The following is a 124882-nucleotide window of genomic DNA, read 5'->3' as shown; positions in this document are numbered from 1 at the left end:
TGGGCACATCACACTTTTTTTTGTCAAACTAGTTTGATAGTGTAGACAGAGCTTGAAAATATATAATGATTATATTTGATCCAGATACTGTTTCCATCGATATCTTAATGCATCAAGTTTAGTCTTTACCGGAAATATTAATTATCTTTATTATACTACGCGTAACGATTGAGATTATTTTTAGAATTCGCAAAGCCAGCAGCTTTAAGTTAGTTAATAAATGCACGTTGAATAATAATAGTAATCTACAAAACGGCAATTTATATTTATAGTCCTATTATTATATTCAATATTTATTTTTCTAAATTAAAGGGGATGGAGAAGGGATGGATGCTTACAGTGCAATATTTTGTTGCCTGGCTCATGATATGGATAGTATGCAAAAGTGTAGGCCTACGTTATGATATACCATTGACATTTTGAAATATAAATGTTCATACAAGCATGAATGGCTTCATGGCCGAAATTAAATTTTCCACAATAATATTAATAATCATGTCAAACGGTTTCCTTGCTTGCACTGGCAGAGCAAGGGTGGGTGACGTCTTTTCAAATTCAGTAATTCGGACACGGTATGTAAATTTTGATCTAAAATGGCACGACACATCAACACATACGTTACAATACAAGACAAGTTATCATTAGCCTACTTTGATATTTGTTTACGGTAGTACAGCTGAGGTATTTATTGAATGTTTAGGTAATTATGATGTGATAATTACACGTAAAAGTAATCAATACTTAATTAAGAAGGCGAATGTAAATATTAGTCGAGACGACAAGACTAATTATTATAATGTTAGATTTTATTAGGACACTTCGCGTTGTCATTAGTCAAACAAAGTGCAGATGAATGTATATAAAGCGTTATAAAACATATCAGCTGCCTCGGAAGTAGCACAGAACAGTAGGAATTACAGGTGTTTTTATCAAAATACATTGTCTTAGAAATGTGAATATAAACATTTAAGTCAGCTAAATGGAAAAATTGACATGATAAAATGGCGTTTAATAAACATATCGTTATTAAGATCTCGAATAAAACAGAATGTGACGTCGTATTCCAATCAGCATTTCAATCTTTAACGTATATCTAGCATTCACGTTACATGCTTATAAACATGCGTATCCTAATAATATTTCCATTGAAATATACGATTAAAGTCTCAATAATTGGAAATTAAATGATGAATGACCTTGAGATTCTATTGATTGAAATACGATATGAAATTATATTTCTTGTCTCTTAAATACAAATAAAAAAATAGGAGGATTGAACAAACACACAAATGAAACTAGATTCACCTTTTAGTCGCCATTTTAGATTTGAATTTTAATTTAATTGGATTATTGAGGTTTCTTATAATACAATATACGTATACACATGACACAAAAAACGGAAATAAAATAAACATAATGCATAATAGCACCACATAGGCCTCAGTATGCTACTGTACGAGCAAACTACATCATTCAGAAGTGGTCATATTATTTTTAAGCATAAGTGCAAAGTACAAAAGAAAAACAAATTAAACGCCATACTTGGTTTATACTCAACTCATAATTAATGTGAAATATGAAATAGGTAAAGCACTAAATAAACAGCCTTGATGAAACTCTTATGTGTAGTACTGGCCTAATGTAGTGGTAATTCCACAGTGAATGGAAATACTATTAAATAAAAGATATATTATCGATAGTAGATTGTAAATCACCGTTAAGGTTCAGTCTTTTCAGTCTCATTCAAAAGGTCCATTAAAAAATCGTTATTATACTTTTCCCAATTAAAAACAGGAGAAATGTGACTATCGCTAATGTATATTATATTACCTGTTATTCTTTGTTATTATGCACCATTATAAACTACATTTTCAGTAATTAAACTTAATTTTTGTATCAATTATATATCTTGTTTCCCATAGACGTAACATAGAACGTAAAGTAATTTGACAAATCAAAAATGAAATTCGAATGATTGTGATTGGGCAAATTGGACAAACAAACAAACTTGTGTTGCGCGTGCATTCAATGACGACGACGATTGGTGGTCAAATTATTGCGTTGAACTTACGTCCTTGGCGCGTTCTAATGGGAACCAAGCTAGCTTGTAAATGCACAATTTAGTAATTTCATTAATGAACAACTATAGAATCGGAATAAACTATAAGATTGAGACATGATTGAACAACTGAATGCATGCAGACGATGGACTACTATACACTATTTAAAGGATTGTAGTACCAGTATTGATTAACCCTGTCCATGTAGGCCTATACAAGTTTAAATTATCATAAATAAGTCTTCGAATTTTTTTCTACATTTTTTTAATTTCTATATAGCTCATCTGGATTTCATTTTGATTAATACAATATTGATTGAATTTCGTTTCTAATTTAGGAGAAATGCAACCTCAATTAGAGGAAACCAAAGGCCTACTTTCTCCTTTAAATAACATGGCATTATCCAGAAACTATATCGATCGTCGAAATAAATAAGCTACTGTATTGCTCGCCAATGAGGCGTAAAATAATTTTCAATATCTCATATCAACACAATCTATTAAGACGTTTTAATAGCAAAAACACATACAACTGTATTGTCGTTTACGACAGCTGGATAAATAGATACAGTGTATACAAGCGTATTGTGGTCATCGTACGGGTAGTACTGTGGATGATTAGAAATACAATGGAAGTTGAGTAATACAATTCGAATTAAATGGAAAACCAATTTATCATACAGTTGAAAAAATCTCTCCAATTTACTATTGGCAATAGCTCCTATACAACTATTCAATAGGTCGCAAGTAGCAGACCAAGTAGCGCAACAAAGTAGATCACACAAGTATGGCGCGCAAAGTAATGTAGCAAATAAGAACACAATACCGCACTGTAAGTATCACACAAGTAGTACAGCACAGTGTAGCGAGTTATTATAGTATTCAATCAAACATAAAATATTTCTCAAAATAAAAAATAGCAATAGCAATTCTTCAATAATAACAATAACTAAAATCAATGTACCAACCAAGAAGTTGAAGTTTGGGTGAAAAGAGGGCGCACTTCACAAAACAAACAAACTCAATGAATTCTAATTATAATGATAGAAATAATCGGGCCTTATAAATTACTATATAGTTTGATTAATATATGTCTACTTCTACGTAAAACTTTTAACAAGAAGTCAACATACAATGTAACCTTTAACTATTAAAGTAAATATTATCTTAATTTAATTACACTAAATCAGCACGATTCTAGTTATATAAAGATGTTGTAGATTACATTACTGTGGACCATGAAGATTGGCTTACTAATCAAGACATGAGACGAGATGGAAACGTGACCAGACCTTCATTTGACCTCGCCTATGAAGAATGTGAAAAAGTATGAATTCAATTAATTTAGCTCTTGTTATATGGAAATGAGTCGAGGGAGTGAAGACGACAATGACTAAGATTACTTATTAAACATCACGTGTTGAAAAGAAGAAACACCGATTGGTTGTCTTGTAGTAGTACTGGTACTGGTATTTCACGCTATAGGGCCTACAATGCGACCCTTTACTAATACTAGGCCTAATATTGTGGGATATTTTCACTTTTCAATTCATTACTTTGTAGCCCACATGCGTTCACAACATTTGTGAACTGGGGCTTTTTAAAATATATTCTTAAGTGTCTGAATGTAAGCATGGTGTAAACAAATCAGTTACAGAAAACAAGTTCTTTAAAAATTCAAAATGTTAAACAAAGTAATGTGTTCAAATTGGTGTCAAGATTGTAAAAGAATGTAAAATACAAAGACCTAGTATAATTTTTTATAAACAATGTCGGTTGACAGTACCTGTAGTTGTAACGGGCGGATGTTTTGGTTTTTCGTTTATTGAAATAAAAGTGGGACGGGCTCATAAAAGACAAACACAGGTTAAATGTTACATAAACGTTTAATAATTTAAGAACAATCATATCAAGAATAAAAACAATTCGTTAGAATATATAGGCCTAATACTATACAAAATTTGGTTGAAAAAAAAAACCGTAGTAGGGCCCACACGTACTGCAATAATGCAAGTGTAATGGTACTGGTAAAATATGAGGGCGCTCAGTGTACGCCTTTTAAATAGATTTAAGATAATTTAATGTAGTGTTGAGGGCGATATGTTAAAAAAAAACATTATAAATTACCAATAAGGGTATATTTCCTAGTAAAAAACCTGAATTGGTTACAGAAATTAAAACAGAAACAGAAACAGAAAGCTTCTTCTATTCCCCATCATTCATCTGCATTTTTCATTCACAAAAAGAACCATAAATATATGCAGAATACGCAATCGTGCATTGCATAATGATCATTGATTTGAGGCTTGGCTGTGTGCATCTGCCTGTGTAACTCATCTCAGTATTATTCATTATTCATCTTAGATCTTTTCGGATCTCTATTTTGGATGCTGCTACGCTATGGGTACCAATACTTTGAGGCACTCCGTGGAAGCCAAGTTATTGATTGATGTGGAAGTATGTTTTTGATATTTGGTTTACTTATTTTTCTAACAATTTTACATGTTTACAATTCAAAATATTTTATCGATTTTTTCACTGTGTTGTAGGCTATATTTTATGTCCATTTTAGTTTTGTTTAGTGAAGAAATAATTTCCTTATTTTGATAGCGCTGTCGCGTCATTAGCCCATTTTTCATCAAAAGGTGACCAACGGTGACCCAATGGGGCTGGTTCATATAAATCATATGTACATTTAAAAATTTAATCTCGATAAAAAACAAGTTATTAATTATGCTGTTATTAACAATTAATGGAAAGATGTATTGTCCCCCTGAAAAAATAATTCTTAACAAAATTTTGGAATCCCATTATCTCGTATGGGAGAAACAATATCAGGTGAGTACAGACATTTCTATCTTGATTATATATCTCATCCCTTTTATAGTATAAATATTGTTCTGCACTTAATGTAACATAATAGTTATCCAGACCAAAAATTGGATTGAAAAAAAATGTATTTACCTGAAAAAACTGTAATTTAAAGCAAAAAAATGGTCAAATTGGGTGCCAGCCAATGGGTTTTTGGTTGAATTTAACCATTAATTTTGTCATTTTATAAGTGAAAACATATTTTTTTGCTACTGAAGTGATAACATTATTAAAACTACAAAATAACATATTCAAGGTCTGATTTAATTAATCTTCATTTTTCATGTTTTTGGAGAACAATATATTTTTAATAATGTATTTGGTAATGATTAAGATTTAACATTACGGTGTGTATGACTCATACTGTAATTGTGTATCGGACACCTTGGTTTTCATATCATATCCGCAGTGGTTGACATATGTGCTACCAGTATATTAATTTATAATCTCTCTTTATCAATCTTGGTTGATATCTCGATTTCGACATCACAAAATAGTGTATCTATAAAGCAGACGGTATTGTTTGAATAATGATAACCTATAGACCCACTATTGATACACCTGTATAAACGAGAGTAGTAGGCCTACCTAGTTATGGTGAGACATCCGGGCCCACATTTGTTCAGAATTGAAGTTCAAGATTGAAGAGGTATTATTAACAATACAATTTTTTACTCGTCCTGATAGATACGATGATACTGTGACCGAGAACACCATATCGATTTAGTTTTGACATTCCAAAGTCTACACGTCACTGTTCCTAGCTATGTTACTCAATATAGGTAAGCTTTCATATTATTTTTATACTTAGGCCTCCAGTTTAATGATAGATAATTTTCATACAAGTAGCCCTACATTTATACCCTGATGAAACCGGAAATTAAATGGTTCAAATAGTAATATTTGTCACAATATAATATTATACGGCTACTATAGAATCATCACAGAATTCTGAAAGGTTCGATGCTGTAGGCCTAATGGTCTCAAAATGGAAACATGCAAACAAAGTGGAAACACGCACATATGCTGCTCCTCTTTGGAATTCTCTCCCTCGTCATTTTACTCATTCAAATTCTTTTGCTATTTTTAAAAAAGAATTTAAAACGCATCTTTTTAACATCCAATATAAGCGCCTTTGATTTTTACCTGGCGCACATACCTAAATTATATACGAGCGTATGAGTGGTGGAGGAACTTCTCAAATAATCACATTAGAAATTACTTCTGCTCTTGATTTGATTTTATTTTACAGAAATAGATTACATGAGTTATAGATATGCAACAACGACACAAGATATGGATATTCACAATTGTTATATTTTCAATTTTCAACATGTTTATTATATACCGGTATATAAAATCAGATGATGCATTGCGCCCTCAAAGTTCGTTTGACTTCAACCAACTTATTAGTCTTCGATCGGCGGCAGAAAAGAATGACATCCAGACGTTACGTACTCCACAAGAAAATAAAAACTTTTTACCGCCGAAGTTCTCACCTAACTTATCTCAGAAAAACCTATTGGTTACGCAGCTAATAATGAATCTTGCCGAAATGTATACACATTTATATAAAAAACAGGTAAGAACTTGTGGAGTTTATTTTCGTGAGGAAGGGAAGCCCATTTTATTTAATTTCAACTTTCAGTATATAGGCTAATTACAGATAAAATAAATAACATGTCTATAAATAATATAAAGCTTATAAAACGAAATTTGAATTTTATGTATAATTCAGTTCTTCAACAATAGCCCATTTCTGTTGAGCCTTATTTATATTACACGCTTATTGATTTGAACAAATTTCAAACCACCTTTGATTAAAATCTTGTAGATTAAATCAAATTTGATGTATATATCAAAAAATGGAACTGTGATTGTTTGTTATAGCCTAAATCAGAAATTAAACAGGTTTTTGAATTTTTTACAATTTTTTTACAATCAAGGAGACCACCTAGCCTAGAGAGGTTTGTTAAAACAAAATTGGTCCACCAAACGTTTAAGATTGGAGACACACTTGGAAGCAAAACTGTTTTGGAAGTCATTTTAAATACCGTATCTTGTTTGTTGATTTTAATTCTTAAAAAAATTCGTAACCGTTTTTTAAAGTGCTAATATTTATTCACTTGATTTCGAGACTTTAGATCGCAAATGTTCCACATGCGCAGTTGTCATGAGTTCGGGCAGACTTGTAAATCAAAGTGCCGGGATGAAAATTGACGAATCAGACTGTGTTATTCGAATGAACAACGCACCGGTGACTGGATACGAAAAAGATGTCGGAAGACGAACAGACATTCGAGTAGTCGGAAACGCGAATGCTAAATTCTTGCAAAACAAATCAAAATTACTCTTTCCAAATCCACGGGGGGAAATTAGCAAAAACAAAACGAACCATACACTTATTATAATGCCTTGGCTGTATAATGATACAGTTAACATGACTGGGCCTGAAATAATGATCGCAAAGAAGTTATCGAAACAGTTTTCTAATCTGGAATTTTACATTCCCTTAAAACGTGCTTTAATGGTTGTCGAGGATATATTTCTGATCGAGACTGGCTTTCAAAGGTAAAAATAATGTCACTTAAATTTTAAAAAAAAATATTGATAAAATCGAAACATTATACACTGTTCTTATCTCACTTGAAAATATGGCGGATCTGAGGGTGATTAAATGTATGTTAAATGTATCGTATAATTTCCTGTCAGGTCAAAGTTGAAAACATGGTTTACAACTGGATGGCAGACGATGCTTCTCTCTTTAAGTATCTGTAGTGAGATTCACGTATACGGTATGACGCAGTACGAGTTGTGCAGGTAGGCCTTTCATTTATTTTGGTCAAAATCAATTTCAGATTCAAGAACGTAATATTTAATTGCGTTTACTAGAAACAATGTATACTTAATGCCTAACATTTAACAAAACAAGTTACACTGGCTTGGTTTAAAAAAAACATAAACCCACGCCCTCTATTTTTGTAGTTCGTTAATCGAATGAATTCCGTTTGTATTTTACACACGTTAAGCCTACTTAACAAGCAAAACTCAATCTAGAATAAAATGTTTGAAATAATTGACTAAACATAATTAATATCAAAAACTATATTCTGTTCAAACCTAAAAGTAAGTCCTAATGCAATTTGCAGTTTCTAACAAAAAGAGGAGAACAAAAACAACACATCAGTTAACATTACATGAGTTAGGGGAAAGGAAATCTTCTTCATAGCCTATTGTTCCTTTTATGGGTAAGAAAATGACCACACTTTTAACTAAGTTACTACAATACCTACTACTACTAGGCTCATACTATTCAACCGGTATTTTACTAAATGCTACTAGTTTGATTCTGATCCCGGCATCCTAATCCATATGATACTATTATATCTTTGTTACAAACCAATACAAAACAAGGTAAACAAATCTTTAGGCTTAATGTCTCATACAGAATAAACAAGTGTTCATTGTTCCTTTTCAGAAAATCAGACCCAACCTTATACCACTACTATGAGAAAAATGGGCACAAAGAGTGTGCTTACTATAAGAAAAGTGAGATCAACTTGGACACGGGTCATTTATTTATCACAGAAAAAGCAGTGTTTGCACGTTGGGCAAAGCGATATAATAACATTAGATTTCACTATCCTTTATGGAATTTATCTTCAGTTAACGACGACAAAAAGTTAAATTCGCCGTTTATTCATGAGCTTGATTTAGCAAATTTACGAGAAGTGAAACGTTTAAAAAGGCAGGGTATAAAAACGCAATACAAAGTTCCAAAATCACCAATATACCTAATGCTGTTTACTTTGTCTTGTCTATTTATCTTAATTCAAATGTTTCGAGTTGCTAAATCATTATCGCAAATGTTTGATTTTACAAGTACTACCTGGTGAGATTTTAAATTAGATTCCATTTTTAATTTTCATTTTTTTTTTTAATGTCGGACAAAAAATGTTCCAATTAGGGCTTGATTGATACTCTTCAAAGAAAGCCAGATAAAAAGAAATAACAAAGTAAAGCCCTAAATTATTAACTTACCATTGTAGCATTAATTAAAAAAGGTAAATAAGAATTAGAAAACAGAAATGTTAACAATAACAAAATTATGACAACAAAAATAATAAGACAATTTAAATGGCTTTAGTAAATATGTTTTTTTTTGTATAAGCAACAAACATACATAATGTAATATCTTTTTTTTAAAATCGATTCGTCTTACTCTTCTGAATATGTCTATATTGTAATTGTTTTTTTTTCTTAATATAATATTAATTGAAAGTTCAACGACTCACATGCTATGCAATAAATCATTAAACTTATTTAGTGGTTGTTATTCTGTACCTACTAGCCTATTATAATCTTATCCTTATGTTATGTGAAGATCGTGTGCCACTTACTGGTATATTATATAGTACCGGATACAATTATTACAAGATTCATGTGATGATTCTGGGAAGACGATTAGGAAGGAAATAAAATAAAAAATCTGCCATCATTACGTTCACTGAACCTGAAAAAAACTTCCTTTCATGCGGAAACATGTTGCTTTATTATTAAAAATTCGTCAATAGCAATGAATGATGATGATAATGAAATAACATCTCAGCTGAATTATTTTATTATTATTATTTATTATATAATTATAAAATACAAAATCACCCATTGTACAGGCGCCAACCGCGTACACGAAGCATACAATACATACAATACAAGGATCAGACAATGGTTCAGACTGAAGTACTTGTTGACAACGGTTTTTATTGTAAAATCATGATGGATTTCGAACTCGTTTACGAACTTCCGTGATAAGTTGTAAATTGGTCAATTGCGATGTATCCTCATAAATCTGGACCAATTATGGTTAAAACACTAGAAAAAATAACGTGTATTGATTTTTTTTTTCAAATGAGATTTATAAAAATTTTGCAATAAAAAAAAAAATCTAAATTCTTAATTGTTTCTGTGAGTTCCTAGTTATTTTAAGTAAACATAAACACACAATAAAATACAAGGATAGAGGTTACTGTAGTTTGTTTTTTATTAAGATATAGTTACAAGTTTCAAAATTATCATGCCAAAATACAGTTATTGATTCCGAGGCCAAGTATATTATTATTATTTAATAATATATAATAATAATAATAATAATAATAATAAATAATAATAATAATAATAATAATATATAATATATTTTTATTTTATATACATTAAATTAATGCTCTATAATAGTGGCCAGCCACTCGTAAATAAAGTATAACACATAAAATATATATTTACATTTTTAAAGTATGACATTCCACCTGATCGACAGGAATAGACAATCATGTTTATTATTTAGAAACACGTTTACAAATGATGTTCTGTCGCTAGCTGCAACCGCGCTAAAAGTACCACTAAATATATTTTAACACACGTAGTGTTTTTCATAGCGATTGTTTGATACAATATTTTGCAATTACAGTACTAAAAAAGATAATTATGAAAAACAACTTGGTTCACATTTGGAATACAATACAAGGAGAACATCAATGTCGTATTCTGGTAGACTAAATAAAACAATTAAAAAAGACGTGGATCGATTAAACAATGAAATCAAAACCTTAGAAGAGCAATATTGCGTAAACAGTAATGAAAAAATAACCGAAATGATCCAAATTAAAAGAAACGAACTAGAATCAATCTATGACATTAGAACACGTGGCTCACTGATTCGATCCAAAGCCCGTTGGATAGAAGAAGGAGAAAAAAGCACGAAATATTTCCTTAATTTAGAGAGGAGGAATTATAATAAAAAGCATATAACTAAACTTACAACAGATAAATGAAGAAAAACGATTCTATGAATCATTATATAGTTTTGAAGGCAAAAATAACAATGTCAACCCTGCTGATATTTTTGACAAGATACACATAGATAAAATCAATAAAGATGATGAATCTATATGTGACCAGCCCCTTAGAGATACAGAATGTTTAGAAGCATTAAAAACGATGGATAACAATAAAACCCCTGGGACAAATGCTTTTCCTGCCGAGTTTTATAAACTATTTTTGGAATGATATAAAAGATACGCTAATTAACGCTTACCATTATTCTTTCCAATCCGGGTTTTTAAGTATCTCCCAGAAACTAGGGTGATATCACTTATACCGAAAAAAGATAAATCTCCGCTATTACTGAAAAACTGGCGTCCCATCTCGCTTTTAAATGTGGATTATAAAATTGTAGCAAAAGCCATTGCGACTCGTTTAAAATGTGTGCTGCCATCAGTAATTAATCCTGATCAAACGGGCTTTCTTAAAGGCAGATAGGGGCCTATATTGGAGAAAACATAAGATTGGTCTATGATGTAATAGAATATGCAGAAATGCACAACAAGCCAAACTTACTATTTTTTGTAGATTTCGAAAAGGCTTTCGATAAGGTAAAATGGGACTTCCTTGATATGTCTCTTAAGAGATTTGGCTTTGGTAAAAATATGATAAATTGGATAAAAGACATTGTTAGTTGCGTTATAAATAACGGGGTAACCTCAAAATTCTTCAATTTAAAACGAGGCCTGCGTCAAGGATGTCCCTTATCCCCATATCTTTTTATAATTTGTGCAGAAACACTAGGTAACATGGTACGTCAATCAGACACATTTAAAGGTATAGAGTACAATAATGTAGACATAAGAATTAGCCAATTTGCAGATGACACTGTGTTTTTTCTCAAAGACCAAAACTCAATTAAACAGATTCTAGATATACTGGATGAATTTTCTATATATTCTGCACATTATGAGAATAGGATCGTTAAGAAACTGCGACTATAAAACGCCATCTGAGAAAAGTATTTCTTGGACCAAAGGCCCAGTAAAATACTTGGGTGTTAATATTTCTTGTAATTTTAATGATATTTTCAGACTCAATTTTCCAGATAAAGCTAAGAATGCTGAACAAGTATTAAATATGTGGAAACAACGCTCACTTACTTTGTTTGGAAAAGCAACTATTATTAAGTCACTGTTTCTCCCGATATTCACGTATGTTTTCTCGAATTTACCAGATCCACCCGATTGTTTCCTTCAAGATATTCAAAGTAAAATATTTAAATTTATATGGAACGGAAAACCCGATAAAGTCAAAAGAAAAGTCATGCTTAACAATTTTGACGAAGGAGGGTTAAAAATTCCCCATATTAAGAGTTACTGTACATCTCTCAAATCATGTTGGGTGAAAAGATATCTTGATGGAAATCAATCCAAGTGGAAAGTGTTTTTAAAAAGTAAGATTAAAGAGGTTGGAGGAAATATTGTTTTCGAAACCAACTTTTCTAAATCTTCAAAAATATTAAAACAATTTGAAAGGTTCCATAAAGATATACTCTCTGCGTGGAGTGAATACAATTTTGTAGAACCGTATACGATAGAGGACATCTTAAATCAATCTTTATGGAACAACTCATGTTTTGATAAAAGAGAATTTAAAGTTGAAAAAAATTGGTTGGATAAAAATGTAAACTATGCAAAAGATATCGTGAACAAAGAAGAGAAAATATTAGAACTACGAATTTAACCAAAAATATAATTTTAAACCAGACTTCTTATTATATCACCAGATTGTAAATTCAATTCCAAAGCTCTGGAAACATAAATTAATTGAACAAAGTGTAAACACAACTAATGAAGTTGAATCTAAATTACAGACATTCATTTCTGTGAACACGAGAAATTGTCATTATATCTATAAACACATTATATTAAACAAGAAATATTTCTTACAAAAAACGCCGCTATATACGTCCTTTAGTTGAATATGCATGCCCTGTGTGGCACAGTTCAATTACGAAAGACCAAACTAAGTCAATAGAAAGAGTTCAAAAAAGAGCTCTACGAATCATTTATGGTATGAACTATGTATCCTACGAGTCTGCTCTTAAATTGTCAGACCTTCCACCGCTAGTCCAGTCAATCTAGTGATATTTAGAGGTAAACCCACCACAAATTGCAATAGTAACGAAACATTAATTTTTTCATTCCAAATGTAGTTTAGAATGACATATTAAAAGTCACCGAAAATTGAAGCATTGGAACACATTATTTTTTACGTAATCTCAACAACTATATAGTGATTTTATTCCGTCAATATTTTTGGGGTAGGGGTAACATTTATGCCCATAACTTGTGGGTTTATAATCCAATCTCAATAATCTTGATATCAATGTGTAGAATATATATTTCTTTCTAAAATGCAATTTAAAAAAACAAAATACAACACTTATTTATATAACTAGAGGTCAAAGGGTTATTGACCTTTTACAAAAAATCATTTTTTCCTTAAAAAAATGATTAACTGCAATATCGTATGCCATAATTGTGGATGCATTTTAATCAAAATTGTGTTTTTTCTGTACCTATCGATATATAAAATAGGAAACATGATGTTAACTAGAAGAATTTTAAGTAATGATGTACTATTATTATTGAAATTGATTCTTGATCAAATGTAATGTAAACAATTTTGGGGTAGGGGGTAGCGTTTATGCCTATAATCTATTATTTTATAATCATATCTAAATAGATTTAGTACCAATGTGTAGAGTATATATATCCTACTAATATACATTAAAAAAACAATTAATACAACAGTTATACGTAACTAGAGGTCAAAAGGTTATTGACCTTTTACAAAAACTCAAATTTTTCCTAACAAAATTATTAACATGCAATGTCTTATTCCATAATTGTCGATGCATTTGATGTAACTTGTGTTTTTTCTGTACCTATCGTCATATGAATTAGGAAAAATGATGTTAAGTATTTTGAATTAATTATGCACTTATAATAAATAAATAAATAATAATAACAATAATAAAAATAATCCTATAATAATGATAAATTGTTATCAACAACAGGTAGTGTAGTAGTAGGTAACATTATTTTATGCCTGCCAATAACATCTAAATAACTACAAATGTGTATAATATGTATTGCTTACTCTAAAAACTAATTGATACAACAGTTTTTATGTAACTATAGAGGTCATTGACCTTTTACGTAAAACTAAATCATGGTTATATATATTTTATTTATATTTTGGTAGTATTTGGTGCAAATAATGTTTTTCCTGTACCTATAATTGTATCATCATGAAATAGGAAAAATAATGCTAGCTAGAAGAATGATGACTGTCGCAGAGAACAGGACAATAGTCATCTTGTCAAATTTGCTGACGACACTGTCTTGCTGTCTCTCCTTCAAAATTCACAGGACGGTCATGGTTCCGCATTAGATTGTTTTATCCAATTTTGTGGAAACTTCTACTTGGAACCCAATGTGACCAAAACCAAGGACATGATTGTAGATTTTAGGAAGGAGAAAGGACGCAGCCCTCTGGTATCCATCATAAATGACGAACCAGCGATATTGTCCATTCCTTTAAATACCTAGGTACTATATTTGAGGAAAATCTCAGCTGGGAATTAAATACAGAGGCATGAATAGTAAAGAAAGGACACCAGAGACTTTATCTGTTAAGGAAGCTGAACCATTTTAATGTCGATAGATAAAGTAATTCTCAGGCTTTTTTTATAATTCCTTTATTAAGAACGTTTTAACTTTTTTCCTTTATATGCTGGTTTTTTAGTCTTAGGGTCAAAGAGAGAAACTCACTACAAAGAATTGTTAACTTAAGTTCTAAATTAATAGGTTGTCAACTTTGTAGCTTATCTTCCTTCTGTGACATGCAAACTCTAGAAAAAAGTAGAGCTATTCTAAAAAATGTTAACCATGCCCAGTCAAGACATGATATAAACCACATATCACTATGATATCAGAAACATCTCACACGACTGATATCGTACATGTGATACAATTAAGATATCAGTCTGATATCAAAAACTTTTCACACTAATGATATCATACACATGATACAACTCAGATATCAGTCTGATATCAAAAAATTTTCACACTAATGATATCAAACAATATGATATAATTGAGATATCATTCTGATATCACAAACTTATCACACTTTGATGTCATACAATATGGTAAAACTCAGATATCAGTCTGATATAAGAAACTTATCACACTTTGATATCATACAATATGATATAACTTAGATATCAGTCCGATATCGGCAACTTCTCACACAATGATATCATACAATATGATGTAACTAAGATATCAGTCTGATATCGGCAACTTCTCACACAATGATATCATACAATATGATATAACTAAGATATCAGTCTGATATCGGCAACTTCTTACACAAATCCAATGATATCATACAATATGATATAACTAAGATATCAGTCTGATATCGGCAACCTCTCACACAATGATATCATACAATATGATATAACTAAGATATCAGTCTGATATCGGCAACTTCTTACACAATGATATCATACAATATGATATAACTAAGATATCAGTCTGATACCGGCAACTTCTCACACAAATGATATCATACATTATGATATAACTCAGATATCAGTCTGATATCGGCAACTTCTCACACAATTATATCATACAATATGATATAACTAAGATATCAGTCTGATATCGGCAACTTCTTACACAAATGATATCATACTTATGATATAACTTAGATATCAGTCTGATATCGGCAACTTCTTATACAAATGATATCATACTTATGATATAACTAAGATATCAGTCTGATATCGGCAACTTCTTGCACAATGATATCATACAATATGATATAACTAAAATATCAGTCCGATATCGGCAACTTCTCACACTAATGATATCATACAATATGATATAACTTAGATATCAGTCTGATATCGGCAACCTCTCACACAATGATATCATACAATATGATATAACTAAGATATCAGTCTGATATCGGCAACTTCTTACACAATGATATCATAAAATATGATACAACTAAGATATCAGTCTGATATCGGCAACTTCTTACACAAATGATATCATACAAAATGATATAACTCAGACATCAGTCTGATATCGGCAACTTCTTACACAATGATATCATACAATATGATATAACTAAGATATCAGTCTGATATCGGCAAATTCTTACACAAATGATATCATACAATATGATATAACTCAGATATCAGTTTGATATCGGCAACCTCTCACACAATGATATCATATACATAATATAATTTAGATATCAGTCTATCAGAAACTTCTCATACTAATTATATAATACAATGATCAATTCTGATATGAAACTTTTAATTTTATGATATCATCCGATAATCTCAGACTTACATCAGTCTCATACCTTGGGATAACATTTTATTTCATACCTCGCCATGCTCATTAAACTCTAACAAAATATATTCCAGTGGGCACAGAACATAATTCCAACGTTTGAATCAACGTTAAAATTTCGTTGATGTGTTGAAATGATGTTAACAGCGTATTCTAAACGTTGATTCAACGTTGAAATAACATTGTCTTTCTAACTAACCTTTTACGTTTATTTATCAATGTTAATTTAACGTTGAAATAATGTTCAAATTTAGTTGACATTTTTGTCAAAAAAGGTTGAAGTTATGTAGTGTTTTTAACCAACTATTAAGTTTGTTTGTTTATCAGTGTTATTTTAACGTTAATTTAACGTTGAAATTCATTTGACAATTTTGGTTAAAATGACAACATGGTTTTATATATTATACAGTATTTGTTTTAATACAAATGTTCTACATATAGTAATGTATAGCCTATACCAGTTGTATTGAATCAAAATGACCTTTCACGCAAGATCAAATTTCATAAGATACAAGCTTGTCATTGGTTCGTTTCATTTTGATACACTTTTTAAACTGTTGTCAGTTGCTTGGTGTTGATGGTGGTGGTGTTGAGACAAAGACTCATCTTTTTGATAATTGTAAATACAGGTAAGAAAACAGTCTTGTTTTTATTTAGTAATCTACTAATTTATAAGCGTAGTCCTTACAGTTTAACTAGTTTACAATAATAACTATAGCCTTAGTCCACTTGGCTTGTGTTGTGATAATAAGAAACTAACTAGAGCCTGGCAGGGTGCTGAACTCAACTGTATTATAATTACTGGATACTATGCCAAGGATAACTCCAGTACTTTTTATGAAGGTTATAAAATGGTATGTTGTAGGCCTGGCTAGGCTGTCTGCAGCTCCTATAAACACATGCTAGGTATCACAGCTATACAATACACTCACTCACTTTCTTTTTTTCAGATGTAGGCCTATAGCCTAGTAAGTAGCTAAGTAGGCCATAACAAGCCATTAGCTAGAAAAGACAGCAATGGAATAATAACTGTTTTAATACAGTAAACTGTAATATCTTCTGATATACGTTGACGGTTGTTTTACATTAAAAGAAGTAATAATACTGTTGAATGTATATGAGCTTTATTGAATTGAACTAATTTTGCTTGTCCGAAGACTGGAGAGAATAATGATAATCTATTAACTTTTCACTGAGTTGGTATATTGTGGAATTTATAATTGTTCTAATGGGATTTCTAACGGGAGTTACTACAGTATAAACAAGTGTTGCTGTCCAGTGGTCCGATTTGCCCTAGCTTTCACTGAGGTGAAGGTGATGTGACATGATGTGCATCTAAATACAGTATACAGATGACCATTGAGATAATATCTAATATGGGATGATCAATGATTTCAGAAATAAAAGGTTGGTATTTAGTGCTTTACTCATTGACTTGATAATAATTATGTTGTGCAATAATTATTACACTGTTACAGTAATATTATTTATATCCATTTATAATTTGAGACTTTATATAGTGATTGTGTATGCATTATTTATCTAAGTACAGTACTACATATTGAACTATTTATAGGCCATACATAACCTTTAAAAAAAAAGTACTGTAGCACAATGCGTATTATAAATACGAGATTAAATTATCTATTTTCAACGTATAATGTTGTTGGAATCTATAACTATTAACTTTAAATCCGTTAAAAAATGTTTAAATTTTAAACATATTACTGACCAAACTCTGTAGTTTTTCATAAAATAATTTTAAAATAGTTTTAAATCCTTTTACTAGGTACTACATATTGAACTATGTATAGGCCTATGCAGATGTTGAGTAAAATCTGTAGCCCAATTCTTATGATGCTGTGCTGCACCCAGATCTCACTCAAGATATAAGTGTACAGTACTGTACACAATTAAAGCTAGAAATGCTTTAGTCCTGTGAGTGGCCCGGATCTCGGCGAATTAGATTTGCTTTTGAAAGGGGGTGGCACATATTTCTCAAATTGGGTAGTGCAATAACTGATTTTTTAATAAAATGAAATAGGCCTATAATATATTATTTATTTTGCTGTTGCAGCTACAGTGAAACACTTCCACAAGGATGACAACATAAAAGTGAAGAGGGGAAAGTAGTACATCAATACAACAGTAAAAATGGAAGCCGGAAAACAGATGGAGGTTTTTCTTTCAAATGCTGCGAGCAGAATTAAAAGAAAAGCAGCCCCACCAACTCCAAGACACACATGGAACTACTATTTTTTTTACTAACATCATTATAACTCCGCTTTAACCACGTGCCGTAGATCCGATAAAATATACCAACAAACCAACATAGAATAACAACTTTTTTTCAGCTTCCTTTTTAATTTTAATAGACACTTTGCTTACTATTTTTTGTTTAATCAAGATTTTAAAATAGCTTGTAATAATAAAATGTTACTTGCCTATTATTACATTACTTGTATTTGGTTTATTTATGACTCTCGCGGTAGGGGAGGATCATGTTATTGAGAGTGTAACATCTAGTCCGCAAGAATAGGCACTAAATCAAAGATATTTCTATGGTATATTTATTATTGTTAGGCTCAAAGTGATCTCACCATTATTTCCTATGATTATTTATTATAATTATCTCATGGCGACCTCATCAGGATCTCATTGTGATCTTACCATGATCTCATTAGTATATCATGGCGATCTCACTATGATCTCATTATTATCTCATGGCGATCTCACCATGATCTCCTTATTATCTTCATGGCAATCTCACCATGATCTCATTTTATGATATCAATTGCTGATATCACTTTGGTATCTATTTGTGATTTCAATATGATATCATAATTGATCTCTTGAATATCTCAGAGGCCGACATCAATGTTGAGATCGCCATGAGATCATTCTATGATATCAATTGCTGATATCACTCTGGTATCTATTTGTGATTTCAATATGATATCATAAGTGATCTCTCAAATATCTCAGAGGCTGACATCAATGTTGAGATCAACATGAGATCATTATATGATATCAATTGCTGATATCACTCTGGTATCTATTTGTGACTTCAATATGATATCATAAGTGATCTCTCAAATATCTCAGAGGCTGACATCAATGTTGAGATCACCATGAGATCATTCTATGATATCAATTGCTGATATCACTCTGGTATCTATTTGTGATTTCAATATGATATCATAAGTGATCTCTAAAATATCTCAGAGGCTGACATCAATGTTGAGATCAACATGAGATCACTATGAGATCAAATTCTTACCTGGGTGCCTTGTTCAGTGATTTCGAGCTTATGCCTCATGGGTGTCGCTTTCGATGCATGTAGAACAAACCGGAAAAGAAATTCGTTTTTGCCAGTTGCCATCCGACTCTTCTTGAACTTTGACTCTTGTTATATTGTACTGTGTATTGTGATATTTTTGTATATTTTGTTTGGATCATTTTAATCCAGACCTTTTTATTTGAATTGCTCCGTGTGGGATGATATTGTTAAACCCTTCAAATAGAAAAGGACTCACAACTTATATGTCATCAGTATCACTTTCTTGTTCGGGTATTAGTACAGTGAAATGCCATTGCATTCACCACATGTAGTTCTAGTTACCCCTGAATGCTTCAAGGAGATACTCAGGTGCTGGCTTTAAGTCTGTGCGTAGAGGAACCATGTTTCCATCATCTGATCTTCCATCCCCAATCCTCGGTACACATATCAACCCCACTCCATTGCTAAAAGATAACTTGAACTTGAAATGATGTTAAGTACCTTGGTTGTGGTACGATTATGAAGTTGGCGATATGCGAGGTTGTACTTGTAGATGGGATGGATTCAAAGGCATTCCACGTTTTCCAGGTCGTCCATTGTACAGACACACTAAATCATTTTCTCTAGCAATCACAATGTCATCCTTTGTAGCTTGTTTGCATCTGAAGACTACAGCATAATGTAAGAAATAAGTGCAATGACAAGCTTTTTTTAGAGGCAATTCTGAAAACTCTGGATGTTGTGTCACCAGTATCGCATGAGCAAACAGAAGGTTATCACAGATGTCTCTCAAAAGTACTGTTTGAACCAGTTTGATAGTCCAGCATCTCAGTTCCAGTCTAAAGAATATCACAATATGTTTTAAATGCTTGACTGCAGAGGAGCACTAGTAGATCCGTGTCATCGGATAATGACAGATGTTTTCCTGTTTGCTGATTCAATGGTTTTTTGTACTATCCGAAAGAACATCTGCATCAGCAGTTGCATTCACTCATTGCCATGTTGTTCAAATACTAGTTACGAAGATTTATAAATTGTTGTTTGTTACAGAAAGTGATCTAATTTTGTGGAACATGTCACTGGTAAAATGTACAGGGACACTACCACCTGACACGCCTTACCATGTGCGCCGTCTTTGGTGTATGAACCGCTTTCATAATCATCAAAGACTATGATGGCAGAGCAATATTTTTTACAGATCTCTACACTATTCCATGGAATGCTGTGCAGTAGAGCACTACCATCTAGAATGTAGGCCTACTGGACATCATTCAGTGATTTGGATGTGTTAGACTATTCAGAAGAAGTTGTTTCCACATAGCATCATGTTGGTTTATTAGCTGAAAGTATTGTAAGTTGGTAGTTTCAAAAAGTGCTGGTGGATAACAAAGTTCATGTTCATGTGTTGTCACCTCGAGTCTCCTCTGGAACTGTAGGATCAATGCACACATATTTGCCTGTATGTACATATGACTTGATTGCCAGGATCTTGAATACATTGCAAGGCCAAAATATTCAATGCTTAATACCACATTGCTTATATTCCGAATCACCTGCAGTAACTCCCGTATCAATGGTATGAAGTCTCTGAGTCGTAACCAAATGTATTTTTCAATTGCCATTGTGTCCCTGACGTGTGGCCATAAGGTCTTATGTTGGCCGCTGCTGGAGTAACGCCCTGATACTATTGCATTATTTTTCATTACATACATTTCAGCGCAGATTTGGTCTGGATGTACTCATTCCTATATCTCTTGCCAAACCTCTGGTTTTCTTTGAGGCTTCTCATAGAAACCCTTTCAATCCAGTCCAGATGGTGCGAACGTCATACAACATGGAGGTCATTGTCAAACTGCTGTTGAACATCTTTGTATTTCTACTGGTTAAAAAATCGTTAAAATACTTATACATCCCAATATAAATACTGTAACTATGGCAACACAAATGCCATCTGGAAAAAATGGAATGTAGATCATCCAGAAGCAACAGGAACGGAGATGTCACTCATCTGCATCTTGAGCTGGTCATTAGTGTATCGCTTTGGACTGAAATGTTCACCCCAGGGTATCCCTGTGTGTATACCATTGTTGATTACAGCTAAAACAACATTTTTGCCAAAATTGACACATTATGTTGTGTTTTTCCGCAAAAATGACATTCTAAATAACATGTTATGACTATAAGTTTGATATCACTGAATAGGAAATTTAATAAGCTTTCGGATGACATAAATCACACTTGTATATAATGTATTTCAAATGGTTAAATATATGTAATTAATGGGGCATATTAATTTTGACTTAAAATGACCTTTATTGACCTCTGACCCCTTGACCCAATGCTTGGATTTTCGGTGACTTTTAGTATGTTGCTCTACACTTTATATGGAATTCAAAAATACTTGCTTTGTTACTATTGCAATTTGTGGTGGGTATATCATTAGATTGACTGGACTATTAACAGAAGAGTCCAACTCTTACTGAAATTTGGTAAAGGAATAATAAAGTCTGATACATTTAGAAGCATTCTTCCCCCTGTTCGTGACATTAGCAGAACCCTGAGGTCTGCAAGTAAGCCTCTACTCGAAATCCCGTTTGGTCGTACAGAAAGATTTAGATCTTCACCAGTCCCTTTTTTAGTCCGACTCATTAATGATGAATATTGAATAGGCTGGCACTATTTTAACTTACAGGTGGACCAATTTTAATGTGTTAATTTTTTTAAACTAGTTTTACCTTTTATACATACTGTATTTATATATTTTTATCAAATTTTGTAAAATACTACTTTTCAGCCTTTTGGCTGCCGTTGTATTTTGATGTCTTTTTATGAATAAATATACCTAAGAAAAAAAGAAAAAAAAAAAAAATAGGTCGGCCAATCAAAACGCAAGTGAACAATTGGGACTTTACTTGTGATTTATGTCATTGGCCTGTCAGCACAGTCGTTTCTTTCTAGAATTAAACGCACAAACTTGTATTGGGAATAATGTATGTTTATGTGGTTATTACTATCGCATTTAGGTATTGATAATAATAATAAGGCTTTTGAATATATAATTACTGTCTGTAGAATAACATTTATACATTTTCGGTTCGCGATGAAAAGTTATATGAATGGATTTGTAATATAGGTATTTATAATAATAGTATATGGGTTGTATTATTGCTAAGCTATCACCAAATCGCGTTATAACATTATTTCTCAGGGTTTTTTGCACCATTGATCAATACCAAACGCGTATCGGTATTATAGTTTTTAATGAATCATTACATTAATAAAAACACCCAATTAAATCAATCGCGTCAGTCCAATTCCGACTTATGTTTCGATCACATAGTTCTGTGTCTACACTGTCTCAACTAGTTTAACAAAAAAAGTGTGATGTGCCCAAATATGGTAGTGATATGCCCGAATATCGTAGTGATATGACATCGTCATGTCTATATAATATGGGCACATCATATTTAGTTTGATAGTATAGACATAGCTTAAGAAATATATTTAAAAAATGTTTTCTTACATTTTGAAAAAAAGTATTTATTTGTTTATAAGCCCAATTTTCCAGTCTTAATTTTACATTTTGAAAAAAAAAAGTATTTTATTTGTTGATAAGCCCAATTGTGCAGTCTTATTTTACATTTTGAACGAAAGTATTTATTTGTTGATAAGCCCAATTTTGCAGTCTTATTTTACATTTTAAACGAAAGTATTTATTTGTTGATAAGCCAAATTTTCCAGTTTAATAATAATGACCCCTTCCACAGTGCTTATACCATATACATTTTACATGATATTGACCGTGGGTTCTTTACGCCTCTGATGCATTTGTTTTTATTGTACCTTTTTAATAAATTATTATATGTTTAGGCCTAATCACACCCAATTTAATGAAACGGTCAGATTCTGATTTCAATTGAACGAAAGTAGTACTGTATTTATTATTCATTGATAAGCCAAGGGTCCCATGGCGTTAGCCGATATCTTGAGCATTTGACTCATGTGTCAACCTGTAACACAAATCATTCTTCAAAATCTAAAGAAAGAACCTCACACGTCTTTTTTGTGAGTGATACACTATGGATATGCCCACGGAAATAATATGTGGACATTGCAAACAATCATAGGCCTACAGTAACAAACATAACATCTATATTATAAGTGAGAGAGTTTGTCTGTCTGTCTGTTTGTTTGTTTGTTCGTTATACAAAATTTTGTTACTGCACATAATCTTACATATGGGGTATCAAAATGACCGCAATTGTACCGGGAATGTTCTAAGCTATATTTCAACATCATCCGCCACCTAGGATCCAAGTTAGGGACCAAAATGTGGTAAAAACCCCCACTTTCGATGTTTGTTCGTTATAAAAAATTTCTGTTTCTGCACGTAACCATACGTATGGGGTAACAAAATGATAGCAATTGTACCCGGAAGGTTTTAAACTACATTTAAAAAAATTTCCCCGACTCCTGGGGTTTTTGTGGGAGGGGTGGGGGCGGGGGGGGGGTGGTGTGGTGGTTTGTGATGTCATTTTTTGCTAGGGCTCGGGGTTGTAGGCTATCGAATTGTAAAATTATACTACAAAAGTTTTACAGTATTTTAATTATCCTCAGCAAGGCGTTTGGGGAAATATAGATATAGATATAGATATTTTATTCATTAACCAATATGACACCTATTCAATTACACATTTAGCAAAGTACTTTTACCATTATCCAGCTATGTATCGGTCTCTTGGATTGTCTCATTACAGACCCAGTGGGGTTGGGAGATAGGGTTTGGGAGTTTGGGTTCAGGTGATAGTGGGGATTTTGATTGCTTACACCAGAATTGTGGTTGGAAAATGTTAAAGTATTTAATCATCCCTGGGAAGCGGATGGGAGTTTGGGGTGGGGATGTAGGCCTATCACAATGACCGAAACTGTATTTGGATGTTTTAAACTACATTTGAAAACTGCCACTGAGGGATTATGGGTTGGGAGTGATAATAACATAATTTGTTCTGGAACCGGCTTCAACACATCACCCAGTGTATCTGGGGTGTGTTTGTAGGGGGAGGAGGAGCGAAAATACTAGCGTAATGAAGTAGCCTATATGATTGGATTGTACTAGGAAAAGTTACTAAATTTGAACTGTCCAGGGGAGGAGTTAAGGTTTGTTGATGGTGGCTGCTGAGGTGCTGAAAGGAGAAAGAAGGCTGGGGGACCGCAGTATCTAAATTACATATTTTAATTATCTGCCAATATGACATCTATTTATTTACACAATTTACAACGTACTTCAACCATTATTAGACCCATCGTAGCTATGCATACTCCTCTCAATTCGAAGCTTAGGTTGAATTGAATTTGTCCATCACTGGGAAGAATTTGTTTTTAAGAAAGAGTATGGGGTGTTATTGAAGAGGGGTGGAGGTTGGTGAGTATAGACAGATACTGCCGTCGGTTGTTATGTACTGAGAAGGCTGTAAACTAATTTTGAAACCCGCCCTGGGGCGGGTAGTATAATTGCTAGTGGCTAATAAGCATAACATTCAGACTGGTTTGTTTTATAGTGGATTTTTATTTACTTTAGCATGTAGAATAAAACTAATAACAGTGGCTATATTAATAATTATACTGATTATCCTTGATGTTATCGCGTCTAATAATAAAATATTTTGTTGTTGATAAGCCCAATTTTTCAGCCTTGATTTTACATTTTCAACGAAAGTATTTATTTGTTGATAAGCCCAATTTTGCAGTCTTAATAATGACCCTTCCACAGTGCATTTTACATGATATTGATCGAGGGTTTTTACGCCTCTATAGCCACTGATCAATACCATAATTAATGTACTTTTTTAAATGAATATTGAAATGTTTCAACATACCCAATTAAAAAAACGGTCCGTTTTCGAGTTCAATCTTTTGATTAGAGAGGTTGGAGTTTCATTTTGAACGAAAGTATTTATTTGATTGATAAGCCAAATTTCTAGTCCTAATGATTTGAGATTCAACGGGTTTTGCTTTCAATAATATAATTATATATATATATATATATATATATAAATATAATATTAAGTATAATTATGAATTCACCAACACTTTCAGGCCCAATAACAATGATCCCGGGCCCGAGTTTTTGTAGACCGGACTTCCATGCACAGCCACATGTTAAGGAATATGAATCTCTTTATGATTTTAATATGGTTCTAAATGATATTACACTACAACGATTAGACAGCAACTGTGCAAGACAACTAATAAAATCGGAATGATCAATTAATTGAACATTTACAGCATAAGGCCCATACACTAGGACGATAACGATCGACGATAAATAGACAAATGTGCATTTTTAATACATAAACCAAAAGAAATATAAACAATTCCTTTGATGAAAATTATATTTTCACACGTCCAATAAAATGACGCCATGATTAGTAAGACCAATAATATCGTGACAATACAGCGATTTTATTGTTTTTATTTATCATGAAGTCATTTGATTGGAATTTGAAAAACATTATTTTTATCAAAGACAGCATAAATGATTATCCTATAGGTCTAGAACGAAAACCTTTCTAATTTCTTTTGGTTTATGTAAAAAAAATGCATGCTATATATTTATCGTCCGTCGTTATCGTCATAGTGTAATTGGGCCTTTATACAAAAAAAATAAATTGATTACGAAGTTACATGTCATTTTCACCTATCACCAAAAAACTAACCTTTTCAACACTAATTAATTGTTACGAAGCCAATTTATATTATATATTTCATTAAAACTGAACTTTACGGTAAATGAAGAGTAAGTATCAGTTAATATGAATAATATAACTAGCAGGTCTATGAACTTGCGTCCAGACACAGAACTGTGACATTACTATCATAAATGTTGAAACCACTTATAAAACCTTTTTTTAAAGAAAATATAATTGTGTTAGGAGAAGGCTAATAAACAAATAGATAATGTACAAACCTTTTTCTGGATTAATTAATGGAGCAGGCGTTAATAATAATCTGCTGCTGCTACCTAGACTGATTGTTCACCTTCTGACGATAATTGATTGGACCCCCCCCCCCCCCCCCACGGCATCTGATAACCAAAAAAAAAATTACCAGGACTGTTTCAATGATTTAATATCTGACGGCGTATTATTATAACATTGGCCTAGATTGACAGTCAAAAGAAAGTCATTGTAAATACCTCCCTTTATGTTGACAGAGCCAAAATAAAGTTTTGACCATTATCGAATGATTATTTGACAGTGACTTATTATAATACCGGCCTGGTTGACAGCAAAAACGAAGTTATTATTTATTGAACAAGATTTTACAGATTTCCGTCTACATCTCAATAATACTGTATTATCAGCAAAGGCTTTCATATAGACTCTCTTCTCCCAGACGTTGTTTGGGTCCAGCAGCTACCTATAAATTATAGTCGAGTTTCCAAATTCACAAAACTGTCAGCCTTAGATACTAAAGCTACCGCTATGAAACAGCTTATTAATGAATGTGTCCTCCTGGGACATAGCTGGCTAGAGCCGCGGCGCGAAAATGTTGAAGAGCCAATTGGAATTGAATCAAAATGGGTAAAGGAATTTGACAACGAACTTAATTGGAAAAACCTTTTCTCAAATTTACACGCCTGTACAAATGACACTAGGCTAAAAAATATTCAATTTAAATTTATTCATCGTATAATTTAGACAAATACAATGCTCTTTAAGATGTCAAAGGTCTATTCACCAATGTGTAGTTTTTGCAAGGAAAAGCAGGAAACACTGCTTCATATGTTCTTTGAATGTGATCTAGTAAAGAAAATATGGGAACATGTAAAACAATATATGTATCGAAATATCAACAATAACTTAATTATTACCAAAGAAAGTATATGTTTTGGTTTTGGAAAAACACACAGTGATGCAAAAATTTAATTTAATTACAAAGTGGTACATTTTTAGTTGCAAAATCAAAAAACAATTACTTAATTATAATCACTTATTTCACATTTACAAAAAATACAAGGCAACCATATTATTTACAAAATGACTATTATAAAGTGTATTTTTGCGATACATTATTTTTTTTCTTTAATTTCATTACTCTCTTATTTTTGAGAGAGTATTTTATCGTGTTTCTTTTATTCGTTTTAATAGTTACGTTATGTATGTGTTGAAATGAAAAAAAAAAAAAAAGTACCATACTTCTGCGTTCCATAATATAACAATACTGTATAAAAAAATATTTAGAATTGGACTTCAGTTCTATTTGTTTTTTAAACCTTAGCCCATAAAGGGAAAGAAACAGATACATTAATTTATTTAAAAAAACGTTAAGTCATCAATTCACCATAAGTCTTTATAGTATTTCTAATATTTCCAATTATTGATTGATCCACTAACACAGCTTATATTTTACTATTAACTTGCTGATGACATTGACATACCTATAACCAATGACCTTTAATTAGTATCCGTATTTCAAGACAGTTTTACAAAACCAATCCAAAAAGAAAAACAGTACGAGGACAACTCTATTTCCTTTCATTGTGTTAAAATGTAAAATCATACCTTTAAAGGGTGGCTCCGGGTTTAAACTTTTGATCTAGTGTTAAAAGATAGGAATATCACTGAAATTGACTCTCGCCTACATTTTAGGCATCTTAAGTGGAAACATAATTAAACGGACGAATAGTCAGTTTTTATATAGCAAAATACTATTTTTATTACGAATAGTTGTCGGTTAAAGATATATTGTCTCCCTAAAAAACTACTTTTTTTTTCAAATTTGTTGTTGAATAGGCTATTTTAATGTCACGTAATAAGAGAACAAATTTACCTGAAAAATTTAATTCAAAGTAAAAAATACTTAAAATGTCTGTCAGACAATGGTTTTTGGTTCTTTTTATAAGTGAAATAATTATTTTTTGGTGTTTTTTTACAGAAGTGAATAACTTGATTAAAATTGCAAAATTAATCTTCATTTTTCATGTTTTGGATGACAATACATTAACGATTGTAAGTTAAAATATATATAATGGGAAATAAGTGGGATAATATCAATGTTGTTTCAAAGGTTTATATGTTATAACGGAATGTTAAGGGAAGAGTTAAATTACTATTATTGTTATTTAACTCTTCCCTTGTTAAACTAATGAACGAATTCGATTTAATTTTAAAGTAATACATAAGACTACTAAGTTTACGTTCCTTGTACGTTTAATTAATAGCTTACGGCACGGCAATCCACTAGCCCTATCATTTACGAATGCAAATTGAATCTTCAATTAATTTAATATTTTAAAATTATTAAAAAAACACAAAGGAATCGCAATCTAAAATTAGACCATTAATAGATGTCAAGGTTCATTCACCAATGACTTCCTTTTCGCGTTAATTACCATGTGTCATTAATTAACAGCTTGGAATAAAATGATTGATAACTAGGTCTATATGATGGTCCAACTTATACATTATTGCATGTAACAGATTATGTTTAGGCCTATAGACGCCTTTTCAACAGAGGCCTGTCATAGGTCAAACAACGTCTAGCGCAGGCGGACTTAATAACGAAGATGGTCTCATTTTAAGTAAAATCAGAACCAACAAAGGTAAAAAATTAAATACGTACAGTGTAATGATATATTAGAATGTTTAAATAATCTATAATGTTTTAAGTGTAAGTATGTAATACCTTTACAACAGTCCACATGTCATATATAGGCCTAACAAAATATGTTTGGACAACGTGACGGGTTAAATAACCAGATAGGTCTATAACATGATTTATCTGTCATTATTCCACAAGATTTATTATTTCATTCCTAACGCAAAAACAAGTCGAAGATCAAGTTCGAAAAATACATTTCATGTCGTGAAAATATGTCTGAGACCACATCGTGGATGTGGATAAATAAAGCTATCATCCAGAGGTATATTCCATTCCCAAAAAACAAACAAATGGAAGGATCTCACTCTGTAAATATTGTTGATATAAAAAATGAATAAATAAAACATAACATTGATACCGTAATGGACTAAATTGAGCACTTTTCGTTACCACCACCTATTTTACACTGTTCTAATTGATTGATACGTAAACGATAAATCGTGTCAGACGGTCTCCGCGTATAGCTGTGTGCCGCTTCACCTTTGCGGCACAACGCCTTCAATGATCCCAACGCCGCGCGTCTTAACTCGGCGTTCAGAAGTCCGTATACTATTGTATTTATGACAACGTTAAATATAGCTAGAAAATAGCCAATAGCAAGCATTGGTGAGTTAATTGCATCAAAGTCCTTAGTAAAATAGGCAATGTTTGAACAAATAACATATGGCGTTACGCAGACTACAAATCCAGAAAGAATAATGGCTGTAGTTCTGGCAGCCTTAATATCACTTCCACTAAGTCGGCTCAACGACCTATTCCGATTGAGAGTTTTTCTGTTTATGCTCCCCACAATACGACTTGTAGAGTTTGTAGCAGTTCTGTAAATTATTATGTGAAACGTAACTGCAATAACGATAGTCAATGCTACAATACCGTTGTTGAGATACACTGTACCGTAATGACAGTCTGCGTAGCCGAAATGCCCAGAAACATACAGACATGCATTAATTCCAATCGATGCAATCCAAAGCATTATGATAACGTAGATAAATTGCTTTTTCTGTAATTGACGATGCTTAAACGGATATTTCACAGCAACGCAACGTTCACACGCTAGTAGAATAACGTGTAGTAACGACGTGACTTCGAAGTACGAAGCGATGACCCATCGAGCGTCGGGTAAATAGTCTAAATATATAAAACTACGATTATTCTTCAAACATTCAACTGCTACAAATATGCACGCTATCATTAAAAATGAATCAGTCATTGACAGGCTCGCAATAATGTGGTAATACTTTTTTCGTGACTTCATCCTCACGATTGTTTGGAAAATCCAGGCGTTACCGAGTAAGACAATAACGCTTATAGGAAACATTATGATCGATAAGTATCTTTCAGTATCAGTAAGCTTGAAAGGTGGGTAACTCGCATTAAAGTTACACATGTTTCTCATGACGGTAGTCCTAAGTAACTCCGAGGTAGGAGTGTTAGTCGTCGTTTCTTGTTCATCAATTATCATTTCGTGAATCCTTTAAAAAATAAAATTAGATTGTGTTAGCAAAAAACGTGTAAAAGAACATTGTAAACGATATATTTATTTGACAACATACCTTCTAGTATCAAAAATGGTCTTCGTCGTGTCTTTTATTCTTACAACGGACGGTTAAAACACTTTTTTTTTTCAATTAATTATGAAACTACATACAGAATTATTATATATAACATTGTTATTGTATGGTATTCCTATTAAAAGCACTTTTAAGTGTTAAAATATTAAAATATGAATGAATATAGCATGTTATATGATTTTAAAGGCTGCGTGCTGATCAGCTGTCATTGCACTATATCATTTGACAGCCGTAGGAGGAAGTTACAGTTACAATAACATTTGTATGGTATTCCTATTAAAAGCACTTTTAAGTGTTAAAATATTAAAATATGAATGAATATAGCATGTTATATGATTTTAAAGGCTGCATGCTGATCAGCTGTCATTGCACTTTATTATTTGACAGCCGTAGGAGGAAACAAGTTTGTCGATAAATGTGCCTGGGAAAAAGGCCTACGCATGTTATATGAAATGCAACATCCAGGAAGCTAATCTACAGTCGTGCTTTATATGTGAAATGAAAGATAAATTCCATACAACAATAAGAGGATTCATCAACATCACAAACTGTTCACTCACAAACCGTTCACTCACAAACCGTTCACTCATAAACTGTTCACTCACAAACCGTTCACTCACAAACTGTTCACTCACAAACTGCTCACCCACAGACCGCCACGCACAAACTGCTCACTCACAACTGATCACTCACAAACCGTTCACTCACAAACTGCTCACCCACAGACAGTTCACTCACAAACCGTTCACTCACAAACTGTTCACTCACAAACCGTTTACTCATAAACTGTTCACTCACAAACCGTTCACTCACAAACTGTTCACTCACAAACTGCTCACCCACAGACCGTCCACTCACAAGCTGCTCACTCACAACTGATCACTCACAAACTGTTCACTCACAAACTGCTCATCCACAGAAAATTCACTCACACACCGTCCATGCACAAGCTGCTCACTCACAACTGATCACTCACAAACTGTTCACTCAAAAACTGTTCACTCAAAAACTTCCAATTCCAGTTCCAAAAGAAAATGCATCGATCCAGACTTGGGTTACACGCAGCTGTAGGCGAACTTTAATCAACCTACTTCATCTGAACAAAGTTAGAAGTCAACAGTATTAAAATTGTATTACCATTTCTGGTTCCACAGTCAATCGCAGTGCTAACACTGTGGGACCACATTATTGTCGTACACATTACTGATGCATTCCATCGATTAATGGCAAACGTTTTCGAGAGGCAGGTATCTCCATATTTTTAAAAGTAATAATAATTATTATTATATTCCAAACAGATAATAAACTAGAACATATAAAAAAGCAAATCAACTTTGCTAATTACCATACAAATTAATTGCATTCGTGGATATTATAATCAAGCACCAATGATGTGTTGACATTTAATTTATTGACCGATTGGATAAGAATATTAAATGTAATAACTATTGAACAATGCGTTGATTGATTGATTCTCGTATTCAATTTCCAGATTTTACGGTATACGACGCAGTAACAACCATTTCTTACGACCCAGGTATAGGATCTTAATGGCTAAATAATTGGATCATTTGCGCTTTTATGTGCATCAACTCGAATCAAATGGCATTTCACGTTCGTAAGACACAGCCCACGTCTATATATCAGATAATAGACTAATACATTATTTCATTAAAATACTTTTAGTAGGCCAAGAACTGAATTAGTTAGCTATTTGTGTTACAAAAAGAAAACATGATATTCACTGATGTGACGTAAACAGTAGAATTACGTATAAAAAATGATTTTTTGTATACAAAATAGGTCTATAATCGGTCACTGCATGTTTAGAAATGACGTAGGTATTGCCTCAATTACAATTGGTGCATGAACGTTTCAAATTCTCGGAACCCCTTGATGATGTAATTTTGATGAACAAGATTGATTGTAGACATGGATAAAAAAAGGTTCCTCAGCCATCACTCCAGAATGAAATAATAATATGATGATGTTTATGTGCGTACTGATGAGACGTCAATCATTACGGATGAGACGTCAATCATTACGGATGAGACGTCAATTATTACGGACATTCCATCAATAATAACATCGTAATCCGTCTATTGGTAGCATAGTAGAAGAGGAGGTAGGGGTGTTGTTGTTTTACATATAAACTAAAACGAGTCTTGGCTGCCTAGATTAATTCTTCCCAAGAAGCTTCCAATTATTTGAAATATTGCGTTGGTGGTGATGCACAAGGTAAAATGTAACGTGAAACTTCCTAATAAATGATTAAAAAAAATATGCTCAAACTCGAATATAACCCCAGGGAGCTACAATTTATATTGCCTATTAAGAATAAATCACAGTTAATTTGTTTCCGGGCGATGTCATATTACTAAAATTTAATCATAAATAATAATTTGATCAACACAAACATCTTCTATTGACAAGGTACAATGATTCTGTATGAAACTTACTAATATTACCAACAAAATTCTCAAACTCGAATAAAGAATAACCCCAGGTAGCTATAATTTATATTCCATACAACAAATGATATTATATTACTTAAATTTAATCATAAATAATAATTTGATCAACACAAACATCTTCTATTAACGTCTGATTGCATTTCATCAAATAATTGCTAACAGCGGAAAGGAGATATGACGTTGTATTTAAATATTTAGTATTTAGATTTCAGAATTGCTTGGCCTACATAAATAAAATTGACGTCATATTATTAACACGATACTTCGATATGATGTTTATACAACTATTGGTAATTAAATTTAGAAACTTCTGACAGAAAAAGGCCAATTATTGGATTGGTACTGTAGCGTATCTCTCTATGATGATACTGTATCCTAAATATTATAATATTTAGGCTATAGTATCATCATAGGGACATTTTGTAATAACAGATGCATGTAGCATAGACCATAACCCTAGCCACCTAAATACAGTAAACTGGCGACGATCATAGTCTAGTACATCGAGCTAACCACCTATTCGTCTCGAAAGATGTACTGTACTAGGTTGAGTGCACATAGCTAGATGTGTATGCTGGACCTACGGTTTATAGTCTTTTTTCGAGAAGACTCGTTCTACCACCAGAACCATGGAGCGAGTGAGGCTCTAACCATTACGGTCTTGCGGTTCCACTGTCTTAACCGCCATGTTATACCGTAAGACCAAAGAGGGGGCGGGATGACTTATTTCACTCTCAAAGTTCAGTTTCGCCTAATAGCATTAATTGTGGCTGCTGAGTAGTTTAGAGTTTCTCTTTGCCTTTCATATCAATAGAAACAACACCATTCATGTTAGAGTAGCTGTTTACTAGAACTTGAATGGTGCACTTAAACTAGATTAGATGTTTTTATGACAATTTTTAATAATTCATACACATTTTTTAATTAATTTAATTAACATCCTACCAGGTGACGTAAAGATGTTTATGGTGGTCTAAATAAGAGTTTTAACTTTACTAACACAAGTTAATTTAGGGATTCAGTGCGCAATGAGAACAGTTCTCGTGTAGGATTCAAACCTACGAGTATTATTGACTACGTAATATATTGCATTTAATATAACGCTCAAGTGCATTCACTGGCGCTGTAAATATTATGTGAAGGTCCAACTTAACCAAATGTTTATCGTCCTCTTTTTTAAAGGCAGTAGTTAGGTGGGAATATATCAACGCAGTATAGGCCTTATAAATATAATTAGGCCTATACACAATACAGAATAATCATATAATAATAATTATTAGGATCAACTAACTATATTTTTATTACTGTAACTATCATGGTATGTTCATTGCATTCGTCAGGTATCATATATTTTGGTAAGAGAGGGGTCATTTTTGCAAAAAATAGAAAAAATAAATAACGTCGGGTCGATTTCCTCGATAGGCAAGAAACAAATTTGGGAAGGAAAACGTAATTCAAACGCTCCGAAAAAAAAACCCAACTTTTTAAGATAATTATTATGACGTGACTATCAATTTATACTGGAAGACGATAACTTACCACCAAACAAACACTGCAGAGAAGACTATTTAAAACATTTCAACGACATTAGGCTAAAATAACCAACCGATTCAATGAATAAGACATCATTATGTGTTATTTCCACAACTATTTATTTAATCCTGTATGTCTTGCCGGCTGTTGGAAGTTTAAGCGTAGTAACAAATAGCATCCATTTGGTATAACGTCAAAGCACTTTATATCGACATACACTAGCTATATCACGCAGTTCGAAGAATGATCCGAGAACAAGTATATCTCACTATTTTAGTTGAGCTTATATCTACGCATGTGCAATGACCTCCTACAGGAAAAGGCAGTGAACCAAGTGGTTATGAATATGAAAAATGTATATCATATCGGATATCAAGTATTGAATATTAGGCCTAGCATGCTGTAGTGTATGGAACGCCGTTTACGCAACATTTTGATGATATGAATTTTATGACGCGATATGTGAATGAAATGCATCGATATGAATTGAATGGCGCGAGATATGAAATGTTTTGAATAAAATGTTTTGAATGAAATGTTTTGAACGAAATGTTTTGAATGAAATGTTTTGAATGAAATGTTTTGAATGAAATGTTTGAATTGAATTGAAAAGTCAAACTATTGGCGGCGTATTCAAAACATTTCATTCAAAACATTTCATTCAAAACATTTCATTAAAAACATTGCATTCAAAACAATTTATTCAAAACATTTCATTCAAAGCATTTCATTCAAAACATTTCATTCAAAACATTTCATTCAAAACATTCAATTCAAAGCATTCAATTCAAAACATTTCATTCATAGGGCCTATATCGCGCCATTCAATTCATATCGATGCATTTCATTCACATATCGCGTCATAAAATTCATATCATTGAAATGTTGCGTAAACGGCGTTCCATAGTAGTGTATTATACAGGAGTGGTATAGCGTTCGGTCTAAATACAAGTATAATATTATTTGAATAAATACACGTTCAGACTCAACTTTATATGTCAACAAAATATCGGTCGTAAAATAATACCAGGATTCAAAGATGAATAGGTCTATTTCTATTGAAAGAATAACATTCAGTTATGATAATGTATATTACTAGATAAATACAAACTACCTGCATGTCACGGCTAGCGCACATTCTTAATCGTATGTTAAAATTAGAAACAACGTCAGACGGCAGTGAATGTTTTGTATTTGTTCTTTTTATTATTGCAATATTCCAAATACAAAAAATGGACCGACACACATTTATGACAGGGGACACTTATAGTGATGTAAATCCTCTTCTGGGAATTTACCATAATCATTTAGGCCCAAATATAGATTTAAATTATCGAAATGGTAACTAGGCTAAGTTTGAAATAACGTCTAAAATAAATAATTACAGTATACCAGGTTACTACATGTACCACAGTGCACACATATACCATAATTAGGAAAACTTTATTAGTTATAGATCACACTGACTGTTTATAGATAGATCAATACTAATTTATGAACATAATTAACCTAATATAAACAGCTCATCAATTATTTAATATTATTAGTATAATTCAATTGATGCCAAGATTCTTGGAAAGACATTGCATTTATTAGCGAAATGTGTCGGCTCAATTTTCGCAGGTATAAAATAAACGAAAGCTATTTTAATCGACAGCTCCTACGTCTACTGCATTACCGGTACGTCATCACATTTCCCAGGGGTTCTGCGTCAGAAATTTCCGAATCGGACAATTTCATCCGTATTTATTAATAAACTCAGTCCCGGAAGTGCTTCTTTTGGGACAAATTTAGAGACAAGTTCATTTGGGGTTTAAAATTGCCTTTTATTCTCTATTCAAAGACATGAACTACTCATCAGTGTTGACACAATTGTTAAATATTTACTTGATCAAGACTCTACTCTTACTTCTAAACCATCAACTTTTATGTTATTTATAGCATATTTTATGTTCAGGAATATTTAGTTGGTACCAAAATATTTACATTTAGATTTTGTTGTTATATATTTCCACCTTCTATTGTGGCGCAAACACCACTTTTATTTACATTCATATTATCTCATGTCATTACATAACATTATATCACTTAACACATTTTTGTGAATTCCAAATGTTACAATTCATCAGTAGTATTAAGCTAATGTTTGTTATATGTTGCACAGAGGCTCCTAGAGACTAAGACCCCATTTACACTTACGATTTAGGCCGGCCCTGGGTCGGCCCTGGGTCGGCAATTGATAAGTGTAAATACTCCAAAAAGTTAGGCCGGCCCTGGGCCGGACGCAGATCTGGGCCACCTCTCCAGGTAGGTTCAGGAGCGGCTTTTACGTTTGGGCCGGCTTACGCAGTGAACCGTGAACAACGTTTGACCTTTTTATGAGGTTGTTGTTATGACGATCCGACATTCTCAGTACATACCGTACCTTCCTCCTTTCCGGGCGACAATTTGTTTTCTTCATTATATAGTTAAATTTATTTTCAGACATCTTCTTTCAATAAAGTATTCCTCCGCTTGTTTCGCATATACATAAAATATAGCCATATTATATATAAAACAGTGGGGTTCATTTTGTTTTTAATGGGACAAAAAACAACAATACAGTATAAATATAAAACGGTCGGTTCGCGCGGAGAGTTGAATTGACGATCGAGAGAGAGAAAAATGTAAACAAACTGTACTTCGTATCCCAGCATGCAATGGTACTTCCGATAAAATTATTTACGACCAGTAATCTGCGTCGCTAGTGTAAACGCTTTTGGGCCGGCCTAAAAGGTAAATATTTGCAACCGGCCCAGGACCGGCCCTGGACCCAAACGTAAGTGTAAATGGGGTCTAAGGCTGTGTCTTGTGAGGAGCCTCTTCTGAGTGAAACAACAACGAAAATGGAGAATGTTTGATAGGGCTGGATCTGGATAACCCGCAGAGTTCGTATAGCTTATTATGTCAAATAAATGAATCACTTTACGATGTATAGTATTGACACATCGGAAATAAGTAAATACCGACAAGTTAAGAACATCCATGCCTCTGGAAAATGTGTTTGAATGATAAAAACGGAGGCGGCCCATTTACAGACAGATATCAATCAAAAAGTATGATTCGGGATGATTAATAAATCGACTCAACTGAAACGTCATGAGAAATTGAATTGAATGAATTTTAAATCGTTTTATGATAGTAAGCAAGTTCATTAACAAAATGCACGGTACGCGCACCGTAGGAAAAACAGCAGATGTCATTCATGTGGAAGATCCACACACCAAAACTAATATTTAAAATGTTATCTTTCCATTACTAAAGTTCATCATCCTACTCAGGATAATTGCATAAGTTATTGGTGAACATCATTGTATGTTATGTGGAATAATGGATTAACGCACCGGTAGGAATGGAAGGAAATTAATCCACTGGGAAGTGAGTGAAGTTTCTCCATCTGGTATTGACAACAATCACTAAAATGAAAACCATTTAGGGGATTTCCCTGAATGTATTGGGCGTTGGGTTACAAATACATGTACCATCTATATATAGTGTATATTTCAAACACTCCGTATATTTGACTTAAACCAGGGTAGTTTACAAAAAAATGAATTTATTACTGGTATGTTTTGAAGGAACTTTTATTAGTATTTCTTGTCAATTATCATAATTTTAAATAAGATATTAGATGAAGAATGCTTTAAATTTAATGTGTTTAAAAAAAAATTAATATTTGATGAATAAATGTAGTTTTTTTATAATGTTCCATTTTGATAGAGCAACTATACTTTTCAATGAAAGAATTGTATTATTATTTTGATGTTTTAAATTTGTATATTATTCAAATTTTGTAAATAAAACTCAATTCAGCATTTTGCTGCTGCAATTTAATGTTCTTTATTGTATATACTTGTTTTATTAAATACCAATAATAATAATAATATTACCGCTGCGATGGCTCTATTAGTAATAGGATAATTGATAACAACGCAAATCTCATTTAGTTTTAATTAGGGCGCCATTGGTTTGCAATATTGGATAATCAGAAGCCTGTCAAATTCTTATAGCGATATCAATCACATTTTAATAGAGAAACTCAATGATTACGTGGATCGCCATCAGCAGTTACATTGTATAGGCCTACATTTTTTGTTTACAAATCATTTTTTTTTCTCAGGCTTAAAATTTAGATGCTAATATTTTTGGTCCATTCAGCCCAAAATATTCTTACACAAATATGTAGTTTAACATTTTATTTTTTTAAACTGTATTCATTGTGTAAGTTTCTTATTGGTTGAACCTATCCTTTCTATGTGAATGAAATATATATAGAACTGCCAAGGGTGTTTACGGATGACCGGTAAGTTTCAACCCATCCTGCAGTGCATACCATCCAACTGAATTTTACATGTAAACACATACCATACGAAAATCATCACATTCTTATTAGGATGGTGCGAATAGATAGTAACCTAATTAAAATTGAGATATTGCTCACTTTAATTTTACATCATTTTTCCTGCTGGTATTTTATGTCTGAAATAAACACCCGATTATACATATGTTACTAGATAGATTCTAACTCATTATAGCAAGTCATATAGCATAGAAACAAATCTTTGTTAAGTTGATAATGCGTAACGCATACGTGAAACACAACTTCAAAAACTCTTTGTCTTATATTAACAACTTGTTCTATAATATTATTTTATTATATTATTATATAAATAATGAATTTTTGTATATACATTATTGAATGAATAAAGATGGGAGAGACCCATAAAAGATAAAAAAAACCTGTTTGTTTTATCATACATTGCATAATATAAGAAATCTACATACATCTATATATAGAAACAATTCGAGACTGAAAGTCAAGTCTGACGTCAACACAGATGCACAGTTTAATTGGGGTGGAGTAAGTAACCATGACGAAAATAAAAGTCGGTGAAATTCAGAATGGAGACTGTAAACAAAAACCACAGAAAGTAAAACATACACAATAGCACAAGGAATATGGATTTGTATTAAACTATAACACTTAGAAATCCAATGATTATTTATCTATTTATCTATTTATTTTACTTATTGTGTATGTTTGTTATTGTAGTTTTAGTGAAGTGAAGATTGGCATAGGTCTAGTCCAAGGTTAAGTTAGCATTTATATTTAAATATGATTACTATGGTATTATTTTGTATAAAACGGTTTTCAAAATTTCAGTTTAGAGTATACTTTGCTAGCAAGTTTCCTCCTTATCGAAGTCAACATTCAAAGTATACGAAGTGTTGTTTTCGACAATTTTGTAGTATTTTGCAAAAAATAATATCTATTCTAATTTTGAATACAGTACTTGTAATTAATACTGTATTTTTTTTGGTAAATCAAAGAAATCTGCTATTTATCTATGAGTTTTATTAATTTTTCTCGATTCTGTTCCACAAACGAAACTTTGTTTCCTTCTTACTTTCCTTCCCCCAATTGCGAAAAAGCCTACTAGTTTCAATTTTACAAACTTGCCATCAGGTCTAATTTGTCCGGCTTATCTTCCCAATCATATCTTGTTCGTGGGGTTTTGATCGGAGGTCGGGAAGGTGGCTAAATTGGTCGATTTGTATACTAAAAACCTAGGGACTATAGTTTGTTTTGTAAATCAAGGGTTTATTCAGAAAGAATTCTTCAAACTTGGTGGGTGGGTGCAGATCGAAGAAAAAACGAGATCGTCAAGGTCATAGGCCAAGGTCAAATCTGAAATTTTCAAGTAGCTCTGATCGAGCTGAAACTTGAAATTGAAGAAAACTATCCCGATGATAGTGGGTGGAGGAGTCTGAATTCGGTATCAAGTAGGGCGCCATCCAAGTCATGCGATGTCAACGGTTAAGGAAAAATTTCAAAATTGCTCCGAATGAGCTGGAACTGAAATTCTTGACCAATAGTAAAATTCATGGTGTGTTGAAAGTGTACAAACAATTCATAAGACTGGATTTAATGTTCTATTGAACATAGTCTCTAATTGGTTGTTTTTTAAATTAAAGATTAACGCGGGTCTACGCCAATACATTTTAATTTGATGTCACTTTTACTCATTTTAATAGAATAGAAAACTAAAAACCACAGTGTAAATTGACTGTTATTTTAAAATAGCAGCAGCATAAAGTAATTGTTGTCTATTGTGTATATATCAGTGTTATATTTCACAGAGTTTATAGTTGTATCATGGAGGTAGACAATTACCTCTATAGTTGTATGTTGTTTACTTCGTTCTTTGAGACTTCACGTAGGCGTAGGCATCCATATTATCTATTAAACTTAAAACAACACCTATATACCTGGAAATAGAGTTCAATTTGCTTGGCTAAGGTTATTTTTGCTTCACTCCATGTCCTGTTTTCGCTACAGGTCGTCATATCCCATTGTTTTAATTAATTAAGGTTATGATGATATGCAATCATTGCAGTTCCTGTAAATGTATCTAAAATTTACTTGTTTACTTGTTTACTTACTTGTTTCCCGTACACTTTCGTCTACGGGATCGAGGCGAAGCACTCAGTGCTTAAAAGCCCCTCTTAGCAATAAAATCATATTCTATATAGGCTAATAGGGTGAAAACTTCAGCGGGTGGTTAGACCATGCGACGTTAAGTTTTGCTTTGAACAAGTTCACCGTAGCACATGAAACTACATCCGTAGGCAGAGCATTCCATAAGAGAATAACTCTTCTGGAGAACGTGTCCCTCCTAATATTAAGACGAGAGCTTTTAAACTTGAGTTTATATGGGTGTCCGCGTCGCCCACGGGTCCGAGATTCTAGATCAAATTTAAAAAATGTGTTGATCGAAATACGATCGAAACCTTTAACAATCCTAAAAACTTGGATAATATCTGCTCTCTGCCTTCGATATCTCATGGTAGGAAGACCAAGAATTCTCAAACGTTGTTCATAAGGAATATTACGGTACCTAGGAATCAATCTTGTTGCTCTTTGCTGGACCTTCTCTATTTCATCCTGATCTCGTTTTCTAATAGGATTATAAACAGTGTTACAATATTCAAGCGTTGGCCTGACAATAGACTTATACAGCTTCAAAAATCCATCTTTATTCAAGAATTTAAAAGACCTATAAATCATTCCTAGTTTCTTATTAGCTCTTTTACAAATATCCGCTACATGCAAATTAAAGATTAAACTAGGATCAAAGGTAACACCTAGATCTTTCTCCTGCTTTACCTCATGTAGTAAATTACCAGCCATTGAATACAAGAAATTGGGATTATCACGACCATAATGAAATACCTTACACTTAGTGTCATTAAAAGGCAATTGCCAAACATTAGACCAATGGGAAGCACTGTCAATGTCTCTTTGAAATAAATCCGCATCATCAATGTTATTGACCACTCTATACAACTTGGTGTCGTCTGCAAATAAACGTATACTAGATTCGACAACATCAGGTAAATCGTTAATGAAGATTGAAAATAAGATTGGGCCCACAACGCTACCCTGTGGAATTCCACTTAATACTGGAACCTGTGATGACAATTGACCATTGACACTAACTCGTTGTGTTCTATTTGACAAATAATTAGAGAGCCATCCTAGTAGATTTCCCATAATACCAAAACCTTTCAATTTGACTAGAAGCCTTTGGTGTGGCACACTATCAAAGGCCTTTTTATAGTCTAAATAGACACAATCAAAGCTATCATGGTTATCCAGGTTAGTAGTCCAACTCTCCAGGACATCAAGTAGTTGTAATGCACATGATCTACCTTGTCTGAATCCAAATTGCTCATTGCACAAAAGACCATTACTCTCAAGATACATTACAAGTTTATCCCTAATAATCCTTTCCATCATTTTCCCTATGACCGACGTTAAACTAACCGGTCTGTAGTTAGCCGGGAAAGTATTATGAATATTTTTCATATTTTAAAATAAATATAACCATCGTTTATATTCTTGGAAACCACTATAACAATACATACATTTGCCGTTTTAAATCCAAATATATTGTGATATTCTGTTTATTTTGACGAGAAAACAGTTTTATAATAATGTACAAACTGTTCAAACATGAAACACACAACGTACACAAATCTTGTTTAGAGTGGAAAAAATGCATTGTATTCCATGTATTCAAAAAAATAAATACTGCATGTACAGCATAGTGTAAATACACAAACTGAGCGGAATGACATGACTATCATCGAATCCCGCAGGGTATAACGTGATTCTTTCAATACCACCAACATCTTGTTTCAATTTTCAGACGATGAACCTTCTGACCTCGATACACCGTTAAACAACGATATAGCTCACTAAACAGACAATACACTTTTATTGATATTCGGTTACAGGACGACTCTATTTTTTTATAATCGTACGTGTATAAGGTAAAAACTGTTGTTAGTGAACCCATTAATGAACCCGGATCTAAACTGAACGTTCATACATCTGACCCCTCACGATTCACGAATAAAACATTACAATGAGGTAACCGTGCAGTTTTCATCAGCTGGTACCGTGTATTTTGAACATTGTATACGATAGTTATCACATAGAAATGAATGATTTATGGCTGATCATAAAGCATGGGTTTTACGATTATATAGAATTTTAACAGTAGATTTCATTCAAACTCAAGTAGGCCCGAGTTTATAAGAGTTCATCAGTCACACATATCTTGGACCCCATTTACACTTCATCGACGATTTCTTAGCCGGCCCGAAGTCGGCCCGACGCCGGCTTTCTTTTTAGCCAGCAATGTGTTTACACTTACCCAAAAAGCCGGCCTCGGGCCCCTACTATTGTGTTTACACTTGCTCTCGCGGAAGAGTGCTCGATGGTACGATTTCGCTACATTCACGTCATATCCGCTCATGTTAAAAAGGCCTAGGCCTATCAACTTTATCAAAAAAGAATCAAATAACGGTATTTAATATGGATCAAAACAATTGTATTATTGCTTTACTACTAATGTTTGCGTCTCGTTTTCTAAAGAATAGTAGTAGATAATACGCCTTTTTTACGAAACGGGAAGACATCTTCGATCGATGAAAACACAAACAATGCCGTTCAACGAAGCGTAACTAACAGAAATAACATAGCGTTTTCAGCCTATTTTCGGAGGACAAGTTACTTAAAAATTCGTAACTCCTCAACGGACAGTCGTATGGACAAAATTTGTACTGTAAAATGTTCTTTAAAGATTAGCCTATATAACTGTGTGATTGAAAAAAATTAAAATTTTTTTTTTCACTTCTTAAGTCCATCGAAAAAAACACCACAGTTTATAAGCATAGGCGCCGCATGGTGTCCTGAAATCCCATGAAAACGCTATCTTATTTCTGTTGGTTACGCTTCGTTGCACGGCATTGTTTGTCATAGATCGAAGATGTCTTCGTTTCGTGAAAAAGGCGTATACTATCTTCACCAATTTAATTTCAATGAAGAATTTCCGATTCATCAGCAATAAGTTTCGTAAACTTAAAGCTATAGTTGACCCAGAACGTTCATTTTATGACCGCGAGTGTTTACACTATACGAAGTGCCGGCCCGAAGCCCGCAATTGCCGGCCCGAAGCCTACTCTAGACTAGGCTCAAAATTGAGCCGGCTCGAGGCCGGCTCGGTTGTTCCCAGAGTGTTTACACTTGTGCACTTTTGGCTCGGAGCCGGCCTCGAGCCGGCCTCGGGCTCGCTAAAAGCTGAAGTGTAAATGGGGTCATAAACTGAGGGTCCCAAATGATCAGCAAATGCTGGATGGATCACCCTCATTAAATATGGTTAAAATAAAAAAATATTTAAAAAAATTAAACTAAATATTCCTCTGTTTATAGATACAATAAACAACAGGCTGAGGCAGGTTCAAGCCCCCTCTAAATTTCACAAACTGTAAGGAAAAGGATTGGTCATCAAATTAAGTCAGCATTTCACTACTTTAGGCCCTGGTTTCCCCCTCCCCCCGCCCCCTCTATTTCAATATCCCGAAACAGTGTTATTTCAATTCCTATCTAAACATTTGAACATGCATTGAAAACCATGAGAGACAACAGAAACCCACACACAGTAGTACAATGGAAGTGCGTCATGAGAACAAGATCCGAGTCCAAGATAATTCGCCTTTTCATCTGAACATTCATATGCTTAGATTAGAGTTCTCAGTGCCTAATAATAGTATCTATATTATAAGTGAACATATACACGTTCTTTACTGTTACTGTGTTCTATTACTATATTTGAACATCATCCGCCATCTAGGATCGAAGTTAGGGGCCACAATACAAGGTCAAAATCGCCCACTTTCGATGTTTGTTCGTTTTACAAATTTCTGTTTCTGCATGTAACCATGGGGTATCAAAATGATCGCAATTGTGGTTGCAAAATCTTAAAGTATTTTAATTATCCCTGCAAAGGGGCTGGGAGTTTGGGGTGGGGATGTAGGCCTATCACCAAGACCGAAACTGTATTGGGAATGTTTTAAACTACTTATGAAAACTGCTACTGAGGGATTATGGGTTGGGAGTGATGGCTAACATAATTTTTATTGGAACCTTCTTAAACACATCACCCAGTATCTGGGGTGTGTTTGAAGTGGGAGGAGGAGGACCGAAAATGCTGGCGTAATGAAGTAGCCTATATGATTGGAATTGTAATAGGAAAAGTTACTACATTTGAACTGTCCAGGGGAGGAGTTAAGGTTTGTTGATTGTGGCTTGGATGGTTAGAGGACAAAGAAGGCTAGGGGGCCGCAGTATCAACATTAGAGATTTTAATTATCAGCCAATATTAAACCTATTTATTTACACAGTTTACAACGTACTTAAACCATAGGCCTATCGTAGCTATGTATACACTCTCAATTTGAAGTTGAATTGAATTTGTACTGGGAAGAATTTTTTTTTTAAAACGAGTGTGGGGTTTTATTGAAGAGGGGTGGGGGTTGGTGAGTATATAGGGAAGTAGGCCTACTGGCGTCGGGTGTTATGTACTGAGAAGGCTTTAAACTAATTTTAAAACCCGCCCTGGGGCGGGTATAATTGCTAGTTAGTAATATAACAGACATTGCACGAATAAAATTAGTACACAAAAATAATCACCTTGATCAATACTAAAAATATCTATAGCCTAGCTAAGGTCAGGGAGGTATACCTCTCTACGTTATGATAGAAAATTAAGGTGCCAATTAGTAGTTATTTAATAGGCGAGGGTACTTTTAGTGCCATTTTATCGTCTTGTTTACAACTACACAAACTAGATTAACATTTTATTGGTTAGGAAGCTATTTTAAACGTTTAAACTCCCTGTGTTAGAATATGATACTATGCACCTTATATGGAAAATAATAATATTAATACAGTAACATAGGCCTAGCATAAACCAACATTGAAACTCACCTTTCAGGACCTTATTATTGATAATCTTCCTTCTGGTCTGAAAATACAGAACCTATCGCTAACATTTCGAATTTTAATTCCATAACATTTTGGTGTCCTCAAAAGGTAAATAGTTATTCAGGCAAGGCAACCGATGGAACGTATTGTAAATATTAAAAGTCAAGGACATAAAATGCACCGGTGGTTTTCCAGAGAATTGTTTTTATTGGTCCACAATGTTTTTTGTTTCAATAAAAGTTCGCATTGGTGGCAGCATTTATCGAAAGGAAAGTTTCGTTGTATGCTCTGTAAATCTGCAAACGATCATGCTAAACATTGTCTTTTTCTCAGTGGCCAGGGCCGGAGCCAGCCATTTTTTTCAATTTTTACCCCAGATCTTCATATTTTATATTAATAATTATATTTAAAGCATATTTTGCTCCGTCTGTTTTTAATCTGAGCGCTCACTGGCTGAACCCAGGGGCCCCGGAGGTTATGAGCAGTGCCCAGAAGCAAAAACAAGGCATAAAATATGCCGAAAAGGCTAAAAACGCCCGAGGCCTCCATCGTTGGACACTTTCCTGAACCGGGGGCCTCATATCTCATGCGTTACGTCGCATTGCATTTTCTTCTATGTAGTTGTTTTTACGTTTTGGTTTTGGCTTCACTTTAAAAACGTTATTTACAAGGTCTAATATTGTTTAGGCCTAGTTTATATTATTATATATTCGATAGTTTTGTCGAATCAATATATTATAACTTGCTTGAAAACCTTAGCGAACGTCATCTAAATTTGGTTTGGAATCGATGTTCTGGTGGTAGCTATGACGGAAAACCTTTGTACTGAGCATGCAAACATCATAATATCGACATTCCCCGTTTTATACTTTTCAATTAGTTTATTACATTTTCGAAGCATTCTTGTTTAAATATCCGAAGCAAACTGAAACACGTCCTGAAATGAATGAAGATGAACTTCATATGATAGAGCGCCATCTGGAGACCGAAGTTATAACAATTAGATTTATTTATGAATTGTGGATATTCAATGAAAATTAAAGGAAATAATCGAGAGGAAAAGAAATACAAGAAAATAATAGGGAAGTCAGAGGAGCCATGATGTGAACATTTAGATGTACCGGTACTGAAAAATTGACAGAACAATTCACGAAACGAAAAATTATCAGAAACAGTTGTAAATGGAAACGTCATTCAAAGTTTATTAAATCTCTTAAAAAGTCAGTATATTTTTAAAAGTTAACATTTCTCCGAATCCTTAAAATAATAACAATTATCATTATCATGATTTGGTATATAGCTGTAGTGACTACGAGTTATTGGGAACGTAGTCATAGTTTAAAGGTGACGGGTTGCTCTTTAAAAACAAACATTATGACACATAGACCTATAAACACTGACATGGAAATAACCGTAATGACGACATTGTGAGCTAAATCAAACATTTGTGAACGCGTTGAAATCAATGCAGACTTGGATTGTAGGTGGTCAAATTTAGTGGTAGCGTCAAAATACATCCAGAACATTATCGAGGAGCACATTAGCGCGTAGACTAGAACATTAACAATTGACACCACATTGAGCAGACGATATGAAAGTGGAAGCTGTCAACGTAGCGTATTCTCGGTAGCAACAGGCGTTACAGAATAAACTTTACGTCGCAACATTAGTTGAATCGATTCACAACATTTAAAGAGGCAAACACATTGGTATTTAATGGTAGAACTGTGGTTAGAAATAATTGTCAATACTCTAGAGCGCAGTCACTCTAGAGCAGACGACCAAAATAAAAGGCTGTATCCTCTCTTTCGAAAATAGTTACAAGCATTTACGATTCGTAGAGAACTACAACAGAAGAAAAACTTCATACGAAGCTGAAACAACCAAATACACCATGCTTCGATCAATAAGAAAAAAAGTAAGTAAATTCAATTTCAAAGCAAGGACCTCGGTAGGCCCAGGGAGTTGTAAAGGTAGGCCTATATACCGACCGTGATGTGACGCGGGGATAGGTCCGCTGGGGTTGTAAGAAGTAGGAGATTGAACACGTGAGGGGTTCCTTGTGGGTAACGTTGTTTCCAGGATAAATATGTTCTTATATTCAATGTTCTTATGTCTTCCTACATTATATCGACATCAAATACAAATAACAACAAATGTCTTTGTCGTTGTAGAATCACAATGGTTGAAATAGGCCAAATTGTCAATAAAATAGTTTTAAAAAGTTTATAATTTTGTATTTATATCTAGGGTAAAGGTACTTTCCAATGGTCCTCTTATGATAAGAAACAAGTAATTAAACTTGAACTTGAACCAGACACTCGCTTTTTTTAGCCAATGAAGTCAATTTGAAAACAATACCAAGGAATCGTTCACACATTTCCAATCCAGACCGAATAATCAGTCACCATGATTAATATTAAAATCTTAGGGTCAAGGTTCGTATTTACGAACAAACAATAGTCTTAAGTATCGAATCGATAATTCGGTTATCATATCATTTTATGTTGATAATCGTGATAATGTCGTATGTAGTATGAAAGGTCGACTCTGTATAACCGTATGTATTCCGGTTCATAGTAAGATGTACATTTTTGGGACACCTCTATTTAGGGGACGTTTACTGGTTGGGGCGGTGGGTTTTATGGCAATAAGACGTCAGGGTCACAGTTAGATGCACATTTTTTTGGACACCTCTATTTAGGAGATGTTTACTGGTTGGGGCGGTGGGTTTTATGGCAATAAGACGTCAGGGTCACAGTTAGATGCACATTTTTGGGACACCTCTATTTAGGAGATGTTTACTGGTTGGGGCGGTGGGTTTTATGGCAATAAGACGTCAGGGTCACAGTAAGATGTACATTTTTGGGACACCTCTATTTAGGGGACGTTTACTGGTTGGGGCGGTGGGTTTTATGGCAATAAGACGTCAGGGTCACAGTTAGATGCACATTTGTGGGACACCTCTATTTAGGAGACGTTTACTGGTGAGGGCGGGGGTGGGGTGGCTTTATGCCAATTTGACGTCAGGGTCAATATGGTAATTGCGATTCGTTCGTCGAAACAAAAACTGTTAAATTTGATTGTTATGCAATATAATTAGTGTCCACAAAGTTCGTACTTCTGTAGAATAGTCGCTATTGCTGCTGTGCATTTTATGTAAATAACTAACATTGCCCTATGACAACTGCTCCCCCTAACACCCGGAAATCTACTTATCTATCTTAACACAATTTTACCCTGTCGACAACTACCCCCTACAGTATATATTATAAACCTCTAGATACAGTATTTCTCCGTGAATAAGTTGTCCTACGAGGTAATGCTTCTAGGGGGTGGGGTGTAGTTGTCCGAGGTAGTTTCATGAGTGGTATTTGTTAGGGGGTTGTCCTTAAGGCTTTACATGGGTAGTTGCCAAGGGATGTTGTAATTGGGTAGTTGATACAATGCATGAAAATATAATAATTCCATAATACTGCATGCACAAAAACAGTTATAATAATTGACCACGTCACACAATGGTGTTCTTTTACCTGTGTAATCCTGTATAAACAAGTTGTTAAATAAATAAATACAAATAAAATAAAACAGACCCAGAAACGGACCCATGATATTGACTTGAACGTAATGCTTATAATTATATGTAGAGAAATAGTAGGCTGAGCTTAAGTAATGAAATATTTTAATCGGAATTAGCCGTTTTAGTATGAATCTCCATGAAAACAGCCTATTCCTGCAACTCATCACTTTACGGTAGACATGCTGGGGTGACGTGTGAACTAATCCTGATTCGGAGTTTTCAACAAGTTAACACTTATTAGACATTTTTATATAGTTGCTCTGGTTAGACATACATTAAAACAAAGTTTAATGGGTTGAGACTGGGTGGAGAAAACTGTCATGTTCAACCTCTGATTTGTATTGCTCTAACAAAAATTCGTCCAAGCCATGTAAACATCCTATTTTCATCGATGTATTACGTCAACATTCTAAATATTGATTAGACGTGTTGTACTTCCTCAGAGCTCGGTAATTGGTCCCAGAAACAGAAAGTTATTCAGCAATTTCAAATAACTTCCTCTTCTTTTCGAATATTTTATAAACAAAATAGTGTAAGAAAACAAACATTCACTGCGTACTCACCACATTTGAAAAATTACCGTTATCGTTTACGCAGTGTATCGGAAGCTAGTCTGTATTGTAACGACAGAAATGTATTTAAATGAATGGGCAATAACAATTTAATTCAAAGTTTTCATTACAATTTTCGATCGCATAAGAAAAAATTTCGTATTAATAACGTTTTTGCGACGTTATAAGGAATAATATTTGTCAATAATATACCCTATACATTCTATATAACAATAATTCTGATTAAAACAATTTAGTACTTTTTGAACTTAGCATAACCTTTTAACCTTTCGATTGGAAGTTAAAAGAATTAATACAGCGCCACATACATCCTTAAAACACCGGTCTCAATCATGTTGCCATTGTCAAGCAGAACGGTAAAGTTTCCTCTGGTCAAGTACCGCAAGTGATATAGTTTCATAACCATTCATACAATGAAAAACAATGAAGATAAAAGTAAACATTATTACTTAGGCTAAATTAGTGAGAAATACAACCTGCATGAATAAACTAATTTTCAAATAAGATAATCCTTGTACGAACGCATATAAGCGCGACATTACATAAAGTTTGGTCCCCAATAGGACACAACTCATTAAATGACGTAAGCGCAACGCAAGAAAGTTGACCAATGACAAGCGAAAGTTATAATAACAAATCGCCTGTGATTGGTTAAATTACTTGTGTTGCATCCAAGTGGGAATCAAGCATAATTACTGCGGAACTTATCAAGCCCACGTGACAAAATGATTCAACAGGGGGCGTATTTCTAAGATAAACTTATACTGTACTACATTCGAATGTATAGTAAAGAGGGAGAGAGTTAAACAAATTATAATAAAATAAGAAATAGAGAAAGATAACGTTCACATTCATTTTGTAATAGCATTGGTCATCAGTCAAACAAATTATATTATGAAATATAAATCTTTTAAAATTAAATGATCGATACAGAAAAGATTGGTTCACATTTCCAAGCAAAGCAAGGATGTGTAATTTGACCAATCACGACGCGATGGTGGACGGAGTTGTCCAAACTATCGCCTGCGATTGGTAAAGCGTAGTTTCCACTAGAGACGGAACGTGATTTGACCAATCACAAGTGATGAAGTGTCGTTTTTCATTTGTCAACTCGCTTGCGTTGCGTCTACGTCTTTGCGTTGCGTCTCTAGTGGGAATTAAGCTTAAAGTCACTTGCGTTGTGCCGCGCTTTAACGTCGCGTCATTGCGTTGTGTCCACATGGGAACCAATCTTAAGAATGATGAGTAGTAGTAATTAGTCAATAACGGATACAATTCTAGATAAAGGCTGTTGGTATCTTTATAAATAGTTATCACTTCCTATTATCATGGATGATTTGTTGATATCATGTGGTTTCAAAAGGAAATTACGGTAGTCAAGGGGAATTAGTTAAATCAGGTACAAAACTATTAGAAACCGATATTATTTTACACGCTGACTTCAGTTCGTAAAAGGTAGACTTCTTTTTATAACAACGCAAGAGGTTCCATTCCGCTTAAAAGGCCTAATTGATAGAATATTACTAAATACATGGGAGTTATAGAAATTGTTAACGGGAGACAATTTACTATTGAGTTGAAGCAGTTAACTGGACGGTGATTATCAAATCGAAGGCATTGCTATTGCAAAAGAAACAAACACGAACAAGAGGGGGTATTCATCAACTATGCTCCTGTTACAATGATACAGGATTAAAGAAACAACACTCTGATTCTGTGTTTATGTTGTTTCGGCTCATCTACTCCATTGTGTCTTTTTACCGAGTATCTTTTTTCTGTTGACGGACCAATCAAGCGATTAAAAGTGCAGATCTCAACTATTTTCAGTAAAAGGGATACTTTCAGTTGGCCTAGAATTACGGTACGTATAACAGTGGTGAATTTTGGAACATAATCTGTGTGCGAAAAACGCACTTTTTTCAACTGATTTTATTTTACACAGTATTTCTCGTCATAAACTTTCAGTCTTACTGTAAATCTGAATATGTAAGTACTCAAAATTATTCACATTTGAATTACGACTGTTATTAATTAATGTTAGGAACATAAACGAAACAGTATATGTATATATATATATATACGACTTTTTCTCATTCTCACAGATTTCCTCATCTTATCGTTTCAAATTAATTAATACATTTTCAGTATATCACTGGACGGTTTATAATTTATGTTCTTTGCCTGTTGTGTGTACGGTATAATATAATTATATATATATATATATATATATATTAATTGCCGTTAATTTCACATTGCTTTCCAAAAACGTGTCATTAGTTTAGTTTAGTTTATTTAATGTTAAATTGTAGGCCTATATGTGTGTTTGTGGTATTTGGTTTTACAAATATTCGGTAAAATGCCTGTGTTTAAGGTTTTAATTGTAATATTGTGTGTGCGAGTGAGTGTCATGTGATTCCAATTATTAGGATTACCAGAAACTCGTAAATGTGAAATTCTTAACCACATTAGGGAATGTGTTGGTTAGTATTGTATGCCATACATACTACCGAATGTGTTGTAGTTACCAATTAATACAGTAAGCAAGCATGTTAAATGTAACAATGGAAATGGTTAGCTTAAAAGCAGTTTTGTTGCACGTGGGCCTATAATCATGCAAATAACCACATTGTATAAAAACAGTAAATATTTGGTTGTGTTTATTACAAATTCCTATAATAAACCACAGCCTGTTTGTATTATAAAAACGGTATAAATAAAAGAAGTATACATATAATAATCGTAATCATACGATCTATGGTACATTAACAACCAGTAACTATTAGCGTTCCAAGAAGCGTGATATTAATACAGGTTTCGGTTTGCTTTCTCAATTTCAATGAACTGTTCTAAATTTTACAATTTTAAACATTTTTTTCGACGGCTTAATAGTGGTCAATTTAGCATGCTTGTTGTTTATCGTTATCTTTTAGGTTTTACACATTTACTCTTTTTGATTATTGATTGAGCACATTTCACTCTTTATTGTGGAACCAATTTACCATATACCAAACTGAAGTATGTTAAATACAGTGAAATGATTAAGTATAAAACGGCGTTTACTGTGCATAGGCCTACCGACATAGTTGTATCATTATCATTGGGATAAATGTAACACTGGTTATGACATTAATATTGTAAACAACTGAATGGTTCATTTTATTAAGTCGAATGGTCGGTTAAGGCAGGGGCACTGTTTACCGTACCTAAAGAGCCAACAATATTGGCATGGGTTCGAGGCCGACTCGTTCCTGGTAGAACAAGTCCTCTTGGATAACAATTAAAACCGTAGATTCAGTGTACACAGTTTACCCAGTTAATAATTTGAGACGAGTAGGGATTACCCTGGTGAATCGGCACAAAATATCCTCCTGTATCAGGGGGATTACCACCTGCAGTACCTAGGTCAGTGATTGATTTACTATTTATAATCCTTGGTCACATGTGCCTAGAGATATAAAATACGTTTCCATAAATAATGAGTATTATTTTTCCATGGGCTATCGTATACTGGCAGCTGTATCTCTTGTTTTGCAAGTTAATTAACTCAGCATCGTGTAACTTGGATCAGTAGCGTTTAATAGAAATTTAATTGCAGTCATCGAAGCGCTAAATAGCGTGCTTGTTAACCTCACACCTTAAAAGAGCTCAACTCAATCTGGTATTAACACCTCGAAGCATTGATGATGACGTTGGCATAGGGGTAAATCACCTTGCATTTAACACTTCCATGCCTATTGTAAACATTTTGAAGTATTATTTTATATCGATTAGCATAACTTAACTATTATGATATTTCGCTTAGCTGGAAAATTAGTTGATGCGGTTAGACTGGATATGTCGTGGTATAGTATCATGTTACACCAACAATTTGTACAACAATGATCAGGAATTATGTAAGATCAAAGCGATATAGAAATCTGGTATATCATAATGATACCGAAGTGCATGCGATTGTATCTCCATTCGTGTTGGTTACAACTAGACTCAACGCAACTTGATCAATCACGACGCGATGGATCGTCGCTTGTGATTGGTCGCTGCGTGACGCCAAAATAGGAACCAATTTTAAGAGTAAATGATGGCACATGAGGTGAAATATATTTATGGTGTGAACATTAAAATCACTTTATTGTATTTTTTTTCTACGTCAGTTTTTAACAAGTTCAATTTCTGAGCGTACATTGCAAACTATACATCTTGTCACTCATGTAGTGGTTGAGGCCTTTATAAGCCTAGACGTCATCAATGTTTCTTGTTTGTTCTTTTCAGATAACAAAACCTAGACGAAGGCAACCGATATTAGAAATGACGATGGAAGAAGATGGTGTACCGCCGATTTACGTCTCTCAATCGTCCAACGATGAAAGTTACATTGCTGATCTTATACGAGAAGTGGAGATGAAGATTGGACCGATTCCGCCAAGTCTTTTACCAGCCGCTGTCTGTGGCCCCAGGAACTTTCAAGAAGAGGAAGAAATGGCGGATAAGGAACGATCTCAAACGAATTTCAGCAAAGAAGGAAGCAAAGATTCGGGTATTATTCTTGGCATAGGCCTAAACGACGAGTCTGATGAGTTTGTTGGTCGTGATGCTAAGCAACTGCATTTTGACAAGAATGACAACGTTCAATCGATAGATGAATGTGCTACAGTACAAAAAGAGAATGGCCGAATACAAGAAATTAACAACAAACTAAAGAAGATAAAACATATGATAGTAAGTGGAAATATATTCTAATTAGGTATCATACTAAAACAGTTAATATTACAAATAGTGGCCCATCGCCGTGGTAAAAGTAACATGTTAGTAGTAAAAGACCCGATCCTGCATCTGTCAGTAAATAAAGTCTAACTGACAGATCGCAAATCATCCGAGATACGAGTTTGGCTGTACAGTATCTAGATGACTTGCGATAGTCAATCAGAATCTATCTACTGACAGCTGCAGAATCGAGTGAAAAAATGGTATGTGACGTAATAGTCACATACCATAAGATCCACTTGAATAATTTCAGATAAACGTAACTCCAAATAAATAAGGAGGAAGATCATTTATTGAGTATTTGACGTTTCGATTCGTTTTGAAAATTATCAAATAGATCAAAACGTCAAAGATAATTCGCGCATGCATAAACATAAGACCGATCATAGTTTTGTGTTTAGAATTTAAATATACTGTATGCCTATAGTATTAAGTGTTTTTTTTTGTTAACAATAGTTCAAATATATAGGCCTATCAAATACAGTACTTCAAATTTGTCACATCCATCAACCATATCTGTCATGTTATATGTTATAAGTGAAAACTATATGCAAACATGAATGAGCACGTACAACACATTGTACCACCAAGTTACATTATTTTCTTGTAATACCGTATAGTATAGTAGGCCTATTGCAATTCTCTGAATATTTATGGACATTACCTCCTACCGCCTAATGACTGGTACTAATGGTATATACCATCCTGTACATTTAGTCATAAAATGAACGTTAACATTTACGATTGATTATACTCGCAAACAAATGGTTATATTCTTTGAATAATCACTATATTATGATCGAGGACTTTGATCTATTTAGTCTGGCCACACACATTTACATGATTCGCCTGTTGTTTACATTTTGTCTGTACATTGTATTTAAAGAAATACAAATCATTAGTACAACGTTTAAGTATGACATAAGTTTAGGGAATTCCCCGTTGGAAATTATATGTTTGATATATCGCATATTCATTACCAGAGAAAGGGAGTATACTTAATTACTCTCCTTAAACATTACCAAACGTTTTGTTTCAATTGATTTCATACTATTGCGGATGTTATTTTTAGGTTATGACGTTAAATCCGAACATTTCTAATTTGACGTTGGGTAAACGATAACTATTGCATATCATCGAAAAGGTCATTACAGTACTTTTAAATAACATTAACAAGTTTCACGCTAAACTTATTATTCGGCCTATTGTAAACAAAACAATTTCGTATATATACATTTTGCATGGATCATCGCTACAAAAAGAAAAACACGTATGCCCAAGTATGTTTGTTGTCTTATTAATTTCAGAAAAATAAACACCGTTTATAAAATGTATGGATCACCATGTATGCTAATACAAATTCATGCTATAACAAATTGTGTTCTACTTAATTGTAAACACAAATACAAAAGTATAAAATTGACTATAGAATTCTAACTGATACTAACCAATAGAACATGATACTAATTATTGTAGAATAGACATTGGTTTAAAATATCAATTAGTATGCTTAAGTGTCATTTCTGTTTAAACATTCAATAAACATGTCATGTCAAAACAATGAATATAGAAAGTAGTGACAATCGCTATTATATGTATGTCCATCAACATAACAGGTTGGAGGATGCATTTAGAAGAATTCGAGGGCTCTTTGGTTTAAAAAAAAAACAATCTAATCTTCGTCCTACAGGTATTATAGAAAACACTTTTTATGTCCAATAATAATTTCCTTCGCTTCGAAAGTATTATGCCGTTTCAATTCTGGTGTGACTCTATATTAATACACTATCAAAAATTATGTTATCCCTTTCATAACGCAGAAGTTAAAAAATGAAACAAACAGACAATCACTGTGTGGAACTAGTAAATGTAAGTGTAATTGTACTGTATTGTAAAACGTGTTTTACCCGTCAATGAATACAGTTTGAGCTATTAACCTTTATGATCAGAATACCAGGACTATGAATCAGCGACTCACCAAGTATCGCTTTAAGATAACACTTGTTCACCCCTGAACATAAATATTGTCTATCACAGTTGTAGAAGCTAGTTCCATTGTAACAACCTGACCCCTTGTACTGTTCTACACTACATCCTTAATAATTGGAAAGTTCTAGACTTATTATCCAAATCCACGCCAGTAACATTTATTTATACGGGGATTTTATACAAAAACCTCATGTACACTACTATTAAAGACATTAAAAAACATCGCTTTGATTTGATGATTTGTTACAGATAGGCCTATGCATAGTGCTATTTATTGGATTCACTGACTAAAAAGCCTTTGAGTTTGAAAACCATTGTTGATAATTTGTGTACTCCACTCAGACAAATGCCACTCTCAAAGCTCTTATTTTATACAGTCTTAAATTAATTATGCAATAAAAAAAAAAGAAATATTCGATTCCTCACGGTGATTTATGAAACGGAATGGTGGTTATTAGTCGCAGTTGAACGAGCGACTGGGCCAAATCAAGTGTAACAAATCGCGTGCCAACCAGACAACACGTGAATGCACTTTTTAGGGGAGTATTCACATTTCGATAGACCTTTGGTGTTTATCTGTTAGTCCCGATAAGTTCATACGTCTTTTTTTTTAATTCAGAAATTATGCCATCGCGTTTATACATATTAGGGACAGAGACAATGTCTAGTTACTTTATGTATATGTATATGTATTTGTTGCTTAAGCCTATATGTTGACTTGTTCCTTTACTTTGTTGCAGGCGGAAATAAAAGAGTCAGATGGCAAACTTATGCAACAGTTTATGTACATACATGACGGTATAGAGGAGATAAAATGGGTTCAAGAATATTGTAGCGAGCTTGCAAACTCATGCGAGTCTATGGCTTACTCTTCTAGAGATCATCTTAGCCCATCAGGCAACTTACTTCACCAAAAATGGAAACATAAAAGAAATCAATCAGGTTCTCGAGAACTTCTTTCTCTTTACGAATCCAAAGTTAGTTTGCAGAATTTGCTCAAGGCGGGGGGATCAGATCGAACTACATCGTCAACGTCCAGTCACTATGCACTTGGGTGGTACGGGAAGCCAAGTGGTTCAACTGAATCTACGAAGCCGGACTTGATGCATCCAGAGGCCTACCTCAACCGACGCCGAAGTAGCGTGGGTGAAATTAGTGAATTCAGTCATTTTCGAAGTGCTAGAACTGGTCATAAACGAAGAAAGTCATCATCTGGTATAATCATTGCGAATTCAGTATCCAGTACGGAACATAATGTCCTTGCAAGCAAATACAACGAAACGTTAAAGTTAAACGAAATTTCCGATAAAACCTGCTATGCGTTATGACGTAATAATAAGCAGAGTACAGATAATAATAAACATTGAACTAGTGTAAAAACGTGTATAGTGTAATAAACTGTTATTTTCCTGAAAATAAATCATTGCATCTCAAAAATACAGTTGAATATGTATATTATTACCTCGCAATGCTATAAATTATGGAAAATAATAATGAATTTTAATGTGATTTTAATTTATTACCAATTGAATTAGTGACATATTATTCGTATTTAGTATCTATATCTGTTTATCGGCGGAAGTGACCGTCTCTCAGAAGATCACTCGCCTGCCACCTACTTTGACAATTTTGCATTGACCGCCGTCTCTGACCATATTTATCTTATCCTTTGAAAATATATGTACTGTATCAAGGCAATATTGCTTTGATAGTAGAGTAGAGTTAGTAAAATAATTCATTATTTGTTGGATTTAACGCACATAATACAATCAAGGGAAGATTAACTTCTGTTATAATCGTGTTATGAGAGATAACCAAACGAATTAACTCCTGAACGTTACGTCATAACACGAAGGCGTTCGGGAAATAATTGGACAATAAGCACCATTTCCCAGAATAATACAATTACGTATGATTATTCAGGCTTGATTCTAAGCAATAAATAAACATGCTTGGTAATACAGTATCATGATTCCACCATGATAATATTAAGCTATTTAGTTTCTAATATGACGATTTCAACATACTGTATGTTGAGGATGCAAGGGTAGACTTAAGATAATATTAATTGTGTGTGCAGTGTTTAGGAGGGGGGGTGGGGGAGAGCGGGTATATCCTACAGGCTACGGTGGGTGGTTTTCCCCTTATGAAAATGGCCAGTAAAATAAATATATGTTATCATTATATATTATAACAACAATTACTTGCAAAATTTGCATGATAAAGTCTACAAGTGTTAAGCAATCGTCTGGAACAGCTATATTATGCTACCAACATACCATGATTTTCAGTAAAATCAATATATTGGTGACGTCACACAAATCTTGAGCTATATCTGTAGCTTCTATATGGGCTCAACAATAGCACGTCCTCTGTACTTTTTATTTAAGTATTTCGATGAGTTTCTGAGCACTTCACTTATAATTTTTATTAGACCGACAGTTAAGTTGATTTAAGGACGTTAATACACATATATACATTTCTGTACATCTATATAATATAGACATTTTTCATGTATTTGTATTAATAAATTGTTAAATATCGACCGATTAGTTTACATTTGACTCATGTTTCACCGATTATTTTAGTCTTGTTTAACACACAGTGTCTTTATTTTGTAACAGTATGTCACAGTATTTATAATGCATATTTACAAAAACTTCAAAACTACGCCTAAATGAACTAAAATATAAAAATAATTAGAAGAAGAAGATCTGTCCCTTGAAAAAACAACTGTTTCAGGAGGAAAACTTGCGAAAAAAGGGAATAATACATCGAACGGATGACAAGCGCAAGACAACCGAAATGTGTGACGAAAGAGAGGGCGCTCTATGGGGGATGAACAAGGCTAATAATTTTCGCGTAAAGGAGACCAGTTGTTTGATTGCCTTGAGTAGATCATTTTCGACAATGTTTTCAAAATGTTTGCTTTATTGCATCTTTATTCCTAGTAGTACTACCCTATCGTCTCTCTGAAAATAAAGTTTGGGGGAAAAAGCTTATTTTATGCTTATAAAATGCATATCAAAGCCGATAAATTTAAGTGTGCTGAATCGTCTCAGGGACGAATCGTCTCAGGGACGAATCGTCCCGGGCCGAAACGTCCCGGGCCGAAACGTCCCGGGCCGAATCGTCTTAGGGCCGAATCGTCTTAGGGCCGAATCGTCTTAGGGCAGAATCGTCTTAGGGCAGAATCGTCTTAGGGCAGAATCGTCTTAGGGCAGAATCGTCTTAGGGCAGAATCGTCTTAGGACAGAATCGTCTTAGGACAGAATCGTCTTAGGGCAGAATCGTCTTAGGGCAGAATCGTCTTAGGGCAGAATCGTCTCAGGGCAGAATCGTCTCAGGGCCGAATCGTCTCAGGGCCGAATCGTCTCAGGGCCGAATCGTCCCGTTACCGACCAGAGAATTATAGTGAACTTCATTGTCACAACTATGCGTAGACCTAAACAAAATATCTCATTGAATAAATGTATGTTTCAGTCAAATGGTATTTTGAATGGATGATTCTAGTTGTATATCAAGCAGAAGGTCCGGGTTCGAATCTCTGTTGGGCGAATTTTCTCATTCTCACAAATTTCCTCATTAATTAATTAAATTTCAGTATATCACCGGGCGGCGGTTTACAATTAATTTCTATGCCTATTGTGTTTAAATATATTTTTCTCAGTGCGAACACAAACACAATCGTCCAGATACAGTTGGATCTTTACTATCTCTACATTCACGTAAATATATATATAGTTTATCATATAAAATCACCCATTTTATACTTGCATTCCATTATTCCAAATAACTGAAGAAAATGTCCAATGATGGTATAGTTGTACGCTCCCATTGGATCACCAAAAGCCCGACTAATAAGCTAAGATGTGTTTAACCTGTTCACGTAGCCCCGAATAGCCGAAACAATACATTGAAAGCACTGTGTAGATCACACCCCCAACAGGCTTTATGATCTGATCGGCTATCTAGCCTAGCATTACTTTTAACATTATACTTCACCAATAGTGATATTTCACCCACAGAACAGGAGTTAATTTATCAATGACAATGTAATAATGGAGGTATATATTTCCATGATGTAACTTACCGGTGTTACTGCGTAATGATGTAAGATGTTTCATCTGACTATCTGGCCGCCTACATTCTTCGTTGTTGCTTTTTATTGTTATCGGTTATATTACGTAAACGGTTGTCCAGTCGTTAAGCATGGTTCCCACTTGCGATACAACGTTACATACAACGTTACGGAACGTTACGGCGTATTGACGCAAAGTGTTATATTACGTAATCACAAGTGGGAACCGACGACGCATCAATGCTGAAAATATTACAGGTTTGATTTCACGCAGGCGGGGAAAAACACAATCGGAAAAACATTTTCTTACGTTGCGTCGCTAGTGGGAACCAAGCTGTAGCGTAACGTAAAATATGCAGGAAAAACACTGAAAGTAACATTCTCTATCGATTACTAGGATGAATGAAACCAGGTAAAAGCATTCAAACGGTAAAGTGAAATAACATTGCATTGGGTATCAGAAAAAAGTTTTTCTAAATTTATTAATAAACCATATTAAGCCAATTTCAAAGCTTATTTTTCAAGTCTGTACGAATCATAAGTAAATCTATATAAAAACGAAACGTACATTTGTTCCTTTTAAATTAGGCATATCAAAATAATTGTTCGTTGTATTTTATTTGTTGAAAATGACTTAAACAAAATAAACATTAGATAGATAGATATATTCTCTATTATTAAATTGCACCAACAAAATAAATAAAATATTGCTTTGTTTAAGAATCACATGAAATATTACATTAGACATAATATGATGATAGCACAGTATTGTTTACAATATTTAAGTTCTACAAAGAACACATTATGACATTAAATATAAGCATAAACTTAGATACTAACTCAGCACACAAAACAATATATAACGTACAGAACGATTTTCACAGAAAATTCAAAGAAATGCAATAAAAATACACAATAAAGTTATTATTTTCATTTTTGATAGTTGGTAATTCAAAATATGTCTCTTGCATAGATTTTGTATTAGAATATACTATTATAAAGAATTTGTTCGTTCATTATGTACAAGAAAACTTTTTAGTTTAACAGTTAATATTCGTATAATCTTCTTTCCCATGCAAATTAATATATTACATTTAAAACGATACACAAGGGGTTGCTCGATGGCGAAAAAACTCCACCTATATTACATTGTTGTAATATACTCCTCCTGAAGTAAGCATATCATGATCGCAATTATTTCTGTAATCCATCAGGTAGGCCTGGGCGGTGCGAAACCGTTACAGTTATTGCCATACAATGCTGCAATCGTGTCCAGTCTTTTACGTTGTGTTTACTGTGGGCACCGACTCTGTTACGTAACTTCCGTTTGATAGTGTACACGACCATGTTGGCTGTGATGAACTGTTTCCACTAGAGACGGGAGTTGATGACGCTACGGGTGATGAAAAACTCTCAGGACTTGCTACGTGCGCGTCATGAAGTGCCTGCGCCATCTCAATTAAGTTGTCTGTTTTTCCAAGCAGATAATGATCTTCTTTATCTAAATCATCCTAAATTACATACAAAAAACACCTTAAATTAATGTCTACGCACTTTTTTAGCAGGGAGGTAATACCTTCCTGTTTTCAGGGTTCGATTCCCGGCACGGAAAGGTTTCTATTTATATCTCGGCCTGCTAGCTATCAATCGAATACAACTTCATATTAATGTACATTCTATATTGAATGTTCCATGCATATGCTATATCCCGTGTGGTCTAGTGGTTAGGATTCCTGGTTTTCACCCACGCGGCCCGGGTTCGATTCCCGGCACGGAAAGACTTATGTTTTTATCTCCGCCTATTGTATACTGTACTATCTATTAGTTAAACACAACTTCATATTAATGTACAGTCTATGCACTGTATGTTCCATGCTTATGCTATATCCCGTGTGGTCTAGTGGTTAGGATTCGTGGTTTTCACCCACGCGGCCCGGGTTCGATATTTTTATTTAGGCCTATTGTATACTGTACTATCTATTAATTAAATACAACTGCATATTAATGAACAGTCTATTCAATGTATGTTCCATGTATATGGCCTATCACGTGTGGTGGTATAGTGGTTAGGATCCGTGATTTTTACCCACGCGGCCCGGGTTCGATTCCCGGCACGGAAAGACTTATATTTTTAATTAGGCCCATTGTATACTGTACTATCTATACAGTCTATGCAGAGTATGCTCCATGCATATGCTATATCCCGTGTGGTCTAGTGGTTAGGATTCGTGGTTTTCACCCACGCGGCCCGGGTTCGATTCCCGGCACGGGAAGATTTCTATTTTTATTTAGGCCTATTGTATACTGTAGGCCTACTGTCTATTAGTTAAACACAACTTCAAATTAATGTACAGTCTATGCAGAGTATGCTCCATACTATGCTATATCCCGTGTGGTCTAGTGGTTAGGATTCGTGGTTTTCACCCACGTGGCCCGGGTTCGATTCCCGGCACGGGAAGATTTCTATTTTTATTTAGGCCTATTGTATACTGTACTATCTATTAGTTAAATACACCTCATATTAATTTACAGTCTATACACGGTATGCTCCATGCATATGCTATATCCCGTGTGGTCTAGTGGTTAGGATTCGTGGTTTTCACCCACGCGGCCCGGGTTCGATTCCCGGCACGGGAAGATTTCTATTTTTATTTAGGCCTATTGTATACTGTACTGTCTATTAGTTAAATACACCTCATATTAATTTACAGTCTATCCACGGTATGCTCCATGAATTCTATATCCCGTGTGGTCTAGTGGTTAGGATTCGTGGTTTTCACCCACGCGGCCCGGGTTCGATTCCCGGCACGGGAAGGTTTCTATTTTTATTTAGGCCTATTGTATACTGTACTGTCTATTAGTTAAATACAACTTCAAATTAATGTACAGTCTATGCAGAGTATGCTCCATGCATATGCTATATCCCGTGTGGTCTAGTGGTTAGGATTCGTGGTTTTCACCCACGCGGCCCGGGTTCGATTCCCGGCACGGGAAGATTTCAATTTTTATTTAGGCCTATTGTATACTGTACTATCTATTAGTTAAATACAACTTCATATTAATGTACAGTCTATTCACAGTATGCTCCATGCATATGCTATATCCCGTGTGGTCTAGTGGTTAGGATTCGTGGTTTTCACCCACGCGGCCCGGGTTCGATTCCCGGCACGGGAAGATTTCTATTTTTATTTAGGCCTATTGTATACTGTACTGTCTATTAGTTAAATACACCTCATATTAATTTACAGTCTATCCACGGTATGCTCTATGCATGCTATATCCCGTGTGGTCTAGTGGTTAGGATTCGTGGTTTTCACCCACGCGGCCCGGGTTCGATTCCTGGCACGGGAAGGTTTCTATTTTTATTTAGGCCTATTGTATACTGTACTGTCTATTAGTTAAATACAACTTCAAATTAATGTACAGTCTATCTAGAGTATGCTCCATGCATATGCTATATCCCGTGTGGTCTAGTGGTTAGGGTTCGTGGTTTTCACCCACGCGGCCCGGGTTCGATTCCCGGCACGGGAAGATTTCAATTTTTATTTAGGCCTATTGTATACTGTACTATCTATTAGTTAAATACAACTTCATATTAATGTACAGTCTATCCACAGTATGCTCCATGCATATGCTATATCCCGTGTGGTCTAGTGGTTAGGATTCGTGGTTTTCACCCACGCGGCCCGGGTTCGATTCCCGGCACGGGAAGATTTCTATTTTTATTTAGGCCTATTGTATACTGTACTGTCTATTAGTTAAATACACCTCATATTAATTTACAGTCTATCCACGGTATGCTCCATGCATATGCTATATCCCGTGTGGTCTAGTGGTTAGGATTCGTGGTTTTCACCCACGCGGCCCGGGTTCGATTGCCGGCACGGGAAGATTTCTATTTTTATTTAGGCCTATTGTATACTGTACTATCTATTAGTTAAACACAACTTCATATTAATGTACAGTCTATTCACAGTATGCTCCATGCATATGCTATATCCCGTGTGGTCTAGTGGTTAGGATTTGTGGTTTTCACCCACGCGGCACAGGAAGATTTCTATTTTTATCTCGGCCTATTGTATACTGTACTATCTATTAGTTAAACACAACTTCATATTAATGTACAGTCTATCCACAGTATGCTCCATGCATGTGCTATATCCCGTGTGGTCTAGTGGTTAGGATTCGTGGTTTTCACACACGCGGCCCGGGTTCGATTCCCGGCCCGGGAAGATTTCTATTTTTATTTAGGCCTATTGTATACTGTACTGTCTATTAGTTAAATACAACTTCAAATTAATGTACAGTCTATCCAGAGTATGCTCCATGCATATGCTATATCCCGTGTGGTCTAGTGGTTAGGGTTCGTGGTTTTCACCCACGCGGCCCGGGTTCGATTCCCGGCACGGGAAGATTTCAATTTCTATTTAGGCCTATTGTATACTATCTATTAGTTAAATACAACTTCATATTAATGTACAGTCTATCCACAGTATGCTCCATGCATATGCTATATCCCGTGTGGTCTAGTGGTTAGGATTCGTGGTTTTCACCCACGCGGCACGGGAAGATTTCTATTTTTATTTAGGCCTATTGTATACTGTACTGTCTATTAGTTAAATACAACTTCAAATTAATGTACAGTCTATGCAAAGTATGCTCCATGCATATGCTATATCCCGTGTGGTCTAGTGGTTAGGATTCGTGGTTTTCACCCACGCGGCCCGGGTTCGATTCCCGGCACGGGAAGATTTCTATTTTTATTTAGGCCTATTGTATACTGTACTGTCTATTAGTTAAACACAACTTCAAATTAATGTACAGTCTATCCAGAGTATGCTCCATACATATGCTATATCCCGTGTGGTCTAGTGGTTAGGATTCGTGGTTTTCACCCACGCGGCCCGGGTTCGATTCCCGGCACGGGAAGCTTTCTATTTTTATTTAGGCCTATTGTATACTGTACTATCTATTATTTAAATACACCTCATATTAATTTACAGTCTATCCACGGTATGCTCCATGCATATGCTATATCCCGTGTGGTCTAGTGGTTAGGATTCGTGGTTTTCACACACGCGGCCCGGGTTCGATTCCCGGCCCGGGAAGATTTCTATTTTTATTTAGGCCTATTGTATACTGTACTGTCTATTAGTTAAATACAACTTCAAATTAATGTACAGTCTATCCAGAGTATGCTCCATGCATATGCTATATCCCGTGTGGTCTAGTGGTTAGGATTCGTGGTTTTCACCCACGCGGCCCGGGTTCGATTCCCGGCACGGGAAGATTTCAATTTTTATTTAGGCCTATTGTATACTGTACTATCTATTAGTTAAATACAACTTCATATTAATGTACAGTCTATCCACAGTATGCTCCATGCATATGCTATATCCCGTGTGGTCTAGTGGTTAGGATTCGTGGTTTTCACCCACGCGGCCCGGGTTCGATTCCCGGCACGGGAAGATTTCTATTTTTATTTAGGCCTATTGTATACTGTACTGTCTATTAGTTAAATACACCTCATATTAATTTACAGTCTATCCACGGTATGCTCTATGCATGCTATATCCCGTGTGGTCTAGTGGTTAGGATTCGTGGTTTTCACCCACGCGGCCCGGGTTCGATTCCCGGCACGGGAAGGTTTCTATTTTTATTTAGGCCTATTGTATACTGTACTGTCTATTAGTTAAATACAACTTCAAATTAATGTACAGTCTATCCAGAGTATGCTCCATGCATATGCTATATCCCGTGTGGTCTAGTGGTTAGGGTTCGTGGTTTTCACCCACGCGGCCCGGGTTCGATTCCCGGCACGGGAAGATTTCAATTTTTATTTAGGCCTATTGTATACTGTACTATCTATTAGTTAAATACAACTTCATATTAATGTACAGTCTATCCACAGTATGCTCCATGCATATGCTATATCCCGTGTGGTCTAGTGGTTAGGATTCGTGGTTTTCACCCACGCGGCCCGGGTTCGATTCCCGGCACGGGAAGATTTCTATTTTTATTTAGGCCTATTGTATACTGTACTGTCTATTAGTTAAATACACCTCATATTAATTTACAGTCTATCCACGGTATGCTCTCTATGCATGCTATATCCCGTGTGGTCTAGTGGTTAGGATTTGTGGTTTTCACCCACGCGGCCCGGGTTCGATTCCCGGCACGGGAAGATTTCTATTTTTATTTAGGACTATTGTATACTGTAGGCCTACTGTCTATTAGTTAAACACAACTTCAAATTAATGTACAGTCTATCCAGAGTATGCTCCATACATATGCTATATCCCGTGTGGTCTAGTGGTTAGGATTCGTGGTTTTCACCCACGCGGCCCGGGTTCGATTCCCGGCACGGGAAGATTTCTATTTTTATTTAGGCCTATTGTATACTGTACTGTCTATTAGTTAAATACACCTCATATTAATTTACAGTCTATCCACGGTATGCTCCATGCATGCTATATCCCGTGTGGTCTAGTGGTTAGGATTCGTGGTTTTCACCCACGCGGCCCGGGTTCGATTCCCGGCACGGGAAGGTTTCTATTTTTATTTAGGCCTATTGTATACTGTACTGTCTATTAGTTAAATACAACTTCAAATTAATGTACAGTCTATGCAGAGTATGCTCCATGCATATGCTATATCCCGTGTGGTCTAGTGGTTAGGATTCGTGGTTTTCACCCACGCGGCCCGGGTTCGATTCCCGGCACGGGAAGATTTCTATTTAGGCCTATTGTATACTGTAGGCCTACTGTCTATTAGTTAAACACAACTTCAAATTAATGTACAGTCTATCCAGAGTATGCTCCATACATATTCTATATCCCGTGTGGTCTAGTGGTTAGAGGATTCGTGGTTTTCACCACGCGGCCCGGGTTCGATTCCCGGCACGGGAAGATTTCTATTTTTATTTAGGCCTATTGTATACTGTACTATCTATTAGTTAAATACACCTCATATTAATTTACAGTCTATCCACGGTATGCTCAATGCATGCTATATCCCGTGTGGTCTAGTGGTTAGGATTCGTGGTTTTCACCCACGCGGCCCGGGTTCGATTCCCGGCACGGGAAGGTTTATATTTTTAATTAGGCCTATTGTATACTGTACTGTCTATTAGTTAAATACAACTTCAAATTAATGTACAGTCTATCCAGAGTATGCTCCATGCATATGCTATATCCCGTGTGGTCTAGTGGTTAGGATTCGTGGTTTTCACCCACGCGGCCCGGGTTCGATTCCCGGCACGGGAAGATTTCAATTTTTATTTAGGCCTATTGTATACTGTACTATCTATTAGTTAAATACAACTTCATATTAATGTACAGTCTATCCACAGTATGCTCCATGCATATGCTATATCCCGTGTGGTCTAGTGGTTAGGATTCGTGGTTTTCACCCACGCGGCCCGGGTTCGATTCCCGGCACGGGAAGATTTCTATTTTTATTTAGGCCTATTGTATACTGTACTGTCTATTAGTTAAATACACCTCATATTAATTTACAGTCTATCCACGGTATGCTCTATGCATGCTATATCCCGTGTGGTCTAGTGGTTAGGATTCGTGGTTTTCACCCACGCGGCCCGGGTTCGATTCCCGGCACGGGAAGATTTCAATTTTTATTTAGGCCTATTGTATACTGTACTATCTATTAGTTAAATACAACTTCATATTAATGTACAGTCTATCCACAGTATGCTCCATGCATATGCTATATCCCGTGTGGTCTAGTGGTTAGGATTCGTGGTTTTCACCCACGCGGCCCGGGTTCGATTCCCGGCACGGGAAGATTTCTATTTTTATTTAGGCCTATTGTATACTGTACTGTCTATTAGTTAAATACACCTCATATTAATTTACAGTCTATCCACGGTATGCTCTATGCATGCTATATCCCGTGTGGTCTAGTGGTTAGGATTCGTGGTTTTCACCCACGCGGCCCGGGTTCGATTCCCGGCACGGGAAGGTTTCTATTTTTATTTAGGCCTATTGTATACTGTACTGTCTATTAGTTAAATACAACTTCAAATTAATGTACAGTCTATCCAGAGTATGCTCCATGCATATGCTATATCCCGTGTGGTCTAGTGGTTAGGGTTCGTGGTTTTCACCCACGCGGCCCGGGTTCGATTCCCGGCACGGGAAGATTTCAATTTTTATTTAGGCCTATTGTATACTGTACTATCTATTAGTTAAATACAACTTCATATTAATGTACAGTCTATCCACAGTATGCTCCATGCATATGCTATATCCCGTGTGGTCTAGTGGTTAGGATTCGTGGTTTTCACCCACGCGGCCCGGGTTCGATTCCCGGCACGGGAAGATTTCTATTTTTATTTAGGCCTATTGTATACTGTACTGTCTATTAGTTAAATACACCTCATATTAATTTACAGTCTATCCACGGTATGCTCTCTATGCATGCTATATCCCGTGTGGTCTAGTGGTTAGGATTTGTGGTTTTCACCCACGCGGCCCGGGTTCGATTCCCGGCACGGGAAGATTTCTATTTTTATTTAGGACTATTGTATACTGTAGGCCTACTGTCTATTAGTTAAACACAACTTCAAATTAATGTACAGTCTATCCAGAGTATGCTCCATACATATGCTATATCCCGTGTGGTCTAGTGGTTAGGATTCGTGGTTTTCACCCACGCGGCCCGGGTTCGATTCCCGGCACGGGAAGATTTCTATTTTTATTTAGGCCTATTGTATACTGTACTGTCTATTAGTTAAATACACCTCATATTAATTTACAGTCTATCCACGGTATGCTCCATGCATGCTATATCCCGTGTGGTCTAGTGGTTAGGATTCGTGGTTTTCACCCACGCGGCCCGGGTTCGATTCCCGGCACGGGAAGGTTTCTATTTTTATTTAGGCCTATTGTATACTGTACTGTCTATTAGTTAAATACAACTTCAAATTAATGTACAGTCTATGCAGAGTATGCTCCATGCATATGCTATATCCCGTGTGGTCTAGTGGTTAGGATTCGTGGTTTTCACCCACGCGGCCCGGGTTCGATTCCCGGCACGGGAAGATTTCTATTTAGGCCTATTGTATACTGTAGGCCTACTGTCTATTAGTTAAACACAACTTCAAATTAATGTACAGTCTATCCAGAGTATGCTCCATACATATTCTATATCCCGTGTGGTCTAGTGGTTAGAGGATTCGTGGTTTTCACCACGCGGCCCGGGTTCGATTCCCGGCACGGGAAGATTTCTATTTTTATTTAGGCCTATTGTATACTGTACTATCTATTAGTTAAATACACCTCATATTAATTTACAGTCTATCCACGGTATGCTCAATGCATGCTATATCCCGTGTGGTCTAGTGGTTAGGATTCGTGGTTTTCACCCACGCGGCCCGGGTTCGATTCCCGGCACGGGAAGGTTTATATTTTTAATTAGGCCTATTGTATACTGTACTGTCTATTAGTTAAATACAACTTCAAATTAATGTACAGTCTATCCAGAGTATGCTCCATGCATATGCTATATCCCGTGTGGTCTAGTGGTTAGGATTCGTGGTTTTCACCCACGCGGCCCGGGTTCGATTCCCGGCACGGGAAGATTTCAATTTTTATTTAGGCCTATTGTATACTGTACTATCTATTAGTTAAATACAACTTCATATTAATGTACAGTCTATCCACAGTATGCTCCATGCATATGCTATATCCCGTGTGGTCTAGTGGTTAGGATTCGTGGTTTTCACCCACGCGGCCCGGGTTCGATTCCCGGCACGGGAAGATTTCTATTTTTATTTAGGCCTATTGTATACTGTACTGTCTATTAGTTAAATACACCTCATATTAATTTACAGTCTATCCACGGTATGCTCTATGCATGCTATATCCCGTGTGGTCTAGTGGTTAGGATTCGTGGTTTTCACCCACGCGGCCCGGGTTCGATTCCCGGCACGGGAAGGTTTCTATTTTTATTTAGGCCTATTGTATACTGTACTGTCTATTAGTTAAATACAACTTCAAATTAATGTACAGTCTATCCAGAGTATGCTCCATGCATATGCTATATCCCGTGTGGTCTAGTGGTTAGGGTTCGTGGTTTTCACCCACGCGGCCCGGGTTCGATTCCCGGCACGGGAAGATTTCAATTTTTATTTAGGCCTATTGTATACTGTACTATCTATTAGTTAAATACAACTTCATATTAATGTACAGTCTATCCACAGTATGCTCCATGCATATGCTATATCCCGTGTGGTCTAGTGGTTAGGATTCGTGGTTTTCACCCACGCGGCCCGGGTTCGATTCCCGGCACGGGAAGCTTTCTATTTTTATTTAGGCCTATTGTATACTGTACTGTCTATTAGTTAAATACAACTTCAAATTAATGTACAGTCTATGCAAAGTATGCTCCATGCATATGCTATATCCCGTGTGGTCTAGTGGTTAGGATTCGTGGTTTTCACCCACGCGGCCCGGGTTCGATTCCAGGCACGGGAAGATTTCTATTTTTATTTATGCCTATTGTATACTGTACTATCTATTAGTTAAATACACCTCATATTAATTTACAGTCTATCCACGGTATGCTCCATGCATATGCTATATCCCGTGTGGTCTAGTGGTTAGGATTCGTGGTTTTCACCCACGCGGCCCGGGTTCGATTCCCGGCACGGGAAGATTTCTATTTTTATTTAGGCCTATTGTATACTGTACTGTCTATTAGTTAAATACAACTTCAAATTAATGTACAGTCTATGCAAAGTATGCTCCATGCATAAATAATAATAATAATAATAATAATAATAAGATTTTTATAGCACACATACCACTCCAGAGTGCTCAAGGCGCATTTAAAAATAAAAAAGAAATAAATCATACAAACGCAAATGCATATGCTATATCCCGTGTGGTCTAGTTGTTAGCATTCCTGGTTTTCACCCACGCGGCCCGGGTTCGATTCCCGGCACGGGAAGATTTCTATTTTTATTTAGGCCTATTGTATACTGTACTATCTATTAGTTAAACACAACTTCAAATTAATTTACAGTCTATCCACGGTATGCTCCATGCATGCTATATCCCGTGTGGTCTAGTGGTTAGGATTCGTGGTTTTCACCCACGCGGCCCGGGTTCGATTCCGGCACGGGAATGATTTCTATTTTTATTTAGGCCTATTGTATACTGTACTATCTATTAGTTAAATACACCTCATATTAATTTACAGTCTATACACGGTATGCTCCATGCATATGCTATATCCCGTGTGGTCTAGTGGTTAGGATTCGTGGTTTTCACCCACGCGGCACAGGAAGGTTTTCTATTTTTATCTCGGCCTATTATATACTGTACTGTCTATTAGTTAAATACAACTTCAAATTAATGTACAGTCTATCCAGAGTATGCTCCATGCATATGCTATATCCCATGTGGTCTAGTGGTTAGGATTCGTGGTTTTTACCCACGCGGCCCGGGTTCGATTCCCGGCACGGGAAGATTTCTATTATTATTTATGCCTATTGTATACTGTAGGCCTACTATCTATTAGTTAAATACAACTTCATATTAATGTACAGTCTATGCACAGTATGCTCCATGCTTATGCTATATCCCGTGTGGTCTAGTGGTTAGGATTCGTGGTTTTCACCCACGCGGCCCGGGTTCGATTCCCGGCACGGGAAGATTTCTATTTTTACTTAGCCCTATTGTATACTGTACTATGTATTAGTTAAATACAACTTCGTATTAATGTACAGTCTATGCAGAGTATGCTCCATGCATATGCTATATCCCGTGTGGTCTAGTGGTTAGGATTCGTGGTTTTCACCCACGCGGCCTGGTTTCGATTCCCGGCACGGGAAGATTTCTATTTTTATTAAGGCCTATTGTATACTGTACTATCTATTAGTTAAATACAACTTCATATTAATGTACAGTCTATCCAGAGTATGCTCCATGCATATGCTATATCCCGTGTGGTCTAGTGGTTAGGATTCGTGGAAGTTTCACCCATTCTGCGGCTCCAGTCAAATTTATATTAATATCCATTAAAAAACGCCACATTTCAATTAGTAAATGCATTTTTGTATTATTACTCCTGCATTAACGTTTAAACGAGCTTCTTCCTGTTTGGCTTCCATTAAAACAATGAATTAATTATTACGTAGCAGTTATTTTATCTGAGTTGTTTATTAAAAAAAAAAGAGCGTTTATAAATTGAGCCTAGATTTACTTAACTACATATTTCACGGTGCTAACGGTAACTTACCAACCGTTGTAATAAGTCCTTTGTTGATGTTTTTCCTTTGTTTGGTTTCGATTTAGAAGACCGCCTTTTGCTTGGTGAGCTAGAATATCGACTGCCGCTTTCGGTCATTGTTTTTCATTGTCTGTAATATGTTGATCTATTAGAATAAAGCAGAATATACTGCAGGCAGCTAAGCCTGTCATAGGTTGTTTTTCTTGAATAGGAAGCGGTTACAAGCAGCTTTTCCCGCGACACGTCACCGACATGGTCCCCGGAAAGATGATAATTACATGCGCTTGACATGTAAACAATACCCGCAATAGTATTCATAACTATAGGCAATCGATATACGTAATGACGTATAGATTGCGTTCTATTTGCTAAACATGTAATGTCATAGGTCAAATTAACCTCAGCCGAAAGTCGGGACATCATTGACGTTTCCCGGTTGTTTGCCTAGTAGATCGTTATCGATATGTACTTTATAATATTTACAAAATCAAACAAAATATGTAGGTGTACACATTTCAATATACATGTTCAAACAATTCAAATATTGTAAAAAAAAATAATTTTTAACTGATAACTAATATCAATTGTATTTTATATTTTAGTTTGATTGATAGATAATAATAATAATTGTAATGTTTACTGATTTGTTATACTTAATTGTATAGTTAATATATTATTGGTCAATATTATATTTTGTAGGCAGTACATTCAATAAAATTGCAATGCATCTTTGGTCAAGAAGAAAACAATTGTTTTTTAGGCCGCTAGATCTATGTCGTAACTATAACACAAACAAAACCATTTTAATATTGTTAACATATTAAAAACTTTAATGTTATTTAATAGATAAAACCGTATTTATTATATTAAAAACGTGTTCATGGTGTGTAATTTACATTGTGTCTACATCAGACGTCGACGATAAAACTAAATTAAACCTGATGCCATTATGTCTGACGTAATTTTATTCAACCACTCAGAAAATCCAGACTTTTGTACGTGAGTACAGTATCCAAACTTTATTTGACCAATCAGGAGACAGATATCTAATGTAGTGTATACGGGCAGGAGGATCGTTGACTTTGCATATTTTATATTATTTACATTGAACAAACTGTTAAGTGAAGTTTTTAGGTGGTGTATATATTCAATACTTGAGCGTTACGTTTTTCGTTAGAAATTCCCGGTCTCTCCTAAAAAAATTACGGTTGTTCATATTTCTATTTAATAAAATTAGGCTAAAGATGTATTGTCCCTTGAAACACAAAAAATGAAGGTCAAAATATTCTAAATTTAAATTGGTGGCCATATCAAAGTAATATTAAAGTTATTCACTTTAAGTCGAAAATTCGAGCCAAAAACAACAAATTTACGTAATAAAAAAAAAAGTATAAACAAAATACATAATTGTATAGTTGAAATTTCACAATCTAGACTCGAATTTAACTGTGATTGGTTGTTTTACCTGAAATATTAAAACATCATCTTTAAATTCTTGGTTATGAGTTGGTTTGCGAATTCATGAAAAGAAAAAAGAATTTCAAATTATAAACAAAACAAGCATTTGTAAATTTGTAAAACGTTTAATTTAACTTTTAAAACTGTCACTGGTTATTTTTACCTAAAGGAAAAATAGAATTACAAAGTTATATAAAACATGATATTTGTATATAAAACGCTTAAGCTCATTCAACTAGCATTTGTATACTTTTAAAACGTTTTCAGGTTTTTCAGGTTAATTCAAACTCGAATTTATAAAAAATGTAATGTCTTTACCTAAAATGTTGAAAAATGTTACTTCCCCATCATCATTTCGACTTCTTGTTGTAGTAATAATAGCTTGCTCTCGTCAAATAATGAAAAGAAAGAATTATCATAGTTTTAAACATGATAAAATTAAACAATACGTATACCATAACCGATGGAATACACGTCACCGCTAACAGAATCGCAAGCACCGTCAATGTATTTTTCTGGTGCTACCTCTGGATGATTATCCATGTATTGAATTACTTCGTCCAACGATGAAAAGGTTAACTCTCTGTGTCCTCTTGGATATTGTACTCTGCATGCCATCCCGAAGTCTGTAAGCTTCGCTCTGTAGCTGGTTCCATCGTGCTGGATCAGGATGTTTCTCGCAGCTACGTCGTTGTGGAGAATCCCGCGTTTGTGCATTTCGTTGAGTGCAATGACAACCTCTGATGTCATAGAGATATATTCAAGCGCGCTCAAAGCACGACTGTCCGGTTTGCAATACATCCAGGAATGTGGTACTGGAAAGGGTGAAAGTATTTCCGATAAACTCCTGCACCATACAGCATACGTCACCTTGGCGGAAGACGCCAAAGACGCGAGGAACAGAAGGCAGATCGTCTAAAAACTTCATCACACGCGCTTCTACCAGCATATAGCCCCATGCTTGATCAGGATTGCTGAAACTGTTCAAAAAAGCCGTCTTGACTGCGACGAGGTGATAGTGGCCTGGAAAAAGATCGGATGTCATCAGGTCAACGCGGCCAAAACTTCCCTGTCCAAGACGTACAGGATTACTAAGGTGGGAAACACTTGAACTAACTAATAACCGAGCAGGCGGAAGAATTTCAGCAAGTTTTATTGTAGCATCTATATCGTTAAGGACGGGTTTAGTGTTGAAGTGGTGGAGTTACTTTTCGAAGAACGGGACGAACCATTGAAGCTACTGGTAGGTGACAATGGCCATTGCGATGACAACGATGATGGCACACTACAAAGACGTTTCCTTTCTGGTATCTCACCGGGTGATAACTCTGATGTTGGTTGTCTGAAAATGCGCTGGACCGGAGCGGTAGACGATGAAGATGATGCCGACGACGAAACTATAAACACGTTGCTTTGGGAGGATCACCTCCCCTGGTGATAGACCTGGTGTGGTAAGTATATGGCCAGGAGAAAGCGCGAATTTTGAAGATAACGATGTGGATGGCATTGGCCACAGAGACGAATGTGATCTTGATGACTTTGATAGAGACTTTGATGATGACTGTTGTACAGATACGTGTACCCCATTGACAGCGATGCCGACACTGTGCCCGCTGATAGAGATGGTGATGCTGATAATGACGACGATGACGAACTTAAGTTACTATCCGATGATTCGTCACTTCTGATACACAAAAGATGAAGCACTGCTGCCCAAATCCTTCCAAATACTGACTTTCTTCTTGCTTGCTGGCGTGCATCTGGTTGAGATCTACTTAAGAAGAAAAGAGAAAAAAATTCACAATGTATTTATTCAATAATAATAATAATCTAATACGATCTGTATAATAAGATTAAGAATAATATGCTCCCCCAGCTAGCTTGGTATAAGTAACCTACAGTATTACTATTACTAGAGCTAGTCTTTTGTGTGGTACTTAGAACTTACGTCAGCTGTCTACTTCCTACTAGTACTAGACTACAGAAATGCCCAATAACTAGCCTACTAGGCCCTACGGTCATATATTGAACTGTAAATCATACCTAACTAAATGGTTAGGTTAGTTTAAGGCCTATATGCAAGGGTCTATTAGTATTACTAGCTAGGCTAGTTAGTTAGGCTATTTGTAGACTAGACCTAGTGTACTACTACTAGCTAGGCCTAATTAGTAATAGTATTCTATGGTTATGCTAGTACTAGTAGTAACTTCCTAACTAGCTAGCTAGCTAACCTCCTAAGCTTGATGATAGTAGATAGGCCCGGCCTAACCTAGCTAGGCCTAGTTACCAGGCCTACCTCCTATATAATAAGTAGGCCTAGTCTAGGCCTAGGTAGTAGGCTCACCTCTACCTATGCTAGGCTCCAGTCAGTAGACTAGGCCCTAGGCTAGTAGTCTTCTACTAGGCGAGCCTATATCTATATCTTAGGTAGGCCTACTATCACGCTACGCTCTACTAGGTCTAGCCTAGTAGTAATAGAGTAGGCATAGCCTACTATATGCCTAAATAACTTCTAATAGACTAGCCCTAACTAAAACTAGGGGTCTAGCCTATAGTCTAGGCCTAGTAGTACTTAGTTATGCCCTAGCCTAGGCCGCGCCTATATATGCTATGCCTAGGCCTATATCTAGGTAGGGGCATATCCTATATATTATATATAGCCTAGTTAGTTAGAAAGGTAGGCATATAGGCTAGGGCCTAGCTAAGGCTAGTATTAGTAAGTAGGCCTAAGTTAAGCTACGCCTAGCCTAGGCTAGCTAGGCCCAGCTAGCGTAATTACTAGTCCTCCTAGGCCTAGAGGCTAGGCCTGGCTAGCTAGCTACCTACCTACTACTAGGCCTAGGCCGGGCTAGCGTAATTAATAGGCCTAGCCTAGGCCTAGGTAGGCTAGAGGCTAGGCCTGGCTAGCCTAGCTAGCTACCTATACTAACTAGCCCTAGCCTACAGGCTAGGGTCTAGTCTCTAGAGGACTAGGCCTAGGATAAGCCTAGGCTATTACTTACTTAATTAGGCCTAGGCCTAGCCTATGTTAGACTAACAGCAGCACGTTAAAGCCCGGCGCACACTGGAGCTTTCGGCTGAGCCAACTGCCACGAGTAACACTTGCCTCACAGCAGTGTGCCCCGGGGATTTCGTGAGGAATCGGCCACGCGTGCCGCTGAGGAAAATATCTATCGTGTTTAATATTTTTTGGCACGCGTGCCATTTTCCTCAAGTGTGTGCGCCGAACGTGAGCTTCCTGCTCACTAAAAAATTCCTCTGCACATGACATGACATGATATTTCAGCGCGTGCTGTATAGCGTAGTAAGTAATTATCCAATCAAAAAATGGCGTACTGAAGGCGGTTAGTGTGCGTCCGATCTAGAACGCGATCATAGTTTGGGGCAAATTTTTTAGATAGATAATAAAAATGTAATAATAAAGCGCGTGTGCGTTCACATGTTCGTAATGCATCTTTTTGTTCTTCGCGCGCGGTTCTAACAGTCGAAATGTTCTATGGTTGCCAGGATACAGTATTCCAAACTCCATCTAATTCCATTTTCAGTAGGCCTATTGCAAAAAAAAAACCAAAGCACTGTTTCATGTTTAAATTGTCAAAAAATGCTTACGGAAGGGCTACCAAAATTTCCTAATAAATAACAGTGGAATACATAATCTTAATCATATTTCTTTAATTGATTGATGAAGAAGGTGGTGTAGACGTAGCATACCTGGATTTTAGCAAGGCCTTCGATACTGTCCCACACCAACGACTACTGAAAAAAATACAAGCATATGGAATTAATGGTAATCTTTTAAAATGGATAGAATGTTTCTTACTTGGAAGGAAGCAGCGTGTTGCAATTAAAGGAACCTTATCGTCTTGGTCCCATGTTACAAGCGGGATACCCCAAGGAAGTATCCTCGGACCTATACTATTCTTGATCTACATAAACGATCTACCCGATATATTAGAAACCCACACAGAGATGTTTGCTGATGATACCAAACTGTTCAATCATATTAAGAGTCGGGCTGACTGTGAAGCCCTCCAACGTGATATTGATGCTGCTAACGATTGGGCAAAAACTTGGCAGTTGAAGTTTAACGTCAATAAGTGCTGCATTATGCATCTTGGCGGGAACCTTGAATTGTACAATTATACGATGTCAGCGGAGGCTTTGCAGGCAAAAGAGGAAGAAAAAGACTTGGGCGTTATATTTGACCAGACCCTCAAGTTCAGCAAACACGTTGGAATCGTCAGTAATAGAGCCAACAGAGTTGTTGGTCTGATCAGACATACATTTAACTACCTTGATGAGGAAATGTTTGTTCCACTTTTTAAATCATTAGTGAGACCTCACCTTGAATATGCTAACTGTGTATGGTCTCCGTTTCTTCGTAAAGATATAACATGCATTGAAAAAGTTCAAAGGAGGGCAACAAAAGCAATTCCATCATTAAAAGACCTGGATTATACAGAACGCCTAAAACGACTAAATCTACCAACATTGGCCTTTAGAAGATTACGAGGAGATATGATTCAAGTTTTTAAAATGGTGACAGGCCTAAGTGGTAGTGGAATGCGTAACTTCTTCCCTATGAAAACATACGAGAGAAACCTAAGAAGACATAGATACACCATATATAAGCGACGACCTAAACTGGATATCCGCAAGTACAATTTTTCTTACAGAATTGTTAACCTATGGAATAGTCTACCAGAGGAAGCCGTTAACACCACCACAGTAAACGCCTTTAAAAATAAACTTGATAAATTCATTGAAACAAAATACAACAAATTTACTTTTATGGGATAAAGTGTATTGCAGAAGAATTTAAATCAAGGAAACAAATGAAAAAAAACCAAACAAAAAAAAAAACCATGCAGTGATGACTTGATGAAATTGGGAGGGCATGACATGTACCATACATAAATGTATGGTCTACTTACGAGCCCGACAAGACAGGTGATTACAGACAGGTGATAATGGCAGGATCTCAATTTCAGGAATGTTGACCATTTTTCTCGGTGAATCTTCTTCCGAGTCAAAATAAAAATTGCACTCGGTCCCGCTTTCTTTAATAAAAGTAAGTAGGCCTAGTCTAGGCCTGGACCTAGCCTAGTTTTAATCAATAATGCCTATCTTTAAATAGTCATAATTATTTTTTGCCTAAATATGAAACTTTTAATAAACGAAAATGAATAGAGAAACAGTGTCCGTGAATCTGTGAATGTGTGTGTCTTAAAAGTATTGCAATCATTTATAAAGCTAGTATAGTGCTAAGTTCTAACACGCTTCATATGAATTGTTCTTTTATGTTTGCCCTATTTAAATTATTGTCTGAATATGGAAACATTTATTGTATTTATTCAATTTCTACCATATAGGTAGGCCTACAATAAAATAAAAAGACAAAATGAAATATATAAGGCAAGGAAAGGCCAAAAGTGCTAGCCTATAAATCGAATATCAGTCCTGTAGTTTTAAAACAGAAACGGAACATTATAATTTATAGTAAAGCTGGCTTTCTTGATCTTAAGAGGACTATTTTAAGGGGATTGCCGCAGATATCGATATCTAACCCAGGGGCCTGTAGGGAAGCGAATTGTGTTAAATGAAACCTTTATATTACCGGAAATGGCACTTTTGCACGTACAATTCACGATAAATGGCAACTCTAGTTCGCCGGAAATGTTGAGCTACAGTAGCAAACAAAAACAAACATAAACTGAACACAGTGTTGCTTAAACCACACTCCAGAGAAAAGAAAATATGATCGAAATTTGCAGAAAGAAGAAATTGAACAGTACAGTTATTTCAAAGTTCGGAACGTCCGTATAGCGTGGTTCCCACTAGCGACGCAACACAAGGACGTAACGCAACGCAAGTGAATTGACCAATCACAAAGCGATGGCTTATTCGCTTGTGATTGCTAACTGTCTATAACTTCGCTTGTCATTGGTTAAAACGCTTGCGTTGCGTTTGCGTCCTTGCGTTACGTTCTAGTGGGAACCAAGCTTTTACGGAAATTCGGCCCAATATACGGACGAAACGAAGATAAATACGGTACTACGGAAATACTTAAGTGATGGGGAATCCCCGGCAAAATGCAATAATTATGGACATATGAACCATATGACGGGGCTTTCCACGAACACAGTGTGGCCTTTTGTACCTTTTTATAACGCACACAAGCAATCCAAACAGTCAGAAATTCATTCTGAGCATGTTCAAAAACATATCTAGAAAAAAATACGTTGCGTCAGTTGATATCCACTAGCGACGCAACGTAACGCAATGTAAGGAAATGCCCTATCTAATAATTGTGTTTTCCCCAGTTTTTTTTAAGGTAGTGTGATTAATTCGGTCGAATGCCTTACTAAAATCAACTGTACAAATCGAGGCATACGTACCTGACAGAATCCTGTTACATTAGGTCAACCAAGTAATGTGTAGTTGAGCAACCTTTAGAGTTTCCAAATTGTTGAGGGTCCAAATGGGGTTGAAAATCTTTAGATATCCACTCAGCAATAAAACTCTCAAAAATACGACCAAATAAAGGTGTAATGGATATTGGTCGGTATTCATCTGGGCTACAGGCTTTAGAGGACTTAGGAATAGGCGTAATAGCTGCACGTTTCCACACACTAGGAAAAACATGCGACTTAAGACAGAGATTAAATATCTCTGTCAAAGGAGGCGCTAACTCAACGGCGAAATCCCTAATTAACCGAGAAGGAATGTCATCGGGATGACTAGACTTATTAACCTTAATCTTCAACAGACGTCTGTATACCTCACCAGGATAGATAACTGGTGGACTCAGAGATGGGAGAAATGCTGGTAAATTCTCCAAGTCTAGAGCAGGAAGTTGAGAGCATATTCTGGAAAAATGAATATTCAGGTCTCTTACAACATCATGTACTGGTAAATCACAGTTTAATACGATTGTGTTAAATTTAGGCTTTGCTTTTCCAGTAATTGTTTGGATCTTTTTGTGCCATTTGCGTGGCTCATTATTTCTTAAGGCAGCGATTGATTTTGAATAAAATTCGGCCTTGGCCGATCTGATTTTATTGCGAACCTCATTTCTATAGAAGCGGAATTCTGCGTCTTTTCCTAGTCTATAAGCATTATGTCGTTTGCGAATCAATTTCTTTATACCAACATTAAACCATGGCTTGTCATCCTCTTTTAAATGTGATACCACGATAGGAAAGCAATTTCTAAAATTTGTCTGCAAAATATCACCCAACTCGACAGCAGCCTTTTCAGGATCAGAATTTGAAATAGCATTACTCCAATTTAACTGAGTAATAATTTGACCAAACACACGTACGGAAGAATCTTTAATCGGACGAAGTAATTTTTTTTTTGGTTTAACCCGATTCTTAACTTTATTAACCTTAGGTTTCAAGAGAATACTTGAATGATCGCTACATGCTAAGGGTGCGAGTTTAACTGGAGTCTGATAAACATCAGGCGTAGGCCTACTAAGAACAACTTTATCTAGACAAGACCTACCACGAGTGGAAAAGTTAACAACCTGTTTAAAAGCAGTGGATTAAGGTCAAAGTCTGCATGAAATCAAACCTACGATGTTTGCAGCACTGTTGCATCGTCGGTTCCCACTTGTGATTACACAATGCAGCACTTTGCGTCGATACGTCGCTGCGTTAAGCGTGGTTCCCACTAGCGACGCAACACAAGGACGTAACGCAACGCAAGTGAATTGACCAATCACAACCGATGGCTTATTCGCTTGTGATTGCTGTCTATAACTTCGCTTGTCATTGGTTAAAACGCTTGCGTTGCGTTTACGTCCTTGCGTTACGTTCTAGTGGGAACCAAGCTTAATAATTGTCTGCGTGAAATCAAATTGTCTGCGTGATGTTTGCAGCACTATTCCGTCGTCGGTTCCCACTTGTGATTACGCAATACAGCACTTTGCGTCGACACGTCGCTGCGTCTAGTGGGAACCACGCTTTAGACATGATACTACCTGCTTTAGTTATTGGAATGATTGTAATGTGTTTAAAGCGTGGTTCCCACTAGAGATGCAACGTAACGCAACGACGTATTGCGTAATCACAAGTGGGATCCGACGACGGAATAGTGCTGCAAACATCGTAGGTTTGATTTCACGCAGGCGGGGTGCAACTAACACAATTATTGGAAGGGCATTTTCTTACGTTGCGTCGCTAGTGGGAAACAAGCTTTACGAAAAGGGATATATGAACGATGACGAACCAGAAAGACGAATACGAAGACATTATTTAATAATTTCTTGTTAAGTGGAAATGGAGAATTTTCTATTGCTGCTCTTATAGAAGAATGACGATTCTATTTGAATCTGATCTTTGTCCCTTTGACTCTGATGAGATTTGTGTATAATGTGTTGTGAATATCTTTTTTTTTGGTCAAATATATATAGATAAATAAATAAATAACATACATTATATCAATCATTTGCTTGAGTGAGGTATTGAAGATTAAAATTGTTTTTTTTTTACATAAGCCGGATTTAGAATAAAAGAAATCTTGTGCATAATTTTACATACAGACACAAATGAACACAAGTTCCACATTTTTCTACAAATCAATGTAATTTATAGTAAATATTAATTACTGAATAGTAAGGATTTGTTTTTTAACTAAAAAAGACTAAAATGTCACTGCTTTGCGGTATCTATTTAAATAGATGCAGTGAAAGACATAAGCGCCCCAGACGTCAACAACAACAATGAACCACCTTCTGTTGTGTTCTTAATAAACTAAACAAAAAATATCATAGATTGGGTTTTATTTTTCAAATGAAAATTTCAATTAAAAATGTGAAAAATCAATTGTGTTTTATTTAATAAATGCGGTACTGTTAGACTTACAAGACTGCATTTCCAACTCCATTTTCAAAAATTCTAGAATTCGAATTCACTTTACAAATAAAAATATAACAGTACTGAGAAGAGAAATCAGCTTTCACATATACATCCAAAATATACATACATATTTGTATGTTATTTGTACAATCTTGGTTTTACTGAAACTAGAATGTTGTGACATTGGTTTGTGGTATCAATTTGTCTCACTGTTTTGTACATTATAAAATACACTATGTGCTATCACAGATCACCACCGAAGTCACTGTTTCAGAAAATAAAGATGTTTAACATTAACAAAGCCTGTTCTCTGTCCAGTTTCATTTGGTTGATTCTGCAATTTCACGCTTTGTTGCTAAAATACAAACAGTAGAAAGTTGATTTTTTATTTATTATAAAATTAAACAAGCACTTATTGTAAAATCATACATTGCTATTAACGAGGGTTCGAACAAACCTCCTCCATGCAGTGGAAGTGATGGTAAATATGCCTAACTAGCCTAGCTCATGCAGTGGAAGTGATGGTAAATATGCCTAACTAGCCTAGCTCATGCAGTGGAAGTGATGGTAAATATGCCTAACTAGCCTAGCTCATGCAGTGGAAGTGATGGTAAATATGCCTAACTAGCCTAGCTCATGCAGTGGAAGTGATGGTAAATATGCCTAACTAGCCTAGCTCATGCAGTGGAAGTGATGGTAAATATGCCTAACTAGCCTAGCTCATGCAGTGGAAGTGATGGTAAATATGCCTAACTAGCCTAGCTCATGCAGTGGAAGTGATGGTAAATATGCCTAACTAGCCTAGCTCATGCAGTGGAAGTGATGGTAAATATGCCTAACTAGCTCATGACGAAAGTTCAATAAATTAAATACTAAAATGTGTAAGTATAACTTAAACTAACCTTTCTTTTCTTCATCCCTTGCCTTCATACGACTGATAAATGAATGACTTTTATTTTTCCTAAAACTTTCGAATGGATCATTAACCGCATTTCCGACACCTTTATACATATCCATCTTGCCTCGAACCTCTCCACCAGAAATGGGGTCAACTATTCCCTGCTCTCTGGCACCAAGACCTTGTCCACCCCAACCTAATATCAAAGAAAAATGTTTAAAATACTAATAAAAGTGTTTATGGAAATTGTGAAGGAAAAACCCAACTTATTAAAAGTACAAATTTAATTAACTTTTTATAAAAACATATATATTTTGCTTAAGTTGCCTAAATAAGGTTACATCGTATATTCCTCTTTAAATTAAAGTTAAAACTATATTTCTAAAGTATGTGTATGTGAGTAGGTTACAATTAGTTGTTGGCCTAACCCATTTTCTTTAGTAGTTGATGTCCTTTATTTTCATTTCCTAACATTGAGTCCGCACTCGCAGTTTCATAGAAAGAATGGCTGAAAAGAAAAAACAATAATCCACATTACTGTCTACGAATAATGAATAACTTTATTTTGGAGACAAATTGTAGGAGTTTTTTCTATGGGTTCCTTTACGTATTACATACTTAGATATACTAAGGGAAATATTTAATTTAGAGGACACATCAGTAAACATTTTACTCATCTTTAATCTAGTACAAAAATACTTACAATCCAACATTTTCGGGCGTGGGAGATCGAGATCTTCTCCTCCTTGGTGGTGGTGTTCTTGACCTTGACCTAACTGCACGTTGATATTGTGGTGATTGTGAACGCCGTCTGTATACTGGTGAACGTGATCTTGAACGTGCTTTCCTTCTATGAGACGGGGGTGGGGATCTAGATACTGAACGTTTTTGATAAGGAGGCGATGCAGAAGCCCTTTTGTAAGGAGGAGATGCAGAAGCCCTTTTGTAAGGAGGAGATGCAGAGCGTCGTTTGTAGGGAGGCGATATGGACCGCCGCTGGTATGGCGGTGATGGTGAACGTGAAGTAGCTCTACGTCTGGGAGGTGTTTGCGACCTTGACCTAGAATAATAGTTTTAAGTAAACATATATTGTTATTATTATTACACAGTACTTAAAGTTATATATAATTAGTTTTTAAACTTTTTTTTTAAACAAGAATTTAATATTCACACTAATTTTTTTGTGTGTATATTGCTAATTTGTATTATAAGGTTGAGAGTTGCGATTTTTCAAAATTAACCTGTGAATTGTAACAGTACAGTACATACTTTTCTTTAAAATTTCCCAAATTAGCATGTATGCTAGATGGGTAAAATCATTATCTTAATGTGTTCTCTATATTGCTTTCTGTTTATTCATTATGTAAATATAGATAAGGAAGTTGTTTTCTGAAATAGTTGATAGGTTGTTCTATGGATCAAAAGTAATCAAGTCAGATAATAAACCAGCAACTCATACTCAACAGAATTAAAATTCTCACAAAATAAAGCAATAAATTAGTAAATAAATTGACTTACCTTCGTCTGGGGGGTGATAGTGACCTTCTTCGTGGTGAAGGTGACTTAGAACGGAATCTTTTGTGTGTTACTTCTGGTGTTGGTGGTGCTGGTGAAGGTGCTGGCTGTGGTTCTGGTTCTTCTTTCTTTACTTTCCCATGTTTCTGTTTTGCTTTGAAAAACTCAAACAGACCATTTGCTTCCCAACCATCACTATACAGTAAAGAATGACATAATGATGATGACTCCAATTGAAAACAAATACTCCCTTATGAGTAGTGGCTTGTACACAATTGTAGATGTGTGCAATAGCCAATATTTGTATAATACTATACAACATTTCTTCCTCTTATACTGTAGTATATAGATTTTAATTCAAAATCAAAATATGTGTATTTAAAAAAACATATTTACATGTTTCTTGGACACTCCCTTGAAGGTGGAGCATAAAACATCTCAACTGCTGCCAGTAGTCTCTCTGATGGAGGTTGGGGAGGTGGCAGACGTATCTGGTCTGGATCCAATGGTTCATAGTTTGTGTCTTCAAGCTGCAATATAAGAAGAATATCCTTACTAATGTAAACTAAATAAAAACAATTATGTATATACAATTTTGTATTTTTTTATTATTATGTATAATTTTATATATATATATATAATTTTTAGCTAAACAGCGAATGTTGTAATCGCACACAAAATTTCCTTGAATTGCTCTATAATCACACATTACGGCATCCAACTTTACAACAAGTATTATACATTAATATTTTTAAAACATGACGTCAACTAGACCGAGTACTAAATCTAAACGATCGATCGGGAAATCAACCGAAATTATGTAGGAGCCTACTGGCAACCCAGGCGTGATCAACGATGGATGTCAAACAGCCCGCTGAGCCAACCGGTATACAAATAACGACAGGCGCCTCGGAACAACACAAACAAGGCCTACGGACAACGAACACATCAACAATGCGAGATATTGAGCTCCTCCTTTCAGACGATAAGGAACTCGTAAGTATTGTAGCTACGACCATAAGTAGGCATATCCTATCTTCTAATCTTATGGATAAAATTATAGCATCCATATGTGGAAACGAATGTGTAATAAAATCAATAGGTGACGCCATACTTGACCAGGTCAGTCAAAATATTTACAGCAGCGTTTCCCTTGACAACGAGACAATAGCCAGTGACATTACATCACTACAAGAAAAAAACAATAGGCTGACGATAGAGCATAACAGCTTACTTGAAAAAGTCGATGCCATTGAGCAATATAGTAGACCTAATTGCCTACTAATACACGTCATACCCGAGACAGAAAATCGTGAAACATTGATAAGATAGCCCTAGATATCATATCATCTCGTATTTGCGACGACATTGAACTGATCGGTTAGGACCGCACACACCGCCTTGGGCGAAAGTTGAACAGAACAAATCGCGTACTAAACTAAACCACGTCCAAGTATCATCAAATTCTCCACATAGCGCGAAAGAGCAGAGGTACTTGTAATAAAAAGCTACTTAAAAACTTGTCTTCCTCAATAACTAAAGATAATTATTATTGACTTATTAAGTGTGTATATATAATATTTTAATGAGTTGTAGATCAAGATCTTCTTGACCTTTAGAGGTTACAGTATCACATCCAGCTAGAGGAAACTTTTTCATGTATTAAAGATCCTTAATGGATTAGGAATTGACTTATTACACTGTGGGTATAGTAATTTGCAAAAATCAAATAGCTTATGCAACATAGTATTTATTTGGTGTAATTACAAAACCCACACTATTTCTCTAAAAACAAAAATAATAAACCTACCCTGACAAGCGGTGCCATTAATCCAGCTGGCAGATCATAGTATGGTGCAGTTGGCATTAAACTTGCATCATTAGTAGGCATACTTGGAGGTTGAATCATAGCCTGGCCAGCCATATCAGGAGTATAGCCTGGTGGTGGTACACTGAAGTTTGGAGGAGGTACATGGGGATTGAATGGGGGTGGAGGATGACTGGGTGGAGGATGACTGGGTGGAGGATGACTGGGTGGAGGGTGACTGGGTGGAGGACCTAGAAGTAAAATTTTTCAAACCTCTGTATATAGCCTTATTACAATACTTTATTTTTTATACTGAATTCTTAAAAATGAAATACATGCCATCATGAAAGATACAATGTCATCACCAGGAATCTGGTGTGTAAATTTTATTTGGTATCAACATAGAATTTCATCTTTCACCTCATAAAATTATTTTTACTATCGCACTGATAAATATTCATTAGTTTTATAATATTAAATGTTTTACATATATTACATAATCTTAAGGTTTAGCATAATAAGAAGTTATATTCATAGGTCAAGATAATATACTGTATTAAACCTTAACTTATTTCTGAAGAGAAATTGAAAAAACTGCATGGAATTAGAATATAGTGCTAATCTTACCTTGATTGGGTGGAAACTGTGCCACAGGGAAGCCAGGTGGAGGTACTGATGGATCAAAGTTTGGCAAATTTGGTCCTAATAAATAAAATATATGTTGTGATTGTAATATTTTTTATACTTTAACCATGTAATAAACACATTATTAGGAATAATGAGGAATAAATAAAGATATTTTGTTTTGTATATCAACCACTGTAATAAATTGAAAATACTGTATTATAAATCAGCATTCTGCAAACTTTTTATTTTCGCAGCCTAAAATCTTCTTCTCGGGACAAACCTACTTTACTAATCACAAAAACAACTAAATCATAGCAATAAAAGTGAGTAAGTGAGTTTAAGTGTTTCTTAAATGTTTCTCAAACAATAATGTTTTGTAATCCATTAAAAAATGATGAATTTTATATTGTATACATAGGTGCAGACATATATAATGATATTACAGTTGTCACAAAAGCTATAGGATAAAACATCATCATGGTTACGTCTAGCGAGAAAATATTCCCTAAACATGGTGGTACATGCATTTCAGTGAGTGTTAACTGTAAAGTTTACCTTTTTGATTATCTTGACCAGCAGTTGTAGGGTGTGTTGAGCCTGCATTGCTACCTGGCATAGTTGTACTAGGTAGGTTAATACCAATAGCTAATAAAAACAAAGGAATGAATTAAATTACTGTCAAATTAAAATTTGATAGTATTGTCTGATTAGGCATCGTCATCATCTTGGCCTATAGATGGATTTGCGTTTAAATGTACACAAACACTAGTTGAAAGATACAGGGTGGATGTGTTAGTGTTTCCTTCTGTAATGTAATTGAAAATATTGTTTTTTTTCTTTAATATTAGTTTATTTGTTTGTACTGTTACTGTAGAGGTAGTACAATATTTTTCCAGAAATAAAGAAAATGTCATTTAGCTATGCTTGATAATGACATATTAAATGACTACAGTTACACATTAAAAATGTTGACAATTTGAACACTGTATTTTTTATTTATTTTTTATTTTAATCACAAGTGATCCACTTGTGATTACATTGCTATCACATTTAAAGAAAGAAATAGATGACTCAAATTCAAATAACACTGACTAGGTAGAATACAGGAGAACTCTTATTAAATTGGACCCAACAAAGTTTCGCCCAAATAGAGGTGTACCCTGAATAGAGGTGTTCTATACAGTTAAAATACATTTCATCTCGTTCATTTTGTAGGAAAGTGCCCTAATAGGAGTTTCCCCTGAATGGGGGTGTCCAAAGGGGTTCACTGTTAAAAAAACCCTTGTATTATAAATAGTCCACATACTGTACCTTGTGCTATTTGTAACTGTTTTGCTTGCATATTATGTTGCTGTTGTTGTTTATTGATCTCAAGCTGTTGCTTCAAGTGAGAGACAAAGTCTGAATGTTGCTTCTGTAACTGCTGAATTCTAGCCTCAATCTGTTGCTGTATCTGCTGTACAGACGCCTGGTTCTCCTGCATCATTTTTGCCTAGTAAAAAGCAAGAAATCTTTTATAATTAAGCTTTAAAAAAAACCAGAGTAATGTACCAATCTCCTCAACAACTCATACAGTCAACCTTGGATTCCTCCATGAGTCAACTACATAAACACATAATGTGACAAGCATGACTGTTTAGTTCCATATGGATAATTAAGTCTGAAGTCAATACATTTAGTATGTCATGTTTTTGCCGCCATTTGATTGGCTGTATAAAGATTACCCATACTTTAATCTCACATCAAGCAAGACAATCTAATAAAGTCATTATGATATTTTGGGGCAATTAGAGAAACTAGAATTATCAATGCTATGGGTTGTAATTACTGTGTGTAAAAAAACAACATTTTTGATGGACACTTCTGTTCTTGCATTAAACACTTCGTTTAATTAAACAGAAAATGACATTCCTTTTACAGTAGTACCACAAAACACACCATAAATATTGCACAATACATTTTACAAAGAACTTACCTGGAAATTGTTCATTGAGACTATAGGGTTTTTAAGTTGTTCAATGGTATCATTGTTAAAATAACTGTTAGTTTCCCACAACTTAAGAACCTGAAACAAAGAAAAACAATTATTTGATCATTGTTATTTCAAACTAGTACAAAAATTCAATAATACTGCAGGATAGTATGTACATAGTAATTTAAAAGAGTGACTGTTATATTCAATGAAGTGAAATAGACAGTCCAATATTCTCTACATTCAACTCATAAACATTAATTTCATATGACCATATAAGGCGAGTGAGTGGCCGAGCGGTTAAGACAGTGGAACCGTAATTACGTAGCCATAACATCGGCAAAGGTTCGAGGCTCACTCGCTCCATGGTTCTGGTGGTAGAACGAGTCTTCTCGGATAAGGACTATAAACCGTAGGTCCAGTGTACACATAGCTCATGCGCACTTTAAAGAACCTAGTACATCTTTCGAGACGAGTAGGGGGTTACTCCGGTGTACTAGTCCACACAAACACAGCCACTGTCACACACAGCCACTGTGCAAATTGGGACCGGACCGTTTTAGAGGTGATTACCACCTGTTGGTCCAGATCCTTCACTAACTGAGTTAGTGAGAAGTCGAATAAATAATAAAAAAATAAATAAATAAAAAATTATCACAAGATTCTACTAAATTTAATTAATTATACAGATAATAATAAACCAAATTATTTCAAATAGATAGTAAATAGATATCTTATTACAATTTTAGGCTAATCATTTTATATTATATTGGTGGTTAATAACAATTTTGACAATACCTTTTCAACCCTATCTCGTTTTTCATCATCCATTTGATCAATACATAAAAGAGCACTGCAAAATATTGGTACAACCACGCCCTGGATGGCTGTCTGCAAGTCTGATGCACCACGCCTTGAGCTAAACATTTAATGAACAATTATTAATTCACTGGCGCCATGTTTACCTACACAATTTTCATGCTACGAAAACCATCTTAAGCTCTGTCTATACTATCAAACTAGTTTGACAAAAAAAGTGTGATGTGCCCAAATATGGTAGTGATATTCCCAAATATGGTAGCGATATGACATCATCATGTCCATATATGGGCACATCATATAAATTTTGAGTGTACTGTAGACAAGGCTTTACGAAATTTCAAACAGTAACCCTATGCACAGCATTTTCCACAAGATTTTTTTAAATAAGACAAATTTTTATTGGAACGTTCTTATAATCTAATATTCTAATATGTAGAAATATCGAAGGAAAGTTAGTTAATCTGGGTAAGGATGTAATGTATTACTAATAAATGAAAATCTTTAAATCAATTTAAAAAACTACTTAAGTAGTAAGTGAACAGACTTACCAGTGATGGATGACATCATTAATTAAATATATTAAGTGTAGTTTTGCTTGAAATGGAACGTTCTTAGGAGTTATCCGATGTAGGAGAAATAACCCAACAAATTCACAATGTTTTTGTGTCTTACACGTAGAAAAAATAAGTTGCTTGCCATGCTAAGATAGAAATCAAATTTGAGTTAGAAAATGCCACACAGTATAATATTGTAGTACCAAATAGTATATTTATTTATTTCGTACTTTTCCCACACAATAGTAAACTTGAGGTTCATCACATACAATTCAGGAGGGAAACAAGACAACATCAATTTATTACATTTCACTGTTTCCACAATCTAACCCAGCAATGAAAAGATATTAGATATTTTTATTGTTTTACCTTCTTAATCATCAATATACACAGTATAGTCGAAACCCTATAGAAGATACCTTCAGGACCCAATAAAAAGTGTCCACTTAGAATTGGTCATTTGGTAATTTACCTTCAACCACTGCACTGAAGTTAGAAGAAGAAATACTTACAGCAATTGCATCTTTCGTGCAAGAATCAATAATTGTCTGTGTCTTATTGTGGAAATCATTGGCATCAATATCAAGTGCTTTAGCAGTTTGGTTGATCACTTGTTGTCTGTTTTCGATTAATACAGCATCAATTTTTTCCTGTTAAATGTAGAAAAAAATAAGATGATAAATACAACAATCTTCACAGTCACAAAATATATTACTTACAATCAAGAATACTGTATAAGTTACTCTAACCTGTTGTTGGTTCACCAAATGCTTCTGCTGCTCAAGCAGATTCACTTGACTTTCTCGGATTTTATTTTCAATTTGATTATTTGTCAGGGCATTCTGATCCACAGGCGTTGTTTCAGTATTTGATGCTACCTGCTGTTGTTGTGGCAAATTTGGTTGTGCTTGTTGCTGTATTTGTTGAAATTGCTGCTGTTTCTCTGCCTGTTGCTGTTGATATTTCTGATGTTCAGCCTGCTGCTGCTGTAACATTTGTTGCTGTTTCTGCTGCATCTGGATTGGCGGCATGGGCATCTGCTGTGGCATGTGTGGTGGCGGAGGTTGTTGCATTCCTTGCTGGGGAGGTTGTTGCATTCCTTGCTGGGGATGTGGTTGCGGGGGTTGTTGCATTCCTTGCGGGGGATGTGGTGGTTGTTGCATTCCTTGCTGGGGATGTGGTGGTTGTTGCATTCTTTGCTGGGGATGTGGTGGTTGTGGAGGCTGTTGCATTCCTTGCTGGGGATGTGGTGGTTGGGGATGTGGTGGTTGGGGAGGTTGTGGCATTCCTGGTGGTGGATGCATGGTACCAGGGTGATGATGTTGCATCATTGGAGGTTGCTGGAACTGTGGTAGGTGAGGAGGTGGTGGCTGCTGTTGTTGCCATGGTGCTGTTTGTATGGAATGTTTTGTTATAACATCTTGTAGAATGGCCTGCTGCTGGGCAAGCTTTTGATTTTGTTGTCTTATTACTAAAAAAAAAAGAAGAGAAAATATTGGTCAGATGTTTGCCCTACTCTGACATAATGTTGTACTTTATACTAATTAGTATTGTACATTGGTCACAGGTAATTCTCGGGTGGGACTCAAATGGAAGGGCAAAAATTGCTTAACTCCCTGACGCAAACCTACTCCACAGTAGTTAAATACAATTATGAGGCTATCAGCACAGTCAACCGTGTGTGTAAATTTAAGTTTTTCTTCTATCATTACAAGTTAAATAAGTATTTTCTAATGGTATGGTTGACCATGTGCCAATATCACTGTGGCACAAGTCCACGGTACCATGCATGAAACATTAAAATGTTTAGGAAAACTTTACATGCACCATTGACTATGCTGATGGTCACTTCCATCAACAAAGGACCACTGGACGAGAATACATGAATAGTAGACGTTTGATTTACATGGATCAGACAAATAATAAATGGGCAACTTAATCTTGACTTTAGTTATAATAATCATACAATAACCTTTAATTAAAAGAATCTTGAAAAAAAAACTTACTCTGTGATTCAGTAGACACTTTATATTGATAATAGTTAAAATAATCACCACCAAATAGGAAATTAAATCTGGGGTTATTTGCTTGTTTTTGCTTGGTCATATTTTCAAACTCCGGTCCATTTCTGGCCACAAAATTGGCCAGCTTATCAATTATTTTTCTTAATTCAGGATCTTTAGGGAAAAAATGGAAAATTAAAAATTATATCTGTTGTTACTATCAATCATTAGTAGTAGTTGTAACATTGTTAGTAACAAAATTTTAGTAGACCAAAAATTAAGCTGTTTTTTCTTCCACTTTACTTTAAAAATGTTTTTTTGAAAAAATATATCACAAGAAAAGAAAAACAGTACAGTATTAACTATTATTATATTTTTATTTACACACCTTTCTTTGCAACAGCAGCATACTACTAAAGCAACTACAGACGTAGGGCTAGGCCTAGCTACTACAGTAGGCCTACTACTACAGTGTACTAACATAAAGTTAAAACTGTACAATTTTCAATTACAATTTCATTTGTCTCATCTGTCTGTTCATTAATTTCTTGTTTTGTTTACTACTTATTTTATGAAATTTAAAAATAACACCCAAGTTCCATCCCAAGCTAGGCCTCCTAGTAGCAGGCTTGAACATTACAGTATACAGACTGTATGTAAGTGGCAGATGATGCATAGCCTAGCCTACAGTATCTATCTAGAGGCCTACTCGGTCCTCTATCTAGTATCTGGCTACCCGGCCGGGTAGGAGGCCTAGGCTAGCCTTTTTGTTGTAGTATGGTAAACACATGCTATTTTTATTAAATAATTATCAAAATAACATTCGTACCTTCTGGAGGATTAGGAACATCCGACATCGTTCTTGTTTATTTCAATCAAATATTTAATTCAAGGCAAAAATAACCTTATTTTCAATTAAATTAAAGATAAGCCTTTATTTTTGGCCTAGCCTTCTTTCGCACACGCCACCATACGTTGTTTACACTCTGCGTTGCTGTGTTTAACAGAGTAAAAACGCGTTTAACATAAAGGACATGACGCAAACACTTCTTCCGCGTTCGATTAGACGTGCGCCCTCTACTTGGCTCCATGACAACCGGTGAACACAAAGTGCATGTTTTTCCGGTCTCTCTTCTGCTTCCTTGTTGTGTGTTTAGTTGATTAACGTGGTTTACACTTTGTGTGTGATACGTTGGAGAGATGATCATTGTAAACTGCTAACTTTCTAGAAGTAAACATTAATGGGACTAAGTTTAAAAGATTGTTAGACATAACAGTAAACTTGTGTGCACTGTGGTACATAATTTCGTAAACGTTACGATCCAGACAGAGAGCTGACTGACTGACTTTTATAGTACCGCCGGAAGGAAGTTATTATTATTAGACCCACTACACTAGGCTAGGCTAGGGGGCCTGGTTAGGCCTAGCTATTTTCATTTATTCTTGATTAGAGCTACAGTATTAACCATGTATGACAGAGCTCCACGACAGCTTACTTCTGGATCACACTCAACAGGACCGAACGTAGGACCTGGAACATATGAAAATTTAATTCATACAAATGCTAAACTGAGATCAGGTACGTAAACATTTGCCTTTTTAATTTTCTCTCTTTTGTGTAGTACTGGGCCTAGGGCCAGGCCTAGAGTAGTAGTACTACTGTACTACTACTAGCCTAGGCCTACAGTAGAAAAGTTAGTAATGTTTGAAAGTATAAGAAACACAAACAAACAGTATCTGAAAGTTGTTGTAGGGCAATTTTATTTTCACAGTCAACTTGTAATAATTTTGTATTTGTTTTTTAAATTATAGATGGATATGCTCCATTTTCTTCGATGACAAGAAGAGAAACATTTTTGACAGTACAAGATAGTGTTATAGCAGCTCCAGGACCCGGACAATACGATCCTTTGGTATGCCAAGATAAAATTGTAGGTGGTCGTACACTAGCAAACCGTGCACAACGATTTCAAGACAGTACTCCATCCAATAAGACACCTGGTCCAGGTTCATATAATTTGTCAAAAAGTAGTGACTGGATTAAGAAGAACTTGGAAAATGACATAAAACCACCAGGGAATGTAAGTGCCAATGTGTTTTGAATAATATTTATTCATTCAATTATGAATGCTAATTATGATTTTTATTATGATGATCATTTAAAATAGCAATAAAAGAAAAATTTGTAGACAAAACCTCTTATAGAATACATGATCTTGTCCAAATTCAAACCCATAACTTTGCCGTTATGAACCACTAATTAATATTTGGTATATTTAGTTGATGACCACCAGGGTTCGATATCAACGGCAGGCCCAGGCACCGTCTATTCCAACTCCTGGCCAGTCATACGGTTATGAGGAAAATGAAGATGGACAACTCAAGAAACAAGATGCCCCTGAAAGGGATTCTTCAATGGGACCAGCCTTCTACAATGTACATCATGTAAGTTTATTATTAATAAATAATGGAACAAGGGTAGTGATGCTAATCAAATTTTGTCTCGTTTTAGACTTATTTACATACAGTACTAACATATTTGTCACACTGGGGGTCGGGAGGGATGCAGGGTGTTGGAGAGGTTTTTCTCTGTTTATCCTCTGCATAAATGTTGAATGGTGAGGATAAGAAAATCTATGAGAGTGAAAATGAAACAAACCGGCTTGATAGTCAGACTTACTGTAAATACATTTAATTACTAGGAAAATACAAAGACTACTACAAAATACAAAGGTGTACACTTCAGCAGAATGGCATCAACAAGGATGGATTTTAGTGGGAACCAAGGCCCAGGACCTGGAGAGTATAATCCCTACCAAGTAAAATGCATGGAAACAGAGATCATGAAAGCTAAAGAAGGTACTAGGGTCTTTGATTCTAGGCTGCCACGATACCATGAATTGATTGTGCATGCAGATGAAAAAAAGGTTAGTTTATTGGGTATTTTTTTATTATCAAACAGAAGCAGATAAAAATAAAGAGATAAAAATAACACATGCACTTTAAAAGTTTTATTTAAAGGTCATATTTTAATGCTTGAGATCATATTTTAAATATACTATACAAATTTCGTCAATATCAATAAAATGGATATTTACTTGCACTAATGATCAACTAATAATGTAACTGTATATTGAGTAAATAAAAGTAAGTATATATTATTACTGTTAATCAATTGTTGGTTATATTTGTGTTTAGGCTGTTCCAGGGCCTGGCAAATATCAAATCAATAGCCAATTTGATAATAAAAAACCATCAATAAATACAGAAGGATTAGAAGTTGAGCACCCGCCATTTATGTCGCAGTCAAAGGTAGAGTTTCTTACTTTCTTGATTTCTTATAAATTGTAAAGTCAAATGTGCTTTGAAAAGGTATTTTCACATTTTGTTGAGTGTAATGAGTATATTTTGTTGCATTTATGTTTGTGGATATTTACACTTTTGTGTTATTTATGGCATTTTAAAATGTGCAAATATTTACTTGTTTTGTGTAAAATAATCAATAGACATCCACCCACCAAATAATACAAAATATTTTATTCATAGAATCGTTTTTTATTGTTCATTGTTATTTATATCTATATTGGTTGACTTATTATTGTTTTTTATTTGTAAATCAATATGCAGTAGCAATTCCATATAAACACACTAAGAGTAATATAATACACAGACATGTAAAAACATACAAAGCACTTAATGAATTCGAGAGAGCAAACTCAGTTTAAAATACACATTGTATTAGTTCCATTCATTGTAATGTATTTATTTTACATGTTTGAGTTTTTTAACTCGTATTTGTGTTCTCTGTTCTGTGTTAATGTTTAATCACAAATGTAAACCTATTTGTTGGATCTTGATGCATAATCTCTAAATCATGTATGGTATAATTTTGTCTCTTCCGTGGTTTAATTCATTTTCAATACTTTGATTACAGAGATTTTCAGATCCACGAACCTCAGGTCCAGCACCAGGAACATACAATGACCCACGGCATTCCTTAGAAGTTCTCAAGCGAACAAAAGGCTTAAAACGAAGTCCGTTTGGTCAAACAGCTCTCAGATTTGGTCAAGAACCTCATATACAAAAAACACCAGGTTTGTTATTAGATAATAGATTTGTATTTATAATGCGATTTATAAAGATCTTCACTTATGAATGTTTTAATCAATTATCTTTTTATTTCATTCAGGACCAGGGTCATATCATTTTAGAGGCATAGCACAGGACAGTGTACGGAAAGCTTACATGGAAAGTACTAGAAGAGGTGCATTCGGATCCACATCAGTACGCATTAAACCAATAACAAAGAGATCGGAATCTGCACAACCAGGCCCAGCACACTACCAACTTGTAGACAAACCAGACTATAGTAGATATTCGCATAATACAACAGCAAATTTCTCCTCACAGACAAACAGACTTCACTCACCTCCACCTATCATAAAGGTTTGTAATTTTTTCGTGAATTGCTAATAAATATTATTCCATTTCAGATAATAAAATAGAACTATTCCAAGGTGATGCACTTCTTCAGGTTATTTTGCATTCAATAAATGCCTATGAAATGCATAATTAACTTTCCTGCAGGTCATTGACTTTTATTTTAAGTAGCAAAATGAAAATTGATTGAAAAATGCATTTTCAATGAAAAAAAATATTGATGAACCTTTTTAAAATAAAAACTTGAACTTATATACTTTACGTGTTATGTGTATAATTGTCATAATTTTGGCACTGTGACAATTTGTCATTATTGTGACACTATGTTAATTTGATTTTACCTATTTTGTATTTTCTCTTTCTTATTTTTTTGGAAATTTGAAAAAAAAAATGGTTTCCAATTTTTTTTTTATGTACATAAAGGTACTATTAGGGAGCTTTCTATTTCCGACAACCTAGAACAATTATGCATATTGAATCCGGCACAATTGAGCCTAGGCAAGGAAGCACACTTTGCACATATTGATATGACATAGCTAGGTCATAGGTCGTTTAGCTCTTTAATATTGAAAGTTTGCATGAAGGATAATACTGTACATTGAGCATGGCAGCAATCATTTTTTTTTCAATAATATTATAATATTGTAAAATGTTTTAATTTTGCAGGAAGTGCCACCTCCAGGTGCTTATGAGGTCAGCAAGTCATATGATCGAACCCAGAAAAAGGTAGAACCAGCTCCTCCGAGGTCTGTGGTTGGAAAACGAAAGAAAGGATCTTTCCTGTCATCTTCTTCCAGGTTCTCACAACCAAGAGATATCATCATTGAGAAACCAGAATCTGCAAATCCAGGTACTTTACTAAAGATGAACGGCATAAACTTTCATAAGACAACATTGATACAAATTCATGCTTCTCTTAAGCTCTGTCTACACTATTAAACTTTATGTGACAAAAAAATATGATGTGCCGATATATGGACATGATGATGGCATATTACTACCATTTTTGGGTATATCACACTTTTTTCTCAAGCTAGTTTGATAGTGTAGACACTGAGCTTTATATAATATACAGTGTGTTTTTTTTACAATTGTGCCATCTTACTCCCTCATTCTATTGATTTCATTAATTTCATTAACATTTTTTCTGTGTTTTTGCTTTTCTAGGCCCTGGTACATACAGACCAGAAGATAATCGTAGTAGTATAAAGTTGGGACTTATGGTTAATAAAGACACCCGTTTCAAAGAGCTAAAAAATGATAATCCTGGACCAGGTTCATATGAGGTTGGTGTAAATATTTTTGTAAATATTACAAACTGTTGTATTTTATAGAAAACTATAGTGAATTATTAATATTTTTCTCATATTTAAAATAATATATTTATAAAATAAAAATAAAAGCAAATAATATTTCATTATGAAAATAAAACTTTCACCTAAACTTGTAATTAAAAACATATCAATAATAATTTAGAATTTAGTTTATTAATAATTAAGCATAATAATTCAATCTATGCTTCATGTATTAAACACTAATTTTACATATCTCTAAAATTAAATTATATCCACTACAATTTACAAACAGTACAATGCTATTGTTAAAAAAGATCTACACCCATATTTGTTTAATCATACATGAACAATCACCTGCAATTTAATTTGAACACATTTTAAACTGACAACGTATTTCTGAACTTTGGGCTTCAGACCTGCTTTTAAACAATCTGTATTCATTCATTTATATGACATTCAATGACAGAAAACTTTTCTCATTTATCATGCCTTATTATTCTCTCATCAATATTGTATATCTAAATTGAACTCATTTTCAGAATTACCTAATAATTTTCTGGGGAAAGTTACACTGTTGATAATATGTCCTTGTTTTGCTAATGTACAGTTTTCACTTATCATTAAAGTGTCAGTTTATTACTAGATATTGTGCTCCAATTTATAGTAAACATTGTTAACGTGATATGATCGAATGATTTATGGTATTAACTGCAATATTCATAAATGTCTTGTATGATAGACACAACTTTGTGAAATTTCTCAGCCTCAGCATTGATGAATTGTTAGAACCCTGGTTACTCTCTGGGCCAACACTCACCCAAATAACTATAAACTAATTGTTCTTCAAAAGAAAGGAACTCTTCCGCAGTTGAATTCCTCCCTTGGCAATATATTTTCCAAGATAAATCCTCTTCAGCTCACAGATTTTAATTTATTTCGGCAAGGTTTATTTTTTTATCTCCTTGACTCACTCTAAATGATGGTGGGAATATTCAAAGCTACCATCAGAGATTTGTTAGGAATAAATGAGAATAGATGAGTTATTAGTAAAGTTATTTTTATCCTATATGTAACCATCACAAGTTTGCAAACTATGTATGTATTTATAGATATCAGATAGGACCATACTCTCTCCTTCATTGTACACTAAAAACTTAAGAAGAAGAAACTAACTACTGTACAGTATAAGAATTCCCAACTTATTCATCCTACTGTATTTAAACCCAGAATCACATAAATATTTATGTTTTTATATGTGACATTCTTCAATTATTAATATATATAACAAAATACTCATGATGCGACTAGAAATCTATAAAATAAACATTATTTTTTCCACCACCAAAAGAAATTTCATTTGACATCGAAATCGAACTTTTATTTGACCTAAATTGATTTGTGCAGTTGTATATATGTATAGTTTAGTATAGGTTAGTATAAAATGTTGCGTTCTTGATGCTCTCTGTGTGTATTATATATTTGCATCATGTTTGTTCAATGTTTAAATTAGTCACTTTGGCTTGCTTCATGCAATATTCATTGTACTCTGAGAAATCAATTTAATCTTGACTGAATTGGTTATTTCAAAAAGACATATTCTTCATATTCTCACGTGTGTTGATAATTGCGATGCTTTTATAGCTACAATCTGAACCTTACCGTAATTCATCTGATCTTGTTTTTCTGCTCAGTTCTGTTCTTAATGAAGAAGTTTTATACTCACACACACTGCATATGTTGTTAGGCAGGAGTATAAATGGGTACTCTAATTGTACTGATTAATAAAAATGGAATTTGTTGAATATTAAATAAATTATCTATGGAATATGTGTATCTTTTACTTAATTTTTGAATATTCCAACCATAAATGATTGCATGAACAATTCATTTTGAATGACTATGCCATACCAAAGAACAGAGCCTGTTGACAAATATCCAACAATGCAATATAGAAATCTATTTTTGCATCAAAACCAGAGGGTGCATTTGGTGTCACCCAGGGGAAATATTAGTCAGTGAATTCTATTCATATATGCACTTTCAAAACCTAAATTAAACCAAACAAGAAGCATATTTATACAGTATTATTAGGTGAATTTTACCATGGTTGAATGATATGGAAACTTAACCAAATCTATATTCAACAATAACTAATATGTTTCCTTTTTTTTTAGATGAGTCCACTAATTCAAGATACAGTCCTAAAAGGAACATTTAATGCAACGCTGAACAACCCAATAGCACCCAAGATGGAGCTATCAGAATCAAGAACAAACTCAAACCATGCATTTATACTAGGTGTTTAAAACACAGCATTCACATAAAAATTCAAATAAATATTTATCCACCAAATGTGTATTCTTATTTGTATCCATAAAATGTCTTTCATTAACCCGCCGATGATATTTTTTCTTTTGTAAAAAAGCCAATCTTGTTTTTGATTTTATTCTTTCATAATTTAAATATATAATATGTAAATATAAAACTATAATGTTTTGATAATTATTTTTCCTCTACAACAATACATCTGTATTCCTTACCATCAGCTTTAAGATCTTCCACATTTTTTCCAAAACATTTTCCAAATTGGAATTTATCTAGCGATCACACATGAAATGAAGGCTTTGTGATACTTGCCTTAAAATGTTTGGTTTAAATCCCATACAACTATGATTACAACGTATACAGCAGCCAAGAAAATTGACCGCATGCTCTTAAAAAGCAATACCTAAATTCTAAATAATCAATGTAACCCTAAAATAGACAACCCGATCTCTTTGACTCTCTTCGATAAAAAATCGTGCGACCGATTTGTTGGTAGCTGTGAATAATGGATACCTCTGTGATGTCCTATTTGTAAAAAGAAATACTTAAGATTTTAAGTATACTAATACACTACAATGTAATTGTAATTCATGTAAAGAAGAGTATATACAATTTAAAATAATGTTTGTTTTAATCGTACTGTGTTGCTAAAACAGAATATATCCCTATAAAATAATTTCAATTTATCATATTACAGTATTAGCTATTAAATAAAATTATATTTGGGCTTGAAGAATATCTACCTATGTAGTATTGTATGAATAAAACAAATTACGCCACCAGTTCTATTAATGCATTTAATTTCATTTTGTATTGTATGTAATAATTATGCTTCAAATTAACATATTCTGTAAAAATATAATATGCAAAATATTTCTTCCGTCCATTGTAATTCTGTCCGTTCATATGATAATTCCTTCCATGTAAAAATCGCATGACGTTATTTTAAATATAAAATAAAACTCTATTATATTTAAGACACAATAGGACACAATAGGACAATGTAGATTATAATAATATTACCTTAGCATTATTGTTATTACAAAGAACGTTCTGCATTAAATTAATATGAAATGTTAGTTTTAATAATGTAATATGCATATATCTCCAATCGTTTAGGTTGGCTTCCGACCGTCTTTACTACCTTAGTGTTATTACACAATAATACTTCTGTGAATCCCGTCCCTGTTGTGTGCTGGTGACTATTGTAACATAATTATTATGATTAGAATAAAAATGTAAATACTGCTACTAAAGTGATAAAGAGAATTTTTTTTGTCAAATATTGGCTTGGTTGTATTTGAACAGAAGAAGGGCGTGTGCAGGATATTATTATTTGATTGGAATGCCATATACCCCCAATATTTTATTTATTTTTTTATATTAGGTTGAGAACAAGTTTGCAATATGTTTCATTCGTCAGTTATAAAACAGTACACCGATGCAAAACAAGTACGATACGCACTTTTTGTAAAAAGTAAAGTAGCAGAAAGGTAGAACGTATCGTCGTTGATGATTCTTCCATATTCTTATGAATGAATAGCCGAACGAATGCCTTCTTCAGTGGATGCCCTACATTTGTAAAATTTGTTTCAGTATCCTTATTTCCAGCGCACATGCTTAAGCGCTAAATCAACTCTACAAGGAGTAATTTATTGAAAGTGTCACGGAGCTCTGTTCGGCAAACAGTCGCGAAACCGCCAAAGGCCAAATTCTCTCTGTCATGAAGAAATCGAAAATTGTAAGTGAATGTAAAAGAAGAATCATTCATTCATAAACAAGGTACGAATAATACAACTGTATCCATGAATCAGAATTGAAATTATACAAATTATAAATTAACACGTCTCCAACGAACCGGGCTACTTTTATTTTAAGTTTAAAAAAACATGATTGCTGAATCTTTTGATAGCGCGCCCTCTATATCGTCACACGTTTCTCGGTTTCTATGACTCAAAATTTTTTTTTTAGACATTTATAGCTACGCATCAACATCACGTTATCACGCATGATTGATGACAATCTTGCTACGTAGAAGATAGGCGATATATTCATTATCCATTTGGACATGAATTTCTTGGCTACTAATATTGGACATTGGGAATTTATAGCGTGTATTCTGACAAACTCCTAATTGGCCGTATTGATATGTGTAATTGATTAAACATAATGATAGTGGATATTACTGTTCCGTTTAGGACCGGGAAGCTAACGAAATATGCCTATATGTAATAGTTTAACTAAAAGTTTCTTAAATCACCCTTATAAGCCATACGCAATTAAACAGTGGTTTAGATATACTGTATACATGACGAGAACCATCTTTATCCATATCCATTACATTTCTTCCATTCAAAGAATGTCAGTTCGGTTTTGTTGATAACATAAGCCAAGTAGGCCTACATAAATATAAACTGAAAGTGATATGCTGTACATAATACAATGGAGGCTATAGAACGTAGATCTAAAAAAAAAAATTGTGGCTGAGGTTAGTTCGATCTTAATTTACTCATGTTTTTTCTATGAATACTGGAACTGTCGTCGTTGGTCATCGCCTGGACCGTAACAGTCTAGAATCCGCCGGTTTCGAGAAATCAAGTCAAGCTTGGTTCCCATTAGAACGTAACGCAAGGACGTACGTAAACGCAACGCAAGCGTTTTAACCAATGACAAGCGAATTTATAGATAGTAAAGCTTGGTTCCCACTAGAACGTAATGCAAGGACGTAAACGCAACGCAAGCGTTTTAACCAATGACAAGCGAAGTTATAGACGGTTAGCAATCACAAGCGAATAAGCCATCGCTTGTGATTGGTCAATTCACTTGCGTTGCGTTACGTCTTTGTGTTGCGTCGCTAGTGGGAACCACGATTAGGGAAACACGTCAAATTTTGCGTACCCGCATGCGTACAATTATTTAACTTACGTTCATAGGTCCTAGAGGTCGTCAAAAATGAACAAGGCCAACAGCCATTAAGTCGCGTGCTACAATGCATAGTGATACCGGACCGACAGACAAACAGACCGACCGACAGACAGACGGACCGACCAACATAGTGAACTATACTGACCGAAATTACTGAACATGTTTAAAAATGTTGAAATGTTTAAAAACATTTATATTTTTTTAATTTACACGTGCGTAGCCTGTCACTTTTGACGTGCTCGTATAACGTAATTTCGAGTTGAAAAGTAAGTCAAGAAAACAGAAATCGGGCAAAAAGAGTGCGCAATAACATTTAACGCGCAGTGTGCGCGCAAAATCTGCGCACTCATGGCAATTTTGTAAACGCTTAAAATTGCCTGAAACGTACTCTTATTTCATCGAAAATAAATTTTGAAAATTTTAAGCGCGCGTACGCATGCGTTACATGCGCTACGCACGTAATTGTATTGCCATATGATGATTTATGCCCTGAAATTTATGAGTACCAACTTTTATTTAATTGTGATTCATGGTTGTTAAGATATGATTACAAACGTGATTTCGTTAAATCGTGCGTAGACCGCGTAATTTTTTATTGCGCACCGTGAAAACATAACCACATCGATTCCTGGCCATAAGGAATATTCTGTGAAAAATTGACTTAGCTAGATTAAACTGATATCAAGATAAGGTCATAAAGTGATAAAACGCGTAGTGATACCGGACCGACAGACAGACAGACAGACCGACAGACAGACCGACAGACAGACCGACCGACCGACATAGTGAACTATAGAGTCGCTTCCACGCGACTAAAAACTTCTAATGGATTAATAATCTTGGTAAACCCCATAAAAAAACATTGGAAAAATATGTTGTTATAATAGAATAAAATTGTAATGCTATCCAGTAATTTGAATAATGTGGGCGTGTGTTTATATTTCATTATTACAACAATGTATTAATACAAAATAATTTTATCTTCGTAGACTGGACTCTACAGACAATTATCTACTTTCATTTGTCATAGTTTATTCTGTTATTATAACTCCCACCCAAATTGTATTTAGGGTAAGCTTACAATAACATCAAAACGTAATTTGAAATAGGATAGTTTGTCAAAATTGATGTATAGCAGATAATTTTATTTTTAAATTTTAAAATATTATTTATTATAAAACATCGGTTTTCCAAATCCCATCAACCTAATGATTATTTGACCAATTCAGTAAACGTACCGTTAACTTTAAACAGAACCATAAAATACCGTATCACATATTGTATTTAAAAAGTAGGGCATATAACACTTTCACCTATATTAAACTCTGACCTAGAAGTGAATGAGAACCCTTACAATATATTTTCTTGTAAAATATAACCTCAATAAAGACCGGTAACGTTACAAGTAGGAGTTGTATACACATTTTCCCCTATTTTGAACTCAGCAATACTGATTATCTGTTCACGACGAGAATGAGTACCCTTTTCTCTTTCACATATTGTATTTAAAAAGTAGGGCCTATAAAACTTTCACCTATATTGAACTCTGACCTAGAAGTGAATGAGAACCCTTACAATATATTTTCTTGTAAAATATAACCGCAATAAAGACCGGTAACGTTATAAGTAGGAGTTGTATATACATTTTCCCATATTTTGAACTCAGCAATATTGATTATCTGTTCACGACCAGAATGAGTACCCGTTAACTTTAAACATACAATATATTTTCTTGTAAAATATAATACGTTAAACTGCGGATAATGTGTAACAACCAGCCTACATTATACTTTAAAACCCCTAACGGCAAAGAGGAAATATGAGATGTAGAAAATTAGTGACAGCGATATAAATATCTATACAAAAAATCCAAAGTATAACATGGCATCAAACGGGGGAAATCAATGAAAGCCGCCAAACGGTTTCAATTAATCGTTAAGTCAGATTTAAATCGGTGGCTAATATCTTGCCAAATCTATTTTACTTATACGATAGATAAATTAAGTCCTGATATAACGACGTCTGTATTGTGGTCAGTATGAAGCTCAATGTAGATGTCGCAGTCTGTAAATTTCGCTGTTGAGAATTAGTCGGTAATTTAATCGTAATTTAACATTATAGGTGAGGAATAAAATTAGAGAAAATTTAGGTTTGATTAAAATCATATTAGTGAGTGGTTTATACATTATAGAGGCTTAGTTTATTGATTTTAGGTACCTTATGACGATGTACCGGTGTTAAAAGATGTTATTTTGAATGAATCCATTCATATGTCTATGAACAGTGTTGTCGCCTGAACCGCGACAATTCTGATCATTAGCTTATATTAATTGGTAATGAAAATAACATTAATAGAATGCTGATCATATATGCGTGCTTAAACTTAAAATTTAATTAGCAAATGCAGATTCTCTGATTTATTTATACACCATAAGTATTCATTATCAATATTCAAATTATTTTCACGTCATATTCTATCTAAACCGTTTAAGGTGCGTTGACCCTTGTCAATTGTAAACGCATTCGAGTGTGTGTAAATTACGCGGCCATTCCACCTACTTTAACTTTATCTTCAACAGACAGACTAACACGCTTCACACAAAGGTCGTTGCCGGGTCAAGATAACTACATCTTTGTTTTCAACGTGAAATTAAGTAATTTACTTCCCAATTTGCTTCCCAATTCTCAAAACTCACCGCGATCAATTAGCGATTTGCTTTTCTGAAGCTATCACGTTACAAAACAGTTTACGCCTGAGTTGAAGGCACTTGATATTTTCAATAAGCCCAATGTCTCAGGACTGATTGTACGATTCCATAGCCTTCTTTTTATATATAGCCAGCTGTATCGTAAAAAGCGTCTAATCCATATATGATATCAATTACAGGTTAATTACATTGTTAACAAAATGATATGGATATTAGCACGTGTCATACACATTACTCATAAGAAGCCTATTATTCATTGTTTTTGCATATGATATTTACAACTATTACGAAATTTAAGTATTTTTAAAATCGCATTATATAATACCTCGATCGATTAACAATCTAGATGGCCAGACTTTTCAAACCTACAAAATATTTTGACATACAATTTTGAACTATTGTTGATCATATATAATACCAGTGTATTCTTGTTCTTTTTTTCAGTTTATTCCTATACATACAGTAGACTAACATTGAAAACGTTGCTCTTATTTTGCTGAAGACTTCAGTGTGCATTAACAGTGTATTGTCATCATCGAGGTATTCTGACATCAATCTGCAAAAGAAAAAAAAATAATTTCCACAAGAATCATCTCACTGCTGGCAATTGTGTTTATTTGCTGAAAGAAGAACACAGTGTGTTTATATATTATAAATTATTCTTTTTTAAACAAATAAGAACCAGTACATAATTGTCTTGTCCTGTTTTTAGTTTATAATATTGCATCACATTTGCAGGAGATGTAAGTCTGAGACTTAAATGAAACATCGGGCATAGGGCATAGATTATGTTTGCTTGGTTTTTCTTGTTAATTGATGTTTGATGTGGCCGCTACGACTAACCGTCCAGGTGATGTGGACCATTCCTATTGTAGTAGGGCACTGCTAGAAGGCCTGACGTTGTCATCAAAAGAGTTATACCATTATCTTTTCTTGAAACATCTGCTTAAATATGAATCAAGAATCACCAGAGGACGAAGGTTCACAGTACATTCTGTAGGCCCAGACCAACACAACAGAAAAAAAAATCCGTTTACTCTTACTTCGCCTCGAGCAGGTACTCAATCATTCATTGTTTCACGGGTTTTCTATACCCTTGAAAAATATGTTATTAGCAAGAATACAATGGTTAAATAACGTATTGTTTGAAACACACCTGGAATACTAAATAGAATGCGTTTCTGGGATCGGAAACCAGGTCATGCATGTGCAGCCAACATGATTCCAAATGGGCTAAACGCTATTAGAACGCTTGGAGGTGTTAAACGGTGTATAATAACGTGGAATATGTCTTAAATTCTGCTGCTAAACGTTCAAACACAAAGACAATTACCACTAAAGAGTGTACAAAAGGTAGTTTGTCATTTTGTGTGAAATAATTTTTAAAGCAATTTAGTAAATCAGCACCGCGTTTCCATGACAACATAACCTGGTTTTAATTGTCTCGTTCTGTTTCTATCCTAAATGACGCATTCTCTGGAGTATACAGGTAGACGAATATTCATGTATGTCATTACCTGAAAAAAAATCGGTATTATATCATACAAGATGTTTTTTAATCATCTCTTGCAGGCATTTACCTACATTCGTTGATCTCCCACTCACACCACTCCATTATTCATTGTTAGCGGATTAAAGTAGTATGTAAATAAATCTAATGAAATAGAATATTTTGAAAATAAATTAATCATTATTGTTTCAAACAAATACGAGGAAAAAATCTGGCACACCTTTTATTTTTAATCTTATGATCAATACTTTACCACAAGTAAGACTTAAACAGAAGGGTAGAACAGAACAGCCTCCATCCCCTCTGATTGGACTGTAAATAGAAAAGCTTATACATTTAGTTTGTTTTCGGATTCCATTGTTCAAAATACCGACATTAGCAGTGTCTTTCGTGATAATATATTGGTCTGTAATAATATGGCTCAAGCGTAGGTCCACTGTACGTCAACAAACGTAAGACAAAAGAACCCAATACACTTTTCGGAGACGGCGAACGAAAAACCCAAACTGTTTGTCCAACTATGTACTGTATTTATGCAGATGACGTAAGCATGCTACATAGAATAGATTGAAAATTACACTAGAATCGATAACTCATTCCTAAGTCGCCCATTTTGCGAGTCCCTTGCTACGGTTATGGAACGCAACGTCCGTTAGAACGGTTTTACGACCATTACATTGAGTACGAACAATATTGCAATTTGTTTTTAATAGGCAAACCTTAGAGACTAGATAATTCCGTCCATTTATTGTGATGTATTTCTGTATGACCGTTACCCACTTCCCACGATGTATATGCAATACACGTTGTTGTCATCTTTCTCAACAGTAAGCAGCAATACCGAATCTTTAAACATTTAAAATGCTCGCACGCCTCCTCACAGTAACTTCTTTGAAAACAATATCAATTTTTGTGTAATATTGCTATCCTGGTTAAGAGGCTTTTTAGACAAGAATGCCGGCTTACAAACGTGTCCGTCTTAATACCCCTAAGTTTAAACAAATGTTAACTCAAACATGTTAACAAACAAACCTATTTTAGTCACGTGCAAACGCTCTCTATAGCTGATTATGTCGGTCGGTTGGTCGGTCGGTAAACACTAACTCAAATTTGCGCACGCGAATGCAGCCATGTGTATGGCCTTGTTTTTTACAAGTAGCACAAACTTCAACAAACCTCTGTTATCAAATAGATTAACCAACAACCATGATATCATTAGAGATAGTCGTATACAATTTAAAATTCCAATTTTTCATAAATTATTTTGTTATATTTGTTGTTACATTAGGTTCTTAGGTTATAATGATTATACTTCAATTGAAGGTATGTTTTGTGGCGAATTTTACAAACGTTGGTGCATGATATAAATGAGGTAGATGCGACGTCTTCTTCGACCTTAAACTTGTTATACTAATTATCTAACGATTTGAGGTTAAATTATATAGGTCTCTCTTTCATAAGGTTAGTTATTATTATGATTAAATATGTTTTCATTACAATATTATAGTCTCTTTTATTCATTGTTATCTTGTGAAGGCGTTAGAATGGTCGCCCAATCAAATTAAGGTACATTGTGCATTTTCACCGTAATTTGTGTGGTGTCGGGAAATGTTTTCGTTACGTGTATGGTAATTTGAGTTTGTAATTGTGTGTTGTTTCAGATGATTTCACATAGTCATAAAATGATGTTGTAATTAACAATTACACTCGTAGCAAATTGAAAATAAGGTGTTTGCAGTCAGCTATAAAGTAACGCGTTTGTTCTGAGCTTATTTCAAATTGACAGAACGACAGAAGAAAACATTTTAAGAAAATGTATACTGGCATATTCAAACGTCATAAACTACGTACGTTTATATATTTTTAAATTATTAATTAATACAAACGTTGAGAAGCAACTGTCAGTAATAACGTTTATTTATTTGTATATTATATGTTTATAATCTAACAGTAGGGCCTACCCACACTCACAGTAATAAAGTTTATTTTTATATTTGTTTATATTATATCTAACAGTACCAACACTCACAGTAAGAAATTTGCGATTCAAATTGCGATCAAAAGTGGTTAATACCTTAACAGTATTGTACAGCATTGCAATACTATTTATGTTTATTCTCCAAGGGGGCCCATAAATCTAAATCTATACCTCTATGGTTAAACCAAATAATTTGGAATGTTCCATTCATCACAAATCAATATATTTGTAAAAACGTATATTACATGTATCAAAATAGCATTTTTTAAAGAAAATTGGCCCGTCTTCAACATTATGATGCTGTACTCGAACTGTTCAACCGGTTTTCAGCTATTAAAAACAATTATCGTAGGAGGAGATAGGAAAATGCGAAGTGTCCTCGTATTATTGTGTGCGGGTATTTTTCAAATTGACATCCATTAGACAGTGTATACCACGATCGGAAAACACCCCTATTTGGGGCAAATCGTTGAACCTAAATTCGTTTTAATCGTCAATAACTAATAATCGAACTCAATTTAATTAGTAAACAGGGTTACATCAGGTGGTTAAAATCAGTACCGAAAGTACGAACCAACTTTATATACCATCGAGTAAACATTCTAGAAATAACGCACGATTTACCGATTTTTGCCCTTACGTAAATTTATATATAGATTATTATCTGAATGGTTTTTAGGTAAATGTGTAGGCCTATATTCTTATAATTATTTGAACATTTTTGTGGAACCCTTTCGAATCCTGGCGATTTATATACGAGAAGTGTCGCTCAACAATGACCACGACCCTTATAATATCCAATCATTATGATGATGATGATGATGATGATGATGATGATGATGTTGATGATGATTATGATGATGATACAGATTTTGACGATGTTAGTAATTAAGGTTATGATGATATCTGTTCCTGACGAAAACACGTGTATATATATGAATGCCGCCGCCTATCCGGAAATGAACAATAAAAATTATCATGATTTAGACGATGACGATGTTCGCTCGCTGCCATCATCTCTCGTACAAATAGGTTTCTTAACAGCTTTTATCCAGCTGCCGTTCGGGCACTGAATGATTGTCAGTATACCGTGCGAGAGTGATGTGACACTTCACTAATAATTGTTTTTATCTGATTTTGTATATCTCAGAGAAAACATAATTTCATGTATGTTTTATATGAATGACAATAAATGGAAGTAATTTTCCACTGATGAATAAATGAATTGAACTACACAATAACCTTTTCTATAGTTAGGCCGATTGCTGTCTGCTGACACGATACTAAGGGCTGTTTATTCTCGCTAGACATGATACCGTCCGATAATCTGCTATCTTCTTTCATTTTTTTTCGAACTTTCCAAATCGTATTTCCTATTTTCTTTCTCATTCATTCAAATTAACTTTTTTATTTGTATGAAAATTGAAATTTAATGTTGTTATTTAAGAAATCAATTTTGATTCGTCATATAATTTCAGTCAGTCTGGAGATAAAACGTTTACTATTATAGACAAGCAGACGTCAAAAAATAAATCGATGAGTAATACTTTTGAATAGAGGCAATAACAAAATAATATATATAATAGTAACTTAGACAATGCCAAGTGATTATAGAGGAGCAGAGAAAAATAAGCCCGGAGCAAAATATCGACACAAGGTAAAGATGAAAGGAACCGAAACTAGAAATAATGTATATTTCTATGCATCCTAAATTAATAGTAAGTACGGTACCTATGTAAAAACAATAATATCAGCAACACGTTATTTATAATTTTATGATTTGATCGGGTTTCTTACTGATTGATGTATGGAAATTGATGGTATATCTGGGATGTGATGATACTTTGTCATTAATCGTTTTACAGTCAATTCACACGCACATGCATTATTGTCCTTTTCATTTCTGTTATTACTCCATTCTATATTTTTCTGTACGTTTATTGTTTTGATTGATACAGTTTTATATTTAAAGTCGAACCTTTAAATGTGTGAACAAAGACCAAGGGTCACTGTAGAAAGTCACGTCATGATATCCATAATCCACTATCCCATACAGTATCAATTTATAATCAAAATGAATGATAAAATAATTTACTATTGGTTTAGATTTAGATATTGATGAGAGTGACCATGAGAACAAGCATTTTCCTATCACCCTTTACAGGCAGTAGCCCACGACAAAACAAGGAGGTAAAACATAAATATTGCCGATATACCGTATACAACCAGATATTGTAATAATAATTTCTAATTTTAAACAATGTTAACATAATGTTTACATTTTAATCGGACTAAATGGCCTTTATATATTAACCTTTTAGTAAAGTAAATGGACTTAAAATCAAACTAGCGGCAAAACATTTATCCACGTTAATGATTTGTGTAGCGCGCCATCAGCAGGTGTCGTAAACCAGTCCAAGTTTAATATTCCGATTTCTCTGAACTTTTTCAAAAAGATCACAACATATTTGATCCACCATGCTAGGAATCTTAAGCATGATCTAGTACGTAATACTATTGTACTAATAATTCGGTATATAACGTTTTCTGTAAAATGACTTTATTAATTCTCCTCCACATAAGCTTTCACAATAATATATCGGCCTTTTGGTAAAGCGCTTGCATCTTTAGCATCTATGCTCAGTTTTACTGTTTCAGATGGAGGAGGTGGGTTGCTGCGCTCATCATCCTGTAACAACAATATTGTTGCATTAAATTCTAATTATAATTAAATTATAGTTTAAAAAGAAAAGAAGCACCAACTATTTTCTAAAACTCAGTCTACACTATCAAACTAGTTTGACAATTATTATGATTTGCCCAAATATGGTAGTGATATGACATCATGTCCATAATGGTACATAAGTTTGATAGTATAGAGAGAGCTTTTCGTTTGTTTTGCTTCGTGCATGATTCCTTCCAAACAATGGTTAGATGGATTTATCTTTCCCTAATAATTACTAACCTCTTCAATAGTACTGCTAATGATTGGGTCAAAGGTCGTTTTTTTCTTTTCGTTTTTAACTGCCTAAGTGTAAAGAAAGTTTGGATGTTTTACACACTTTTCCACTCATCTTTTTTCTGTATACTATTCCAATTACAACATTCTTTTACTGTACTTACATATTTAGCTCCCGATGAACCAATTCCGAAGAGAGATGAGTACACTGGTGGTTCAGTCGTTGCTGAGTCTTCGTCATCAGTATTTCCCGAGATATCAACCTATTTTTATTTTACAAAACATACATTGTTGCTTGCATGATAAAGAAAAAGAATAAGTTTAATCATGTTTGGTACAGCTGCTGTAGATAAGAACAGCTGAATATATTATCTTTATTAAATTATAATATTTCTATTTTCTGGTGATATTTGTTCTATAACAAATTAATTAATACATTTCTTACAGTGTTTGTAGTGAGGTGAAATGGGAAAAACACGTTAGCGGCGGCAGGTCGAGTTAGGATAAGGAAAATCAGGTGACCATAAAACAAAGTAGTCAGTTCAAGCCCATTGACGATTTTTGCTCTGAAGGAATACAACAAGTTTAATCAACTTATTTAAGAAAACAAACGATTTAATTACTTGAACAAGAAGAACGTGTTTTGTAATAATATAATTTATGGACAACTTCTTATAAATTCTATAAGATTAGAGAAACAAAACAAACAAATAATTGTAAATAATCCAATTTCTACCTCTTCCACTTTGCAATAAATCTGTTTGATGTCCAAATGGTAATAGGTGTTATTAAAAACCAACATGAAAATGTCACAAGGAACATAAGGTAGAATAGAGTCTTGTTTCGGTTGTGTTTAATAGTGAAGAAACAGGCATAATACATCCAACCCAATCCTAAAATAAAGCATTCAAATAACGTTATAAGTGTTCTCTTTTGATTCTGTTTTTTTCCCGCTGAATTACTTTTTTTTTCTATCTTGTTTTTCTTTCCTTATTTTAGTTAATATTTTCTTAAACTCAGATTTATGTACCATAATAATAATTATGTAAAACTAACCAATGAACTGCATGATGATGATTCCAAATGCGGCAACAGAATCGTACTTATTTACTACATCCCTTGGGTCAAAGGTTAATTCTTGGATGGCGTAAAGTCCGAAATAAGCAAAGAAGTAAAAGCAGGTGAAGACTGTTATTTTAAGGTTAGTCGTTGGTCTCAATCGAGCACTTAATAAGAAAGTAAAAAAATAAGGGAATTGGAAATAGTTTTCACAAAGACCATTTTAGTTTCGGAAGTCGTTGCTCATTGAACATTTAAACTACATTTAGATTATCTTTAATAGGTAGACTTCTAAATTGTCTTACCGAGTGACTGTGTATCCCTTAGCAATCAAGATGAGCAGAAGGACAAAGAGGAGAATTGAAGTTGATGAAATAATTTCGCCTGAAAAATAATAGAGTAGATATTGAAATAAAAGACTTCAGGTGTTGCCTACTTTTTAACGATATTTACAGTTTTCTATAATATACCATTATCATTGTTATATACCGTTATCAATCTTTATATATACCATTATCTGTCTTTATATAATAATTACCATTACCAATATTTATATACCATTATCAATCTTTATAAACCATTATCTTTCTATTATACCATTATAAATCTTTATATACCATTATCAATCGTTTTAAACCGCTATCAATCTTTTTACCATTTATTATCAATCTTACCAAATGTTCGTAAACCTTCTAATCCGACGCCATTAGTGGCATATTTTGCTAAAGCCGATGTTTGGAATAGAAGACTTATCGTTTGCAGACAGCAAGAGTAGCAAAAGAGTCGATAGGTGAGGTTGAACATGCGTCGCTGGATCATAAACTCTATAAATATTATTATTATTTATTATTATTAATATTATTATTATTATTTTTAAAAAGTAAACAACATTCTCTAATAAGGTAACCATTTTGAATGTAATCTTTAGGCTTACATCCCAATTAAAGTAAAGGATAAATTTAATATCACAGAAACACTATTATACTTACTTCTATAATAACAAAGCCAAAAACAGACTACGAAGTACAGAACAAGAAAAGCTATATCAGTTTGCAGAATGTCTGTTGAAATATAGAGTTTAGGTATTAGATCCACCTCAATACCAATAAAGTTGGTCAACTTTTGAGTTATTTTTAAAGTCAGTGATATTTAATCACATTAATACTTACAGCGCTCATCCGCTGAAAACTCGTTGTCGAAAGCCGTTTTACCGTTTATGAGATGGATATTGTATTTGAAGTCTTTAATTCCGTCACCACCACAATTTGCAATTACAATGTACCACCAACGTTCATCAATTACGTCAAAATGACGTTTTCCGTGACAGAAAAACTCCTACAGAGGTCATAATAATTATGCATTCTTAGTTAATTATTACATTTTTTATATTACTAATAGTTAGCTTAATGTTTAATTTGTTGCACATTACTCATGCGATTTTACTTGGTATCAACTACAGTGTAGAGACGAAAGTGACATCTTTAACTATATAAGTAGGCCTAGTGTATTATTGGAGGATTTCACTAAATTCAATGATTGTATTACTATTAGTATTTTCTTGATCCGAGTTTGTGTATAGACTATACCAAGTTGATTTTACTTTTAAACACATATTCTATTTTACACTGGTACCTCTTGTCGTGTGTTGTTATTCATCCTTAGTTCACAGTTCTGTGACGTACTCAGCGTAACCTTTCCGTTGTAGTAGCTTGGAATCAATTCCTTTCTTTCAAGGCAATTCTGCGAATAAATATCAGGATTGTAATGTTAACATCTATTGATGATAATAACAACTTACAATCATTAAAGTCAGTATCAAGTTAGATAACTGAACAATAGTCTTATGTTAAGCAAAACTAGAAATTCAAATAATAATATACTGTTTTTGGGATACCAATAAAATACTTCTTTCAACGAAGAAATTACTTTACCAGTTCATTTTCATGCTCTCGCACGAAAGGCCATTGTCCAGGTTCGTCATTAAAAATCAGCATTTGATAGCAGCATTCAGTCTGAATATAAAAAAGTATTGTAATTTATACATGGATTATTAAATTAAAATGGATTACACAACACTAAATTGTAAAACTTAAAAATAATATAATATACAGAATGTATTACCGCTGGGTAGGTGAATGTATAGTCCATTTCACCATATTCGTCTGGTTGGAAGACAAATCGGGTAAGAAAAACAAAGTCCTAGAAAACACAAGTTACAAAAATGCATTTGCGTTATGCTTCGGCAAAATTATACCTGGGTCTATGCTCTTTAATTATCATACACAGCAGATCTAGTCCTAGGCTAAGGTAAGTCCAAAGATACAAAGAAGGAATCATCATAGCCTACCTCGGTCGAATCAACGATCCCATTTATTTTCTTAGCAGATGTCATCAAAGTAAGTGAAAGCAAAATAAAAACAAGAAACGCAAAAAAGATTTTCATCCTTTGCTTTTGTTTATAGGCCTAAAGCAAAATCAATTATAAATTCATTTTAGTGATTTAGAAAATAATTAAATCTTGTTTCTGCAAAAACTCTGCAAACATTCGGGTTTTATACCCTCTGGCGCGTACGAATGTTTTGTTTCATAGTTGCTCGGCAGCACGTGTTAACATTTTACACGCGTGAGCTTACCAGTCTCTGCGTTCGCGCGCTGTGTGACGTTGTATACGACGAAATCCTTTGTTGAATTGATCGTGTAATATGTAATAAACTTCACATAAATCCAAAGATAAATCAAGTTTCAGCTCAGAAGTTCTAATACTAATTTAACCAAATACTTCTAGAAACATTTCTTCAAATAATAGTTTAGTATTTAGTAAGTTAGTAGAGCAAAACATCGATTTTCCGCACTTGTGTAGATCACCAGTCTTCGTTTGATGTTTGATATGATTTGTATATCCAGTTAGCCAATCATAATTGTGAAGCACGCGCGCGACAAGTTAACTTCGTGTACGTACACAGACAACAGCGATGTTTTCAGAACTTACTCAAACCACCATGGAGAAATTATTTAGAATTCCTCCATGCTCAAACCATATACATAGAAATTGTATTTTCCAATCTTTTAACCAATTGTTTGCAAACTCCGTATCTGTTTGGAGAAGTTCTTTATTAAAACTATACAGTCTCTGACGCACTGGAGGTTGTCTTTCTGCATGAGGATCACATAACCACAACGGCTGAAATGATTTACAAACCGTACCTCAGCAACTTCTACAAACTACTGTAGTAGTTTTCTGGAGTTATAGTCGAATTTTGTCAACACTAAATTTGTCTACACTAGAATGTCTTTCCTTGACCAAGTTGGCAAAACTAACGTTTGCTAGTAGGCAAAGCTTAACAGCCTCCTGTATTTTATTTTACACCATTACGGTAAATACATCATCATGCATATCATTTTTTAGATATTTTTTTATGTGTTTATAATGTGTCATCCCATACACCTACAACATCGATAGATCCGTAGTAAATCCTACCACTAGCTTGTTGTTTTATTTTCTGATACCTCTGGCAATTGCTTTAATGATACAGTCATATTTAACGTAATATGCGTTAATTCAGAATTAATACTGATTTGCTTCCATAACACCATTAACATACATCACTATCGTTCACCGCCTTGTTGTGTGTACTTTTGTTATCCCTCACTAATATGAATTTCAGACCGACACGTGATATACCCTAAGGTAATCAGTATAATGGATCATCAAGTGAACATTTATCAAGCAAACACAAATTGAATCTCTAAGCATCTGTACTTTTTAACCTCGTAAACCCATAACCTAACAAATACTTTACAACTATCTATCAATTGATGACATTTGGTATTTATATTTCGTTTTTATGTAATGCTTTCATTCAAAATAGAGAAGAGAATCGTCATTGACAATTAGCCTTATTATCACATTTTACTCACACTTATTGTTATTTTCTATTTTATAGAGCCCTCCAGTGATACTGGAGCACGGCATCGTGTGTAATTGGCGGATCATCCGCCATCGAACAGCAAGAAAGGTTTTCTATACATATAACAGTATACAGTGATTTTTTAACAATTAAAGCACAAAACCATTACGAATAACTTTTCATAAATGCTATAACTTTTATACAAAACAATAATCCGTTAATACATAAAATCAAGAGAAAACAAATTGGTACCCATCGATTGGGAAAGTTGTTTAAATATGTTTATAAGTTCTGTGTGCATAGCGAAGTTACAAATTCTTCATTATTTCTTTAAAATATAATAATACAGAAAGAGAAAAGTGATTGTATACTGCAGTGTTTGACAGCCGACATACTTTACTATTTGAGTCATAGCATTGGAAAACAACTGTCAAAATGCTAATAGATGTTGTGTCGATAATCATAAACTAGAGACCTCTTGCAACGTCCCATGATATCATAATTTCTGTTGAATTCTTAACAGATTATTAACCAGGTCCTGTAAAACTAATAAGAAGAGTCACAGTTATTTTCTAAATCGTCATTATTATCATAATTACCAATATACTAATCAATATGTTTACATTTGTAATTTCATCTTCTTTATTGGCATAATTTAATTTTCATTTTCTTTATCTTCAATTTCATTTCCTATACCCTGTTCCTGTCTCATCAACTATTTTTATGTTCCTAATTCATCTTCATCAATTTGTTGTGTGTCTTATAGACTTCTTTTACATTTTATTAATCGTCTTCATCTCAAAAAATGTAAGAAACGCAATAAAGGTTTTTTTCATTCATTTTCTTCACTTTTAATATTCTTTATTGCTTCGCCTTCATGTTCAATTTATCTTCACTTCAATTTCACGTTCATTTTGTTATTGTTTATTTTCTTTATTGGTGAAAAAGTTCATCTTGATAACTATTTTGTATTTGGTAACATTTTTTGTTGATGATCCAACAACCTCGAGCTTCTTTTGCATCTTAACTTAATTTTCTTCAATCTATTCTTCAATTTATTCTTCTTTATTTTCTTTATTTTAAATTAATATCTTCATTTCCATCCCTGATTCCTTTTATATTCTCACCTTACTTCATATTGATGTATACTCTTCTTAAATCTATTCTTTGTTTTTCTTTCATTTTTTCTTTCATGTTCTTTTTCATTTTAATTTATGTTTATCTTCATTTCTTCCCTTATCTATTGTTTCTCTTTGTGTTCGTCTTCACTTTCTTCATCATCTTAATTGTTTATATTGTTATCTTCACCTTCATTTTTTATCTATCTTCTGTACGAGAGAGTCAATACTAGTTCACACTAAACATAAGATGATGGACAGAATTAGGATACTACTGTACTCAAGGGGACGGAAAGGGGGTGGGACAAATGATTGAATCCACATAATGACTGATTAATCTTCTGTAAAACAGCTGGGCCTAGAGAAACAAAGATAGATAAAATAGCAGCAGTAAGATTTAACATGACGTAGTTAAGATCGCAGGGCATAAAACTAAGGGTTGCCATCAAAATGATGAACGAAGTCGCTTACTATTTCCTATTTTTGTATACGGAATAGCATGTGAAATAGTTTATTCGTATGCTGAGTGTTTTATAATGTTTTTTTTAAATAATGCTTATTGACCTACGGCTAAACGTCACTTACCACTCTACATTTGGTGTAATATTGAGCCAAGAAGACGTGATGATAATTATAGGCCTGTGTATAGATGAACTTTCTAACCGTAACGTAATGTAGATTATAAAGTTACAGTCTATATAGGCCATGTACGTTCTCTAATTAGCCTACTTGTGTAACATCCCTCATTTACCATAGCTAATAAACAACCGAGGGAGAATCGTTAGATATGTCCATCTATGTGTGTAACGATTTCACACCACCTCAATCTCCATCAGATTTATTGTGAATCATGCTTTGGTCAGTGACTTCGAATCACATTAAATAATATTACACGATAATATTAGTTCTTCTTATTCCATATAGTAATCAATAGCCAATAGATTGGCATATACAAAGTAACCAATCCACTCTTCAATCACTCACATAATATGAACATTCTATATACTATAATTTTTTTTTTTTCGTTTGCGTACATTTTCACTTTAAACCCGGTCAATTTTTGTTAAAAGTCTGATTAAGCTCTGTTTCGAACATGATATCTGTATAGTTACCTGCGGTGATTTGAACAATCAGTTTAAAGCGGAACGCTGTTTTCAGATAGAGGAATAAGTTAGCTGCAATTATACAAAGTAGGCATGGACATGTTATATTTGATGCGACGATTGATAAATCTTAAATTGATTTTACCAATGCGGTTGACAGTTAAGCATGCAACAGCTATTTCCTTCGTGATTTAACGATCATCAAATTTACTATACATTATCCATGGCGTATCAGTTTTCAAGTTAAAACCATATTATGTGCTTATGGTTTTAGAAAATAGTCCTATAAAATACAACGTTATTAAATAAAGCTAGTATATATCTAAAGTACCATTATGATTTATTTTCGTAAATTAAATAATGTATACTAAAAGAACATTGACAACGTATTTAATCAGCAAGACGAAACGTTCCATAATAAACATTATTAAATAAATATCTTCTTTTATAAAGAAGACTGTTATAGCAAATAAAGCTTTATTGGTAATTTATTTCAATTTACATTACATTTATTCCTTATCATTGTGATTCATGATTGATTCATTCATTGATTTATTTGAATGTATAACATACTGTAGTAGCTTCCGTTTGATAATTATTTATTTTTTACTACATTTTCCGGCGAAGAAGCTCGTCACCGGAAAATGTAGGGGGAAAAAATCTAATTCAAATATTTGAAATGTACGGAATTTTTATACTTTTCTGTCCCTATTTCAACAGTCTATTTTAGCTATCTTGCACAATTTCTATTTTATTATGTTGAGGTATTTGTATGCAGTGTCATCACAGGTATTCAGGGTAAATTCGCAAGAATGTTTGAAATAGTTTTATATTTTAGGCCTATGGCATTAGAACATCTTTACTGAATGTCGCCCTCTCGAAATATCTTGAAGTAAAATAGACTAAGTTGCCTTTTTTTTCAAGCATTCTTATGACGACGATTAATTCAGAGATCTATACTTATTTGATATTAGGAAGACCAACGTACCGTCAAATATCTCCTGAAACCATCGTTTCGTAAGGTTTTAATGTTCCACATTCGTTCCTGTACTGTTGAAATTGAAAAAAAAAACCCAGACTTTCTAGAAAAACAATTTGGACAGCCCAAGGGTAAACAATACATTTATGTAGCATTTCTTAATAACTTGTCCTAATATCCAAATATCATGATTTACACTTTACAAAGTAACAAATAAACATAATGTAAAAAATAAAATTATTTAAATTTACTTTGACCCTGTTACTAAACTTGATAATCACAGCAATGTTCAAGTTTGATAATTGGTCTCTTCACCATGTAGTTCTCTACGAATTCCACAGTATGTCGTATTTATTTTAAAAAAAACTTTTACTCAAAGACATTTCATCGTTTTGATTTTGTTTTCCAAAACTCTATATTACTGATGCTATGTGACCTAATTTAAAATTCTCCAAAGTAATTTTCAAGATTAATCATACAATATTCAAAAACATTTGAATCGATGACTAATATAGATAGTGATTGAAAGTGTACAAGAACCTATTTGAAGAGAGCAAACGAACAAATTAATAAATGAACACAGAACCACTTTACTAAAAGTAAATGATTAGATGTCATCTCGGAAAGATTCTTTGGCGTGGTGAAGTGCTTAACATGCCCGTGTGGTATCCATGATACACTGTTTGCGTTTTGCTAGCAAGTATCTGTCAATGATTACCGTATAAAAAGTAAGTGTGGATTTTTGTACACACTTCCAATTCTTTGATCGATGCCATTTCAGATATAATACTATAAAAGCTACTGTGTATTTAGTTTACACCATGTTTTGTTGCAAATCAGGTTCTACTTATTGGCAAGAGATTACTCAATGTTATTTTTTGTTTATTAATATCATAAACATCAACTTATATAATTTGACACTGGTCCAGCAACCAGAAAAACTGGCTGAAAATGGAAAAAAAATCTGTGACAATTTCAAGAACCATGGGATAATTAACCATGTTATAAAAACCCATTCTACAAGTTGGTGCTGATAACATTATTAGGTGATCATTTAGAATAAAATGATCACCTATTGTTATTGTATCAAATCTTTATTTTTGGTTATCCGCCTCAAGCGGATAAGCATTTGTTATTGTAGTGTTACTTTTTTTTTTTTTTATTATTCTTCTTTCTTTCTCAGATTTTGTGCACGCGTTTTCTCTTGAACGTGTTAACATAACATTTTGTAACTTGGTCAACATATAGACAATTAACTGAAGATGTACTGCCAAGCTTTTTGACAATGTCAGATCCGCGTAGCGTAAGTTACGCGCGATTTTCTGAAAATCTGAAATCGGTCATAACTTCGAAACCGATAAATATTTTTTAACGAAATTTTCAGCCACGTTTTCTTCACATCAATGGCTAACTTTTGGAATGTTTAACAAATTTTTGGAGATTAGAAAGTTTTCGCGTAAATTGCGTTTGAAATATTTTACTCTTCTTATTTTGTGCACGCTGTTTCTCTTCAACGTGTAAACATAATATGTTGTAACTTGTTCAGCATTTAGACATTTTACTGAAGTTGTCCAGCCAAGCTTTTTGACGATGTCAGAGCCGCGTAGCGTAAGTTACGCGTGATTTTCTGAAAATCTTAAATTGGTTATAACTTCGAAACAAATGAATATTTGTTAACGTCATTTTCAGCCACGTTTGCTTCTCATCAATAGTTAACTTTTTTAACGCTACCGCAATTTGTAACATTAGAAAGTGCGCGCGTAAATGGCGTTTGAAATTTTAAAATGCTTCAAATCAATTTCTGATTAAATTAGAGCACGATTCAGGTCATTTTAAGCGTTGTAAAAATTGCCACTGGTGCGCACATTTTTACGCGCGCACGGCGCATGGAACAAGTATGAACATTTCTTTTGCACGATTTGTGTTTTTAAATCTTCGGTTAACAATTTTCCGTTATTTTATTCACTTTTCAACTTGAAATGGCGTTCTACGAGCACGTTAAACATGACAGGTTGCGCACGAAAACGTCAACAAATTGTGAAAATGTTGCAAAATATGTTTACTTTTAAAAATGAAACAGTTCATCAGAATGCAAGGTTACCCCAATTTTTTATTTTATTTTCTTGCAGTGTATTAATCATAGGTCTAATTTATTATAGTCTTGAATGTTAAAAAGTGTTTGATAGCTACATTATTTGCATATTAAATGTAATTTTTGAAATAATTATCATCAAACTAACATAAACATATTCAAAGAGTAAAACAATATACATAACGTTTATCTTTTTTCTTTACATGTTAATATATAAAACTTGAAAGTATGCACTTTCATAATATGTAACTGTTTAAAATTTGTGAAGATTTCATCATAGTAAAAATTATGATTTAAGTTCGATATGTAATAATCAACTTGCATCGAGGGGGTTCACGACATACCGAATGAACGAGGACTCTTTCTTCGGATTTTCTTCAGCAGGTGCTCATATGGTTCGATGTGTAGTGCAACCGACTTTGGTATCAGAGGTACCGGGATCGAATCCCATCACGGGAAAGCGATTAAATAAAAAGATTTGTTTGGTTAATACACTGAAAGGGCAGTTTTAATTTTGAATAGGCTACTTTTTGGAAAAGTCACAACTGAAAAGCACTTGAATGCGCAAGATATGTTTTGTTGCGGGCGGATAACCAAACTCGTCCTCAAGTGACGAGTTTAGATCTAGTTCTTTTT

General features: G+C 34.4%; 7 protein-coding genes, 2 long non-coding RNA genes and 49 other non-coding genes across 60 annotated transcripts; 53 read left to right on the top strand and 5 right to left on the bottom strand.

Annotated features, from left to right (window-relative positions):
- The first annotated feature begins 4425 nt into the window (after positions 1-4425).
- LOC140051645 (alpha-N-acetyl-neuraminyl-2,3-beta-galactosyl-1,3-N-acetyl-galactosaminide alpha-2,6-sialyltransferase-like) lies at positions 4426-9442 on the top strand. The gene is made up of 6 exons (XM_072096920.1): positions 4426-4516; positions 5618-5712; positions 6183-6512; positions 7068-7501; positions 7643-7750; positions 8409-9442. Exons 3-6 carry the CDS (start codon positions 6207-6209, stop codon positions 8824-8826), a joined length of 1266 nt encoding a protein of 421 aa, XP_071953021.1. The 5' UTR covers positions 4426-4516; positions 5618-5712; positions 6183-6206; the 3' UTR covers positions 8827-9442.
- Positions 9443-16763: 7321 nt separating this feature from the next.
- On the top strand, positions 16764-19246 carry LOC140052116 (uncharacterized). Of its 2 annotated transcripts, none has more exons than XR_011845580.1 (3): positions 16764-16823; positions 17145-17601; positions 18272-19246. It is a non-coding gene; the product is annotated as an uncharacterized lncRNA (long non-coding RNA). The 2 variants fall into 2 exon arrangements; XR_011845579.1 differs by lacking the exon at positions 16764-16823 and adding an exon at positions 16929-17048.
- Positions 19247-27140: 7894 nt separating this feature from the next.
- Positions 27141-46223, bottom strand: LOC140051423 (octopamine receptor beta-2R-like). Of its 2 annotated transcripts, none has more exons than XM_072096635.1 (2): positions 46093-46223; positions 27141-30609 (listed from the first exon to the last, which is right to left on the bottom strand). In XM_072096635.1, the coding sequence occupies exon 2, from the start codon at positions 30597-30599 to the stop codon at positions 29505-29507; it is 1095 nt and encodes a 364-aa protein (XP_071952736.1). In that variant the 5' UTR covers positions 30600-30609; positions 46093-46223; the 3' UTR covers positions 27141-29504. The 2 variants fall into 2 exon arrangements, with proteins under 2 accessions (XP_071952736.1, XP_071952737.1); XM_072096636.1 differs by lacking the exon at positions 46093-46223 and adding an exon at positions 34722-35386.
- Positions 46224-51778: 5555 nt separating this feature from the next.
- Positions 51779-58935, top strand: LOC140051953 (uncharacterized). Its single transcript, XM_072097309.1, has 3 exons — positions 51779-52102; positions 54511-54957; positions 57732-58935. The coding sequence occupies exons 2-3, from the start codon at positions 54547-54549 to the stop codon at positions 58317-58319; spliced, it is 999 nt and encodes a 332-aa protein (XP_071953410.1). The 5' UTR covers positions 51779-52102; positions 54511-54546; the 3' UTR covers positions 58320-58935.
- A 2715-nt stretch (positions 58936-61650) lies between these two features.
- On the bottom strand, positions 61651-78139 carry LOC140051793 (uncharacterized). The gene is made up of 3 exons (XR_011845551.1): positions 78122-78139; positions 73337-73472; positions 61651-62583 (listed from the first exon to the last, which is right to left on the bottom strand). It is a non-coding gene; the product is annotated as an uncharacterized lncRNA (long non-coding RNA).
- On the top strand, positions 62779-62850 carry Trnae-uuc (transfer RNA glutamic acid (anticodon UUC)). The gene has a single exon. It is a non-coding gene; the product is annotated as a tRNA-Glu (tRNA).
- Trnae-uuc (transfer RNA glutamic acid (anticodon UUC)) lies at positions 63274-63345 on the top strand. Its single transcript has one exon. It is a non-coding gene; the product is annotated as a tRNA-Glu (tRNA).
- Positions 63459-63530, top strand: Trnae-uuc (transfer RNA glutamic acid (anticodon UUC)). The gene has a single exon. It is a non-coding gene; the product is annotated as a tRNA-Glu (tRNA).
- Positions 63638-63709, top strand: Trnae-uuc (transfer RNA glutamic acid (anticodon UUC)). The gene has a single exon. It is a non-coding gene; the product is annotated as a tRNA-Glu (tRNA).
- Trnae-uuc (transfer RNA glutamic acid (anticodon UUC)) lies at positions 63815-63886 on the top strand. Its single transcript has one exon. It is a non-coding gene; the product is annotated as a tRNA-Glu (tRNA).
- On the top strand, positions 63995-64066 carry Trnae-uuc (transfer RNA glutamic acid (anticodon UUC)). The gene has a single exon. It is a non-coding gene; the product is annotated as a tRNA-Glu (tRNA).
- On the top strand, positions 64175-64246 carry Trnae-uuc (transfer RNA glutamic acid (anticodon UUC)). Its single transcript has one exon. It is a non-coding gene; the product is annotated as a tRNA-Glu (tRNA).
- On the top strand, positions 64352-64423 carry Trnae-uuc (transfer RNA glutamic acid (anticodon UUC)). Its single transcript has one exon. It is a non-coding gene; the product is annotated as a tRNA-Glu (tRNA).
- Positions 64532-64603, top strand: Trnae-uuc (transfer RNA glutamic acid (anticodon UUC)). Its single transcript has one exon. It is a non-coding gene; the product is annotated as a tRNA-Glu (tRNA).
- Trnae-uuc (transfer RNA glutamic acid (anticodon UUC)) lies at positions 64712-64783 on the top strand. Its single transcript has one exon. It is a non-coding gene; the product is annotated as a tRNA-Glu (tRNA).
- Trnae-uuc (transfer RNA glutamic acid (anticodon UUC)) lies at positions 64891-64962 on the top strand. Its single transcript has one exon. It is a non-coding gene; the product is annotated as a tRNA-Glu (tRNA).
- On the top strand, positions 65233-65304 carry Trnae-uuc (transfer RNA glutamic acid (anticodon UUC)). The gene has a single exon. It is a non-coding gene; the product is annotated as a tRNA-Glu (tRNA).
- Trnae-uuc (transfer RNA glutamic acid (anticodon UUC)) lies at positions 65413-65484 on the top strand. The gene has a single exon. It is a non-coding gene; the product is annotated as a tRNA-Glu (tRNA).
- On the top strand, positions 65750-65821 carry Trnae-uuc (transfer RNA glutamic acid (anticodon UUC)). The gene has a single exon. It is a non-coding gene; the product is annotated as a tRNA-Glu (tRNA).
- On the top strand, positions 65930-66001 carry Trnae-uuc (transfer RNA glutamic acid (anticodon UUC)). The gene has a single exon. It is a non-coding gene; the product is annotated as a tRNA-Glu (tRNA).
- Positions 66109-66180, top strand: Trnae-uuc (transfer RNA glutamic acid (anticodon UUC)). Its single transcript has one exon. It is a non-coding gene; the product is annotated as a tRNA-Glu (tRNA).
- On the top strand, positions 66289-66360 carry Trnae-uuc (transfer RNA glutamic acid (anticodon UUC)). Its single transcript has one exon. It is a non-coding gene; the product is annotated as a tRNA-Glu (tRNA).
- On the top strand, positions 66469-66540 carry Trnae-uuc (transfer RNA glutamic acid (anticodon UUC)). The gene has a single exon. It is a non-coding gene; the product is annotated as a tRNA-Glu (tRNA).
- On the top strand, positions 66646-66717 carry Trnae-uuc (transfer RNA glutamic acid (anticodon UUC)). Its single transcript has one exon. It is a non-coding gene; the product is annotated as a tRNA-Glu (tRNA).
- Positions 66826-66897, top strand: Trnae-uuc (transfer RNA glutamic acid (anticodon UUC)). Its single transcript has one exon. It is a non-coding gene; the product is annotated as a tRNA-Glu (tRNA).
- Trnae-uuc (transfer RNA glutamic acid (anticodon UUC)) lies at positions 67006-67077 on the top strand. The gene has a single exon. It is a non-coding gene; the product is annotated as a tRNA-Glu (tRNA).
- Trnae-uuc (transfer RNA glutamic acid (anticodon UUC)) lies at positions 67185-67256 on the top strand. The gene has a single exon. It is a non-coding gene; the product is annotated as a tRNA-Glu (tRNA).
- On the top strand, positions 67371-67442 carry Trnae-uuc (transfer RNA glutamic acid (anticodon UUC)). The gene has a single exon. It is a non-coding gene; the product is annotated as a tRNA-Glu (tRNA).
- On the top strand, positions 67548-67619 carry Trnae-uuc (transfer RNA glutamic acid (anticodon UUC)). Its single transcript has one exon. It is a non-coding gene; the product is annotated as a tRNA-Glu (tRNA).
- Trnae-uuc (transfer RNA glutamic acid (anticodon UUC)) lies at positions 67728-67799 on the top strand. The gene has a single exon. It is a non-coding gene; the product is annotated as a tRNA-Glu (tRNA).
- On the top strand, positions 68086-68157 carry Trnae-uuc (transfer RNA glutamic acid (anticodon UUC)). The gene has a single exon. It is a non-coding gene; the product is annotated as a tRNA-Glu (tRNA).
- Trnae-uuc (transfer RNA glutamic acid (anticodon UUC)) lies at positions 68266-68337 on the top strand. The gene has a single exon. It is a non-coding gene; the product is annotated as a tRNA-Glu (tRNA).
- On the top strand, positions 68446-68517 carry Trnae-uuc (transfer RNA glutamic acid (anticodon UUC)). The gene has a single exon. It is a non-coding gene; the product is annotated as a tRNA-Glu (tRNA).
- Trnae-uuc (transfer RNA glutamic acid (anticodon UUC)) lies at positions 68623-68694 on the top strand. Its single transcript has one exon. It is a non-coding gene; the product is annotated as a tRNA-Glu (tRNA).
- On the top strand, positions 68803-68874 carry Trnae-uuc (transfer RNA glutamic acid (anticodon UUC)). The gene has a single exon. It is a non-coding gene; the product is annotated as a tRNA-Glu (tRNA).
- Trnae-uuc (transfer RNA glutamic acid (anticodon UUC)) lies at positions 68980-69051 on the top strand. The gene has a single exon. It is a non-coding gene; the product is annotated as a tRNA-Glu (tRNA).
- Positions 69160-69231, top strand: Trnae-uuc (transfer RNA glutamic acid (anticodon UUC)). Its single transcript has one exon. It is a non-coding gene; the product is annotated as a tRNA-Glu (tRNA).
- Positions 69340-69411, top strand: Trnae-uuc (transfer RNA glutamic acid (anticodon UUC)). The gene has a single exon. It is a non-coding gene; the product is annotated as a tRNA-Glu (tRNA).
- On the top strand, positions 69519-69590 carry Trnae-uuc (transfer RNA glutamic acid (anticodon UUC)). Its single transcript has one exon. It is a non-coding gene; the product is annotated as a tRNA-Glu (tRNA).
- Trnae-uuc (transfer RNA glutamic acid (anticodon UUC)) lies at positions 69705-69776 on the top strand. The gene has a single exon. It is a non-coding gene; the product is annotated as a tRNA-Glu (tRNA).
- Positions 69882-69953, top strand: Trnae-uuc (transfer RNA glutamic acid (anticodon UUC)). The gene has a single exon. It is a non-coding gene; the product is annotated as a tRNA-Glu (tRNA).
- Trnae-uuc (transfer RNA glutamic acid (anticodon UUC)) lies at positions 70062-70133 on the top strand. The gene has a single exon. It is a non-coding gene; the product is annotated as a tRNA-Glu (tRNA).
- On the top strand, positions 70420-70491 carry Trnae-uuc (transfer RNA glutamic acid (anticodon UUC)). Its single transcript has one exon. It is a non-coding gene; the product is annotated as a tRNA-Glu (tRNA).
- Positions 70600-70671, top strand: Trnae-uuc (transfer RNA glutamic acid (anticodon UUC)). Its single transcript has one exon. It is a non-coding gene; the product is annotated as a tRNA-Glu (tRNA).
- On the top strand, positions 70780-70851 carry Trnae-uuc (transfer RNA glutamic acid (anticodon UUC)). The gene has a single exon. It is a non-coding gene; the product is annotated as a tRNA-Glu (tRNA).
- Positions 70957-71028, top strand: Trnae-uuc (transfer RNA glutamic acid (anticodon UUC)). Its single transcript has one exon. It is a non-coding gene; the product is annotated as a tRNA-Glu (tRNA).
- On the top strand, positions 71137-71208 carry Trnae-uuc (transfer RNA glutamic acid (anticodon UUC)). Its single transcript has one exon. It is a non-coding gene; the product is annotated as a tRNA-Glu (tRNA).
- Trnae-uuc (transfer RNA glutamic acid (anticodon UUC)) lies at positions 71317-71388 on the top strand. Its single transcript has one exon. It is a non-coding gene; the product is annotated as a tRNA-Glu (tRNA).
- Positions 71497-71568, top strand: Trnae-uuc (transfer RNA glutamic acid (anticodon UUC)). Its single transcript has one exon. It is a non-coding gene; the product is annotated as a tRNA-Glu (tRNA).
- On the top strand, positions 71676-71747 carry Trnae-uuc (transfer RNA glutamic acid (anticodon UUC)). The gene has a single exon. It is a non-coding gene; the product is annotated as a tRNA-Glu (tRNA).
- Trnae-uuc (transfer RNA glutamic acid (anticodon UUC)) lies at positions 72150-72220 on the top strand. The gene has a single exon. It is a non-coding gene; the product is annotated as a tRNA-Glu (tRNA).
- On the top strand, positions 72492-72563 carry Trnak-uuu (transfer RNA lysine (anticodon UUU)). Its single transcript has one exon. It is a non-coding gene; the product is annotated as a tRNA-Lys (tRNA).
- Trnae-uuc (transfer RNA glutamic acid (anticodon UUC)) lies at positions 72678-72749 on the top strand. The gene has a single exon. It is a non-coding gene; the product is annotated as a tRNA-Glu (tRNA).
- Trnae-uuc (transfer RNA glutamic acid (anticodon UUC)) lies at positions 72858-72929 on the top strand. The gene has a single exon. It is a non-coding gene; the product is annotated as a tRNA-Glu (tRNA).
- A 3058-nt stretch (positions 78140-81197) lies between the features above and the next one.
- Positions 81198-83358, bottom strand: LOC140052457 (uncharacterized). The gene is made up of 2 exons (XM_072098068.1): positions 83332-83358; positions 81198-82316 (listed from the first exon to the last, which is right to left on the bottom strand). The coding sequence occupies exons 1-2, from the start codon at positions 83356-83358 to the stop codon at positions 81198-81200; spliced, it is 1146 nt and encodes a 381-aa protein (XP_071954169.1).
- On the bottom strand, positions 83314-94813 carry LOC140052031 (calcium homeostasis endoplasmic reticulum protein-like). The gene is made up of 17 exons (XM_072097402.1): positions 94677-94813; positions 93851-94021; positions 92594-93315; positions 92357-92494; positions 91839-91990; positions 91267-91387; positions 90472-90561; positions 89808-89988; positions 89052-89141; positions 88497-88571; positions 87873-88120; positions 86459-86592; positions 86066-86257; positions 85251-85607; positions 84976-85055; positions 84552-84743; positions 83314-84004 (listed from the first exon to the last, which is right to left on the bottom strand). The coding sequence occupies exons 1-17, from the start codon at positions 94702-94704 to the stop codon at positions 83970-83972; spliced, it is 3006 nt and encodes a 1001-aa protein (XP_071953503.1). The 5' UTR covers positions 94705-94813; the 3' UTR covers positions 83314-83969.
- Positions 94814-94997: 184 nt separating this feature from the next.
- Positions 94998-103151, top strand: LOC140052185 (sperm-tail PG-rich repeat-containing protein 2-like). The gene is made up of 10 exons (XM_072097626.1): positions 94998-95426; positions 95660-95928; positions 96128-96292; positions 96550-96774; positions 97046-97159; positions 97782-97941; positions 98037-98293; positions 98954-99137; positions 99455-99573; positions 101757-103151. Exons 1-10 carry the CDS (start codon positions 95315-95317, stop codon positions 101886-101888), a joined length of 1737 nt encoding a protein of 578 aa, XP_071953727.1. The 5' UTR covers positions 94998-95314; the 3' UTR covers positions 101889-103151.
- A 10252-nt stretch (positions 103152-113403) lies between these two features.
- LOC140052123 (transmembrane protein 145-like) lies at positions 113404-117590 on the bottom strand. Its single transcript, XM_072097545.1, has 14 exons — positions 117394-117590; positions 117168-117245; positions 116978-117058; positions 116679-116786; positions 116216-116381; positions 116036-116107; positions 115721-115870; positions 115352-115430; positions 115044-115213; positions 114724-114880; positions 114433-114553; positions 114152-114250; positions 113994-114056; positions 113404-113717 (listed from the first exon to the last, which is right to left on the bottom strand). The coding sequence occupies exons 1-14, from the start codon at positions 117487-117489 to the stop codon at positions 113592-113594; spliced, it is 1566 nt and encodes a 521-aa protein (XP_071953646.1). The 5' UTR covers positions 117490-117590; the 3' UTR covers positions 113404-113591.
- Positions 117591-124882: the final 7292 nt, after the last annotated feature.

This window comes from Antedon mediterranea, chromosome 6 (genome assembly GCF_964355755.1).
Source record: "Antedon mediterranea chromosome 6, ecAntMedi1.1, whole genome shotgun sequence".
NCBI classification, from domain to species: Eukaryota; Metazoa; Echinodermata; class Crinoidea; order Comatulida; family Antedonidae; genus Antedon; species Antedon mediterranea.
The sequence above is the reverse complement of the archived record's forward strand: the minus strand, read 5'-3'. Positions and strand labels throughout refer to the sequence as shown.

Excerpts from the sequence above, each read along its gene's own strand:
- LOC140051645 (XM_072096920.1), top strand. The coding sequence starts at position 6,207 with ATGCAACAACGACACAAGATATGGATATTCACAATTGTTATATTTTCA. Across the intron at positions 6,513-7,067 it reads CACATTTATATAAAAAACAG|ACTTTAGATCGCAAATGTTC; the intron begins GTAAGAACTTGT and ends CTTGATTTCGAG. Across the intron at positions 7,502-7,642 it reads ATCGAGACTGGCTTTCAAAG|GTCAAAGTTGAAAACATGGT; the intron begins GTAAAAATAATG and ends ATTTCCTGTCAG.
- LOC140051423 (XM_072096635.1), bottom strand. The coding sequence starts at position 30,599 with ATGATAATTGATGAACAAGAAACGACGACTAACACTCCTACCTCGGAG.
- LOC140051953 (XM_072097309.1), top strand. The coding sequence starts at position 54,547 with ATGACGATGGAAGAAGATGGTGTACCGCCGATTTACGTCTCTCAATCG. Across the intron at positions 54,958-57,731 it reads AGAAGATAAAACATATGATA|GCGGAAATAAAAGAGTCAGA; the intron begins GTAAGTGGAAAT and ends ACTTTGTTGCAG.
- LOC140052457 (XM_072098068.1), bottom strand. The coding sequence starts at position 83,358 with ATGTGGAACTTGTGTTCATTTGTGTCT. Across the intron at positions 82,317-83,331 it reads ACTTGTGTTCATTTGTGTCT|GTTGTTAACTTTTCCACTCG; the intron begins GTATGTAAAATT and ends GCTTTTAAACAG.
- LOC140052031 (XM_072097402.1), bottom strand. The coding sequence starts at position 94,704 with ATGTCGGATGTTCCTAATCCTCCAGAAG. Across the intron at positions 86,593-87,872 it reads TAATGGCACCGCTTGTCAGG|CTTGAAGACACAAACTATGA; the intron begins GTAGGTTTATTA and ends CTTATATTGCAG. Across the intron at positions 85,056-85,250 it reads ACGCCCGAAAATGTTGGATT|CCATTCTTTCTATGAAACTG; the intron begins GTAAGTATTTTT and ends TTTTCTTTTCAG.
- LOC140052185 (XM_072097626.1), top strand. The coding sequence starts at position 95,315 with ATGTATGACAGAGCTCCACGACAGCTTACTTCTGGATCACACTCAACA. Across the intron at positions 96,775-97,045 it reads TGCATGCAGATGAAAAAAAG|GCTGTTCCAGGGCCTGGCAA; the intron begins GTTAGTTTATTG and ends ATTTGTGTTTAG. Across the intron at positions 99,138-99,454 it reads ACCAGAATCTGCAAATCCAG|GCCCTGGTACATACAGACCA; the intron begins GTACTTTACTAA and ends TTGCTTTTCTAG.
- LOC140052123 (XM_072097545.1), bottom strand. The coding sequence starts at position 117,489 with ATGAAAATCTTTTTTGCGTTTCTTGTTTTTATTTTGCTTTCACTTACT. Across the intron at positions 116,108-116,215 it reads GTTTTCAGCGGATGAGCGCT|ACATTCTGCAAACTGATATA; the intron begins GTAAGTATTAAT and ends ATATTTCAACAG. Across the intron at positions 114,554-114,723 it reads TTTATTGCAAAGTGGAAGAG|AGCAAAAATCGTCAATGGGC; the intron begins GTAGAAATTGGA and ends GTATTCCTTCAG.